This window comes from Hylobates moloch, unplaced genomic scaffold (genome assembly GCF_009828535.3).
Source record: "Hylobates moloch isolate HMO894 unplaced genomic scaffold, HMol_V3 SCAFFOLD_10, whole genome shotgun sequence".
Taxonomy (NCBI): domain Eukaryota; kingdom Metazoa; phylum Chordata; class Mammalia; order Primates; family Hylobatidae; genus Hylobates; species Hylobates moloch.
Window position 1 is genome coordinate 68,747,788 of NW_026652285.1, and position 115,241 is coordinate 68,863,028.

Genomic DNA, 115,241 nt, shown 5'->3' on the forward strand with positions numbered 1-115,241 from the left:
CTCTCCCTGAATTTGGAAACTTAAAAAGGATGCAGAATCCAAGACAATTATTCATGTATTTAGCACTATGTATTGACTGCCTACCAGGTGGAGTCCCCTCTTGAAGTCATTAGGAAGATAATAGTGACCACAGGGTCTCTCTGGTTTGGAGCTTAGATTCTGGTAGCGGGGACAGATGATAAGCAGATAAACAAGATAACATCAGACTGGGCAGTGGCTCACGCTTATAATCCCAACATTTTGGGAAGCTGAGGCAGGCGGGTCACATGAAGTCAAGAGTTCAAGACCAGCCTGGCCAACATGGTGAAACCTCATCTCTACTTAAAATACAAAAATTAGCCAGGCCTGGTGGTGTGCACCTGTAATCCCAGCTACTTGGGAGGCTGAGGCAGGAGAATCACTTGAACTTGGGAGGCGGAGGTTGCAGTGAGCCAAGATCACGCCATTGCACTCCAGCCTGGGTGACAGAGCGAGATTCTGTCTCAAAAACAAAAAAAAAAAGATAACATCAGTGCTATGAAAAAGCAGTATTGAATGATGTGTTTGAGTAGCTACTCGGAATGCTTCAGAGAGGGTGTTCAGGAAGGAATTCCGTGAAGAGGTGGCATTTTTAGTTGAAATTTGAAAGAAAAGGAGCCAGCTCCGCAAAGATGAGTTTCCCCCTCCAGGCTAATGGAACAGCTAGTACAATGCCCAAAGTGAGAAAAATCCATGTATTTGAGGAATAAGAACTAGGACAGGCCGGGCGTGGTGGCTCACGCCTGTAATCCCAGCACTTTGGGAGGCCGAGGCAGGCGGATCACGAGGTCAGGAGATTGAGACCATCCTGGCCAACACAGTGAAACCCTATCTCTACTAAAAATACAATAATTAGCTGGGTCTGGTGGAGCATGCCTGTAATCTTAGCTACTTGGGAGGCTGAGGAGGCAGGAGAATCGCTTGAACCCGGGAGGCGGAAGTTGCAGTGAGCTGAGATTGTGCCACTGCACTCCAGTCTGGGCGACAGAGCAAGACTCCAATTCAAAAAAAAAAAAATAAACTAGGACAACACAGCAGAGGGACTGGCCACAGAGAGCAAGGGAGGAAAAGGCCAGAGCAGGAGGGAGGAGCCATGCCCTACGGGTGAGTGTGGACTTTCAGAGCAACCAGAAGCCATTGCACAGATTTAGGAAATAGAGTTCTATACTCTGAATTATGCTTTTAAAAAGGCCACTGGATGCTGAGGGAAGATGTCCTTCTGGGGGTGGGATGGAGGGTGGGTGCGACAACTGAAGCAAGGGCAGCCAGGATGCTGAAGTCATCCACGCAGAGGCCTCAGGATCAGTCCTTGGCCTTCTCTCATTTCTGCCTGTGCTCACTCTCAGCTCACTCTGTGCTGCAATCAATGGCCCTTGCGCTCACCCTAGAAGCAGAATTGCTGGCCAGAACATAGATTCATACATCTTTATGCTAGATATTGTCAGATTTGCCTTCATTTTGCATTCACGCCAACAACGCGTCAGCGTGTTCATTTTCCCACTGCCTTAGCAGTAAAGCATGTTGTCAAGCTTTGGAATTTTTGCCACCCAGTAGGTAAGAAGTAGCATCCGATGTTGTTTTAAGTTTAAATTATCTTATCAGCCAGGTTGGAGAGATTTTCATAAGCCTAAGGGCTATTTTCACTGTTTTCTTTGTGAATTTTCTCTCTCCTGCCCGTTTTTCTATGTGGTTTTTGGTCTTTCCCTTCTCTGTATTTAGAGATGGTTTCGGAACTCTGATTAGTCAGAAATTCAACCTGCTCACTCTGTCCTTCATGGTCATTGATTATCTCTTCAGGTGTGTCTGATCATTGTTAAATCAGCCCATTGTGGTTTTTATTTTAATGACCTTAACTTCATTTCAAAAGTTCCTTTTCTTTTTTGCAAAACTGAGGCTTTTCTTCTTATGGTTTTCTGTTCCATGCAGATATTTTTAATTTTGACTTTCTTTACCTCAGCATAATTGTCTTATGATCTGGCTTTAACAATTCCAGTACCTGCATCAGCCTTTCTGTTGCTGTCTCCTCTCTCTGGTAGGTCTCACTCATGGTGCCCTGTTTCCTTGTGTGCTTGATAATTTTCACCTGTGCACATCCCATTTTGCTTGGAAATTTCTCTGTGAGGTTTTCTGATGAAGCTGTATTCCTCCGTAGAGGAGGTGATTTTGCTTCTACCAGATACCTAGAGGAACTTCCAATTTGGAAAATTAAATTCATGGCTAAATTCATAGTTTTTTAAACCATGCAGGTGAAGTGAATTTGGTGTGCCATGACACCCCACCCTGGCCTGTGTTGATAAACCCATAGGACGGTTCTCTGGCCATCTCCACGCACCACCACCTCCTCTGCTCAGCGCCAAGGTGCATCTCCTTGTAGTCCGGGAGCATGTTTCTTCTGGACCACAGTTACTCCGAGGATGTAGAAACCTTTTGGGACCCCGGCCTTGTGGAATGTTCATCTATTAGACTCTTCCTGACCTTCATTTCTGTCCCATACCATCACCACTGAAGCTCCCCATCACCCCATCCAGTAAATGCAGGGCTTATGTGGCTTCAGTGCTTAATTTATCTCTCTGTATTGCTGCTTTCTCTTATACTGAATTTTTTGACTATCTTAATAGGTTTTATGCTTTTAATAAGCTCTTTGAGAATATCTCTTCTTCTACCCACAAAAACATGGATAAATCACATTTTGTCAAGCAAAAGAAGTCACAAAAAAGTACTGCATTAGTTATCTATTCTGTATAACAAATTAACCCAAAACTCAGTCGCCTAAACAATGCCATTTATTATCTCATGATTTCTGTGGGTCAGGAATCCAGGCATGGATCAGCTGGATCCTCTGGCTCAAGGTCTTTCACAGGTGGCAATAAAGTCCAGCCAGGGGGCCGTCATCTCTAGGCTCACCTGGGGAAACAGCAGCCCAGTCACTTGTTTGTTGCAGGATCCGGTTGCTTCTCCTTTGTTCCTTGTTGTGTGGGCCTCCTCACAGGGCAGCTCCCAAGAGCAGCTTGCTTCATCAGATCTAGCCAATGAGAAGAATCAGAGAGACAGAGAGAGAAGGCAGAAGCCACACTCTTGTAATCTGATCTCGGAAGGGCCATTCCATCACTTTAGCTGCATTCTGTGCATTAGAAGCAAGTTCCTATATCCACTCCATATTCAAAGGGAAAAGATCACACAAGGGAGTGAACATAGTGGGCAGGGATCATTGAGATCCATTATAGAAACTGCCTTCTATATGTACATACTATAGGATGTTATTTATAGGAAGTTAAAGAACAGGCAAACATAATTTTCAGTAAAATAAAATCAGAACACTGGTTGCCTGGTAGAGGTGAAGGGATTGGCTGGAAGGGTCATAGGGAACTTTTCTGGTTGATTAAGATGTTCTATATTTTGATAAACAATGTGTTTGGAAGGGCATGCCTTAATCAAAACTCACTAGACTGTACACTTTTAAGCTCTGTGCAATTTATTGCATGTAAATTATCTGGAAACTTCAAACAAATTTTGTCCTGCAGTTATTCTTTGAATGGTGGATAATTTAGACTTCCGTTACCAGAATCATAAGCAGCAATTCATTTGTGTGCTTGGTCACAGACCAAAATTTCCCCACTTTTATAACTTTTCAGCATCAAAAACTATATCCAACCCCATGTAATAGATTGAGAAATTACATACCAATATCTGACTGTGAATTCAGCAAAGCTTTTAAATAAATGTGTATTTTTCTATTTGCAAGATGCTATGACTTGTATCCCCTACCCCCTGGCCCCAGCCAAAATTCATGTATTGAAGGCCTAACCCCCAGTGTGATGACATTTGGAGATAGAGCCTTTTGGGGGTGATGAGATCATGAGGGTGGGGCCTTCATGGTAAGATTAATGCCTTTAAATGAAGAGACACAAGGCTGGGTGCGGTGGCTCACACCTGTAATCCCAGCACTTTGGGAGGCCAGGGTGGGTGGATCACCTGAGGTCAGGAGTTCTAGAGGAGCCTGGCCAACATGGTGAAACCCCATCTCTACTAAAAATACAAAAATAAGCCAGGCATGGTGGCACCTGCTTGTAATCCCAGCTACTCAGGAGGCTGAGGCATGAGAATTGCTTGAACCCAGGAGGCGGAGGTTGCAGTGAGCCGAGATTGCACCACTGCACTCCCAGCATGGGCGACAGAACGAGACTCCATCTCAAAAAAAAAAAAAAAAAAAAAGAAGAAGAGACACAAGAGATCTCCCTCTCTTTCTCCACCACATGAGGGCACAGCAAGCAGACAAGCAGACTACTGTCTGTAAGCCGGCAAGGGGCCCTCACCAGGAACCAAGTGGGCCACCACCTTGATCTTGGACTTCTCAGCCTCCACAACTGTGAGAAAAAAAATTCTGCCATTTAAACCACTCAGTCTGTGGTATTTTGCTATAGCAGCCCGACCTGACACAGAGTACATGGGAGCATTTAAAAATTAAATTCTTCAATGTGGAGACATGTTATTTCCCCAGCATATGTTTGCTGTTGTTTTCTGCTCCACTTGAGAAATGCGACTAAATGACTGATATTATTATAGCAACAACATTAATGCCAATGTAAAACTTCTAAATACGTGATTTTCAAAACTCAGTAAATAGTAACCAGAAAAAACAATTCTTACCATACATCTAGCAACTCTGCAGAGTTGCTAGGCAGAGAAAAACAGTTTGAGAACTGGGTCTCCAAAACAGGGATCATAAACTCAGATGCTCACAGTGGTGGAAGGCAGGTGATATAAGTCCATGAAACAGGGCAGTGACTTTGTGCTGTACTTTTTTTTTTTTTTTCTTTTCAAGACAGAGTCTTGCTCTGTCGCCCAGGCTGGAGTGCAGTGGTGCGATCTCGGCTCACTGCAACTTCTGCCTCCCAGGTTCAAGCAATTATCCTGCCTAAGCCTCCTGAGTAGCTGCGATTACAGGTGCCCGTCATCGCGCCTGGCTAATTTTTGTATTTTTAGTAGAGACAGGGTTTCACCATGTTGGCCAGGCTGGTCTCAAACTCCTGACCTCATGACCCGCCACCTCGGCCTCCCAAAGTACTGGATTACAGGCGTGAGCCACCGTGCCTGGCCTTGTGCTACACTTTTCCCTACAGACACAGAGCAAGTATAATGTTCACTTCCACAGACAAATGCACTCTCTTTCATTGTCTTTGAAATCTTGTCTCTCTTGATTTAGCTTTTATTTTCTTGTTTTCCTCTCAACTCTACTTTAGGAAATGACACTACAAACACCCTGAAGGATAGAGACTGACCCTGAGCCTCTGCTCATGGGACGTAGAGAACAGGGAACGTGGAGAACATGAAACAGAAAGTGTCCACTCCACCCAGCTCCAGCTGTCCTGTGGAACTGTGGCCTAGTTGGCAAATTGTGATTTTTTTTAAGTGATAAAAAATCCAGTTTCTAATATAAATTTCTCCATTTTTATAAAAAATGTTATGAAAATAACAACTGGAATATAAAGCAACAAACTCCAAAACCATGTTAACACCGCATAGACAAAATAAAACACATCTGCAGCCCTCCAAGGGCCCATGAATGAAAGGTCTGAGGCTTCAGATTAAGGAGGTGAATTAACTTGTTTTACTCAATTTAGAGTTTTTAGAGCCAGCTTTATGGGCATAAACTCCACTTCAGGAATCACAGTGTCTTTCTGTCCCAGAATCAGTGAAAAGCCAAATAGCAACAAGCTTTTTTGTAGCAAGTGCTTACTAATGTTTCTATTCTTTTTCAGGGTAATTTATTCTTATCTATATTGAAAATGTTTATTAAACTAAGGCTCACCACACAAAATAAGCTACATAGTTTACTTGAGAAAGATAACCAGGGGAAAAGTAAGAGGTTTTGGAGCTGCTAGAGCTGTGTTATCCAAATCACTAACCACTGGCCATATGTGGTTATTTAAATTTTAATTTGATTTCATTTAATTTAAACTTCAGCTCTTCAGTTGCACTAGCCATTCCAGGTGGTCAATAACCACATGTATTGAACAGCACAGATTTAAACACATCCCTCAGTGCAGAAAGTTTTACTGAACAGTGCCGATCAGACCTTTGTGAGCCATTTTGCTTCCAAATGCATACAGTTACCAGAACTTATAAACCTCATTACTAAAACTAAAATATATAAGAGGAATATTTATATTTAGAACATGGTTTCTAGAACTTTATTGATATCACTGGGTTAATGAACAGGGTTTTCTCAGATCTTGGGGTGGACGGAGGAGATTAATATGACTGTGTTCCTTATGTAACTCTTTGTCTACTCTTCTATATGAGGGCATGACAGATACAGCATTATTCCTAAGTGTATTAGTCTGTTCTCATGCTGCTAATAAAGACATACCTAAGACTGGATAATTTATAAAGGAAAGAAGTTTAATTGACTCACAGTTCCACATGGCTGGGGAGGCCTCACAATCGTGGCAGAAGGCGAAGGAGGAGCAAAGTCACATCTTACATGGCGGCAGGCAAGAGAGCATGTGCAGGGGGATCTCTGCTTTATAAAACCATCACATCTTGTGAGACTTATTCACTATCATGAGAACAGCATGAGAAAGACCCACCCCCATGATTCAATTAACTTCCCACCAGGTCCCTCCCGTGACATGGGAATTATGGGAGCTACAATTCAAGATGAGATTTGGGTGGGGACACAGCCAAACCATATCACTAAATATGCATAATGAAGTCTGTTAGACTTAATGTCATGCCTATAAAACACTCTATTCTTTTTCATGGACTTTCTTTTCAGTACTTTGAATGTTATTCCACTGCCTTCTAGACTCCACTGCTTCTGATGAGAAGTCAGCTGTTAGGCCAGGCACTGTGGCTTATGCCTGTAATACTAGCACTTTGGGAGGCCAAGGCAGGGAGATCACGAGGTCAGGAGATTGAGACCATCCTAGCTAATACAGTGAAACCCCGTCTCTACTAAAAATACAAAAAATTAGCCAGGCGTGGTGGTGGGCACCTGTAGTCCCAGCTACTCGGGAGGCTGAGGCAGGAGAATGGCATGAACCTGGGAGGTGGAGGTTGCAGTGAGCCGAGATTGTGCCACTGCACTCCAGCCTGGGCGACAGAGCGAGACTCTGTCTCAAAAAAAGTCCTCTGTTAATCTTATTGGGGTTCCTTTGTAAGGGATGAGTAGTTTCTCTCTTCCTGTTCCCAAGATTTTCACTGTGTATTTGGCTTTTAGTATTTTTACATCAATGTCTGGATGTGGATCTCTTTGCATTTGTCTGTGGAGCTTGTTGAGTTTCTTGGATGTGTGAACTCATGTTTCTCAACAGATTTAGGAAGTTTTTACCCATTATTCAATTTTTTTAACTCTTTTCTCATTTTCTTCTCCTTCTGCCCCTCCAATTATGCAAATGTTGATGTGCTTTCTTTTCATTTTTCTTCATTCTATTATCTCTGATCTTTAAATTGAATAATCTCTATTGATCTCTCTTCAAATTTACAGATTCTTTCTTCTGTAGGTTCAAATTTACTGTTAAGCCCCCAAATAAATGCTTGATTTTGGTTTTGTACTTTTCAACTCTAGAATATCTATTTGGTTCTTTTTTAATACTTTCACTTTTTGATTTCCCTATTTGATGAAACAATGTCTTCATACCTTCCTTCACTTATTTAATCATGTGTACCTTGGTTCTTTGAACTTATTTATAATGAAGTCTTTGTTAAATACACCTTGTCCCTCTTATAAGCTGTTTCTGTTGCTTGCTTTTATGGGTCACACTTTCATGTTTCTCTGAATGTCTTATACTTTTTTGTTGAACCTGGACATTTTAGGTAATATATTGCAGGAACTCTGGATACTGATTCCCCTCCCTTCTCCCTGGAGCTTGGTTTTGTTGTTTTGTTTATTTTGTGACTTGGCTACACACTAGAATATTTTAGTAAAGTCCATTTTCCCCTTTGGTGTCACTCCTTGGAGGCTGAGGCTTGATTGCACAGTGTCTCCCTGCAGTGACACTAGGTTTAAGGGGTTCTCTTTGCCTCTTTCCCTGATTTATATTTTAAGCTGTCTGCCTGACTTGGTATTACCCAGGTCCATCAGGCCCCAATTACCAGTTGATTACTGTATTGTTTTTGATAGTTCCCTGGGGCATAAATTGCCCAGCAGTCTGATCCAATTAAATTCTGGCAGGGGTAGTTATTGAGGCCAGTCTTTGAGGTCTGTTATGACTCCATGAAAGCTCTTCTTTACTGTCTCTTTCCCTTTTTCTCCATGGTGAACCAGTTGGACTGTGATTTAGCTTGTTGTTCTTAATTAAGAGAGGCATCATCTTCAAGAGTCTCTTAGACATGCATTTTCCCCACATTCTGCTTCAAATAAAGTCAGTTCCTTTAAGGAGTGCCCTGGAGCTCTTTTTTCTCATGGACTTTGTGTTAATTTGGACAACTGCCATGTTTAAGGGCACACAGCCCCCATGGGACCACCCTCACTTCTGATACTAGCTGCAAGTTTGAGGAGTTCTCAAAAACAGCCTCAGTTTTGATCATTTGGTAGGACTCATAGACCTCACAGAAAGCTGTTATACTTGTGGCTAGTTTATTATGAGGAAAGAATACAGATTAAAATGAGCCAAGAAAAGCATTGGATTGGACAGTGTGTGGGGAAGTGCCAAATGTAGAGCTTCCATTGTCTTCTCTCACAGAATCAAGACACATCATTACCTGTCCAGCAACAATGTGTGACAATATGCATGGAGCATTGCCAACCCGGGAAACTCAATCAAGCCTCAGTGTTCAGAGTTTTTATTAGGGCTTCATTACATAAACTTCACTGATTGCCCACATGGCTGATCTCTATCTCCAGACCTGCCAGGTATCACCCAAAGCCTTCACCCTTAACCACACTGTTGGTCTTTCTGGTGTAGCTAGCCCCCATCTGAAATCACATTATTAGACTATCTAATGTAACCCAAGGTCCCCAGGCAAACAGAGACACTCCACTTTAGCATCATATTCCAAGAAGCTTAGGGCAAAGACCAGACATCTTTTTGCACAAGATTAAATTCTTTACTGCACAGGCTGCGTCTTCCCTGGGCAGCCTCTCTGAGCCACTCCTCTGGGTGCTGGACAGGGTGGTGGCCTCTGGCCTTGTCAGATCATCTCTCCCCAGTGTGGAACAGCCTTCCAAGTGAGCTGGGGCAAGGGTAATGGGGACCCCAGTATTTGTGGCCTGCTGTATTTGAGGTAGAGCCTGCATCTAATGGATAGGGGGTTGGTAGAGAGAGCCCTAGCCCCTTAGCTGCACTCACCAGGAATTGAGCATCTCTGGCTGGGCACGGTGGTTCACACCTGTAATCACAGCACTTTGGGAGGCCAAGGCAGGAGGATCACTTGAGGCCAGCCTAGGCAACATGAAAGATCCCATCTCTACTAAAAATACAAAAATTAGCCAGGTGTAACAGTGTGTCCCTGTGGTCTTAGCTACTTAGGAGGCTGAGGAGGGCAGATCACTTGAGCCTGGGAGGCAGTGGTTGCAGTGAGCTGAGATAATGCCACTGTACTCCTGCCTGGGCAACAGAGCCAGACCCTGTCTTTAAAAAAAAAAGATTTTAAAAAATAAAGATACAAGCATGTGTATGTTCACTGCAGCACTATTCACAATAGCAAAAACATGGAATCAACCCAAACGCCCATCTATGATAGACTGGATAAAGAAAACATGGTACATACACACCACAGAATACTATGCAGCCATCAAAAGGAACGAGATCATGTCCATTGCAGGGACATGGATGGAGCTAGAAGCCATTATCCTCAGCAAACTGACACAGGAACAGAAAACCAAACACTGCATGTTTTCATTTATAAGTGGGAGTTGAACAATGAGAATACATGGACACAGGGACGGGAACAACACACACTGGGGCCTGTTAGGGGGGTGGGGGGAGGGGGAGCATCAGGATAAATAGCTAATGCATGTGGGGCTTAATACCTAGGTGATAGGTTGATAGGTGCAGCAAACCACCATGGCACACATTTATCTATGTAACCAACCTGCACATCCTGCACATTTATCCCAGAACTTAAAATTAAATTCAATTAAATTTTTAAAAAATAGCATCTTCAACTTAGATAGGATGAGAAATTCTGGTGGTCTGCTCCTCCCAGTTGGATCTAGTTCCCCAGGAACTGAGAAGAGAATGACCCCTTTTTGGCTATGCCCATCTGAGGCAGAGCTGCCACCAGCCGAGCTGGGAGAAGGAAAAGAGAGTGGTGGGGTCAATTCTCAAATGCCACAGCCGCCTATTGTTCTTACCAAGTGTTAGTAGGTTTACCTGAATCAATGTGTCCTCATTTGCCCTTATAATTTATGTCTGGAGACTGTAATTACTTGTCTTTTTATAGTTTTTGCCAGCTTTCCTTGTTTCACAGAAGAATGAGTCCACAGGACTCCTCACGCTGCCATCTGACCTTTTCATAGACTTTTTTTTAAAAGACAAGGTCTTACTCTGTCACCCAGCCTGAAGTGCGGTGGTGCAATCATGGCTTACTGCAGCCTCAACCTCCCAAGGTCAAGCTATCCTCCCACCTCAGCCTCCTAAGTAGGTGGGACTAGAGGCATGCACCACCATGCCTGGCTAATGTTTGTACTTTATGGTAGAGATGGGGGTCTCACTATGTTGCCCAGGCTGGTCTCAAACTCCTGGGTTCAAGCAATCCGCCTGCCTTGGCCTCGCAAAATGCTAGGATTACAGATATGAGCTACTGTGCCCAGCCTTCACAGACTTTTTTTTTTTTTTTTTTGAGACGGAATCTTGCTCTGTTGCCCAGGCTGGAGTGCAGTGGCACGATCTCAGCTCACTGCAAGCTCCACCTTGTGGGTTCACGCCATTCTCCTGCCTCAGCCTCCCGAGTAGCTGGGACTACAGGCGCCCGCCACCATGCCCAGCTAATTTTTTGTATTTTTAGTAGAGACAGGGTTTCACCATGTTAGCCAGGATGGTCTCCATCTCCTGACCTTGTGATCCACCTGCCTCGGCCTCCCAAAGTGCTGGGATTACAGGTGTGAGCCACTGCACCTGGCTAGATCCTTATTTTTCTTTTATGCCATGGACTGCAATGGCAGTCTAGTCACAGCCTCCTTCTTTGAATAATATTTTTAAATGCACAAAATTAAATACATAGAATTATAAAGGAAATCAATTACCAAAAACCAGATATACACGATTTTTTAATGTGATGTACTAAAAATATGCCTCTTTATGAATATATTAAATAACAAGAACTAATGGAGAGTCTAACAACTAGTAAATGACAAGTAGGGCATAAATGGTTTTTCTGTGAAACCCATAATGCAATATGAAAATATCTTTAATTCTATTGGTAACAAAGTTACAGGTACAGCTAATACTACTGTGGTTTCTCCTACATTCAAATGGAAAGAAATGCTAAATGTTGGTTAGAAGTTAGGGAAAATCCAGATGTATTCTTTCCCCAGCTATGTGCACCAGCTCACTAAATCTTGTCCATGAACTCCAGGTTAACAATCCCTGCTACTTAAAGGATGGTCCAGGCCGGGCACGGTGGCTCACAACTGTAATCTCAGCACTTTGGGAGACTGAGGCAGGTGGATCATTTGAGGTCAGGAGTTCAAGACCAGCCTGGCCAACATGGTGAAACCCCATCTCTACTAAAAAATTAGCCAGGCGTGGTGGCACATGCCTGTAATCCCAGCTACTCAGGAGGCTGAGGCAGGAGAATCCCTTGAACCCGGGAGGCAGAGATCATGCCACTGCACTCCAGCCTGGGCGACACAGCAAGACTCCATCTCAAAAAAAAAGGGGGGGCGGAGGGGGAATATGGTCTGGACCAACAGCCTGGGGTGGCTGGTGCTTTTCAAATCCTCTGGGATAAATGCAGGTTCTAATTCAGTGAATGTACCCTGACAGTCTGCATTTCTAAGAGGCCCCAAGTTAGCAATGCCACTTCTGGTGAAGGGACCATAAATTGCAGACAAAAGCCTTAGGGCTTATCCTGGGGACGACTTTAACCTGGAGGTGCCTTTTTTGTGTGTGTGCCTGAGGGCACAAAAAATATATATATTTAACCCTTCTCTAAACTAGGTCCTATTATTTAATCAACCTCAGCTGTGAAAAAACTCCAACGCTTGAGATATACTTAATATATATATAAAGTATTAAAACAGGCCAGGCGTGGTGGCTCACACCTGTAATCCCAGCACTTTGGGAGGCTGAGGCGGGTGGATCATGAGGTCAGGAGATCGAGACCATCCTGGCTAACACAGTGAAACCCCGTCTCTACTAAAAATACAAAAAATTAGCCGGGCGTGGTGGCGGGCACCTGTAGTCCCAGCTACTCAGGAGACTGAGGCAGGAGAATGGTGTGAACCCGGGAGGCGGAGCTTGCAGTGAGCTGAGATCACGCCACTGCATTCCAGCCTGGAAGACAGAGCAAGACTCCCTCTTAAAAAAAAAAAAGTATTAAAACAGCAGGAAACAGTCCAAGTTAACAAATGGTGTAACTGCTATTTGTAGTACCATGGCAAGAAGTGTGCAAAATATCAAGGTAAGTAAACTAATGTTTGTGTCCCATCCACTAGTGGTTTTTACAATGTTTTTACCAGGAAAAATTATATCTGGAGACCTGGGTCACTGGACCTACATTTTTTCTTCAGCCTCGATGGGGTTTGCAGAGCCTTTCCATACCACTTCTCCACCTCCAGCACCCCCAGCTAGCCTTAGTTCAAAAGCCTGATTGGAGCTTCCTTCAACCTCCCTCCTCCCTTAAACCCAAGTTCTTTAGCTGTACAGCAAACATTTCAACTTTCAACCCAGCTCCTAGGGCTGCTGGGCTGCTCTTAGGGTGCCCTCTGCTGGCCACATATGGAAGCAGGTGTAAAAGTCTTACAACACATCTTTAAGAATTCCAAGAATAAAAATTAAAGATTAAAAAAAAAATTGGAAGAAAGAATTAGTTTTTGTTTGTTTTGCTTAGCATCTTTGGTCTCTGGGATTCAAAAAGTATGTTGATGCAACAGGAGGTAGTTAACAAAAGTTTGGATGGCCGGGTACAGTGGCTCAAGCCTGTAATCCTAGCACTTTGGGAGGCCGAGGCAGGTGTATCACCTGAGGCCAGGAGTTCGAGACCAAACTGGCCAACTGGTGAAACCCAGTCGCTACTAAAAATACAAAAAAAAAAAAAAAATTAGCCAGGCGTGGTGGTGTAAGCCTATGATCCCAGCTACTTGGGAGGCTGAGACACGAGAATCACTTGAACCTGGGAGTTCGAGATTGTAGTGAGCCGAGATCATGCCACTGCACTCCAGCCTGGGAGACAGAGCAAGACCTTATCTCAAAAAAAAAAGTCTGGGAGCTCCAAGTTTACAATCCAGAAGCCTTTTAATTATTTTATCTTACTATTTGTGTTTGTAGACACAGAATCTTGCCATGTTGCCATGCCCAGCCCTCCAGAAGCCTCTTTAAAGCACATTGAAGGCTGGGCACAGTGGCTCACACCTGTAATCCCTACACTTTAGGAGGCCAAGGTAGGAGGATCACTTGAGCTTGCGAGTTCGAGATCAGCCTGGGCAACAGGGCAAGAGTCCGTCTCTACAAAACCTATTTAAAATTAGGCAGGCTAATTTTTTAGTAGTGGTCCCAGCTCCTTGGGAGGCTGAGGTGGGAGGATCGCTTGAGCCTGGAAGGTGGAGACTGCAGTGAGCTGAGATCATGCAACTGCACTACAGCCTGGGAGACAGAGTGAGACTCTGTCTCAAAAATAATAATAATAAAATAAATTAAATATAAAAGCATATTGAAACAGTAAAGAACTCCTACAACTCAACAACAATAAAACAAACAACTTGATTAAGAAATGGGCAATGGACTTGAATAGACATTTGTTTAAGAAGATAAACAAATGGCCAACAAGTACATGAAAAAATGCTCAACACCACTCATCAATTAATTAGGGAAATACAAATCAAAACCAAAACACAGCCAGGCAAGTGAGCCTGTAGTCCCAGCTACTCCAGAGGCTGAGGCAGCAGGATCACTTGTGCCCAGGGCTGCAGACCATCCTGGGCAACATAGTGAGACCCCCATCTCTAAAAACAAAATAAAATAAAAATAAATTATTTTTTAAAACATCCATTATGATGGCTACTAGTAAAAATGAAACATAAAATCACAAATGTTATTGAGGTTGTGGAGAAATTGGAAACCTTGATGGCGGGAATGTAAAATGGTGCAGCCACTATAGGAAACAGCATAGCAGGTCCTCAAAAAATTAAAAATAGAATGACCACAGGATCCAGCTATTCCACTTCTAGGCTTATATCTAAAAAAATTGAAAGCAGAGTCTTGAAGACATATTTGTACACCCATATTAATAGCAGCATTATTCATAATAGCCAAGTGGTGGAAGCAAGCCGAGTGTCCATCAGCAGATGACTAGATAAACAGAATGTAGCAAATCCACACCACACATTCAGATGTAAGGAAGGACACTCTGCATGCTACAACACGGACGAACATTGGTGATATGATGCTAAGTGAATAAACCTGTCACAAAAACACAAATACTATATGATTCTACTTATATAAGGTATCTTGAAAAGTCAAACTCAAGAAGAGAGTAGAATGGGGGTTGCCAGGGGCCGGAGGGATGGGGAAATGGGGAGTTCTTGTTTCATGGGTACAGAGTTTCGGTTTTGCAAGATGAAAAAGTTCTGGAGGTAGGTTGCACAATCAGTACGCTTACTCCTACTGGACTGTATACACTTAAAAATGGTTAGGATGGTAAATTCTGTTATTTTACCACAATTAAAAAAAAATTTTTTTTGAGACAAGTTCTCACCCTGTCACTGAGGCTGGAGTGCAGTGGTGTGACCACAGCTCACTGCAGCCTCAACCTCCCACGCTCAAGCAATCCTCCTACCTCAGCCTCTCCAGTAGCTGGGATCAGAGGTGCGTGCCATCACGCCTGGCTAATTTTTTTTGTAGAGATGATGTTTCACCACGTTGCCCAGGCTGGCCTCAAACTCCTGGGTTCAAGCGATTCTCCTACCTCAGCCTCCCAGTGTTGGGATTACAGGTGTGAGCCACCGCGCCCAGCCACATAAAAATCCACACAATGATTCCTTCCTGTGCTGGCCTGCTCCAGATCTGGCTCAGCTTCTCGAAACTCAGAAAGTTGCAGCTCGCAAGGATTTAGAGATCTAGTTGAATTTTACAGATTAAAATACTACAGGCCATGACGGGCAAAGTGACTTGGGAAAGGTCTCCCTAGTTGAATAGTAGAGACAAGATTAGTTAGTCTGGCTCCTGACTCCCAGACTGTGGCTCTATCCCACACTCCAATTCCAGTGGGGACACCCATTTCCACACAGGGAGGGAAAAGGCACCCTATCCATTCGGGCCTCCTTCCCATACACCAGGAGTTGGAGGTAGGCAAGCATGTGAGGAAATGCACCTGTGGTAAAAGCTCCTGAACAAACCTGGAGGGAGATGAGAAGAAGCAAACAGGTGAGCGCTTAAATGCTAACAGGATTGGCCGGGCGCAGTGGCTCACGCCTGTGATCCCAGCACTTTAGGAGGCCAAGGTGGGCAGATCACCTGAGGTCAGGAGTTCAAGACTAGCCTGGCCAACATGACAGCCAAACCTCGTCTCTACTAAAAATACGAAGATTAGCAGGGCGTGGTGGCAGATGCCTGTAATCCCAGCTACTCGGGAGGCTGAAGCAAGAGAATCACTTGAACCCGGGTGGCAGAGGCTGCAGTGAGCCGAGATTGCACCACTGCACTCCAGCCTGGGGGATAGTGAGACTCTGTCTCAAAAAAAAAAAAAAAAGCTAACGGGATAAAGTCTGAGTATTTTTTTTCCCGTTGAGTTATTTTGTAGCTTTCCCCAACCTCAATTCATAAAGGAGTTTGGAATTGTCCCTTCAAGGTGACACATTCTGTTACATTGTGAATGACGGACACTGTTTTCTGCCTCCAATAATATCACATGATGAGGCATACACAGAAATGATTTTTTCTTTACTTTGATGATTAGGAAAATATACCAACATAGCTTTCATCAAAGCTAACAAATAACTTTACTGGCAGTTAACTAATTTTATTAGAATAAAGGCATGTCTGTTTAAACTGAAACAACCGGCCCTTTGATTTGAATGGGACCTTGGGAATCACTGCCAAGGTGCTGATCAGAAAAGAGTCACCATTACATCAACCTCCTCCCCAGCACACGGCACAGAGATGCCACGAAGGCCCCACAAGTCCCTAGAAGAGCAGCTCGGGCTCCACCTACCGAGTCCCAGTGGCTTATTTCCAAAAGATTTGCTTTCCACCGGTAAGGTGTGGCCCAAGTACATTTCTTGAGACTGCCATTGGCTCATCGTGCATGCATATGAGGTAGTTCTCTTTGCATTTTGCAGATGCTCTCACTTGCCTAGGGGGTGGATGTCACGAATCTGAAACCTCTGGCTTCACATTCCTACTGGGAATGCCCCCCATCCCCCAGTCACAAGTCAGTCTCCAATCCTGCCGCAGACTCTAGCTCTTCAAATCCAAACGGATGTTTTCTTCATCCACAGGTTTAGGTTTTAACTGGCTGCTCAGTGTTAAAAAGGAATATCTCAAGCCCCCTGCCATGCTGAAAGGAGGAAAAAACAGTGAAAATAAATGACTGGGAATTTCACAGGGGCTCCAGCAGCAGTTGCTGGCGTTTTTATCAATACACCTGCTTCATGCGGAGGGAATTATTCCAATATCTGTGTTTCTCCTCAAGTTTGTGGATTGCTTGATGAGAATTTCCTTTCTTATTTACAAGTCTTTGGAGGCAGAAAAAGAGTCATCAAATCTAATGCAGAACCTCAGAGAAAAAATAAGCACTTGGTTTCTACTGAATAAACTACATACCCTTAGCCTTAAATAGTATCGCACTGCTGAGACCCCAAATGCCTTTCAAAGCTGGCTTAGTCCACACCCCCTGCATGCCGAGCCTAGTAGGCACAAGGTTAACACCCTCCACTTTATAGGAGGAGGGCAGAGAACGCAGGGGCCTGCTGTAAGGAAGACAGGTAAGTTAAATTCCGATCCCAGCCCTGCAAACTGTCGTCACACGTGTCCCCGTGGATCTGCATGATGCTGAACCCAGTGATGAAGTAAAATTATCTTAGAAATTAGAATGTCAAAATGCCTCCTGGCTTAACATGAAAGACTTCTCTACGCTCTTTTGCTTATTACATATTAATCAAACTATTTAAGGTTCTTGTCTTCCCAAAGCGAGTCCATTAAAAATTCCCACTCACCAAATATTTAACCCTACAAAGTTTAACAAAGAGAAAATGTAGTCTCCACCGATTAACATCCCAATGTAGGCAACGCATACATTCTGCAGAAAAAGAGAGAGGATTCGTCATTTTCAAGGTAAAATGTTTAGGGGAAAATATAAATAGTAAAACCTGAAACTAGACATTTTAGTTACTTTGCATAGAGACTTGTACATAGGGATATTCACAGGTGGTTGAACAAAATGAAAACCATTACAGGCCAGGAATGATGGCTCACGCCTGTAATCCCAATACTTTGGGAGGCCAAAGTCAAAGGATCACTTGAGCCCAGGAGTTTAAGACCAGCCTGGGCAACATAGTGAGATCCCATCGCTACAAAAATTTTTTTAAAAGTAGCCGGGCATGGTGGCACATGTCTGTAATCCCAGCTACTCCACAGGAACTGAAGTGGGAGGACTGCTTGAGCCCAGGAGGTCAAGGCTGCAGTGAGCTACATGCCACTGTACTCCAGCCTGGGCAACAGAGCAAGACCCTGCCTCAGAAAAATAAATAAATAAGCCATTACATATGGGGCTTACTAAATAAATGCAGTAAATTATGGTATGATAACAACAGAAAATTGCATTATTCTCTCCCCTGTTCCAGTTGGCATGCAGGCAAAAGAGGAAGAATGGGGCTGTTATCAGCTTGCCAGATCCTATCTCTTTACTATCATTGGGTAGTGAGGTTTTCTGGTTTTTTTTTTTTTTTTTTGGAGACAGAGTCTCGCTCCGTTGCCCAGGCTGGAGTGCAATGGCACAATCTTGGCTCACTGCAAATTTTGCCTCCCAGGTTCAAGAGATTCTCCGGTCCAGCCTCCCAAGAAGCTGGGACTACAGGGCGCCCACCACCACGCCTGGCCCATTTTTTTATTTTTAGTAGAGATGGGGTTTCGCCATATTGGCCAGGCTGGTCTCTAATTCCTGACCTCAGGTAATCCGCCTGCCTCAGCCTCTCGAAGTGCTGGGATTACAGGCATAAGCCACTGTGCCTAGCCTTTCTTTTCTTTTTTTTTTTTTAACCTTGGGCTCCCACACTACACTGCAATCTGTGGACACACCAGGGCCAAGTAGTGAGTTAATTATCTTGATCATAAACTTGAGCAGAGTGGAGACAGTCAATAAATTCCAGGCCGTGCTCTGCCCAGTGCATTCTAGGAGACCTCTGGGCACCCAGGGGACAGGTGAACTCTTGAAGCAGGCAGTGTTTTCACACACTCTAGGGCTTCATGTGAATAGAAAAATGAAGCAATTATGGAATAGAATCCAGAACACCTCTCCCCCATTCATTCACGTGCACGTGTGTGTATTCAGATGCATCCACACACGCAAACACCCACACACCAACCCACCAGCTCATGACCTCATCACACAGCACATACATCCACTTCTCAGTGGGCAGGTTCTCCCAGAAAACCAAATTATGGATCACAAGGTATCTTACTAATCATTGATACCTGGATTTTTTTTTTTTTTTAGCTTTTTACTTCATTTTCCCAGACCCACCCCCTCCGAGCCATCCCCAACTTAAAAGTTATAATTTGTCTCTCCTTTATAAATTAGCAATCTGTCCCTCTATTCTATGCAATAGATTAGAATAAGTAAGACGGGGCCGGGCTCGGTGGCTCACACCTGTAATCCCAGCACTTTGGGAGGCCGAGGTGGGTGGATCACGAGGCCAGGAGTTCAAGACCAGCCTGGCCAACATGGTGAAACCTAGTCTCTACCAAAAATATAAAAAATTAGCCGGGTGTGGTGGCAGGCGCCTGTAATCCCAGCTACTCAGGAGGCTGAGGCAGGAGAACCGCTTGAACTAGGGAGGTGGAGGTTGCAGTGAGCCAAGATCGTGCCACTGAACTTCAGCCTGGACAACAGAACCAGACTCTGTCTCAAAAAAAAAAGAAGATGAGATCACACAAGCCCAGCTAAAAAGGTCACAGCCCTCGTTCTTACACCACCAACAACAACAAAATCAAACCCGGCCTCCAACAGAAAATCTGGATTTCCATTCCTTGACTCAGTTGTTCCCTTCCAAGTTTCCATCCACTCACCTTGATGGCTCCAACCACTGCTGTCGTCAGGGCTGAATTGTAATAGCTGCACAGAACCGTGGAGTACATCAGCAGAAACCTGTGACAAGGAAGCAGACACTGGGGTGTGCGCCTCACTACGCTGGGTAATAACGAATAGGTTAAGGCCAGCGGTGACCCCCACACAAGCACTTTAAGCAAAGAAAAAAGAAACACATATCATAAAGGTTTTGTAACCCACACCTTAAGATATCTTGCTATTGGTCTTATGACAGGAAAATGGTCCAGCTGTGAATTAGCTAAACCTTCTACTTAAGGTATCCTTCTCATTTTCTCTGTACATTTCCCATGAACGTTTCCACAACATGGGGGTAAGGAGAACAAGGTTTAATGACCTGAAATCTCTCATTTGTCAGCCTGTTAAATGAAGTTAAGAATTGGAGTTTTTAATCCTCTGTGCCTCAGAATTGCCTGCTGCACTTTTTTTTTTGGTAGGGATGGAGTCTCGCTCTGTCGCCCAGGCTGGAGTGCAGTGGTGCAATCTCGGCTCACTGCAACCTCCACCTCCTAGGTTCCAGCAATTCTTCTGCCTCAGCCTTCCAAGTAGCTGGGACTACAGGCTCATGCCGCCATGCCCAGCTACTTTTTTTTTTGTATTTTAGTAGAGATGGGGTTTCACCATGTTGCCCAGGCTGGTCTCGAACTCGAGCTAAGGCAATCCGCCCGCCTTGGCCTCCCAAAGTGCTAGGATTACAGGCGTGAGCCACCGTGCCTGGCCCGCCTGCTGCACTTCCAACACACAATGAACGATGCCTGGCAGAGGTTCTACTTCACACGGTTTGAGGTGAGGCCCTGACCGTGCATGATATGAAAGATCCTCAGGTGATTCTGACCTGCAGCCAGAGCAGAGGACCTCTGGAGTCGGAAGAGAAAATCAGCTGAGCGATTGCTGCCTTCGGACAGAGGAGATTAAAATAGACTCCACATGTGGATAATGCTCCTGTACCTGTTACCAAAGTTAACTCAGGGACTTAACATGACCGTAGGTATTGATACTTACTTGCCAATAAAATGACTACAGCCTTGTGAACGAGCGCCAGACAAGAAAACACATACACAGGTAAAGAATGCCAAATCCAGTCAGGTAAAGAATGAGCTAATTCCAGTCAAGCACTGATGGAAATTAGCTGCAACCTCACCTAAGCTGCAACTCAGATCAGATGATGGAATGTTGAAAGGGATTACAAACTGGCTGAGAAAGAAACATAGAAGGTACAAGGAGAGCACAAGATGTGTGATATTTGAAAAGCTAAATCCCAGGTCAGGCTCGGCATGGTGGCTCACGCCCATAATCCCAGCACCTTAGGAGGCAGAGGTGGGTGAATCACCTGAGGTCAGGAGTTCGAGACCAGCCTGGCCAACATGGCGAAACCCTGTCTCTACTAAAAATACAAAAATTAGCCAGGCGTGGTGGCACATGCCTGTAATCCCAGCTACTCGGGAGGATGAGGCAGGAGAATTGCTTGAACCCAGGAGGCGGAGCTGAGATCGTACCACTGCACTCCAGCCTGGGTGACAGGGCGAAACTCCATTTCAATTAATTAATTAGTTAATTAGTCCCAGGTTAAAGGCAGGAGCTTGGATTCACCATTGACAGAGAGAAGTGAACTCAACTCTAGCAAAGGGTTCAGTGCACCTGCGCTTGGGTAAGCACAGAATTTATTTAATTCTAGAATCCTGCTAGAATTTAACACTCGGTTTTTGTCCTAGGCTCAAATCTCTGGTGGAGATCACGGTCACAAACCTTCAACACGATAACCTCTGTTGGCCTGAGTGTGTTTATTACTAGAGGTGGTAGAGTGAAAAAAATCAGAATATCAACCCTTACAAGTTGAAGAATAAACAATTTCAAACTTAAATTTTGTAATATTTGGAATACTGTGTGCATTGTAATTAAAACAATTCGAAAAGTTAAAGAAACTCTGTGGTTCTAATTTGAAATACATAATTGATATTAGACTTGCAATTTTAATTTGAAAGAAGAGCGTCGAAGTCTGCATCAGGATTTGAATGTTTTTTAAGAAGCTGATTTACCCCATTTCTAAATTTGGTTTATTAGATTTCAAAGAGTTGCTTAAGTACAGAAAGCAATCTACTAGCTTTGTTAATTGGCCTCGGGTTGGAATTGCTGAAGAAAAAGTAGGCAGCTCCCATTTGTAAGAACAGTTGAAACTGCTTAAATTCTTTTAATTCACTAAGTTGTAAATAGAACTGATTTACAGTACATTGTTTAGGGGATTTTAATCAGCTAAACTTGAGTTAATAAGCCATTTATCAAGTAATGAAAGTAAATGTTCTTTTATAGAAAAATTGTTAGCCTTCTAAATAAGGCAATAATATTTGTAAGTTGAACTTTAAGGCTTAAGAAAAAATCTAAGTTTCGGCCAGGTGTGGTGGCTCACGCCTGTAATCACAGCAGTTTGGGAGGCCAAGGCAGGCAGATCACAACCTGGCCAATGGTGAAACCTGTCTCTAAAAAAAAAAAAAATTATTGGCATGGTGGCTGTAACCACTACCGGGGTTGGAGAGAGCTGCACAGCAGCGGGAGCACAGCACAGGGCCCAGCCCAAAGCAGGGGCAGAGAGGCACTTCCTGCAGGCCGCCTATGCACCAGCGCAGCCTTAAACCAAGGACAGCATGGATGTTCTTTATTTCCACTTTTGCTTTAAAATTCCAACTCCAGGGTTCCAATCATGCAACATTTTCTCCATCCTACATTTTTTTTCTTAAAAAAGGGTGGGGGGGAACCTCATCTCTTGACAAGGTCTGGCTATATTACCCAGGCCGGACATGAATGCCTGGGTTCAAGTGATCATCCTGCCTGTCTTCCAAGTAGCTGGGACTACAGACGTGTGTCATCACACCCAGCTCCATCTTAGTGAAACCACCTCAGCCTGCATTCAGAATCAGAAGACATCACGGATCTAAGATCCCAGCACCCATCTATCATGAGTGTGGGTGACTAGGACATCACTCACCAGCTGGGCTGAGCCAGGGGAGGAGAATCCCTCGCTAACATTCTGGAGTGAGCCTCAATGAGCAGCCATCCTCCTTAGCAGCAGACGGCGGCTAGACAGAAGGGCTGCACTTCTTTTTTCTTTTTCTTTTTTTTTTTTTTTTCGGTTTTTAAAGACGGAGTCTCACTCTTTCGCCCAGGCTGGAGTGCAGTGGTGTGATCATGGTTCACTGTAGCCTCCACCTCCCAGGCTCAAGCAATCCTCCCACCTCAGCCTCTCAAGAAGCTGGGACTACAGGTATACATCACTAAACTTGGCTAATTTTTAAATTTTTTCTAGATACAGAGTCTTGCTATCTTGCCCAGGCTGGTCTGGAACGCTGGGGCTCAAGCAATCCTCCCTTCCCGGCCTCCCAAAGTGCTGGGACTATAGGAATTAGCTGCCACTCCCAGCTTGCACTTCTTAATATACCCACTAGATGTCCCCAGAGAGGGCAAATATAGAACCACTGGGCTCAAAGTAGTAGTATATTACATTTTTTAAAAGAATCTATTTCTATATGCAAAAAAAATTACTTGTATAGTTCTTTGGCCAAAACCAAGACTCTGAACTAAAAGAACCTTCATTAACTCAGTACTCAGTGCAAGGGAAACCACACCACTTTTATTACTGAAAATATCAACCTCCACATGACTAGCTTTGATTTTACTATCTGTAGATTAATAAAATACAAAGATATTTAAAAGTATTGCTGAATTCTTAGTAACCTTTTTTTCCATTCTATATTGTTTTTAGGTAGGGTCTCACTCTGTCGCTTAGGCTGGAGTGCAGTGGCACAATCACGACTCACTGGGCTCACATGAGCCCAGCCTCCATCTTCTGGACTCACGTGGTCCTCCCACCTCAGCCTCCCAAAGTGCTGGGATTACAGGTGTCCACCAAGCCCAGCCCGCTCTGTATTTTGAAGTCATGTTATTATCTGTGTACATTTGAAACATAAGAGCACATACATCTGATGCACATTTATTCAGACAACACAGGCCAGCTGAGTGTTCTGCTTCTAGGGCCCCCAGGGTGGAGATGCCCAAGTAGAAACTCCTGGACCAGAGCCTCTGCTCAAAGCCTTCTTCTTCCTGTTCTAAAAATAGCACAAAAAGTAACTGCCTTACCCAACACTGCGGTAGTCACAAACAGAACTCAAATGACCTAGTTTACACCTTGTCACTGATTACCGTTCCCTGCCCCAACAAATATAGAAACTCAACAAACATTCAAATATTCACAGGCCACTTTTGCATTCCTTCCACCATCCACAATGGTACTCAAGCACATTATTCTCTTATAATTCCAGATTTCAAAGAATTCCAAGGAACCTCATCCTCACCACCTCTAGGAAGAACTCACTCCTAAGAACTCACAGAGTGCCAGCCTGGGCAACATGGTGAAACCCCGTCTCTACTAAAAATACAACAATTAGCTGGGCATGGTGGCTGGAACCTATAATCTCAGCTACTCATGAGGCTGAGGCAGGAGAATCGCTTGAACCCGGGAGGCAGAGGTTGCAGTGAGATGAAATCGCATCACTGCATTCCAGCCTGGGCAAACAGAGTGAGACTCCATCTCAAAAAAAAAAAAAAGATATTATTTAAAGGACAGAAATTCTACAGGATTGAATAATTTGGCAGGAGAGATTTACATATATATACACACACATATACATATATACTTTTATATATATAAATACACACTTTCACATATATATATATATATATACTTTTTTTAGAGACAGAATCTCCCTCTGTTGCCCAGGCTGGAGTGCGGTGGTGCCATCATAGCTCACTGCAGCCTCAAACTCCTGGGCTCAAGCAATCCTCCTGCCTCACCCTCCTGAGTAGCTGGAACTACAAGAACAGGCCACCATATTTGCCTAACTTTTTTCTGTAGAAATGAGTTCTCATATGTTACCCAGGCTGGTTTCAAACTCCTGGCCTCAAGTGATCCTCCCACCTCAGCCTCCCAAACAAAGCATTGGGGCTATAGGCATGAGCCATTGTGTCCGGCCTAGATTTCTTATATTTCTCACCTGCATTTTCACATCTATGATCTTCAAAACACTCCTCCACTGGTACTTGGAGAGTGGCTGTGGTCCACGGATTTTGTAAGCATACGCTGTCCATTTGCAAGTTTGATAATTGCTCAGCTACTGCAATTAAGCAATGTTCTGCTTTTGCGGCACCAATAATAACTAGCTTTCAAACTTTTATCTTTCACAGCCCTGTTGTGAGAGAACATTTTCACAGATCTTTTCTGTTGTGTTGTTAGGAATACAGTAAGAAGGAATGATATTTGGCTTCCTCAGTAAAGGAATCTATATTAGTCAGGGTTCCCCAGAGGAACGGAACCAATAGAATACACAGGTAGAGATACATGAGAGGGGATTCATCAGGGGAATTGGCTCCGGCAATTATGGAGGCTAAGAAGTCCCAAGACAGGCCATCTGCAAGCTGGAGACCCTGAGATGCCAGTAGCGTGGCTTAGACCAAGTCCAAAGGCCTGAGAACGAGGGAAGTGTTTGGTATAACTCTCAGTCCAAGGCCAAAGGCCTCCTGACCACAGACTGCTGGTGGAAGCCCTAGATTCCCAAGGCCAGTGAGCCGGGAGTTCTGATGTCCAAGGCGGCAGAAGAAAGTCTGTCCCAGACTTCAAAGAGGGATGGATTCGCCTTCTGTATTTGATCTCTCCGCGCCCATGGCCAATTGGCTGGTGCCTGCCAACCATGAGGGCAAATCCTCCCCACCTGGTCCACTCAGATTCGCATGCCAACCTCCTGTGGAAACCCCCATACACATACACACACACAGACACACACCTAAAATAAAGCTTCACTGGGTTCCCAGGTATTCCTTAATCCAGTTGAGTTGATACCTGAATTTAACTCCACAATTCCCCCTGCTTGTCAACTTGGCACCCACAGGCATTGCCTTAAGTTTCCGAATGAAAACAGTAAGAAAGAAATTTTGTTATTTAGTTGCATCCATCTGACTTGACACAACATGTATCCTGCATACAACGGAAATACACAATCCCTTCCCCAGAATTCAGCTTTCAGGATTTCGACATTTGAGATTCTACTCTTTCAGGATTATAATTTTTGGAAGTTAGATCTTTTGGGGGTTATGGCAGTCAGGATAGTGTTGTGAAAGGAAAATTAAATCTCAGAACCCCAAACTCATGATGCCAAAGAGAGAAGTCTGGAAACTGAGTCACACAAAAACTGCCTTCCATTCTGTTCCTCAATAGATAGCTGCAAAGAGAGAGGGCCACATTATCTCCCCAGGTGGCCTCCCTCACAAATTGCTCACAAGCAAGTTCCTTGCAGGTCCCAAAATCTTCACCCTAAAACAGAGTTCTGCTGAATTTCACCCTGATTTTTTTTTTTTTTTTTTTGGTGACCCAGGCTAGAGTGCAATGGCACAGTCTCGGCTCACTGCAACCTCCACCTCCCAGGTTCAAGAGATTCTCGTGCCTCAGCCTCCCAAGTACCTTGGATTACAGGGGCACACCACCACGCCCGGCTGATTTTTGTATATTTAGTAGAGACAGGATTTCACCATGTTGGCCAGGCTGGTCTCGAACGCCTGACCTCAAGTGATCTGCCCACCTCGGCCTCCCAAAGTGCTGGGATTACAGGCTTGAGCCACCATGCCTGCATGATGATGTAAATTAATAGTTTATCTTAGACAGGTACTGGACAAAGACAGAACTAGAAATCATCCCTCTGCCCACTCCAAGACAAATGTGTGATTGCCTCCTTCTTCTCCTGTATGCTTGCTTTTATCTTATGTAAAATGCAGATTTGCTGAAAGCCAGACAAATGAATAATTGTTCCTTGACCCCTCCTTTCACATGTAACATGTGGATTCAGTGAGCACTAATCAAAGTCTTGCAAGAATGTAGGACTCACTCACCTTACAATAATGTAACCACTCACTTCCTGACTTACCCTCCCTCCCTTTTTTCTTTCCCTCTGCCCCTCCTGCCACCCTTTCCCCTTTAAATATTGAAGTCCTCAAAATTCTCCTTGGAAAAAGCACAGGCCACAGATCCTACTGTGACTTGTGTTTCTTTTTCCCCAAGTGCATCCTCAACCTTGGAAAAATGAACCTCTAAATGGATTGAGACCTGTCTCAGACACTTTTCGGTTTACAGCAGGGGTCCGCAAGCCCCACGCCACAGACCGGTATCAGTCCACAGCCTGTTAGGAACCCAGGTGCACAGCAAAAGGTGAGCAGCACGACCGCCTGAGCTCCGCCTCCCGTCAGATCAGTGGTGGCATTACGTTCTCATAGGAGCGCAAACCCTATTGTGAACTGCGCATTTGAGCAATGTAGGTTTCGTGCTCCTTATGAGAATCCAATGCCTGATGATCTAAGGTGGAAGAGTTTCATCCCAAAACCATCCTTACCCATCCTGCATCCGTGGAAAAATTGTCTTCCAAGAAACCGGTCCCTGGTGCCAAAAAGGTTGGGGACTGCTGGTTTACAGTGTCTTTCAGGACTGTAGTTGGCACTGGCCCTTTCACCATTCTATCGGCTTCTTAACAAAACATTTCAAAGTATAATAATTTTTAAATTATATTTTCAACTCGGAATAGAGGTTTGGTGGCTGAAAAGAGCAAGTCCGAAATGCAAACCTGAAAGCGATGAAAGCAAGTAAGAGGCTGAGTGGGCTTGCCTGGGGTCTGGAGTTGCGGTGTGTGTGTTAACCCTAAAACATCCCTTAGCACCGGTCAGGAGAGAAGAGACAGCCCGAGTCCAGCACCAGTCCCCAGAGCCATGGGAAGCTTACTATGGAGATGCAGATGATCAGATCCTAGCGTACTTTGACTGAGAAACTGCAAGAAAGCAGGATTCTGAAAAAGCCGCCATGCCAAAATGGAAGTCTCCTTGCAGTGCAGTTTCAGACTTAAAACTTCACCATTAAAGGTAAAGTTCATGTTGGCCGGGCTCGGTGGCTCACGCCTGTAATCCCAGCACTTTGGGAGGCCAAGGCAGGCAGATCACCTGAGATCAGGAGTTCAAGACCAGCCTGGCCAACAAGGTGAAACCCTGTCTCTGCTAAAAATACAAAAATTAGCCAGGCGCAGTGGTGGGTGCCTATAATCCCAGCTACTCGGGAGGCTGAGGCAGGAGAATCGCTAGAACTCAGAAGGCAGAGGTTGCAGTGAGCCGAGCTCGCGCCTCTGCACTCCAGCCTGGGTGACAGAGCGAGACTCCATCTTAAAAAAAAAAAAAAGACCCACTTTGGAAACTAACATCCACCTTGTTTCATCAAACTTGAGTAAACCTGAAATGTTAATGATTTCATCATTTTTACTGTTTTACTTATAATAACTACACCTTTATGAATTTTCTTTTTTTTTTTTTGAGACAGAGTCTCACTCTGTCGCGAGGCTGTAGTACAGTGGCGTGATCTCGGTTCACTGCAACCTCCAACTGCATGGTTCAAGTGATTCTCCTGCCTCAGCCTCCTGAGTAGCTGGGATTATAGGCACATGCCACCAGGCCCAGCTAATTTTGGTATTTTTAGTAGAGATGGGGTTTCACCATGTTGGCCAGGCTGGTCTCAATCTCCTGACCTCATGATCCGCCCACCTCGGCCTTCCAAAGTGCTGGGATTACAAGCGTGAGCCACTGTGCCCGGCCTGAATTTTCAATTTCTAAAATGACTACTGATAAAATAATATATTAATAATTCTTATCAAAAGGGCATTTGTTTTTAAGAAACACATTATTAAATGGGGAAAAAAAAGTATGGAATTGTAGGCCGGGCGCGGTAGCTCACGCCTATAATCCCAGCACTTTGGGAGGCCAAGGCGGGTGGACCACAAGGTCAGGAGATGGAGACCATCATGGCTAACACGGTGAAACCCCGTCTCTACTAAAAAAAAAATACAAAAAAATTAGCCGTGGTGGCAGGCGCCTGTAGTCCCAGCTACTCGGGAAGCTGAGGCAGGAGAATGGCATGAACCCAGGAGGCGGAGCTTGCAGTGAGCCGAGATCGTGCCACTGCACTCCAGCCTAGGTGACAGAGGGAGACTCCATCTCAAAAAAAAAAAAAAAAAAAAGTATGCAATTGTAGACAGATGGGGGTCAAGCCTCTCATGGGCAAGCCCTGGAGGGTGACAGCTCACAGCGAGGCTGCCTGCCCTCACCCACTGACGACAGCTGACCTCAGAGGGTCCACTTGTTGGTTTCCTTCATGGAATGGTTAAACGGTGAATTGCATGTTAAAAACAAAAAACAAACCAAAAAAGCCAATATCTCATCAAGTTTACAATGACATGAGAAGACTTCGAACCTTTGCTCTCCTGTTCACAGAGGAATATGGGCTTAGCCAGGGAAAGGTGCTAGTCTAAGTTTGTGTACTAAGGGTTAACTTCTTATTTTTGGATTAGAGAGAAAAATAAGAGATGGTTTGACAAAGGGTGACTCACAAGCATGGCTTAGATTTTTTTTTTTTCAAGGTTAAATGTTCTCAGTCAACAACTGGGAAAACTACAGGTATTTTACTAAACTTATGCTTCCAACAATGGCTAAGTGCTCTAAGGCAGCGGTCCCCAACCTTTTTGGCACCATGGACCGGTTTTGTGGAAGACAATTTTTCCATGACTGGGGGGAAGTTTGGCTTGGGGCCAAACTCTAGGGGGAGGAGGGGGTACTGAGCCCAGACTCCGAAAAGGCCTAAAGGGATCAAGGTCTGGGGCAACCGCTGGCTACCAGCAGAAGCAAATACAACTTGTCCCTATAGAAAAGTGTCTCAAATTCCCAATTTCAGTTCACGGGACCAATCAAGGTTAAGTAAAATGGGCCAGGTGTGGCGGCTCATGCCTGTAATCCCAGCACTTTGGGAGGCCGAGGCAGGTGGATCACCTGAGGTCAGGAGTTTGAGACCAGCCTGACCAACATGATGAAACTCCGTCTCTACTAAAAATACAAAAATTAGCCAGGTGTGGTGGTGGGTGCCCGTATTCCCAGCTACTCAGGAGGCTGAGGCAGGAGAATCACTTGAATGCAAGAGGCGGAGGTTGCAGTGAGCCAAGATCGTGCCACTGGACTCCAGCCTGGGTGACAAAGTGAGACTCCATCTCAAAAAAAAAAAATTTTTAAGCAAAATGCTCACAATCACAGGTCACCAAACACAGAAGAAAGCAAACCACAATGAACATCGCCTGAAATAAAAAAAACTGCATGCTTAAATTCTCAAGAGCTGCAGATGCTGGGATTGTCAGACACAGAACATGGAATAGCTGTGTGTGACACCTAAAGAAATAAAAGGCACAGTCACAAGGATCACCAGTGAGAGTATTCTAAATGAACAGATACGTTTGGGGAAAACTGTGGAACTTTTACAAATAAAATATAAAATTGTTAAAATCAAAAACTCCATCAACATTAAATCACTAAATCAGACACAGCTAAAGAGAGAACTAATGAATGGAAGATAGAAATGTTTTTACTGCATGTGACTACATCATTGCAATTGAAATCGAGTTTGAGGAAGAGTGTTGATCAAAGAGGTCATGAGTTGTCTTTGTTCATTTACACAGAATGAAAAGTGTGGCAGGTGAGAGGGAATCCATCTTCCTTCACAGGAAAAATCATTTGATGAGTAATTCCCTGCTATAGGAATTCAAGGGCCCCTTCAGTATGGGAGAAGGTACCAGGGCCTATAGTAGAATGATCCCCCGCTCAGGGAGGATACTCCCAAGATTTCCAACAGTGTTGCCTCTGGAGAAGAAAACTACAGTGCTGGAGGCGAGGAAGAATGGAGGGGAGCTGGTGTTCCCTATTTATTCTTTTTTGTTTGTTTGTTTGTTTGTTTGAGATGGAGTCTCCTCTGTCACCCAGGCTGGAGTGCAGTGGTGCGATCTTCGCTCACTGCAACCTCCACCTCCTGGGTTCAAGCGATTCTTCTGCCTCAGACTTCTGAGTACCTGGGACAACAGGTGTGCATCACCACACCCAGCTAATTTTTGTATTTTTAGTAGAGATGGGGTTATGCCATGTTGGCCAGGCTGGTCTCAAACTCCTGATCTCAGGTGATCCACCTGCCTCAGCCTCCCTATTTATTCTTTTTAATGATTTCCTGATTGCATGTATCACCTATTCATGCAAAGGGATTTTCAAGTCTTCAGAAGATTGAAATAGACACAAACTATATGGTCTCTCAACCAGAAGATATACCTAAAGAAAATTTCAAGAACAGGGCCGGGTGCGGTGGCTCACGCCTGTAATCCCAGCACTTTGGGAGGCTGAGGCAGGCAGATCACAAGGTCAGGAGATTGAGACCATCCTGGCTAACACAGTGAAACCCCATCTCTACTAAAAATACAAAAAATTAGCTGAGTTGGTGGTGCATGCCTGTAATCCCAGCTACTCGGGAGGCTGAGGCAGAAGAATTGCTTGAACCTGGGAGGCAGAGGTTGCAGTCAGCCAAGATCGTGCCACTGCACTCTAGCCTGGGCAACAAAGCAAGACTCCATCTCCAAAAAAAAAAAAGAAAGAAAGAAAATTTCAAGAACAAAAAAGCCTAACCGCTGGACAATACAACAGCCTGGACATCTCTCTTTAGAAATTTTCCTGAATATAGCAGGTATAGCACTATAGGAAAAGGCTGTCATAGTCACATAATTATGTGAGGAAGGGATCTTGAAAAACTAAGGACGTGGTGACAAAGATGAAAACATATTACTGCCAGGCCTGGAGGCAGGAGCCTGTAGTCCCAGCTAATCAGGAGGCTAAGGCAGGAAGATTGCTTGAGCCCAGGAGTTTGAGTCCAGCCTGGGCAACAGAGTGAGACCCCATCTCTTAAAACACAAAAAACAAAAAGGCCTCAGCATCGAACTTGAAATGTCAGGTGACTTCATTTCAGACAAACTTTCAGAAATCAATAGGCAACATCGTATTTTGGAGAAGAACAGGACATTAGCATGACTTTCAAAAACAAGAGTCGTATGCTTGCTCCTGGTCTTTTAGGCTGGGTTTCCAGGTATCCTGGGTCCCTGCCACCTCCTTTGCTGCAGGGGTACTTTCCAGAGAAAGTCAGAGAAACACAAAGGAATTCTGACAGAATAGACAGAAGGCATATCTTGATTTGACTTGTCAAGAGATACTGTCGACCAATGCTTCTACTTATCTATGGTTTCTTACCCCAAAAAACAGGAAAGAAGAAACTGTAGGATAAACAGAACATTCTTCCATTGGTTGAATTCAGTAGCCTATTATTAAAAAGAAAAAAAACTAATGATTAGGTTAATAATATTGCAGTTTAAATTTACTGGTTTTACCAAACTGCATTTTGATACAGGAACCATCTTCCCAAACAGAAAATATGATGCTAAAAATCCTAGGTGATACTAGTTATGTGACATTGGGCAAATTTCTTTTCTTCCCTGAACCTCAGATTCATTTTACAAAATGTAGATTATTTAAGAAAAGGAAAGCCTTCCTCAAAAGGTTGATAAAAGGACTGAAAGAAATTGTTTAGGACTGTGCTGACGGCCAGCACAAAATCACAATCGCTATTATCGCTGAGGCTATCATTGATTCACTGACTTTACACACCTTTACTAATTTAATTTGTGGTCCCAAATTCAAGGTTGGGTTTACATTTTATAAATAATTTTAGATTATCTCTTTTTTTCTTTCTTTTTTGAGACCAGGTCTTGCTCTGTCACCCAGGCTAGAGTGCAGTGGTGTGATCATGGCTCACTGCAGCCTCTACCTCCTGGGATCAATCAATTCCTCCCATCTCAGTCTCCTGAGTAGCTGGGACTACAGGCACAGGCCACCATGCCTGGCTAATTTTTTTTTTTTTTTTTTTTTTTTTAAGTAGAGACAGGGTCTCACCATGTCGCCCAGGCTGGTCTCAAACTCCTGGGCTCTAGTCATCTGCCTGACTTGGCCTCCCAAAGTACTGGGATTACAGGCATGAGCCACCACACCCAGCGAAAAAGTTTATTCTTAATTAATAATGTAGGCAAGAAAAGTTTAAGGTCATAAACTGTTTTCAGGAACTTGCACATGCTTAGGAAGTATTGTGAACTATTATTTGCTACTTATGAAGCAATCACGTAATTGGGGTGGAGGAGATGGTAGACAAAGAAGTTTAAGACGTCATTTCTGGCCGGGCGCAGTGGCTCATGCCTGTAATCCCAGCACTTTAGGAGGCCGAGGCAGGTAGATCACCTGAGGTCAGGAGTTTGAGACCAGCCTGGCCAACATGGTGAAACCCCATCTCTACGAAAAATACAAAAATTACCCAGGAGCAGTGGCAGGTGCCTATAATCCCAGCTACTACAGAGGCTGAGGCAGGAGAATCGCTTGAACCCGGGAGGTGGAGGTTGCAGTGAGCCAAGGTCGCACCATTGCACTCCAGCCTGGGCAACAAAACTGAAACTCCACCTCAAAAAAAAAAAAAAAAAGACTCAATTTCTGCTCTCCAGGAATTTAATCCCTAGCTGAGAAAATAAAATTTAACCTCTTGAAATGACAGGTGACAATAAGGAGTATTTTATTCATGGTTGTTCCCCTGCCTGTATCCAAAAATGATTTGAAGGTGTCTGAAAACTGCCCATAAGTATGTGCTCAATAACAGGATCAAATATAATCAAATGTAAGTTCTACTCACTTTCTATTAAGCAATACTTTGTTAGCCATGTTTTAGAAAATCAATGTATTTAAAATGAAATCTTTTAAGTTTATAATTCAAATTTTTAAACAATTAAGGTAGAATTCTCTTCTCCAATCAGTACCATCTTGTCAGATTTCACTGTCATTGTTTCGTTAGCAATGCTTTGCCCACTTCACTTATCAAAAGGATACACATGACAAAAGTTAGCTGGGCATGGTGATGTGCACACTTGTAGTCCCAGCTACTGGGAAGGCTGAGGTGGGAGGATCACCTGAGCCCAGGAGATGGAGGCTGCAGTGAGCCGTGATGGTACCACTGCACTCCAGCCTGGGCAACAGAGTGAGACCCTGTCTCAAAAACAAAAAAAAAGATTCACGTTAAATGTTCCTAATTGTTGAAACTGGCTGATGGGCATACATGTGGAGTTTGTCATGCTACTCCATCTCCTTCTGTATATGTTTGACAGTTTCCTTGCATCAACACTTTTTGTTAAATGCTTACTTGTGAAAGAAAAATATAATAAATATACATCTGTCTTACCAGCAAGCCCCAAGCTAATCAAAGGAGCAGAAAACTTCCAATAGCATTAAAGCCAAAAAGTTTATGCTTAAGGCAGTCAAAGACCAAAACAAAACAAAACCACAAAAATCATGGGAAACACTTAGTGTCTGAAATTAAAATAAAATTGGGAATAAGAGAAATACGTAAGTTTTAAATTTCAAACCAAGGGTAGAAAAACATCTATTCTCTCAAAGACCTAAAAGTATTTATGCAAACAGTAAAATATCAATCAATCAATTAATAAGAAATAAATAAAAACTATATATGTGTTCCTGATACTACAAAATCCATTGAGGGCTATTTTGTGACTCTCACAAAATATTTAGATTCTTCACCAACCTAAATTTTTTTTTTTTTTTTTGAGACGGAGTCTCGCTCTGTCACCAGGCTGGAGTGTAGTGGTGCAATCTTGGCTCACTGCAACCTCCACCTCCCAGGCTCAAGCGTTTCTCCTGCCTCAGCCTCCCGAGTAGCTGGGACTACAGGTGCTCGCCACCACACCCAGCTAATTTCTGTATTTTTAGTAGAGACAGGTTTTCACCATGTTGGCCAGGATGGTCTCGATCTCTTGACCTTGTGATCCGCCCGCCTCAACCTCCCAAAGTGTTGGGATTACTGGTGTGAGCCACCGTGACCAGCCCCAACCTAAATTTTTATAGATTTTAGTTTTATTTCCTTAATAATGATGAGACTGTATTAGTGGCATTTTAAAAAGCATGACATTTATTTTTAAAAATAAATAATTAAAGGTAAATAACAATAAAGCCCTTCTTCCTTTAGACTTACTGTTGGAATGTGAGTCTTTTTCACTTTGCACTCAGGGTTTTTTAATCAGGGAAAAAAAAGTCCTATTATTTATCCCTATTCATCAACTGTAATATACTAGATGTACTTTGAACCTATTGCGGTGATTCAAATACTAAAGAAAGTTCACCCGCTGAGTATTTTCCAAGGGCCTAATTTGTTAACAAGAGAAGCTGTCATCTCTGACTTTGTTCATCAGAAATAGAATCGAGGCACTGTTAATAGATCTATTGACTGTGTAAGTCCAAAGTCTGGGCTTGAATTCCCAGAGGAGTGAGTCAGTCACACACACACGTTTACCACAGTCTCTGATCCTCTCCATCACTCCTAGTCCCAGTTAACCAGGGAAAATGACTCATCAAGTTTCTTTCTGTTAACAAGAGAAGTTAACATTTTGCTGTAATTCATTAATCAGCTTCCAAAACAGTCAAACCAAACTTGGTAAACAAAAAGCAATTTTATATTACAGGCTAACACACCTAATTACATAAATTCATTTCTTTCTCCTATTTGGTTTACAATCTAAAATGAATTCCGCCATGGTCAAAAGGGACCAATGGGAAGAAATCTGCCTTGATTCAGTGAATACAGAGCAATGTTAGTAGTGGAAATCTCACTGTTGTTTTTTTTTTCCTATGGGGTTGATGGCTTTTTTCTTGCAGATTACAGTGAGTGTCTCATATATCTTGGCATCTCTTGTCATTCAATACTTTTAAAAACTAGTCAAACTTGGCCAGGTGCAGTGGCTCACGTCTGTAATTCTAGCATTCTGGAAGGCCAACACGGGCAGATCACAAGGTCAGGAGTTCGAGACCAGCCTGGCCAAGATGGTGAAATGCTGTCTCTACTAAAAATACAAAAATTAGCCAGGCATGGTGGCAGGCGCCTGTAATCCCAGCTACTCAGGAGGCTGAGGCAGGAGAATCACTTGAACCCAGGAGGCGGAGGTTGCAGTGAGCTGAGATCGCGACATTGCACTCTAGCCTAGGCAACAGAGCAAGACGCCATCTCAAAAAAAAAAAAAAAAAAAAAAAAAAAACCAGTCAAACTTTTGGGGCCGGGCACAGTGACCTGTAATCCTCACACTTTGGGAGGCCAAGGCGGGCAGATTACCTGAGGTCAGGAGTTCAAGACTGGCCTGGCCAACATGGTGAAACCCCACCTCTACTAAAAATACAAAAATTAACTGGGCATGATGGTGTGCACCTGTAATCCCAGCTACTCGGGATGCTGAGACAGAATCACTTGTACCTGGGAGGTGGAGGCTGCAGTGAGCCGAGATCGTGCCACTGCACTCTAGCCTGGGCAACAGAGGGAGATTCCATCTCAAAACAAACAAACAAACAAAAAACTAGTCAAATTTTTAACTCCATGACTTGACTTGTACTTTGTCATTTTATAGAAGGCCTTTTATTATGGTTATAACTATACGCTATATCTTCTCATTATAATTTTTCTTATAGGTTTTGAAAAACAAATCTATATAGTTAGCACTTTGGTCCATCTGGAATTTCAGTGATTAGCAGTCACTCTGGGGGCTCGAAGGTACTTACAGACTTTCTAAAGGAACTTCTGTTTGAAATCTTTGGAGTCTGGTCAAATAGAAGAGGCTAAACAGGGTAAATATTGGGATAGTCTAGTACCATAAGCAGAATAGGAGGAGGATATTCTCCTAGAGCATTAGGATTTAATAAAGTATATGTTAGCTGAGTGCAGTGGCTCACCCCTGTAATCCCAGCACTTTGGGAGGCTGAGGCAGATGGATCACTTGAGGTCAGGAGTTTGAGACCAGCATGGTCAACATGGTGAAACCCTGTCTCTACTAAAAATACAAAAATTAGCTGGGTATGGTGGTGCGCTCCTGTAATTCCAGCTACTCAGGAGGCTGAGGCAGGAGAATTGCTTGAATGTGGGAGACAGAAGTTTCAGTGAGCCAAGATCATGCCACTGCACTCCAGCCTGGGTGACTGAGACTCTGTCTCAAAAATATAAAATAAATAAAAATAAAGTATATGTTAGGTCTCTTGTACTTTCTATAAGGGAGGGATATGTTTTTCACACATGAAGGAGAAAGCAAACACTTTTCATATACAAATAAAGTAAATGAGATGACAGTGGAGGATGTGTTTCTAGAGCCAGAGTGCCTGGACTGACCACCTGCTATCCTTGGGAAGGTATTTAAGCACAATGCCCTAGATGCTTTGCCTATACAATAGGAATTACTATTCCTATCGTACAGGACCTTCTCTTCTGTTGTGGAAATGCAGTGAGATAGTTCATGAACAGTGCTTTGAAAAATGTCTGACATAATAAGCCCTCAACAAGTATTAGCTATTATTATTATTACATGAGAAAGTAGAAGAATTCTGCATGATAATCATTATAGGCAGATGGCAACTTCTGAAAACACCATGCTACAAGTTTATAAGTCAATGACTTTGATATAAGAACACATATTTCTTCTGAAACAATGTTATAAATTATTAACATAATACGCCTAATCTATTTTACTCATAAAGTACCTAAAATTCAGTTTCTGGTCACTATGCCTTTCATAGTGTTGTTGCCATGGGGAAATATGCTTTTAGCCCCAATGAGATGTTTTAACAATTTTTAGGAGTTTCTAGATTTATATTTCTGGAAAATATATATATGTATAAAATACCAGAATTTCAGAACAGATAAACTCCGCTGATTTAAAAAAAACAAAACAAAACAAAAAAAAACCCTCATTTCTATAATAGTGAAAGGAGACAAGCCTCTAGGACCACTTCATTAAGAGTTCATAATTTTTCTTTTTTTCTTTTTTTTTTTTTTTTGAGATGGAGTCTCGCTCTGTCACCCAGGCTGGAGTGCAATAGCACGATCTCGGCTCACTGCAACCTCTGCCCCCCAGGTTCAAGTGATTCTCCTGCCTCAGCCTCCTGAGAAGCTGGGATTACAGGCGCCTGCCACCATGCCTGGCTAATTTTTGTATTTTTACTACTAAATATACTCTCTACAAACGGGGTTTCACCATGTTGGCCAGGCTGGTCTCAAACTCCTGACCTCAGGTGATCTGCCTGTCTCGGCCTCCCAAAGTGCTAGGATTACTGGTGTGAGCTACCGCGCCTGGCCAAGAGTTCATAATTTTGTTTTGTGTAATGTTAGGGCACTGACTCAGTTTAAAATTGATTGATAGTAGCTGAAAAACAAATACTGTGTTTTCAGATATCATGCCCTGCTCATTCTTACTAGAGAGGTGCAGGTGCCCGCTTTATCTTCCAACACGGAATTATCAGGGAGGCTCAGGTTCACAACGTTCTAATTAACCTGAAACAGAGAGCTCTTTATCGAGATTGGTGCCACTTGGTGGTTTTCCATATAAACCCGTGGAAATGGCTGTTTGTGCCCAGGGACGAGGTTGCTAAGCCCTTCTGCTGATCCCTTCTTCTGGGAAGAGAACTGGACAAGTGAGAAAGTCCAGCTGGAGAAAGAACAATGAGCCGCCTGGGAGTCCACAGCAGCCTGCAGCCTTTCAGAGTCACTCAGACCCTAAAAGAGCTGCAAATGGAATTGACTTTCAACTGGTGGGCAACACACACTCATGCTGATTGCTAAATATGGAAACACTGTCCTGTCCGTGGGTAAATGGGTGCTGCCCCAGCCCCAGGCCAGCAATGACGGGGTTATCGCCTGGCTGGTCAGGGCTGTGTCCGGAGCCGAGTCTGTGGGTGGAGGTCCTGCTGAGGAAGGTTTTGCCCATCGCATCTCGTTTCTCACATTCACTTACACGTCAGCGAAGTTCTCAGAGGCTGCGTGGCCCGCAACTTCCTGAAGAAGTCCGAGCTTGCACCCCTCGGGGTGGCCACTGGAGCTGTCACTATGGAGAATGTCCACACTTCCTAAGAGACTTGGCCTCCACCGCTCCTCTGGGCCTCAGACCTTACCACTAATTCACCATTGTATTTGTCTCTCACCAGCAGCAGATAGGGTTTCAGGGCAAATGCTGAAAGAACAACACCTTCCCAAAATTCAAACGTGGATCCTGGAATATTTAGAGGTAAAATGGCATGATGGCTGGCATAGGTTTTAAAATACTCCAGAGGAACAAAAAAGTGGGGGTGGATGAGGACAGATAAAGTAAGATGGCAAAATGCCAAAGTGTTGAAGCTAGATGGTGGGTCTGTGACAACTCATTGAATTATTCTACTTTGTGCATGTTTCAAAACGTCCATAATAGAAAGTAACAAATAAATAAATAAACCTATTTTTAAAAATGATCAAAATCCCCTTCTAGGGTAAGTAGCTCTCCCAGGGTCCCCATATTAGCAAAGGGGGATATGGAACTCAAACTCAGATTTGCATTGTTATTCTCCAAAACGCACCAAGTCCAGAGTTCTTGGATCTCCTTGATATGTGGCTAAGGATAAATGCCAATGCAAGGGTAGTGCCAAAAGGTGTTACTAGGGATATCAAACATCTTGTTATCATGTACCCTCCTGGTGGTCCTAGCTAACTTTACACTTTTTGTTTCAGTGCATACCAAATGTTAAATATTAATTTTTTTAAAGCCAGCTAAGGAAAACTGTAATGATCGTCATCAGCTCACCTGTCGCAGGTCTCCAGTGGAGACACTAATAATAAGAGTTGGGATAATCATGAAGCAGGCATTGTAGAAAAGCACTCCGTATTTCCCTAGCTCCTGCAAAAACAAAAATGTAAAAACCACTCAGTTTCAGAAACGTGAGGCACAGATTTCCTGGAGCCATTTATACAACTGCATATTCATACAAAGTTAGAATGTGCATTCTGAGCAACTCTTTTGGAATATTTTCAGCAAATTTCTGACATAAAATGCTTCGGTTTGAGGGTACTGAGATTTTGGAATAAACATTTGTTTTACACCAAAACTACAGAGAAAACGCATGGCAGTGGGAAGCCTCTAGGGTTCCATTCATCTCCAGCATTCTAATTATGTGAGGTTTTTTTTAAAGCATGTTATTCAAAATGGGAAATCTGGAACAAAATAAAGAACATTAAAAATGTTAATATAAACAAAACTCTTTAAAAACATCTGCTCTTTCCATTAAAGGACAGCAGCATTATATATTTACTTTCATGAAAGTGACCACACCACTTCACCATTTTCAAAAAAGGATGACATATTGTGATTCTCAAAAGACAACAAACCTGTTTTTGTAAAACTGCTACCGTTAAAAAAAAAAAAAAAAAAAAAATGGCTATGCAGGGGAAAAAAAAAAAACAGTGCAGATAAAAAAAAAAAAAAATAGCTCATGGAAATAGCCTGTTGGTCAGAGTGAACTCTCTCATCCAGCACAAAGAGCTTGGAACAAAGAAACATATGCCTGACTCATCCTCCCGGGCTTCCTGTAACAGCTGGGGGCGGGGGAGGGATGGGGCCTCCACGTGACAGGCAGCCACACAAAAGCAAAGCTCGTCTGCCCGAGCCCTTCATCATCAGAAGCAGCAGCTATTGCTGGACAAGACCTTACAAATTATCCATTGCAGTCATTTCATTCCACAGATAAGGAAACTGAAGTTTGGAGAAGTTAAGGTTCAAAGTCACAACAGTCAGTAAGTAGCAAAACTTGTGTCTGTAACCCACATCTCCAGACTCCAAACTAGCGCTCTCTGAACAAATATCATGACCCCTGACCTTGCCTTGGTCATTGATGATGCTGGTAAAAAAATTAATTTGCCTTTCAAAATAATCCCTTTTTATATGTTCTGAGTGTGCATCTAAACTAGTGACTTTTCCCGTCGTATCTCATTTTCACCCAAAATTTTGCAAATAATAACTTATACAGACAAGATAATTGAAAATAAGTAATTTACAGGTCATATTATATAAATTAAATTACATGCCAACTGTACACATTCATTTTCATTTTTCATATAATTCTAGGGGCCAGATGACAAAGCCAAAAAGCCATAGGCAAGGTCTGGTACCTTTGGGTCCATTTTCTGTTTGGTATAAACTCCATTTGCTGCTGTGAAGATATCATTCAGGAACACAAAAACATAGCCTTCTAAGTTAAAAGCAAGGTCAGACCTGGGAGGGAGACCACAAAGGGAGAATGATTACTCAAAAACTCACAACTTGGCCTCTAAGCCCACCTGATCTACCTTTCCCTAATCAAACCCACTTTTCTGTGGCACACTTTCCCCGCTTTGTGGTTGTGAATGGTTAATTCCTCTGCTTTGCCTCCAGACAAAAACCAAACCAGCCCATCAGGTGGCTTCAACTCAATCCTGAATGGCTTAAAACCAGAGTGACATTAAGCATCTTCCTTCAACTGCAACCCCTGTCTTTCGCTAGCTGATGAATCCACATAATAAATGGTGAGCCCTAACTTTCCTAAAGGGAGTGATTGGCCCCGATCCACCCAGGGGCTCTGCTTATTGTAGTGAACAGGGCCACCTCCAGGGTGCAGCCAGTGACGGGCAGCTGGGCAGAGACTGGGTAAGAGGGGTCGCATGAGGCAGCCACACCTCCATCTGGTGCCCAAACCGCACCCTGTCCATCAAAATAGCAAGGCAGGTATCCATCCTTCTATGTGACCCCTCTATGGCTCCTTTCTTCCCATTCTTTTGAAACATCTTCTCTTCCATTTCCATTATAAATAGCACCAGCATAAAAACGTTTGGGGAGCTATGACGGAACAAGAGGAAGAGTAATAGCTGAGCCATGATGTGGCCCACCCACCTGCACTTGATCGTTGCAGACAGTGCTAGACCATGTCATAATTCAGAAATACACATTGCCAGGGAGAAAAACCTTTTCCTGTACCCTCTTAGGTTCAGTGTCTGGGAGCCTGCTAATTTAACTGATAAAAGACAGATTAACAGGAGAAAGAGAATACAAATCTTATTAATCTTCCCTAAAGTTCACAGAAAAGAAGTGAAACTCAAACAGTTAGACTTGGGGACTTAGCTTTAAAAAGGAAAGAGGATTTGGGCTTCAAAGAACAAATAAATTGTGTAACTGTTAGAAAGTAACTAGGAAATCTATGGTGGAAATGATGAACGAGAGGGTTATTTTAGGGTTTGTTTATGCAGACACATCTCAGGGCCGACCCTCCGTCCAGTGATAGGAATTGCTCTCCTCTTCCTGGGATGGGAGAAGGGGTCCCCTTCACAATGGGAAATTGATTCCCTGTTTTTTAGGCAGAAAGGAGAAGGCAGCAAACTTCCTGATCTGTTGATTCTCAATTGTCCTCGGCTCAAAATAATCTTGATCTCACAGTGGCATAGTTTGGAGTGGCATACCCTGAATCTTCTTCAATGTCAAAATAAGATTATCTCTAACCAAAGAGAATGAAACAGAGCAAAAATTCTACCAAAATCTGAATGCAAATTAAATTAGATTTTTTCTTGAGGCCTCCACACATTATTATCTACAAATATATTTGTGAGAAGGGAAATTAATTTTAGTCATCGTAAATCAGAATTCTCTCTCAATCACAACTGAAAAAAAAAAAAAAAAAAAGGATTTTTGGCCAGGTGTGGTGGCTCATGTCTGTAATCCCAGCACTTTGGGAGGCCAAGGTGGGTGGATCACCTGAGGTCAAGAGTTAGAGACCAGCCTAACCAACACAGAGAAATCCCGTCTCTACTAAAAATACAAAATTAGCTGGGCATGGTGGCGCATGCCTGTAATCCCAGCTACTCAGGAGGCTGAGGCAGGAGAATCGCTTGAACCAGGGAGGCAGAGGTTGCGGTGAGCCAAGATCGTGCCTCCAGCCCGAGCAACAAGAGCGAAACTCCATCTCAAAAGGATTTTCTTCAAAATAAGGGTCTTCCAAATTTCTTACCTACCCACATGTGACTCAACGTGAAGAAGAGCAGAGTCTGCCGCCCCCTGAGATGGCAGAGCCGAGTGAGTGGAAAGGGGATGGGGAGATGCTGCCCACCTCCTGGGAGAGCCACAGGGGAACTCCTACTCAGAGGACCAAGAGTTCCCAGCAGCGCTGTTCCCACTCCTGGAAGCCTGGGCCACTGTCAAGTGGCTTACCCACCGTTTGTTTAGGCCAGTGGTGACAGCACAGACGTTTCTGAAGAATTTACTTGTTTAATCAATTAGAACAGATTCATGTAACCCTTGCAGTTGTTCAAGCGATCCTCCCATCTCAGTCTCCTGAGTAGCTGGGACTACAAGCATGTGCCACCATGCCCGGATAATTTTTTTACTTTTATTTTTGTAGAGATAGGGTTTCATTATGTTGCCAGGGGTAGTCTCGAACTCCTGGGCTCAAGCAATCCTGTCACCTGGGCCTCCCAAAGTGCTGGGATTGTCAGAGGCCTGTGAACCAGAGCAACTCCATCTTAAATAGGAGCTGCGTAAAATGAAGCTGAAACCTACTGGGCTGCATTCCCAGGCAGTTAAGGCATCCTAAGTCACAAGATGACATAGGAGGCCGGCACAAAATACAAGTCATAAAGACCTTGCTGATAGGCCAAAACCCACTGAAACTAAAATGGCCACAAAAGTGACCTGTGGTCGTCCTCACTGCTACACTCCTGCCAGCGCTGTGACAGTTTACAAATGCCAGGGCAATGTCAGGAAGTTACCCTATATGGTCTAAAAGGGGAGGCATGAATAATCCACCCCTTGTTTAGCAAATCATCAAGAAATAACCATTAAAAATGGGCAACCAGCAGCTCTCGGGCTGCTCTTTCTATGGAGTGGCCATTCTTTTATTCCTTTACTTTCTTAATAAACTTGCTTTCACACTGCACTGCGGACTCGCCCTAAATTCTTTCTTGCACAAGATCCAAGAACCCTCTCTTGGGGTCTGGATCAGGACCCCTTTCCTGTAACAGGAATACAGGCATGAGCTACCGCACCCAGCCCGGATGTTGTATTTTAACTTTTTCTGGCCATGTGACTTGCTTTTGAATAAAATGTAAGAGAAGATGACACATGTTACTTCTGGGTGAAACCTTTAAGAGCCAGTGCACAATTCCCCACATTCCCTTTTCCTGCTTGTTTGGCAAAGGAAGTGCCCTCTGAGGCAGGGATTCCATCAGCCTGGATCCCTGAGTAACCACATGGAGCACAGCCCTCACACTAGCATGGCCTAGTGTTGGGCGGCGTGTATGGCATGGATGGGGTGCATCTGGTGAGTGAAGCTACTGCCGTGTGGAGGTTGTTTGTTACAGCAGCATCGCCTGCTCATCCAATAGTCTGATCTGCCACTGCTTGCATCTGGATGTGCTAATGTAAGAAGAGAGCAGGATAGGGTCACTGCTGATCTGTAGCTAAGCACTCACTGCTGATCTGTAGCTAAGCACTGTGGCTAAGCACTCACTGCTGATCTGTAGCTAAGCACTGTGGCTAAGCACTATGAATGCCAGCCGCCAGGTGGGGATCCATTCTGTGAGTGCCAGAGGAAGGGCCAGGCTGAGCATGGCTACTCCAGACTGGCTCTTGGTTGAAAATTAGATGTTTTTGGAACCCTGATTTACCCTTTCAGATCGTTTGTAGACTGTCCTTACATATGCGAAGCACAGACTGGATTTCTGCTCACTGGTTCTGGAAATGTGCCTGCATACATACGGTAACTGAAGGGCCATTCCTCACCAAAGACTTACCACAGCTTTATAAACCATTTTTTGCAAAAGTCTTTAACTGGCTGTAAGTCAGTGGTTTTCAAAATGAGCCCTAATGAAGCTAGAAGAGAGGGGCTGTGCTGGGGAGACCTCAGAGTGCCGTGGGAGAAGCCCAGGGAATTTCACCCCAAAAATATGGTACCCTGGCATGCAGATTATTTTACATGGAAAGCCCGTGAAGGGCAGAAGATGCTGAAGAAGCTTTTCTTGGATACTCCCTTTTTGACCTTAAAAGACTGTGCCCACCCACGAGAACACACTTGCTTTCCATCCCCCTCTCTGAAATCTACTGCAGAGAAGAAGATGAGGAATGCGGCCATATCTGGGCAGACTTTAAAAATATAATGTCTGCCTCTCGGGTGCAAATTCCAAAGAGAATCAATCCTTTACAATTTCTGTCTCCCAGGTCCATTCATTCTCTCCAGTCATCATTTCTGACCTCCCAAAAGCATCGTCTCCATTCCCTGCCCTCCTGTGAAGAAGGATATAGAAGCACCTGCACCTCACTGGGTCACTGGGTGGCCACTCTCCCGTGATCTCTACCCCAGGCATGGGAAGGTAAATCTGTGTGTCTTTCTCTCCTCCCAATCTGCTCTTTTGTCAGTTCCTTTTTTTTTTTTTTTTTTTTTTTTTTGAGATGGAGTCTCACTCTGTCGTCCAGGCTGGAGTGCAATGGCACAATGTCAGCTCACTGCAACCTCCACTTCCCAGGTTCAAGCGATTCTCCTACCTCAGCCTCCCGAGTAGCTGGGATTACAGGCACCTGCCACCACACCTGGCTAATTTTTGTATTTTTAGTAGAGACGGGGTTTTGCCATGTTGCCCAGGCTGGTCTCTAACTCCTGACCTCAGGTGATGCACCCGCCTGGGCCTCCCAAAGTGCTGGGATTACAGGCATGAGCCACCACGCCTGGCCTGTCAGTTCCTTTTTTAATGAACCTTCAGAGAGTAGAAGGGGAAGCTATCTCCCTTAGTCCCTGGAGCATCTTCCACAGAACTCCTCCCTTTTTAAACTACTTTACTCATAAAATTTCATTCCAAAAAAAGCCTGTCATGACTAGACCAGGCTCTGAGCACTGCTGTCTAATGGGTGCTGGTACTATACCCGCAGTGTGAATTGGAGCACTGAGACCACAGAGCCAGCTTTCAAGGAGTGAAACTCAGCCTGTGGCTAGGACTAGGGGAGAGAAAGGTACAGATGAAACGTAAGTAATAAACCTTAGTCTACACAATGGACTAAATACATTTATAATAACAATAAGCATGATTTGTTTTTCTTAGAGACAGGATCTTACTCTGTTGCCCGGGCTGGAGTGCAGTGGTACAATCATTGCTCACTGCAACCTCAAACTCCTGGGCCCAAGAGATCCTCTTTCCCCAGCCTCCTGAGTAGCTGAGACTCCAGGCACATACCACCACACCAGGCTAATTTTCTTTCTTTTTTTTTTTTTTTTTTTTTTTTTTTGTAGAAATAGGGTCTCACTATGTTTCCCAGGCTGATCTCAAACTCATGGGCTCAAGTGATCTTCCCACCTAGGCCTCCTACAGTGCTGGGATTATAGGGGTGAGCCACCACACCCAGCCTGGAGCTAAGTTCTGAACCCAGCGAATCTAACTATTCACATGCACTATCCACCATACTATAGCAGAAATCTGAGCACCTGCCTGCCCATGAAGACTTGGAGTCCTCGTTATTCCTTTTGCAAAATAATTATTAAAGTAGTAGTCGTGCACTAGTGTTGGCTCATATCCCAAACATATTTAGCATTCTACCATTGGAAAAAGCAACTGCTAAGGTATCATGGAATAATAAAATAAATCAGCACACAAAGGCTTTGTAAGTCTGTTATTGTTAATCAAACGTCTAAGAACTTCTCAAGTAAAGTTGTTATACTGAAGACAAACATTCAGTAAGAAATGTAAATAGTTCACTGCTTTTTGTGAAGAAAAGCTATATTAATATCTTGCAATGCTCTCTTCATATATTCTCAGAAATTTTCTGGCCAATGTGGGACCTACTTTGACTTTCACAGGAACCCATGGGGATTCCACTAATTTCAACAGGTTTGTCTCTTGACTGCTCAATTCAATGGCAGCCAGATGGAAAATGAAAAACTGAGGATGGGGCTGGGCCTACTGTCAAAAACACAAAGAAGTTATTGAGCAGAAACAGTCCAAAGTCTTACCCAGCTGCTATGAAAGCCCCAAGAATAATGGCAAACACACTGAGGATGATGTTGAGTGAATACTGCTTCCTGTAATAAATACACAAATAAGAAAGGAAAGGGAGCAGAGAGGAAAACATTGAAGTATGATTATATTTTTTAAACAAATTGAAAATAGACATCAGCAGTTTTATAGCTAAAATCTAGCAGATAATGCTTGATGTAGAGAAAGCACTAAGAGTATTTCTAAGTCAGACTAAATTTACATTATTTCTTAAGCAGTTTTCTTAATCTAATTACAAACTGATTTCTCTGTTCTCACTAGAGAGATACTAGGACAAAATACAGAAGCGCTCCTGCTGGTGGATCAAGTTTGTATGGACTGATAGTGAGTATTCAAAGATTACGATAAAATTCAATACAAGGGCTTAAAACACTGAACCACCAACCAAAATTCATTTCTAAATAATCCTCCCGGCAAAATCAAGAATCAACTTTTTGGATATCAGACTAAATATCCTTATGAAAAATTTTATACCAACAATATAAAAATTAATTTCTTCCAATATTATATTATAATCACTGCATCAGAATTGATATCCCTCATACCCTGCACAACTATCCTGTATGTATACACGGACAGTTTCTCTTCTGTATTCCAAAATTGGTATATATTCCATCTGGCTCAGGAAACAGGTTTACATCCTTTTTGGAGTGTTTCTTTTTCTTTCTTTCTTATGATTTTCTACCACAAACATGCATTATTTGTCTATGGTAAAATTACGACTTTTAAAAAATCCCTCATTAAGTTCTTAGGGAATCACAGAAGCACGAAACTACTTTTAAATGAATAAACCATTTGTCCTTAAATTATTGCAACTAGCAATGGCTACTAGAATTTGCTGGGTAAAAGAAATGCAGTGGGTGGGAGACACACTGGAAGAATGGAGGAAAAACAAAATCACCCAAGTATGATGGTTTCCAGAAGTAAGGTAAGTGGAATGGTGAATTTCCTGAGCACGGTGAACATGGGTAGGCTGCCAGGAAAAGAGTGAAGCATGTCAGACACCAAGGGTTGGTTGATTGGTTTTATCTTTTACATGTTTTACATTTTTAATTAAGCTTACTAATTTTCCAAATTAATTTTCACATTTACCATTAACAAATCACATTAAATAATAAAAATAAATGGAGATTAAATAATTTCATACCACTTTCACTTAGCAATTTATTTACTTATTTTTTATTTATTTATTTATTTATTTATTTATTTTTTTGGAGACAGAGTCTCACTGTGTTGCCCAGGCTGTAGTGCAGTGGTGCAATCTCAGCTCACTGTAACCTCCACCTCCTGGGTTCAAGCGATTCTCCTGCCTTAGTCTCCCAAGTAGCTGGGATTACCGGCATGCACCACAACACCCAGCTAATTTTTGTATTTTTAGAAGAGACAGAGTTTCGCCATGTTGGCCAGGCTGGTCTCAAACTCCTGACATAAGGTAATCTGCCCGCCACAGCCTCCCAAAGTGCTGGGATTACAGGCAGGAGCCACCACACCCAGCCTTCACTTGGCAATTTAAAACACTGTTCTGTCCAACCATTCTAAAGGTTGTGCTGAAACTACTTCACAATGTGAACCAATACATCCTTTGACAAATCAAGTCAGGCCTATGCGTCATCATTAAATAGTCCTGACTGACTGGGCATGGTGGCTTTCGCCTGTAATCCCAGCACTTTGAGAGGCCAAGGCGGGCGGATCACTTGAGGTCAGGAGTTTGACACCACACTGGCCAACATGGTGAAACCCCGTCTCTACTAAAAATACAAAAATTAGCCAGCCATGGTGGTGTGCACCTGCAGTCCCAGCTACTCGGGAGCCTGAGGCAGGAGAATTGCTTGAACCCGGGAGGCGGAGGTTCCAGTGAGCCAAGATCGCACCACTGCAACCTCCGTCTCAAAAAAATAAAAAAAGGTTCTGACCTTGGACCTAATTACTTCTTCTTGGGCAACTTATTCTAAGGTAATAATCGAAAGACAAAAAAAAAACCACATGCATAAATGTGTTCCCTGCAGTGTCTGTGGGAAAAACATCACAAACAACCTAAATGTCAGACATCATAATGGTTAAATTATGATATATTCAGTTGAGGGAACATGATACTATAACTCTGTAATACAAATACTATTAGAAAATGAATATTAAATAAAACAAACGGATACAAAACCATGTAGGATCTACAACTGTAACAAGATACATTCTGCATACAGAAAAGGGCTGCAAAGGATTATTTATTTATTTATTTATTTTGAGATAGAGTCTCACTCTGTCACCCAGGCTGGAGTGCAGTGGCGTGATCTCAGCTCACTGCAATCCCCACCTCCCGGGTTCAAGCGATTCTCTTGCCTCAGCCTCTCGGGTAGCTGGGATTACACCACCACGCCCGGCTAATTTTTGTATTTTTAGTTGAAATGAGGTTTCGCCATGTTGGCCAGGCTGGTCCTGAACTCCTGATCTCAGGGGATCCACCTGCCTCAGCCTCCCAAAATGATGGGATTATAGGTGTGAGCCACTGCGCTGGGCTGAAATGAGTATTTAAAGTTGTATGTTAAAAGGTAGAATTATGGGTGATTTTCTTGCCCAATTTTATGTAATAAGGCTATACTGCCTTAAAATATATAGTTAATAACCTTCTACCCACTCCTAACACCCAGAGATTCCAGGATGCAGCTCAATGCATAGTCAACAGACTGCCAGGGCTGCCAAATGCCAGCCCATCTCCACCTGCTTCTAGATGCGACCCTGAGCGGCCGATGAGCTAGGGAAAGAAAGTCAGAGCCGGAACAGCAGTACAGGAGGAGAGTGGCAGCTCAGCCAACCAGACCCCAGCACAGGCTTCACATCATCAACCACGCTGCATCCAGAGAGCAGCTGCAGAAAGAATGTTCAGGAACTTTATATTCACACCTAAAGATGTCTTATGAGACTGGCTGGACCTACATTTTTCAAAGCTGCAACAACAACAACAAAACATTTTATATTTATAATTACACTCAAAAAGTATTCTAGATTATGCCTTTTAAAAGCAAATAAGGTATACTTCATGGTTAAAAGGTGAATGTTTTCCCCCTATGATTAGGAACAAGACCAGGATGTTCACTCTCACTACTTTATCTATTCAACACTGTATTTGAGGTTCTAGACAGTGCAGTTAGAAAAAACAAACATCTCATTTGGAAAGGAAGAACTAAAGCTATCTCTGTTTGCAGAGAACATCTTCTATACATAAAATCCTAAGGGATCCACTTAAAAATTATTAGAACTACAGTAAGTGAATCAAGCAAATATGCAGGAAACAAAACGAATATACAAAAGTCAACTCTGAATATACGCTAGGAATGAGCAATCCAAAAATGAAATTAGGCTGGGCACAGTGGCTCACGCCTGTGATCCCAACATTTTGGGAGGCCAAGGTGGGTGGATGAATTGAGAGGTCAGGAGTTCAAGACCAGCCTGGCCAACACGGTGAAACCCCACCTATACTAAAAATACAAAAAATTAGCTGGACGTAGTGGTGCGTGACTATAATCCCAGTTACTCAGGAGGCTAAGGCAGGAGAATTGCTTGAACCTAGGAAGCAGAGGTTACGGTAAGCCAAGATCACACCACTGCACTCCAGCCTGGGCAACAGAGCAAGACTCTGTCTCAAAAAAAAAAAAAATTAAGTTAGCAAAGCAATTTCATCTAAAATAGCATCAAAAAGAATAAAATTCTTAGACACAATTTTAGCAAAAGAAGTGTAAGACTTGTGTGCAGAAAACTACAAAACATTGTTAAAAAAAATTAAAGAAACCGGGTGCAGTGGTTCATGCCTACAATCCCAGCACTTTGGGAGGCTGAAGTGGAAGAATTGCTTGAGGCCAGGAGGTTGAGACCAGCCTGGGCAACAGAGCAAGGAACACATTCATACATGTGGTTTTTTTTTTTTGTCTTTCGATTATTACCTTAGAATAAGTTGCCCAAGAAGAAGTAATTAGGTCCAAGGTCAGAACCTTTTTTTATTTTTTTGAGACAGGGTCTTGCTCTGTTGCCCAGGCTGGAGTGCAGTGGCGTGATCTTGGCGCACTGCAACCTCCGCCTCCTGGCTCAAGCAATTCTTGTGCCTCAGCCACCCGAGTAGCTGGGATTATAGGCGTGCACTACCACGCCTGGCTAATTTTTGTATTTTTAGTATAGATGGGGTTTCACCATGTTGACCAGGCTGGATCTCGAACTCCTGACCTCAAGTGATCCACCTGCCTTGGCCTCCCAAAGTGCTGGGACTACAGACATAAGCCACCACACCAAGCCAAAAAAAAATATGTTTTTTAAATTAACCGGGCACAGTAGTGAATGCCTGTAGTCTCAGCCACTCAGCGGGGGGCTGAGACAAAAGAGGATGGCTTGAGCACAGGAGGTTGAGGCTACTGCAGTGAGCTATGATCATGCCACTTGTACTCCAGCCTGGGCAACAGAGTGAGATATTGTCTCTAAGAAAAAAAAAAATTTTTTTTTTTTTGAAATGGAGTTTTGCTCGTTGCCCAGGCTGGAGTGCAATGGCACCATCTTGGCTCACAGCAACTTCCACCTCCTGGCTTCAAGCAATTCTCCTGCCTCAGCCTCCCAAGTATCTGGGATTACAGGTATCCACCACCACACCCAGCTAATGTTCGTATTTTTAGTAGAGACAGTGTTTCACCATGTTGGCCAGGTTGGTCTTGAACTCCTGACCTCAGGTGATCCACCTGCCTCGGCTTCCAAAGTGCTGGGATTACAGGTGTGAGCCACTGTGCCTGGCCTTCTAAGAAAATTTTTAAATTAAAAAAAGAAAGTAATGAAGACCTAAATAAATGGAAAGACACTCCATGTTCATAGATCAAAAGACCTTATGTTACTAAAACCTTATGTTATTAAAAATACTCTTCAAATAGATACACAGATTGCTACAGGTTGGATATTTGACCTTTTATGCCTCATGTTAAAATTGGATCCCCATGTTGGAGGTAGAGCCTGATGGGCAATGTTTCAGCGGTAGGGGCTGATTCCTCATGGATAGATTAATCAACAGGGGTAGGGGGAGTGAGTTCTCACTCTGTTAATTCCCATGAAGGTTGATTGTTAAAGGAGCCTGATAGCACCCCCTCTCTTGCCACGGGATCTCTGCACGCACTGGCTCCCCTTCCCCTTCTGCCAGGAGGGCCCGAGGCCCTCACCAGATGCAGATGCTGGTGCCATGCTTCTTGCACAGCCTGCAGAACTGTGAAGCACACGAACCTTTTTTCTTCATAAATTACCCAGCCTCAGGTAGTCCTTTACAGTAAGACTAACAAACTAAATCACAGATTCAACACAATCCCTATCAAATCTTAGCTGGCTTTATTTATTCTTTTTTTTTTTTTTTTTTGCAGAAATTGACAAGCTAATTTTAAAATTAATACAGAAATGCAAGAGAATTAAAAAATCAAAACTATCTTGAAAAAGAAGAACAAAGTTGGTGTACTTACACTTTCCAATTTCAAAACTTAATACAAAGTTACAATAATCAAGACTAGCTAGTACTGGTAAGAAAGAAAAGGAAAGGAAAGGAAAGGAAAGGGAAGGGAAGGGAAGGGGAAGGGGAAGGGGAAGGGGAAGGGAAGGGGAAGGGAAGGGGAAGGGAAGGGGAAGGAAAGGAAAGGAAAGGAAAGGAAAGGAAAGGAAAGGAAAGGAAAGGAAAGGAAAGGAAAGGAAAGGAAAGGAAAGGAAAGGAAAGGAAAGGAAAGGAAAGGAAAGGAAAGGAAAGGAAAGGAAAGAAAGCTAGCTGGCTGGCTGGGCATGGTGGCTCACTCCAATAATCCCAACAATTTAGGAGGCTGAGGCAGGCGGATCCCTTGGGCCCAGGAGTTCGAGACCAGCCTGGGCAACAGGGTGAAATGTTATCTCTACAAAAAATTAAAACAATTATTAGCCAGGTGTGCTGGTGCACACTTGTGGTCCCAGCTACTTGGGAGGCTGAGGTGGGAGGATCGCTTGAGCCTGGGAGGCCAAGGCTGCAGTGAGTGGTGACTGTGCCACCACACTCCAGCCTGGGTGACACAACAAGACCCTGTCTCAAAAAAATAATAATAAAGATAGATAGGCTGGGCGTGGTGGCTCACGCCTGTAATCCCAGCACTCTGGGAGGCCGAGGCGGGTAGGTCACCTGAGGTTAGGCGTTCGAGACCAGCCTCAACATGGTGAAACCTCGTCTCTGCTAAAAATACAAAATTAGCTGGGCGTGGTGGTGCATGCCTGTAATCCCAGCTACTCGGGAGGCTGAGGCAGGAGAATTGCTTGAACCTGGGAGGCGGAGGTTGTGGTAAGCCAAGATGGTCCACTGCACTCCAGCCTGGGCAACAAGAGCGAAACTCCATCTCAAAAAAAATAAAGATAGATATACAATCAATAGAATACATTCTTAAAATTATGATCAATTGATTTTCTACCAGGGTGCCAAGACAATACAATGGAAAAAGAACAGCCTTTTCAACAAATGGTGCTGGAACAACTGAACATCCACATGCAAAAAAAAAAAAAAATGAATTTGAACTTCTATCTCACACCATATATAAAAAATTAACCCAAGAGCTGGGTACTGTCGCATGTGCCTGCAGTCCCAGGTACTCGAGAGGCTGAGGTGGAGAATCATTTGAGCCCAGGAGTTTGAGGCCACAGTGAGCCATGATTGCACCAGTGAAAGCTACTGTGTTTGAGTCTGGGTAACACAGCAACATAGAAAGACCCCATCACTTAAAAGAAAAAAATTTTTAATTAACTGAAATGTATTAAAGACCTGGACATAGGATCTAAAACCATTAACATTCTTAGAAGAAAGTATAGAAGTAAATCTTTATGACCCTTCGGTTAGGCAAAGCCTTAGATAAAACATCAAAAGCACGAGCAACAAAAGAAATACATAGAAAAACTGGAATTCATCAAAATTAAAAACTTTTATAGGCTGGGCACAGTGGCTCATTCCTGTAATCTCAACACTTTGGGAGGCCGGAGCAGGCAGATTGCTTGAGCTCAGGAGTTCAAGATCAGCCTGGGCAACATTGTGAGACCTAGTCTCTATAAAAAATATAAAAATAAGCCAGGCGTGGTGGCGCACACCTGTAGCCACAGCTACTCAGAAGACCGAGACAGGAGAATCACTTGAGCCCAGCAGGGTGAGGCTGCAGTGAGCTGTGATCGCACCACTGCACTCCAGCCTGGGTAATAAAACAAGACCCTGTCTCAAAAATAAATAAATAAATAATATTTGTATAAATGGATAAACAAAATGTAATATATATATATACCTGCAATGGAATATTAATCAGCCTGAAAAAGGAATTAAATTCTGATACCTAATATAACACGGATAAACCTTGAAAATATTATGTAAGTGAATAAGCCAGACAAAAAAGGCAAGCATATTGTATGATTCTACTTGTATGAGATGTCTAGAGTAGGCAAATTTGTAGAGAACTAAATGTAAAATGTAAACTATAAAAATTCTGGAAGATAGCATAGAAAATTTGAGTAATCTTGGTTTGATGATGAGCTTCAAATTCAAAACCAGAAGTATAATCCATGAAAGAAAAAAAATGATTGTGAACTTCATTAAAATTAAAAACTTCTGCTCAGTGAAAGACATGTTAAGAAAATAAAAAGATAAGCCACAAACTAGGAAAAAAATATTTGCAAAACACATATTTGATAAAGGACTTGTATCAAGCAAATGAAAAACCATGAATCCATGATAGGAAAAAACAACAACAAACAAACAAAAAACAACCCTCCCTGGTCACTACTGAAGGTGTCAGGACACTAATTTATTAGTCCAAACATTGATAAAGGAAGCTTTTACCCTGCTTTTCCTATATGAAGTGGTGAAAATTTGTCCTTATCAAAAAAGTTTAGGTTGGGTGCGGTGGCTCATGCCTGTAATCCAAGTACTTTGGGAGGCCAAGACAGGAGGATTACTTGAGGTCAGGAGTTCAAGACTAGCCTGGCCAACATGGTGAAACCTCATCTTTACTAAAAATACAAAAATTAGCTGGGCATGGTGGCAGGTGCAGAATCCCAGCTACTTGGGAGGCTGAGGCAGGAGAATCGCTTGAACCCAAGAGGTGGAGGTTGCAGTGAGCCAAGATCGCACCACTACACTCCAGCCTGGGTGACTGAGCAAGACTCCATCTCAAAAAAAAGATAAGATATCAACCCCTTAAAATCATTAACAGTGGCCGGGCGCGGTGGCTCACGCCTGTAATCCCAGCACTTTGGGAGGCAGAGGTGGGTGGATCATGAGGTCAGGAGATCAAGACCATCCTGGCTAATGTGGTGAAACCCCGTCTCTGTTAAAATACAAAAAATTAGCCAGGCATAGTGGCGGGCGCCTGTAGTCCCAGCTACTGGGGAGGCTGAGGCTGGAGAATGGCTTGAACCCAGGAGGTGGAGCTTGCAGTGAGCCAAGATTGTGCCACTGCACTCCAGCCTGGGCGACAGAGCGAGACTCCATCTCAAAAAAAAAAAAAAAAAAAAAAATCATTAACAGTGAAACTGATCCATTTAATAGCATTCCAAGAAGGATAAGGTATTACGTGCCCCATAATCAAAAGACCCTGAAATAGGCCGGGCGCAGTGGCTCACACCTGTAATCCCAGCACTTTGGGAGGCCGAGGCAGATGGATCACCTGAGGTCAGGAGTTCAAGACCAGACTGGCCAACATGGTAAAACCCTGTCTCTACTAAAAATACAAAACTTAGCCAGGTGTGGCAGCAGGCGCCTATAATCCCAGCTACTTGGGAGGCTGAGGCAGGAGAATCGCTTGAACTCGGAAGGTGGAGGTTGCAGTGAGTCAAGATAATACCACTGCACTCCAACCTGGGAGACAGAGTGAGACTCCATCTCAAAAACAAAAGACCCTGAAATAAATGCATACGCAAGTTTCAGAAGTATATAGCACGCACTTGAAAATGTCTGTCATTATTTTTCCCTGCTCCAAACCTGGTCTACGCCAAGGCTGAGGGGATGTTCCTGCTCTTATAAAACTGAGATGAAACCAAAAGTCACACAAAATCATATTCGTACCAACAATCCTACCTGGATAAATCAGACCTTCTCTACCTTAATGTCTACAGCCCTCATATTCTATGTTCAGGCTTGAATATAATAAAAAATATAAGCTTTTTAACATTCCTAAAATCATTGGCCAATTAAACTCAAAACTCCACCTTACTTTCTTAAATTACTAAATATTATTGTATTCTATATATAGCACAAGCACTATCAATGGCAAAAATCAATCTTGGTCTTTGTACCACTGGCAGCACAGAGGTGAGGAACTTTCCACCAGCCATTACCCTGTACTCTACCTTAATTTACTTGTGCTTGATAATCCACTTATGTGGTTTCCAACGTAGAGGAGAGGCAGAGGAAACAGCTTCAATTAAAAAAAAAAAGAAATATTTGGTTAGAACTCCAATAAGCATTTTCCTTCACATATAAAAATGGTGACAGACACTTCACCAGAGAGGATCTTCAAACAGGCATTAAAAAAATGATTTTGACGGGGCGTGGTGGCTCACGCCTGTAATCCTAGCACTCTGGGAGGCCAAGGTAGGCGGATCATGAGGTCAGGAGTTCGAGACCAGACTGACCAACACAGCGAAACCCCATCTCTACTAAAAATACAAAAATTAACTGGGCATGGTGGCACACGTCTATAGTCCCAGCTACTCGGCAGGCTGAGGCAGGAGAATCGCTTGCACCCAGCGGGCAGAGGTTGCAGTGAGCCAAAACTGCACCACTGCACTCCAGCTTGGGCAACAGAGCAAGACTTCATCTCAAAAAAAAAAAAAAAAAGAAAAAGAAAAGGTGCTCCTCTTCACTAGTTATCAGGGAAATGCAAACTAAAGCCCATAAGATGTCACGACACACCCACCAGATTAGCAAAATTTATTTATTTTTTGAGACAGAGTTTTGCTCTTATTGCCCAGGCTGGAGTGCAATGGTGTGATCTTGGCTCACTGCAACCTCCACCTCCCAGGTTCAAGCAGTTCTCCTGCCTCAGTCTCCCGAGTAGCTGGGATTACAGGCACCTGCCACCACGCTCAGCTACTTTTTTGTATTTTTAGTAGAGATGGGGTTTTGCCATGGTGGCCAGGCTGGTCTCAAACTCCTGGTCTCAGGTGATCTGCCTGCCTCAGCCTCCCAAAGTGCTGGGATTACAGGTGTGAGCCACCATGCCCGGCCCAGATTAGCCAAATTTAAAATGACTCACATACCAAGAATATGAAGCAACAGGGACTTTCATGCACATTTGTCAGAAGGTAAATTGGTATAGCCACCATGAAGAACAGTTCAATGATACATATTGAAGCTGAAGATATGCACGCCCCAGGGGCCAGCAGTTCCACTCTCTGATAGACACATTCCTCACTGATATGCACTGTTATGAACTGAATCTTGTTTTTCCCCACATTCATATGTTGAAGCCCTAATCCCCAATGTGACGACTGTATCTGGAGATGAGGTCTTAACCAAGGTAATTCAGGTTACACGAGGGCATAGTGGTACAGCCCTAGCCCAACAAGACTGGTGTCCCTATATGAAGAGAAGAGGCCAGGCACGGTGGCTCACACCTGAAATTGTAACACTTTGGGAGGCCAACACAGGAAGATAGCTTAAGCCCAGGAGTTCAAGACCAGCCCTGGCAACATAGTGAGACCCTGTCCCTACAAAAATTTTTTAAATTAGCAAGGCATGGTAGCAAATGCTTGTAGTCCCAGCTACTTGGGAGGCTGAGGCAGGAGGATCAGATCACTTGGACCCATGAGTTCGAGGCTGCAGTGAGCTGTGGATGTACCACTGCACTCCAGCCTGGGTGACAGAGCTAGAACCTGTCTCAAAATAATAATAAAAATGAAAACAAAAACAGAAAAAAAAAAAAAAAAAAAGAAGTGGAAGAGATACCAGGAGTGCACACACAGAGGAAAGGCCATTGAGGACACAGTGAGAAGGTGGCTGTCTGTAAGCCAGGACGCAAAGCCTCACCAGAAGTCAACCCTGCCAGCACCTTGGTCCTGGACTTCTCGCCTCCAGAACTGTGAGGAGATCCATTTCTGTTGTTGAAGCCACCTGGCCAGGGGTATTTTGTTACGGCAGCCCCAGCTAACACATGTACGCCAGGGTCCAACTATAAGCATGTTCAGAGTGGTACTTTTTATTTTTCTAGCCCCCAAACTGGAAACATCCAAATTACCATGAACAATAGAACAGGTAAGTAAATTGTGGTATAGTCATACAATGAAAATAAAAGAATACAGCCACACACAACGCAGATGAATTTCACCATCATAATATTAAGTGAAAGAAGCAAGATACATAAGAAGATAGAGTTAGATTCCCTTTATCTCAAGTTTAAGAGCAGGTAAAACGAGACTACAGAATTTAGGGATGTGGCTGGGTGTGGTGACTCAAGCCTGCAATCCCAGCACTTTGGGAGGCCAAGGCGGGTGGATCACCTGAGGTCAGGAGTTCGGGACCAGCCTGACCAACGTGGAGAAACCCCGTCTCTACTAAAAATAAAAAATTAGCCAGGCATGGCGGCGCATGCCTGTAATCCCAGCTACTCAGGAGCTGAGGCAGGAGAATCACTTGAACCCAGGAGATGGAGGTTGCAGTGAGCTGAGATGGCACTATTGCACTCCAGCCTGGGCAACAAGAGCAAAACTCTGTCTCAAAAAAAAAAAAAAAAAAAAAAAAGAGTTTAGGGATGCATCCAGATTTAGAATAATTACAAAGAAAGCAAGAAAATTATTGTTAGAAAAGTTAGGACAGTGGGTAAGGAAGACTTTGTGATCCCATGTCATGACCTAAGTAATGGTTTACAAGGGTAATTATTCATTCAACTACAATTCAAATAGGATGCCTTTTTCTCTATGTATAGATTAGATTTTACCATTTTAAAATGTTTTAAAATTATACTATACCATAAAGTAAGAGTAAGTAAGCCCAGTAATATTCTGGTTTTTCTCATGATGATTAGATTGACAGCTTTCATATACTTCAACCTTTTATTTTTCTCTTTTTCTGGATGTCCCTGTTTTTTGTTTGTTTGTTTGTTTGTTTTTCAGATGGGGTCTCACTCTGTCGCCCAGGCTGGAGTGCAGTGGCACGATCTCGGCTCACTGCAACCTCTGCCTCCCGGATTCAAGCAATTCTCCTGCCTCAGCCTCCCAAGTAGCTGGGACTACAGGTGTGTGCCACCACGCCCAGCTAATTTTTTTGTATATTCAGTAGAGACGGGGTTTCACCATGTTGGCCAGGCTGGTCTCGATCTCTTGACCTCATGATCTGCCTGCCTTGGCCTCCCAAAGTGCTGGGATTACAGGCGTGAGCCACCGCACCTGGATTTTTTTTTTTTTTTTTTTTTAGACAACATCTTACTATGTTCCCTACACTGACCTCCAACTCCTGGCCTCAGGCGATCCTCCTGCCTTGATCTCCCCGAGTCGCTGGGATTATAGGCGTGAGCCACCACACTGGGCTCCCCTGATTACTGATGCTGTAAGCATGTGCTTCTTTGGTCTGTCTGATAAATAGTCCAGTGCTAGATACTGGCATTTTTCCAAGCACTAGAGAAACGGCAGCAAACCAGCCACATGAGGCCCTCACCCTCAGGGAACTGACAGTCTAATTTAAACCTAAATGCTGTCATAATCCATAAATACCACCTGTTGTATGCGACTGGTCTAAGAATTAAATGCCTGCCCTAATGTCTGGAACCCAGCAACTGTTCAACAAACGTTAGTTCCATTCCACAGTCCAGGAAGGAATGGCAGATTTTATGTTTCTAGTTCCAGGATGGAAAAAACTGCGTATTTCTATGTATATCAAATTGCATTCTTCATTCCACTCACAGCTTTTGTCAGTCCAGGATAAAAATGAAAACTGAAAACAGAAATCAGTAAACTAGGGCCCAAATCCAGCCCAGCCCTTGTTTATGTAAATAAAGTTTTATTGGAACACATGGACATCAACCCATTTAAATGTCATCAAGGGCTACTTTCATGGTACAGTGGCAGAGGTGAATAATTACAAGAGATGGTCTGACCCTTTACCAAAAAAGTTTGCTAATGCCTAATTTAGAGTTCTCTCACTTCCCAAGACACACAGTATTCATTTATTTGATGTCAGTTGTTAAGCACATACTTTTACTACTATTGCATTACATAAATGGACAACTAAATGATATACAGTCTTTATTAAAAGGTTTCTTGGCCAGGCATGGTGGCTCACACCTGTAATCCAAGCATTTTGGGAGGCCAAGGTGGGTGGATCACTTGAGGTCAGGAGTTCGAGACCAGCCTGACCAACATGGTGAAACCCCATCTCTACTAAAAATACAAAAAAAAAAAAAAAAAAATTAGCCAGGCATGGTGGCAGGCGCCTGTAATCCCAGCTACTCAGGAGGCTGAGGCACGAGAATCACTTGAACCCAAGAGGCAGAGATTGCAGTGAGCCAAGATCGCACCATTGCACTCCAGCCTGGGTGACAGAGCAGGAGTCTATCTCAAACAAAAAAAAAAAGTTTCTATCCAGTGCAGGCAGGAAGTCCAGTGTGTATAGAAATGGACCTGTACTCTAAAATCAATGTGTATTTTCACATCTTCTATCACAGTCATATACACTTTTCATTACTTACCTTTACAGGAATTTTCTTATCAAAATCAGGGAAGTGAATTATTTTGTTTAGCTTGGACACATATAGTATCATTATGGTGGCTGCCATCTGAAGAAAAGGGGAGAGAGAAACTTCAGCAAAATATCTGCAAAGATTGCTTGAGGTACAATGACATCATCAGAAGAAAACACATTTCATCAAAAAGAAATATAGCAGAAAATTCATTTTCTAGGTTCCAGAAAAAAATAACTATTTCTTAGAATATTAAAATTGTTTTTCTTGCCACAGTACAGATTCCATCAGAACTCTAGGCAAAAAACGTAATGTCGGGCAGGGCGCAGTGGCTCACAGCTATAATCACAGCGCTTTGGGAAGCCAAGATGGGTGGGTTACTTAAGGTCAGGAGCTCAAGACTAGCCAGGCCAACATGGTGAAATCCTGTCTTTACTAAAAAACAAAAATTAGCTGGGCATGGTGGCAGACGCAGAATCCTAGCTACTCAGGAGCCTGAGACAGGAGAATCACTTGAACCTGAGAGGCCGAGGTTGCAGTGAGCCAAGATCACGCCACTGCCCTCCAGAGTGAGACACCATTGTCTCAAAAAAAAAAAAGAAGTAATACTGGCTGGGTGTCATGGCTCATGCCTGTAATCCCAGCACTTTGGGAAGCTGAGGCGGGAAGATCACTTGAGCCTAGGAACTCAAGACCAGCCTAAGCAACCCTAACCCTAACCCATCTCTACAAAAAAATACAAAAAATTAGCCAGTCTTGGTGATCTGTGGTCCCAGCTATTCAGGATACTGAGGTAGGAGGATCACCTGAGCCTGGAAAGTCAAGGCTGCAGTGAGCCCAGTGAGCCATGATCATGCCACAGCACTCCAGCTTGGGAGACAGAGCAAGACTCTATCTCAAAAAAAAAAAAAAAAGTGTAATATCCAATAGACACACATACACATTATCTCACAGGGCTCTAGGAATGGAACTGTGGCAGAGGGAGAAAGGGAATGGTCTCCCTGACAGTGAGTGACAAATGTGCAAAAGTGATCACTGTCAGTGACGTGACACATTGATCCTGGACCACATTTCCCATATACTAAACATACGGTCATCCTCCCCCATAAAGGCACGGGAACATTCTTTTAAAAGAAACTCCACACCTAAGCACATTTTTTAAAAAGTCCATTATTTCCATAAAACAGAAGACCAACAAAGAGGAAGAAAAGTTCTTTAAACTTTACTTTTAAAGATTTGCTTTTCAATCTAGCTGGTATAGCAAAAATGTCTCATTCAAATCCTCTTAATCTGGAGTACCCTAGGTATATTGGAAATACTCCATATCATTATTATGAAATAAAAATTTAACGTCATCTTTAATGCAAGTTTTAGAACTTACTCAATTCTCTCCATATTACAATGCAAAAATTTAAGACTCCTTCAACATGATTATAATCCTATACCTTGCTCCTAGTTTACAAACTTAAAACTTATAATATATTTATGTAATTAAGCCCATCCTGAATTATAACTGTACTTTGTACTTATGCCTCACTTTATAATTCTTAAAGAAATACAATAACATTGGCCAGGCGCAGTGGCTCACGCCCATAATCCCAACACTTTGGAGGCCAAGGTGGGCAGATCGCTTGAGTCCAGAAGTTTAAGACCAGCCTGGACATCACGGCAAAACCCTATCTCTACAAAAAATACAAAAATTAGCCAGTGTGGTGGTGCATGCCTGTAGTCCCAGCTACTTGAAAGGCTGAGGCAGGAGGATCACTTGAGCCCAGGAGGTGAAGGATGCAGTGAACCAAGATCACACCACTGCACTCCAGCCTGGGCAACAGAGCCAGACACTGAAAAAAAAAAAAACAAGGAAGGAAGGGAGGGAGGGAGGGAGGAAGGAAGGAAGGAAGGAAGGGAGGGAGGGAGGGAGGGAGGGAGGGAGGGAGGAAGGGAGGGAGGAAGGAAGGAAGGAAATAAAATAAAATAAAATAAATATACTAACACTTACTTAATGTAATGTAACACTTAAATGTAATTCAGACTTAAAATTAGGTCTAACTGGCCTCTTCCCTCAACAAATTGCAAATCAGAAAGGCTTTACCTTTGAGTATAAGCCACTGGGTTAAAGAGTAATGAATTTATTTCACTTAGAGACTACCAAGGGCACCTTATCACTGATTTTTTTGAGAGGGAGTCTTGCTTGTCACCCAGGCTGGAGTGCAGTGGTGCAATCTCGGCTCACTGCAACCTCTGCCTCCCAGTGAATGTTCAAACAATTTCTGGCTAATTTTTGTATTTTTAGTAGAGACTGAGTTTCACCATGTTGTCCAGGCTGGTCTCAAACTACTGACTTCAAGTGATCCACCCACCTCGGCCTCCCAAAGTGCTAGGATTATAGGCATGAGCCACCGTGCTCGGCCTGATCTTTTTTTTTTTTAACATGCTTTTTTCTAATATTTTTACATTGAAATATAATTTTTTTACTGTAAGAAAATTCTTGTTATAATTGTTTCTCCCTAAAATGATGTTGCAAAGAGGTATTTATTAGCAAGACATTTAATCAGAATAATGTTTATTTGGCCAGGCACGGTGGCTCATGCCTGTAATCCCAGCACTTTGGGAGGCCGAGGTGGGTGGATCATGAGGTCAGGAGCTGGAGACCAACCTGGCCAACATGGTGAAACCCTGTCTCTATTAAAGATACAAAAAATTAGCTGGGCATGGTGGTGTGCACTTGTAATCCCAGCTACTCGGGAGGCTGGGGCAGAACAATCACTTGAACCGGGAGGCAGAGGTTGCAGTGAGCCAAGATCATACCACTGCACTCCAGCCTGGGCGACAGGCTGAGACTCAGTCGCAAAATAAAAAAATAAAAAAAAAAAGGATAATGTTTACTCACATAAACAACAGGCTTTTCCAGATTCACAATTAAAAATTTAGTTAACAGGTACTATTTTCATAATGTTTAGCTTTTCCTTCTATGAATTAAATCAAAATCAAAATAAACAAACAAAAGACATTGGTGTCTGTTACTATTTATCTGGAAATCACCAGTATACAACCACAAGAATAAACAAGCCACAAATTAACATAAATGGGAAATTTCAGAAACTGCCAAATGGGCATAGTTTGAAAGCTTACCCAAGCTCATCCTTGTACTTGTAATCCCAGCACTTTGGGAGGCCAAGGCTGGCGGATCACCCAAGGTCAGGAATTCGAGACCAGCCTAGCTAACGTGGCGAAACCCTCTCTACTAAAAATACAAAAATAGCTGGCCATGGTGGCAGGTGCCTGTAATCCTAGCTACTTGGGAGGCTGAGCTGGAAGAATTTCTTGAACCTGGGAGGCAGAGATGGCAGTGAGTTGACATAGTGCCATTGCACTCCAGCCTGGGCGACAAGAACAAAACTCCATCTCAAAAAAAAAAAAAAAAATTCAAACTCTCTTTCTCTTGAAAACCTTCTGATGCTAATAATAAGGGCAACATGGTGGGTCCCACCCCATCTCCCAACCCTTTTCCCATCAGGCACAATGGCTTACATTAAGTATCAAGCTGACACTTTAAGTGAGACAAGTATTCTCTCTCCCACCCAGTCCTCAGTCAACTCATGTGTTACCCTCCAGGCCTTGGAGGCTTTGAGTCTTGTAGCCCCCTGCTTTAGAGTAATTAAATTCAGTTAAGGAACTTAAAATAAGAAGCTGTTTTTCCCATAAATATAATTGTTCCTAAATTGTAGACTGAAATAAAATAAGCGTCAATATGTCCTGTTGTCTCACCAGGAGTACCATGACCCTCTGGTCCTCTGCCAGCTGAATAAATTTGCAAACCACAGCTTTAAACAAAAGGACTTAAAATGTCATTATGAACACTGATGACAAAATAAGAGGTTAATTCTATTTTTTTTCACTCACCTGTCCAATTCCAAGGAAAATTGGTGACGGGAAACTACAAAGAACACAGAACAACAAATCAGTTGAGCAAATATAAAACTCTGAAGATAGTATATAATAAATAATGACAAGTTATTAAACAATCTGAGAAAATGAAAATTTATCAAATTGTTCACTTTTCATTTAATTCTTTTTTTTTTTTCTTTTTAAGACCGTGTCTTGCTGTGTTGCCCAGGCTGGAATGCAATGGTGTAAACATGGCTCATTGGAGTCTCAATCTTCTGGGCTCATAAGATGCTCCCACCTCAGCTTCCTGCCACTCAGGCTGGAGTGCAGTGGTGTGATGGCTCAAGCTATCTTTCCACCTCCGACTCCCTAGTAGCTGGGACCACAGGGGCATGCCACCACACCCAGCTAAACATTATATACACACACACACATACATATATATATTATATATATTATACTCTTTCTCTCTATATATATATTATACTCTTTCTCTCTATATATATATATAGAGAGAGAGAGAGAGAAAGAGTATAATATATATTTTATATATATATATAAAATATATATATATAGAGAGAGAGAGAGAGAGAGAGAGAGATGGAGTCTCACTCTATCACCCAGGCTGGAGTACAGTGGCACGATCTCAGCTCACTGCAACCTCCGCCTCCCGGGTTCAAGCGATTCTCCTGCCTCAGCCTCCCAAGTAGCTGGGACTACACGTGCGCACCACCATGCCCGGTTAATTTTTGTATTTTTAGTAGAAACGGAGTTTCATGATGTTGGCCAGGCTGGTCTCAAATTCTTGACCTCAAATGATCTGCCCGCCTCGGCCTCCCAAAGTGCTGGGATTATAGGTGGGAGCCACTGTGCCCAGCTAAACGTGATATATTTTTAATTTGCTTCAAAATACTCTGGGGGGAGATGGTGGAGTGAGTGGGAGATGGACACAAATGCAGCAAGGTTGTACACACTGGGTAATGGCTACATAGTGATTCATTATACTAATTTTAAAAGATAATAACCAAGGAACGAATCTAATCAAAGATTTGCAAGAAAGGCATCTGTATAAAAAATTAGATATCAATATTCTCAAAATTAAAGATCTAAATAAAGGTCATGGGTTGGAAACTCGATACTGTGGTGAGGTCCATTATCCCCGAACTTATTTATAGAATCAGTGTAATCTCAGCAGAAATATCAGCAGATATTTTGTGGAAACTGACAATCTGATCCTAAAGCTGAATGAAAAGAAAGGCAAAGAGCACAAACATATCACCCAAGACAATCCTGAAGATAAAGTCAGATGAATGACTCTAATGAATGTCAGGATTCATTTTCAAATTATAATAAATGAGATTGTGTGGTATTTGCACAAAGATAATCCAATGGGACAATGGAAAAGAACAGAGGTCAAGACAGGGACATGCATATACGGACACCTGATATATGACATAGATGATGCTGCAGAGCAGTGGGGAAAAGATGATCTTTCAGCAAACGGCACTGGGTGATTTGGATGCAGACTCCTGACCCCTACCTCACATCATATTTTTACAAGGCAGGACCGCACCTGCACTGGCTCAACCCTTCACTGGCTCCCAGTCATTTCTCAGGCTACTCACAAAGCTGGAATACCCCACAAAACTCAGCCCTCAATCTGTATGTCGGAAGGGAAACACACCTGTCTCAGACAGGCTAAGAAGAGAATAAAGAAAAACCCTACCTTATCAGAGAAAACAGAATGAATGGCTGGACAGTACCACCATGCAAATAAAATTAACTCTACTGAGTGCTGGGTCATGCCACCCATACCCTCTTCCACACAGAAGCAACCATTCCCCAGCTGGGTCCTCTGGTGCAGAAAGCTGCCTGATAATAGCATGTCCACTCCCTGAGCATGGCCTGCATTTTAACTGTTGGTCTCTGCAGGGGTATAACGGCTACACCCCTGCCCCAATTCAGGACAGCTCTGCAGAGCCGGTACAACTCAAGAGCCCCTGGGATGAAGCCTTTGCTGTGACTGCCTCAGAGCCCAACTTCTCCCTCTGCCTAATTCTGCTTCGTGGCATCACTTCCCAACATATTTCCTACACCTCTGAGAATACAACCTGTAACATGAAGCAAAATCACAAGGCAACAATATAAACAAACAGTAAAACAACAACAAAAAGGGTCACCCGGCTGGGAGTGGTGGCTCATGCCTATAATCTCAGCACTTTGGGAGGCCAAGGTGAGCAGATCACCTGACATCAGGAGTTCGAGACCAGCCTGTCCAACATGGTGAAACCCCGTCTCTACTAAAAATACAAAAATTAGCCAGGCGTGGTGGCGGGCGCCTGTAGTCCCAGCTACTTGGGAGGCTGAGGCATGAGAATCACTTGAACCCAGGAGGCAGAGGTTGCAGTGAGCCGAGATCATGCCACTGCACTCCAGCCTGGGCGACAGAGCAAGACTCTGTCTCCAAAAAATAAAAAGTAAATAAATTTTAAAAAATAAACAAACAGTAAAATAACAACAAAAAGGCTCACAGAAGATAAGTCAAAGAGCCCAGCCTAGAAGAAAATTTAATGCATGGAAGAGAAGGAAGTCTTGCTAATTGCTTCAGGCCATAGAACACCTCAGAAGGAATAAAACCAATAAAACAAAAGCTCAAAATTGAGTTGATATGACAGTCGGAGGAGATTAAAAGAAAGCATGCAGACCTAAGGAAACCAGCTAAGACCAAACAACCTAACTGCCACATAAGGAAATATCTTTAGAAACACCCAGGAGCTACATGGCGACTGCTGAAAATGGAATGACCAACACCTGAGGTGATCATAGTGCATGCAGAGGAAAACAACTCTAAAAGATAAATTGATCTGGAAGACAGAAAACCACCATCATACAGGGCTAGTTACTAGGCCTGGAATTTAGAAGACTATATTCCATAACTTTATATTGAATTCCATTCTAATTTAAGTTAAACCACCTTACTGAGTTATTAAACTACTCAATAGGCCAGATGCAGTGGCTAACGCCTGTAATCCCAGCACTTTGGGAGGCCGAGGCAGGTGGATCACCTGAGGTCAGGAGTTCGAAACCAGCCTGGCCAACATAGTGAAACCCCATCTCTACTAAAAAATACAAAAATTAGCCAGGCATGGTGGCACACATAGGTAATCCCAGCTACTTGGGAGGCTGAGGCAGGAGAATCACTTGAACCTGGGAGGCAGAGGTTGCAGTGAGCTGAGATCACGCCACTGTACTCTAGCCTGGGTAACAGAGCAAGACTCTGTCTCAAAAAAAAAAAAAAAAAAAAAAAAATTGAAACACTGGGTCTAAAAGAAACTCAATAACTTTAGCTTTTTAATATTTTTTATTGATCTTAGACCTCTTATATTTAGAGGGATCTTTTAAGACTTTTAAGACATATTAATCCTTGTAGCGAAGAAATATATATATTTGAAAGTCAATAATTCTTTCAGTTGAACTTCTACTTCTCTTTTCTCCATTCAGTTCAGTTAAAACTAAATTTCATACACGCATGCTATGGCAATCCCCATCTAAATAACTCTTCAAGTGCAGCCAGCATGACCCATGCAGTGGCCACTCCTGATACGGTGCAAGACGACGTTCCCAGGGTAGCTATCAAGTATTCTTGCCAAAAATGTTTAAACCAAATGAAATGAAGTCTTTAGATCTAACTTTCAGTTAGAAAATAGAAGAAGATAAGTTAATTCAGACTTCAAAAGATGAACTGGACAATCCAAAATGTGGGACATTTTACAAAACAACAAGTCAATATCACAAGGAGGGAGTGGGATAGGGAACTTCTCTACATTAAAGAAACTAAAAAGACAAATCTGTATGTATTGCATGAGCCTTGACTGGATCATAAAACCATAAAAAACTCTTTGGGATAATTGGGATTGTGGGGGGGAAAAGAAGAAAAGAAACTTTTTATCTAAGGAATTATCAGGCCCAGAGAGGCCCTGGAATGTAACAGCAGCCATATCGCTCCTCTTTGAGCTAAATAATTATTATTATTATTATTTTTTCTGAGAAGGAATCTCACTCTGTTGCCCAGGCTAGAGTGCAGTGGCATGATCTCCACTCACTGCAACCTTCGCCTCCCAGGTTCAAGCAATTCTCCTGCCTCAGCCTCCAGAGTAGCTGGGATTACAGACATGCGCCACCATGCCTGGCTAATTTTTTGTATTTTTAGTAGAAACGAGGTTTCACCATGTTAGCCAGGCTGGTCTCGAACTCCTGACCTCAGGTGATCCGCCCGCCTCCGCCTCCCAAAGTGCTGGGATTACAGGCGTGAGCCACCACGCCCAGGCTTTTTTTTTTTTTTTTTTTTTTTTTTTTGAGACAGAGTTTCGCTCTTGCCCAGGCTGCAATGCAATAGCACGATCTCGGCTCACTGCAACCTCTGCCTCCTGGGTTCAAGCGATTCTCCTGCCTCAGTCTTCCAAATAGCTGGGATTACAGGCACCCACCACCAAGCCTGGCTAATTTTTGTATATTTAGTAGAGATGGGGTTTCACCATGCTGACCAAGCTGGTCTTGAATTTCTGACCTCAGGTGATCCACCCGCCTCGACCTCCCAAGTGCTGAAATTACAGGCATTAGCCACCACCCCCGGCCCAATAATTACCTCTTAAAGCCACTTGCTATGTGGGAGCTAGAACGATACCAAGTAGCCATAAAATGCCATACACCCTATAGTTCAACAATGTGTAGCCAATCACTAACCCAATGAGAATTCCTGACAAACCACTTTTGTAATCACCTGGTATGTCCTTTTTTTCTTTAAAAACTTGAGCCTCTCAGCCGGGAGTGGTAGCTCACACCTGTAATTCCAGCACTTTGGGAGGCCAAGTCGGGCAGATCATGAGGTCAGGAGTTCGAGACCAGCCTGGCCAAGATCGCAAAACCCCATCTCTACTGAAAATACAAAAATTAGCCAGGTGTGGTGGCGGGTGCCTGTAATCCCAGCTAATCGGGAGGCTGAGGCAGCAGAATTGCTTGAACCCAGGAGGTGGAGGTTGCAGGGAGCCGAGATCATGCCATTGCACTCTAGCCTGGCCGACAAGAGCAAGACTCTCAAAAAAAAAAAACTTGAGCCTCTGTTTTGTTCTCCTGAGCACTCCCCAAGGAAATCCGGAAGTGTTTCAAGTGTCCCAGGCTGTAATCTTCAACCTCAGCCCAAATAAGCTCTCTATATTAATTTTCCCTCAGCTTCTTCACTTTAGGGGGACCGGATGAGTATAGATTTGGTAGTAGATTATTTTAGGAAGTTATTGTTAAGTTTGTTAAAAGTCAAATGATACAATGTAGGAGAATATCCTAAGATCTCAGGAGAGGCAAGCTGAAGTATTTCGGAGTGCAGTGCTGTGATGCTTGCAACTTACTTTCAAAGGCTGGAGGGGAATCCCAGCACTGTGCCTGCCCTGTTCACTCCTCCTTTGCTTTCCCGTTTTCAGTATGCTTGAAACTTTTCAAAATAAAAAGTTTGGGAGAGGAGGAATCTAAGTAATCCTCATAAAATTAAATAATCAAATCAAAGGCCCCATTTCCAACTCCTTTTTGGATTGAAGAAAATAATTTATAAATGAATAGCTTCTATAATATGAATCCATCTTTATAAAAAGTAATTCATTAGCCGGGCGTGGTGGCTCACGCACGCCTGTAATCCCAGCACTTTGGGAGGCTGAGGCGGGCGGATCACGAAGTCAAGAGATAGAGACCATCCTGGCCAACATGGTGAAACCCCATCTCTACTAAAAACACAAAAATTAGCTGGGCGTAGTGGCGGGCGCCTGTAGTCCCAGCTACTTGGGAGGCTGAGGCAGGAGAATTGCTTGAACCTGGGAGGCAGAGGTTGCAGTGAGTCAAAATCGTGCCACTGCACTCCAGCCTGGCATAAAGCGAGACTCTGTCTCAAAAAAAAAAGTAGGCCGGGCGCGGTGGCACACATCTGTAATCCCAGCACTTTGGAAGGCCGCGGCGGGTGGATCACGAGGTCAGGAGATCGAGACCATCCTGGCTAACATGGTGAAACCTCGTCTCTACTAAAAAAATACAAAAAAATTAGCCAGGCGTGGTGGCAGGTGCCTGTAGTCCCAGCTACTTGGGAGGTTGAGGCAGGAGAATGGTGTGAACCCAGGAGGCAGAGCTTGCAGTGAGCCGAGATCGTGCCACTGCACTCCAGCCTGGGCGACAGAGCAACACTCCGTCTCAAAAAAAAAAAAGTAATTCATTTATGTTTCTATGTCTCCACCTATTTATCTATATCCATCCATCCAAAAAGATGGCTGAAATTGTTGCCTCATGTTCATTATGGTAAATTTTTTTTAAATTTCACCCTAATATTTCTATTTTGTTTGAATTCTTTTTTTTTTTTTTTTTTTTGAGATGGAATCTCACTCTGTTGCCCAGGCTGGAGTGCAGTGGCTCAATCTCAGCTCACTGCAACCTCTGCCTCCCGGGTTCAAGGAATTCTCCTGCCTCAGCCTCCCAAGTAGCTGGGATTACAGGGGTCCACCACCATGCCCAGCTAATTTTTGTATTTTTAGTAGCAATGGGGTCTCACCATGGTGGCCAGGCTAGTCTCGAACTCCTGACTTCAGGTGATCTGCCCACCTGAATTCTTTATAGTAATCACAACAGAATAACTTTTCTTAAAAAAGGTACTGAGAGCTGGGCGCAGTGGCTCACGCCTGTAATCCTAGCACTTTGGGAGGCCAAGGCGGGTGGATCACCTGATGTCAGGAGTTCAAAACCAGACTGGCCAACATGATGAAACCCCATCTCTACTAAAAATACAAAAATTAGCTGGGCATGGTGGCTCATGCCTGTAATCCCAGCTACTCAGGAGGCTGAGGCAAGAGAATCACTTGAACCCAGGAGGTGGAGGTTGCTGTGAGCCAAGATCATGCCATTGCACTCCAGCCTGGGAAACAAAAGCAAAGCTCCATCTGAAAAAAAAAAGAAAAAAAAAAAAAGGTATTGATTCTAGGTAGTGGGAATTATTATTGTCTTCTTTGCTCATTTCTGTATCCCCAATCTTTTAACTGAGTTCTTGTAGCTGTGAACATGAGGAAGTGAAGATCATGTGGACAGAACTCCTTCAAGAGTCTTCTGATTCTGGCTGGGTGTGGTGGTTCATGCCTGTAATCGCAGCACTTTGAGAGGCCAAGGCAGGTGGATCACTTGAGGTCAGGAGTTCGTGACCAGCCTGGCCAACATGGCAAAACCCCGTCTCTACTAAAAATACAAAAATTAGCTGGGGAGTCAGGTGCAGTGGCTCACTCCTGAAATCCCAGCACTTTGGGAGGCCGAGGCAGGTGGATCACTTGAGGTCAGGAGTTCAAAAACCAGCCTGGCCAACATGGTGAGACCCCATCTCTACTAAAAATGCAAAAATTGGCCAGGCACAGTGGCCCATGCCTGTAATCCCAGCACTTTGGGAGGCTGAGGCAGGCGAATCACAAGGTCAGGAGTTTGAGATCAGCCTGACCAACATGGTGAAACCCCGTCTCTACTAAAAATACAAAAAATTAGCTGCCTGTAATCCCAGCTACTCGGGAGGCTGAGGCAGGAGAATTGCTTGAACCCGGGAGGTGGAGGTTGCAGTGAGCCGAGATCGAGCCACTGCATTCCAGCCCAGGTGACAGAGTGAGACTCTGTCTCAAAAAAAAAAAAAAAATACAAAAATTGGCTGGGCACAGTGGCTCACGCCGGTAATCTCAGCACTTTGGGAGGCCAAGGCGGGTCGATCATGAGGTCAGGAGTTCGAGACCACCCTGGCCAAGAGACGAGCCTGGCCAACATGGTGAAACCCCATCTCTACTAAAAAAATATATAAAAATTAGCCAGGCGTGGTGGCAGGTGCCTGTAATCCCAGCTACTTGGGAGGCTAAGGAAGGAGAATTGCTTGAACACAGGAGGTGGAGATTGCAGTGAGCCAAGATTGCGCCATTGCACTCCAGCCTGGGCAGCAGAGAGAGATTCTGACTCAAAATAAATAAATAAATAAATAAGCTAGGAGTGTTGGTGGGCGCCCATGATCCCAGCTACTCAGGAGGCTGGGGCAGGAGAATCGCTTGGACCCAGGAGGCAGAGGTTGCAGTGAGCCAAGATCACGCCACTGCACTCCTGAGTAGCTGGGATTACCAGGCCCAGCTAATTTTTGTATTTTTAGTAGCAACGGGGTTTCACCATGTTGGCTGACCAGGATGGTCTCGAAATCCTGACCTCAAGTGATTCACCCGCCTCAGCTTCCCAAAGTGCTGTGAACCACTGCGCCCGGCCATGGGGTCAATAATTTAAAAGTAAACTAGCCAGCCAGATGTGGTTTTTGGCTCACAACACTCAGAGCTGCTCAAGTGCTGAAAGAAGCAAGCAGAAGACAAGTACATGCCAAGGTGAGAAGAAAGGAGTCTCACGTGTCCCTCCTAGAGTGGTTCTCAGCGGACCAAGCAGGGAAACAATGCCAGGAGGCACAGTCACAGCAGTGAGAAGGCACTGAGGAGGAGGCCTGGGGAGACCAAGTGTGGACAGCCTGCAGGGGAGATCTCAGAGAGGTGCGGTTACTCGCTGTTGATCATCCGAAACGGGCCACTCTTGTCATACCAAACTAAAACAGTAGCCAGGGAGGAAAAGCATTCAGGGTGCAAAATGTGGCTCCGAGAATGTAATTCTCTGCAAGCCCAACTGCTGGAACTGCTTGTTGTAACCTGAAACCAGTTTTATCTCTAGCTTCTGAGACCACTTGCTGCAACTCCAGGACTAATTTTGCCCACCACCTTTGCTCACCAGTCATTGCTTGCCAGCTCCCCAAACCCTGACAGTGCCAATAAACTTTCTCCCAGCACAGTCTGTAACATTTCTTCTTTTTCAGCAAAACCTCGAACCTTCTCTTTGTTCTTCAGACATACCAAAGACCACCCAGATTGTATGTGTGACTCACATGGCAATTCTTCCCAAATAAAACATTAAAATTTACAGCCTTATCTCCACATTGTTATTTTGACTTTGACACTTGTAAGGAGAGGGTCCTGGCAGCAGTCATGGGAAGCAAGGTTCAGGAGAGTTTGCCGGAGACCAGAGTAGACTGTGACACTTCAGCGTGTGGGCCCTGAAGCCACAGGAAGGGTGACCTGAGCTAGGTGGAGAGGAAGGCTAAGACTTAGATAATCAGTCACCAGAAGCTCAGGCAACATTCCACAGGGGACAGAAAGGATGGCACATCCAGAGTCTCAACAGAGCATGAGCAGCTGGGAGCTAGGAGGAACCAATCCTATCTCCTGGCCCAGGCCTGGCGGGTGAGGCAAAGATGCAGCTCCATCAAGGGGAGTGAAGGAAGCAACATCTTCGGGAGAGTCAGGTTTTCATTAAAGTAAGAGCACATTAGGAGTTGCTTGTGGTTTGGGATACAGAATTCCAGTTCCCACCACTGAGGATTCCAATTCAGTACCTTTTATTGAAAAAACCTCTCCAAGTGATTGAGACTACTGGGCAGGCTTGGAAATTACTGTGTCTAGACCAGGCGCAATGGCTCATGCCTGTAATCCTAGCACTTTAGGAGGCCAAGCCAGGTGGACCACTTGAGCCCAGGAGTTCGAGACCAGCCTGAGCAATATACTGAGACTCTATCTCTAAAAAAAAAAAAAAAAAAAAAAAAGCTGGGCATGGTGGCGTGCACTTGCAGTCCCAGCTACACAGGAGGCTGACTTTGGAGGATTGTCTGAGCCAGCAGAGGTTCCAGTGAGCCGAGATTGCACCACTGCACTCCAGCCTGGGTGACAGAGTAAGACCCTGTCTCAAAAAAACAAAACAAAACAAACAAACAAACAAAACCTCAAAGCCTTTGGATGCATACTAAACATATATAGCAAATACTGAGCAAATATTTGTTGAAATGAATACAGTAAAGTTAGATATTTTTATTAAGCATCATTAGCAAATTCTTCCATGTCATAGACTAGTAGTATAATATTATATAATGTTAAAGCAGAAAAGACCAGCTTGGTGTGGTGGCTCACGCTAGTAATCTCAGCACTTTGGGAGGCTGAGGCAGGAGGATCACTTGATTCAGTCATTTGAGATCAACCTGGGCAATAGGGCAAAACCTCGTCTCTACAGAAATTAAAAATTCAAAAAAAAAATTTTAATTCAAAAATGATCCAGGAGTGGTGGTGCACACCTGTAGTCTCAGCTACTCAGGAGGCTGAGGCGAGAGGATCACCTGAGCCCAGGAGGTAGAGGTTGCTGTCAGCCTTGATCATGCCACCGCACTCCAGCCTGGGCAACAGAACAAGACCCAGTCTCAAAAGAAAGAAGAGAAAAAACTACACAACTCCAGAAAAACTGTACAACCCTTATGAACTTGATCCCAAAGGACCAAGAGTATAACCAAGCCAGTCGCGGGGGCTCACACCTGTAATCCCAGCCCTTCAAGGGGCCAAGGCGGATGGATTGCTTGAGCCCAGGAGGTCGAGACCAGCCCAGGCAACATGAACCCCTCTCTACAAAAAAAAAAAAAAAAAAAAAATTGCAAAAATTAGCAGGGTGTTGTGGTACACTCCTGTAGTCTCAGCTACTCAGAAGGCTGAGGTGGCAAGATCACTTGAGCCCCGGAGGTAGAGGCTGAAGTGAGCTGTGATGGTGCCACTGCACTTCAGCCTGGGTGACAGAGTGAGACCCTGTCTCAAAAAAAAAAAAAAAAAAGACATAACCAACTGGCCACAAACTCTGAAATGCCCTTATTTCCCCCTCTCACCCCAGTAGGTTCTCACAGTTCACAGCCTTCAAAGGCCCCTCTGTCCAACCAGGTAAATCTGGCATTACAATGAATTATAAAACTAACAAATCACTAAGATCACCCACTCATTTCGTACCCTGACAGAAACAATCTGCCCAAAATGAAAAAGGAAAAAGCATCCCCTGAGCTACATTCCCATGACCCTGCGAATTAGGTAACTACCAAAAGTTCCTTTCTTCTATCCTACAACACAACATTCTATCCTCAGACAGCTCATGCTTGGATCCGATTTCTATGGTTTATTGTTGTAACCACATCACCCCAGTCCTCCTCCCCTCAATAATGTGTGCTTAAAGCATTTTGAGAGGAAAGAATGAACGATGTTATGTGAACAGGGTTCTCCAACTGTATATTACATTACAGAAATGTGGAATGTTTATTTAAAAGGATTATGAGGGTTTTGGCCTTCCTAAGGCAAGAACTCCATTTTCTCCTTCAATCATGAAACTCAATAATTTAAAGATAGAAAGGCTAGAGCCTTTTTTTTTTTTTTTTCAGTCTCACTCTGTCACCCAGGCTGGAGTGCAATGGCATGATCTCAGCTCACCACAACCTCCGCCTCCCAGCTTCAAGCGATTCTCTGCCTCGGCCTCCCGAGTAGCTGGTATTGCAGGCGCCCACCACCACACCCAGCTAATATTTGTATTTTTAGTAGAGATGGAGTTTCACCATGTTGGCCAGGCTGGTCTCAAACTCCTGACCTCAGGTGATCCACCCACCTCAGCCTCCCAAAGTGCTGGGATTATAAGCGTGAGCCACCGTGCCCGGTCCTTAGAGCCTTTCTTAGGAGGTGTCTTATATCATAATTCTTCCTGGTTGAACACTGCCCTTCATCTTCAAAGCATTGACCATGGTTTGCTGGTGCCTGCTTCCAGTAAGAGGACTTGGGTTTTGGAGGTGTTGACTGCCATGGCCAGTCAGCACCCTGCTCACTCAAGTGCACAAAATGAAGACTTACCTTCAACCACCATTGACATAATGACTGGCCACTCCCAAACAAGCCCATCAATAGCATTCTCATTTTCTGGTATTTTTTCTTTTCTTTTTTTTTAAGACTGAGTCTCGCTCTATCACCCAGGCTGGAGTGCAGTGGTGTGATCTCAGCTCACTGCAACCGCTGCGTCCTGGGTTCAAGTGATTCTCCTGACTCAGCCTCCTAAGTAGCTGGGATTATAGGCGTGCACCATCATGCCCAGCTAATTTTTTTTTGTATTTTTAGTAGAGACAGGGTTTCACCATGCTGGCCAGGTTGGTCTCGAACTCCTGACCTCATGATCTGCCCGCCTCAGGCTCCCGAAGTGCTGGGATTACAGGTGTGAGCCACCGCGCCCGGCCTTTTTTCTTTTTTTTAATCGTAAGTGTTTAAGTTTTCTTTTTCCTTCATTAGCTTCTGTGTCAAATGCTCCAGGTTTAGGTACAGTATGTCCATGTTCATTTCCTTGAGGCAGGGCTATGTTTCCCATGGACACCAAGCAGCAGGCTGCAACACACTGGAGAGACCTTGCCAAGGATACTGATGGCCACAGGATCACCAAAAAATATCCCAAATCCATCCCTTCCTTTTACCTCCGCTGCTATGCCCTGCCCAGTCCACGCCGTCTTTACCTGCAGCCCTGCAGTGGCTTCCAGCCCCTCTCCCTGCTGCCAGTACTGTCAGTTCTCCACCCGTCTGCCAGCCAGAGAGATCTTTTTAATCACACAAATTGTGTCAGGTCACTCCCATGTCAAAACCTTCCAAGGGACTTCCAAATTGCACTTAGCATCAAACTACAGCTATTTATCCAGTCTCATCCTTCTACCCTGGTCCCCAGATATCGGCTCTCAACACAGCAGCCAGAGTGATTTAGATCATGTAATTCCCCTGCCTGACACCTTGCGTGGCTCCCATCTCATTCAGAGCTGATGCCAGGGCCCTGGCAGTGGCCTCCCAAGGCCCCACACCGGCCAGCAATCCATTACTCTCAGACCCCATCTGGTACCATTCCCATTCAAACTCTTCACTCCTCCAGGCCTGGAATGCTCTTCCCCCACCCCCCAGTGTGGCTTGTGTCCCCACCTCATTCCCATCTTGGCTCCAATGCCACCTCCTCCTGAGGCTCCACTGATCACGCTCACACTGCATACTCTCCCCTCCCTCTCTCCCTCACTCCCTTTCCTGGTTTATTTTCCCCCCAGCATCTTGGTCACATCTGACATAATGTAAATGTTACTGGCTCATTTATTGGTCCACAAGGATGCAGCTCCGTGAAGTTAAGGATTCTGATCTGCTCTCTTCACTTCTCTTTCCCAACAGTGGGAAAACACTGTTCTCCTCGAACAGTGCTAGTACATCACAAGTGCTTAGTGAAAGCTGTCGAAAATGAGAGAAAGAGCTGACTCCTGCCTTCCCTGCCTACCTCCCCGCCCAGGCACAGTGACCTTCTCTCTGTTCCTCCAGCAGCCAAGCTCATGCCCACTTCAGCACATTGCACACTTGCTGCCCACTTCTACCTGGAATGCTCTGTGACAGCTACTCCAGCCCAGGCACTCTCACATCAGATCTGAAAGTGTCTCGTTTATTCATGAACCTACTTGTTTATTTTCTGTCTCCACCACCGAAGCAGAATCTCCAGAGCAGGGACTTTGTGCTGTTCACAGAGGCTTCCCTGGTGCTTGCAATGGGCTCAGTATTTAGTAGGTGCTTAATAAATATCTGTTGGAGGTACAGCCAATCGAGCTTATGTGGGTCTCAGTTTTCTCGAATATAAAATAAGAAAGGTGAGGCTGGATGAGATAGTTTGCACCTGTAATCACAGCACTTTGGGAGGCCAAAGCAGGCCTAGACCAGCCTTGGAAACACACTGAAACCCCACCTCTACAAAAAATCAAAAAAATTGCCGGTGCAGTGGTGCACACCTATGGTCCCAGCTTCTCTGGAGGCTGCAGCAGGATTGCTTGAACCCAGATGGTCGAGGCTGCAGTGAGCCATGATTGTGTCACTACACTCCAGCCTGGGCAACAGACTGAAACCTTGTCTCGAAAAAAAATTATACACACACACACACACACACACACTATATATATATATTTTATATATATATATATATAATATATATATATGCCTGCCTTGGCCTCCCAAATGCTGTGATTACAGGTGCAAACCACCTCATCCAGCCTCAGCTTTCGTATTTTATATTCGAGAAAACTGAGACCCACATAAGCTGAATCGGTATATATATATATATATATATATATATAAAATAAGAAAGCTGATACTCTAAGATACTCTCTAGCTAAGACACTCTCTAGGTCTCTTTGGGCTCTAAAATGTTGATGGCACATTCTTGTAACACAGTAGAGTTTACAAAAAGCCTTCACGCATAACAGCTCGTGCAGAGCCCTGGAAGGTAATTAACACGATTGTCATCATTCAGTTTTTTTGCATCTGCAAAAAATTGCTGACTATGAGACTGGTCCAAAGAGACAGCTGTTAACCGGTGGAGCTGGGTCTAAATCCACAATTTTGTCAGTGCCGCTACAGTGGTAGCAGAATTAAGCAGGATTTTCTAGTCCTTACAAATAGGTTCGAGGCAGCACAAATTTGCTGGTTTACTTCACACTAATCCAAAAAGTACTTCATATGAACTTCCAATTTTTTCCCGAATTTTCCATGAACACGCTGGTCATCTGAGAACGAACAGTCAATCAATACAGACTTATTGGCTCAGGAGTACCTCACCGTTGAACATGGAGATCTGTGTAAGGAATTGCGTCCTTTGAAGCAGGCATTTGAATCCCTGTTTTCAGCTCGCTGGGTGTGTGAAAGCATCTGTCTGAGGTCCATCAGCCCACCTAGGATAGGGAGCCTCGCAGCAAGGCAGGCGCGCTCAGGAAGAGGAGAACGACTTTCTCAGGTTGTGGCCTGAGTGTAGAAAGCTGAGGGAGTTCTGGAGGGCGCCTGGGCAACTCGGCCAATGTGCCCAGCTGAGACTCGAGGGTCCCTGTCCCCACCCGCCCTGTCCCGGGCGCCGCTGAAGCGCACGGAGGACAGGGACAGCCCCGCACTCCCGCAGACCCCCCGGCCCCGGACCCAGCCTCACCCGTAGGTGGTCAGCAGCGTCTTGTTAACCAGCACGATGAGGAAGGAGCAGGTACCGTAGAAGAGCGCCGACAGCAGCCGGGCCACCCGCGTGGGCAGCCGCGCCGCGCCGGGCTCCCCGCCAGCGCCCTCGGCCTCGGCCTGGCCGCCGGCCGTCATCTCCCTCGGCCCCGCGGACCCCGCCGCCCGCCAGCCCCGACTGCGCACTGGTCCCGCCCGGCCGGGCCGGGGAAGAGGGCGCGGCAGGAACAGGAAGAGCCCGGCGCAATCCCAGGTCCCGGCCCGCCCCCTGCGAGCGCCCCGAGACAGGCGCGGGAGGACCCTGCGCGCTGGACTTCACCCTGGTTCCAGGCACCTCCTTCGGTCTCCAGGGCCGGCAATGCGTTGGGGAGTTGAAAAGCGCTGCCTTCCTCCAGGCTTTCCTGGAGAGAAACGCTTCAGTCTCAGGGCTTGTTCTTTTTTTTTTTCCCTACAACTTTTTTGTTTAGTGTATAATTTACATACAATGAAGTGTACACATCTTGCCAGCCCATAGTTTGAGATGAGCTTCGACAAAGGCATCCACCCGAGTAACTACTCAGAACATTTCCATCACCCCAAAAATTCCCCTTGCTGCCCCTTTGAAGTTAACGCCCACATCTCATCGATGACTATTGCTGTAGGTTAAGTTTGCCTTTTCCGGAATTTCAAATCAACAGGGTGCTTTCTAGAATTTACGAATGACCATGTGGTCTCAGGGGTTTTCACTCCATGCTTTGGACTCGACCATGTGATTTGTTTAATCGTTGAGTAGTATCACAAATTGTGTATCCATTGGTTGTTTCCCGTTTAGGACCATTACGAAAAATGCTTCCATGAAGCATTGTGGGACCTGTGTTTTCATTTCTCTTAAATAAATATCCAGGAGCGGAGTGGCTAGGAGTAAGGCGGGTGAAGCCTTGGGACTTGGGTGTCCTCTGGGTGCTTTGTGGCAGGTCCACTCCTCGCGGAGGGCCCTTTGCCTTCGGGTCAGGTCAGTTGAAGGACAGCTTCCCAGAACCGCCTAGTCTTGTCAGTCTTTAAAAAATAGGAACTTTTGGCCAGGCGCGGTGGCTCACGCATGTAATCCCAGCACTTTGGGAGACCGAGGCGGACGGATCACGAGGTCAGATCGAGACCATCCTGGCTAACACGGTGAAACCCCGTCTCTACTAAAAATACAAAAAAATTAGCCGGGCGTGGTGGCGGGAGCCTGTAGTCCCAGCTACTCGGGAGGCTGAGGCAGGAGAATGGCTGAACCCATTCGCGCCACTGCACTCCAGCCTGGGGGACAGAGCAAGACTCCGTCTCAAAAAATATATATTATATATTATATATTTAATATATAATGTATATTTTATATATATATATATATATGAACTTTTAGCTTCTTAGAAAAGCTGAAGATTTCAAGTTAAAAGTTGGGGCCTAACTATATAGATGCCCAGATAATTGTTTTTCTACTCTTAGGCACTAAACAACCAGGAGAATGAAAACTGGGAAACATTTTCAGCCCTGATAAGAACTAAAGCAGAACTCGTGAAAATTAGCTAGCATTAAAAAGACCAGAAGTGCCCAAGTTACCCAAAACAAGAAAGAAAAGACATGTTAAGTCCGTTTTAAAAGAGAAAATGAATCCATATTCAAGTTAAACAGGAAACCGGTCATTTTGGTTAATTTCCTCAGAACATTCAATTTTCTTGTGAGTCTCCAAATGTTTTGACTGCAGAAAGAATATTTTAAAGTCACTTTTAATGATGACTTTCATCATAATTGCATTTAGTTTGCTTGTATATACATACTTCCAGGACCTTACCTCACTGCCAAAATCCCATCCTTACCCTGTTTAAACAGCAACTCATACTAAGGAGTTGCTTGTGATATTCTTCTGCACAAGGGTAAGACAGACTGACCCTTGCCATTGCAAATACACAACTAAAGATCTACCGAAAATAACTGATGAAAAAAGAAAACCAATTTGCTAGACTCTTAGAAAAGTACACAGGCTTTAAATGGATTCTTGAGGAGGTGACCCCAGAGTCAACCCATCTTAAATGTAAGTGAAATGAAATCCCTTTTCCTTATTACCCTAATTTAAGGCCTGGGAACGGGGTGGCAATAGTTCAATACTTATCCACAGCAGTATATTTTTAACACTGTAGTAATGAACCAGATGAGGAAGTTAAATATCTATAACCTTAAAGGCCACAATTAAAGTAAGAAAAAGGAATCCACACTGTACTTACAACTATGCAAACATGTACTGAAATAATACTGATGGCTGAACATAAGGCTGTAAGTGATGTTTCTATCTTTTAAAATTTTTTATATCATGGTTATTATATTTTTGATAGGAAAACAAATGATAAAGGCTTTAAGAATGACCATGTACTTTAAATTTTAAATTAAAATAAATTTTTATTCAAAGCATCTTTTAAAATTACAGCATGTTTATTCTTATGCTGTTAACTCTGCCAAACTACAACTTAGCCATATGAAGCATAAAACACTTCAAAAATTTGAATGTAAACCACATTTTTTAAAACAAAAAGCAGTCTTAACACACCTCAAATTTTAGATACCAATGTATTTTTCCAAGTATATAGCTTATATCAAAAAGAACATTTTAAATGTTTCTAAATAGTTGTGATAATTTCTTAAACTGTTGCAATTATACAAATAAAAATGTTTATGAAAAAACTATATTAGAGTTGACAAAAGCTGACTGGAGAAACAAGGAAAAACCCTTACTTTTGAAGGCCTTAAATGTTATCATCTGTGAATTGGCAAATATCTTACTACCCTTCCTTCTTTAGTTAAGTTGATCAAAGTTCAAATTTCCCAAAACTGATGAGTGTTGTTTTTAGTTCATTAAATCACACATTTGAGAGCAAAAATTCTAGAGGAAATGCTGAAACATAAACCAAGATAATTCGGATGCTATAGTCTCTCTTACCAGCTTATAAGTGCTCCAAATTAAAATTCTATATACCACATTACAAACAAAATTCTTAGACCATTACAAATATAAATTCTCTTATTACAAAAAAATCCCTAAAGATTTGTAATTTACTGTACAGAGGAATTACATTTTTAAAGTATGTCCTCGTCATACACATTATTTGTAACTATCGTATCTTCTTTCATACTTTTTCTCCTCTTCAAGACATTTACATGCCTCCCCTTCCCCGTGGCTACATATTTTAAACTATCTGTGTACTATGACATATTGGGATTTTTGGACAAAGAAGCCTACTTTGTAATGTTTAAACTACATCTGTAGGAACCTCTTCAACTCAAAAAAGCTAAAAAGGCACTGAAGAGCCCATATTTCCCTCTATTACTCTAAGTTTTACTCCAATTAAGCAATCTGTAAATTACCATGCTATGCATGTCATTTAGTTCTGTTTAGAACAAAAGCCAAAATGATGGAAGTTTTGCCTACATAAAGGAGGTGGTCTGCTCAGCTCTTGATTTTTCTGTTCATGCTTCAGTACATAAAGTGGTGTTTAATAACTTTATTTGGAAAAATGGCTTAAAACCACCACACAAGTTAACACACTTGCAGTTAAAACTATTTCAGAAGCCTACTTATTTGAGTAGCTAATATTTTCTGCAGTGTTTAACTGATAGCTAAATTTAGTGAACACAAAATAGCTTGGCATGTTACTCTGAAGTAAAGCAAGAAGGTGGCTTTATGCACTGAAAATATAAATATGGAGGCTTCCATTTGCTAATAATTCTAAACAAGCAGTACAATTAAAATGTAGTGTTTGCTAACAAAAGATCTAAAACATTTCACTACAAAACAACCCTGTAGGTGTCCCTTTAGAAAAAATCCAAGTGCCAAATCTCATTACAGGGCCCTTAATATGTATTTTTAAAATTACCAATTACTATGTTACCTAGACTTTGCAAGATTAATCACTCAATTTCAGCAAATGAGAAATATGAAATGTGCAAAAGTTTCCAAGTTAACATGCTAGGGATGACAAGTGCTTTTCAAACTTAAACATTATACTGAGTTGTAAAGCCCCAGAAAGATAGAATAAGACTGATTTTGCTCCAATTTCAAAAATTCTGAACTATTGTGCATCTTACCAAGAGCCTCAAATATCTATTTTCTTCTAAGTCCATTACTTAGAACATCTTCCAAAATAGTCAGCCTCCCATTTCTCTAGCCTTAGTGGGCACAGTATTTTGCAATTAAAATTATCTATCTTACATATTTTATACTTTCTTGCTTGCTTCAGTGTTTACAGTATTGTTAAACATACTAATACATATTGTTAAAAATGATCTTATAAATAATCTGTTTTAACCTTCTTTGGCTATTTGTACCATTCTGTTTTTCAAACAAGTGTCTTATTCAGAAAGTGCTTCCTGTGAGAACTGCTTCCAATGAATGCATTAAACTTGCAAAATCTAGCTTCCCACAATATGTAGTTTTCTACCCTGTACTGTGCAGTCCATATTTACAAAATATTTTAAACTTTACAACGAATTCATTTCCATATAAAAAAAAGTGCAGTTCTCTCTCACCCCATATTCTGGGGCAATAACATTCTTCATAAATTTCTACAGAATAGCAGCCTATGATAAGCAAATAAGGTGCTTAGCTTATGCCCAAGGATCTACTTTTTAAGTACGCTGGGCAGTACTTTTGTACAGTGGAAGAGTCAGTGTCCAAGCTACTGTCGGAGTGGCGCCCCAGTCAGGTTGGCAAGCTCTATGAGCGCGAGGGCTCCGTGCAGGCGCTCCCGCTGCTCCTGCAGCCGGCGCTGGGCCCCTCTCTTCTCGTCGTCCTCCTCATCAGACTGAAGGTATTCCAGAGGGTCCTGCTGCTCCTGATCAGCCTTCTGAACCAGCTTGCCTTTCAAGGTAGGGGTGCGCTGCTCTCTCATTTCCCAATACCTATGTGAAATGCAGCCACATTAGTTACACTGCAGACATGAAATTTCCAGATGTTTACTTTTCTTTTAAAAAGTTCCGTACCACAATGTTACTTTTATGTGATTCAGTTTATAAAGTTATAAAGTGATTTAACATACATTTCCTATTTATAGAGGAAAGAAACTGAAGTTCAACAAGGTTAAGAGACGTGCTCAGGTTTCCATAATAAACCTGGCAGTTCTAGATCTTCTACTCACTCTCAAATCACGTTTTTGCCATTAAACTATCGCTGCCTTAAAGAGCCTGTGTGAAATGGACTTGAGTAAAATACAGAAATAGTAGAAAAAACAGTCTTTAGAAACTTATTTATCCTATCTACAAAGGGATGGTAACTTCTGACAGCGTTAACTCTGTAAATATTAAACCCACAAACTATGACAAAGTGATTAACATCTGTGACACAGAGTTTATTCAAAAACTTAAAAACACTACCCTTATTCTATTACATGGCCAACTGATAATTTACAAGAGAAAATGCAAATGCTCAACTCTTTAGTAACTAAAGAAATGCATATTTAGGCTGGGCGCAGTGGCTCACACCTGTAATCCTAGCACTTTGGGAGGCCAAGGCAGGCAGATCACTTGAGGTCAAGAGTTCAAAATCAGCCTGGCTAACATGGTGAAAACCCCTCTCTACTAAAAATACAAAAAAATTAGCCGGGTGTGGTGGCGGGCACCTGTAATCCCAGCTACTCCAGAGGCTGAGGCAGGAGAATGACTTGAACCTGGGAGGCGGAGGTTGCAGCAAGCCAAAGTTGGGCCGCTGCACTCCATCCGGGGTGACAGAGCGAGACTCCGTCTCAAGAAAAAAAAAAAAGAAAAATGCATTTTAAATGACAGTAACAGATCATACAAAACTGTCCATACAAAGCCTTGTATATTAATGTTCGTAGTAGCTTTATATGTAATAGCCAAAAATAACCCAAATGCCCATCGAGTGAATAAACAAATTACATTTGTATAAAACTACTATTTTACAGTGACAGCAGATCAGTGTTGTATGGAGGGAAGGCGGACAGGGAGGAATGTGTGGTTCGGTTCACAAAGGGGGCACGAGGAAACTTGGAAATGATGGATATGTTCACCATCTTGACTGTGGAGATGGTGTCACAGTATATACATGTCAAAAATGTATCAAATTGTATACTTTAAAATGTATCAAATTGTACACTTTAAATGTATCATAATTTCTTATATGTTACTTATATACCAACAAAGCTGTTTTTATTTTTTTTTTTTTTTTATTTTTTGAGACAGAGTCTCACTTTGTCACCCAGGCTGGAGGGCAGTGGCACAATCTTGGCTCACTGCAACCTCCATCTCCTGGGTTCAAACTATTCTCATGCCTCAGCCTCCTGAGTAGCTGGAATTATAGGCGCCCACCACCATGCCTGGCTAATTTTTTTTTTTCTTTTTTTTTTTTTTGGAGACAGAGTTTCATTCTTTTTGCCCAGGCTAGAGTGCAATGATGGGGTTTTACCATGTTGGCCAGGCTGGTCTCGATCTCCTGACCTCAGGTGATCCGCCCGCCTGGGCCTCCCAAAGTGCTGGGATTACAGGCGTGAGCCACCATGCCAGGCCTGTATTTTTAGTAGAGATGGGGTCCTGCCATTTAGCCAGGCTGATCTTGAACTCCTGACCTCAGGTGATCCACCCACCTCGGCCAAAGTGCTGGGATTACAGGCGTGAGCCACTGCACCTGGCCCCAACAAAGCTGTTTTTAAAATTACATAAAAAAAAAAAAAAAAATACAACTACCAAATTTCAGGAAATCCAGACTACTCAAAGTGGAAAAGTTTTGGCAATGCCCACAGAGGTCTAAAAAAAAAAGTGCAAATTGTTCAGTATGACTTGAAGAATGACTAGAAAAGGAGAATGGCAAAAGATAAGTTCAGCAAGTCAGCAGGAACCAGGTAATGAAGGACTTTGAATTCCATAATAAAGGGTTTAGGCTTTAGACTGAGGATCATACTGACATTTTAGAAAGATCCCTCTGGCAGTAGCATGGAAAATGGATTGAGAGCATTCAAGTGGCTGAATTTGAGTTAGTAAGGAGGTAGATGTCATAACTTGGTCACTGAGTAGACAGGAGAAAGACAAGGAGGTGAGGTGTGGTGGCTCACGCCTGTAATCCCAACACTTTGGGAGGCCAAGGTGCGAGAATCACTTGAGGCCAGGAGTTTGAGACCAGCGTGGGCAATGTGGCAAGACCCCATCTCTACAAAAAAATTAAAAATTAGCTGGGCTTGGTGACACACATCTGTGGTCCCAACTACTCAGGGGGCTGAAGTGGGAGGATCACTTGAGCCCGGGAGGTCAAGGCTCAATGAGCTAATAATCCTGCTATTACAGTCCAGTCTGGACAATGGAGTAAGACCCTGTCTCAGAAAAAAAAAAAAAAAAAGACAAGGATGACCAGTAAGCTTCTGGCTGGGACAAAATTAGAAATAATGGGGCAGTAGGAGCCAACCAGGAGAAAGAGGAGGGGAGGAAGTGATGGAGATATTTAGTTTAGGGTACCCCTAGAATAGCCCATCTAAACAATTTCTATGACAGTGCTAACAAATTTCCCTGGACGTGAATAATCAAATAGTATTTCCAGATTCCATTATCTAATTCTTATGTATTTTTATCCAAACAAAACAGAGTTTATTCCTTCAAATATTTATCAAGGCCCAGAAGCTATGCTAGGTCCTAGGCTTACCGTAATCAACAAGACAAATATCCCTTCCTGGGGAAGCTTTCAGTCTGGCAGGGAAGGTATAAAATAAATAAATAAATGTGTGATGGATGTTTTGAAAAGGAAAATGAAAGCATCTGTTAAGTGGGTCCCAGCCCGTTTGTTGCTGAGCAGGTCAGGGACGCCTTCCTGAGTAAGAGATGAAGGTCAGCAAGAGGCTAAGCCAAGTGGGGAGTGAGTGCTCCAGGCAGAGGAAGCAGGGTGCACACAGGCCCTCACACAAAGGCACCTGTGTTGAGAAACCCACAGCCCAGCATGGCAGGGGACAGTTGCCCTATCAGAGGGAGGCAGGGCTATGGCAGCACAGCTAGGAATCCTGGACTTTACCCTAAGCAGCCAGTGAAGCCTGGGTGAGGCCTGAGCAGCTGCTGCTGGCTTGTGTACAGCAGACAGGTCCTTCAACCGAAATATCCTTAGAGAAATTCTTTTATACTGGCCCTCTTGTTGCCATTGGAAAAAATTAAATTGGTGTTTTTGGAACCTCACCTAAGAAGAACCACTAACATCTATCCCTGGTGTTTTTTTGTTTGTTTTTTTGTTTTGTTTTGTTTTGAGACAGGGTCTCACTCTGTCACCCAGGCTGGAATACAAGAGTGCAGTGGGGCCATCTCGGCTCACTGCAACCTCCGCCTCCCAGGCTCAAGTGATTCTCCTGCCTCAGTCTCCCGAGTATGGGATTATAGGCATGTGCCACTACTGCCCAGGTAATTTTTGTATTTTTATTAAAGATGGGGTTTCACTAAGTTGACCAGACTGTTCTCAAACTCCTGACCTCAGGTGATCCACCTGCCTCGGCTGTCTATCCCTGTTTTAATTGGCACATAGCTAAGGCTAACATAAAGAAAATGAAGAAGGTTGCATTCATGACAAATGAAATACAATACATATAAAACATTTTTTCAAAATGGGAAAACTCTTCCTTTGAAAATAAACTGTGGTCTGGGCACTCTAATTATATTGTAATTTTCTATCATACACAGATCCTAAGATCCTAATACCACTCAATAATTTTATAGAAAATCAGGGGTCATTTCTAATTATGTTATAAAATGTGTATAAATGCAGCTTATTTAAAATGAGAGGCGTATCCAAGTCCCTAACATAGCCCAAGCCCGCGCTGTGCATCTTCACGGTGGACTAAAAGCAGCATTCCTGACCTCGCCAGCCACTCGGCCGCAGCCTTGTTGTCGGCAGCCTGATGTTTGCTGAGTGTGTCCGTGGGCTCCTCTCTCTTCAGCCTGGCATAGGGGTGCTTCGGACAGTGGCGGTTTGCATGGGTGAATCTGCTCAGGCAGCCTTCAAAACACAAGGTTAACACCTGTCAGGATCTGGACATCCAGCACACAGAAATGTGGAAAACATTCAGTTTCACTGGTATCCAGTAAACTAAATTAATACGGTGAAATTTAGCATCTATAATTTGGAGGAGAAAACAATCAAACCAGCACAGTCTCATCAGTGCTAGAGCGGAGACAGGAAGACAGTCACATTTTGTTCGTGGCCATGTGTGTCCAACACCATTGGAAAGTGATTTATTTGCGTGAGTTCAAAATGTTCAAAATGGCAGGGCGTGGTGGCTCACGCCTGTAATCCCAGCACTTTGGGAGGCCGAGGCGGGCCAATCACTTGAGATCAGGAGTTAGAGACCAACCTGGCCAACATGGCAAAATGCCATCTCTACTAAAAATACAAAAATTAGCTGGGCATGGTGGCCCCTACCTGTAATCCCAGCTACTCAAGAGGCTGAGACAGGAGAATAGCTTGAACCCGGGAGGCAGAGGTTGCAGTGAGCCAAGATCACGCCATTGCACTCCAGCCTAGTGACAGAGCCAGACTCCATCGCAGGGGTGGGGTGGAGTTCAAAACCTCAGACCCGGGAATTCCATTTGTGGAATCTAACATAAGGAAGCATCCCAAAAGAAGAACAAAGCTACAAGTGTGAAAACATTCCCCTCAGCTTCGTTGGTAACAAGAACATTTAAAAAACAAATTAAATATTCAGACCAGGCACAGTGGCTCATGCCTGTAATCCCAACACTTTGGGAGGCCGAGGCGGGTGGATCACCTGAGGTCAGCAGTTCAAAACCAGCCTGGCCAACATGGTCCCCCATCTCTACTAAAAACACAAAAATTAGCCGGACATGGTGGCACAAGCCTGTAATTCCAGCTACTCCGGATGCTGAGGCAGGAGAATTGCTTGAACTCAGGAGGTGGAGGTTGCAGTGAGCCGAGATCGTGCCACTGTACTCTGGCCTGGGTGAAAAGTGAGACTCTGTTTCAAAACAATAAAAAATAAATAAATAAATGTTGGGCACAGTGGCTCACGCCTGTAATCCCAGCGCTTTGGGAGGCCAAGGTGGGCGGATCACCCAAGGTTGGGAGTTTAAGACCAGCCTGACCAACGTAGAGAAACCCCGTCTCTACTAAAAATACAAAATTAACTGGGTATGGTGGCGTATGCCTGTAATCCCAGCTACTCGGGAGGCTGAGGGAGGAGAATCGCTTGAACCCGGGAGGCAGAGGTTGTGGTGAGCTGAGATGGCGCCATTGCACTCCAGCCTGGGCAACAAAAGCAAAACTCCGTCTCAAAAAATAAATAATCAAATATTCATTATTCAACATAGAGGAAACCATTGTGTATAGGCTTAAGCAAACTTGCTAGGTGAAAAGTTTGCAGACCTTTGCAACATTTGTAATAATCAAGAAAATTACAGAGCAACAGGACAGACTGCACTGAACTTCAAATATACTGTAACTGCATAAAAATGTGCATCTTTAGAAACTGATAAAAGATTAAGAAAACCACTTAGGATAATATGCTTACTTCACTTTTATAATTACAAAGTTTAAAATGTTGCTCCAAAGGCTGTATTACTTTTACAGATTTTTCTACTGCCTACAACTGGATATAGTATGTTTAATTGTCCTCCAAGGTTTCATCAAAAAGGATTACTTTATTTAAAAATCAATCATTTCTTAAGCCAGGCACAGAAAGACAATCATCACTTGTTCTCACTTATTTGTGGGATCTAAATATCAAAACAATTGAACTCATGGAGATAGAGAGTAGAACAATGGTTACCAGAGGCTGGGAAGGGGAGCTGGGGGATGAGGGGCAGGTAAGGATGGTTAATAGGTACCAAAAATAGAAAGAATGAATAAGACCTAGTATTTTATAGCACAAGGTGACTATAGTCAGTAATAATTCAACTGTACATTCTAAAATAAGAGTGTAACAGGATTATTTGTAACACAAAGGACCCATGCTTGAGGGGATGGATAGCCCATTTACCATGTGATCATTATGCATTGCATGTCTGTATCAAGTATCTCATGTACCCCATAAATACGTATACCTACTATGTACCCACAAAAATCAAAACCAACAAATTTTTTAAATCAATCATTTCTGAGAAATTCAGCATGTATCAGTTATCAAAAAAGAAAGCTTATAAAGTTTTATAAAATTTATATTAAAAAATCTTTCCCCTCAAAAAAATTCAAGGAAAAGATATTTTAACTGTTAAGTCGCAACTAGTTATTCCATAAACGTTAACTTCTAACACCATACCATTTTCTGAACAAACAAAAGGTTTCTCCCCGGTGTGAAGACGCTGATGTGTTTTGAGCTGTCCACTTTGAACAAAGGCTTTTCCACAGTCTGGATAGTCACACAGATAGGGCCTCTCACCTAAGTAGACAGATGTTAGATATTATATCTGAGATAATAAGGCCAGAAGAGGAGGGGGATGGGGAGACAATCAGGCTTTATATAGGTCATGACTCCCAATAACAATAAAACATGTCAGGGCCCCTACTGAGCTGCAGGTGGAAATGCTAATGGCAGCACTTGGGTGGCATCAATGACTATCTGCTGGGGAACACAATCTATTCTTAGGCCTTGAGGTTATCATCTTGAGCTTATCCCATACTTTTTCTCCCTCATACTCCAAATCACCAGATCTTGCTGGCTCTTCACTATGTCTTCCACCCACTCCTGCCTTCTCACTCAGCTTCCCCTGGTCAGACAGGCAGCCCTCCCACTAGGATGAACCCTCCGACAGCCTCCTGGCCAGCCTCTCGTTTCTCACCCTGCACAGCACTCCCAGAGTAGCTGGCACAGAAGTCTGCTTTTGTCGTACCAACTAGCCCCTGAACCACCCCCAAATCCTATTACACACCTTGAACAACTAAAAATTATCTGCTGACTTAAATGGTCCTCTAAGATCGGCACTCTAGGCAATCTCACCAACCTCATTAGCTTCTGGGGTTAAGGGGCAGAGTTTATCCTTACTTCCCTCCTGGAGAATCATTCCAGCCAGGAAGCAGTTCTTCATCTTGTTCTAATCCTTGAAAATACTACTTTCTCTGCCCATTCAAATCTTCCCAATCCTGTAGGCTCTCAGTGAGGTTCTTCCTATCTCCCCAGATAACTGAATTCTTCCTATCTACCTCCAAATAATTGAACTTTGTATACCTTCATTAACTTGGGGTCCTATGTTGTTTATGTGTCATGGTAGTCTCCTGCAAAGATTCCTAGTACCTTACACTTCACTTAAATTCCTATAGAAAACACAGTGCCAGGCTCAAGTGCTAAAAAATTTGTTCAATGATAATTAAACATTATTTATTGAAAAAAATTATTTAATCAACAATTGTACATTAGTTTGCATTTTCCAGTATAACTCAAAGAACAGTAACAAGTCCTCCCTAAATTTCTCATTATTTAGAGACATAATAAATGGTTGTGATAGTTGAATACAAGTTAAAATAAAACACAGATATAGGGGGATCGTTTAAAATGGTAAGGGAAAAGCTTTTTACAAAATATGCTAATAGGGCTCAACTATCCCTTAAGGATCCTCCTTTCAGTTCCTTGATGTACAGACCTCTAGGCTGATGCCTGGGATATCAGGTGACACAGTGAGGCAGTGGTGATCAGGACGGCACTCAGCCCTTTCTTCATTCTGCCACATAGTCTTGAATCTTACCCACACTGGCAACTCTATGGCCTACAAACCAGTTATCCAGGGGATATTTTAGAATATTTAAATTGAAAAAAATATATAAAAATTCTCAAAATTAGAATGTTTCATTAAGTAATCATTTTACTAATGGTATCTAAAGTCAAAACTTCTAGACACCTTAGTTTATAATGATTTAAAATTCAAACATTACCCCTTTCCAGGGATTTAACTTAGAAAAAACCTCTATTCTATCATATCATTTAAATATATATTTTCAAAAACCACAAGTTAAAAAAAAGTGAGAAGCAGGTGAGCACCATAAACATGGTGGAAAAAAATAGGGGACTGAGGGTTACAAGCTCAAGCTCTAAACCAGTACTGCTCAATGAAAGATAATATGAACCACTTCTAGGAGGCACATTAGAAAAAGTAAAGAGAAAGAGGTAAAATAAATTTTTATTTTTTATTTTTTTGAGATTGAGTTTCGCGCTTGTTGCCAGGCTGGAGTGCAATGTCACGTCTCGGCTCACTGCAACCTCCACCTCCCGGGTTCAAGCAATTCTCTTGTCTCAGGTTCCCGAGTAACTGGGATTACATGCATGTGCCACCACGCCTGGCTAATTTGTATTTTCAGTAGAGATGGGGTTTCTCCATGTTGGCCAGGCTGGTCTTGAACTCCTGACCTCAGGTGACCCACCCACCTCGGCCTCTCAAAGTGCTGGGATTACAAGCGTGAGCCAACGCACCCAGCCGTGAAATTAATTTTAATAATGTATTTTATTTAATCCAATTTATCTAAAAGTGTCATTTCAATATATAATCAACAGTAAAAATTGCTTACTTTTTTTCATATTAAGTATGTTTCATATTACTGCCCATCTCAATTTAGACTACCCACATTTCAAGTGCTCAGGAGTCACACTGGCTACTGTATGGGGCGGTGTAGCTCTAGCTTTAAAGGTATGAGAGACTGATTGTAAGCCAGCAGTAGTTGGATTTTTGGCACCTCAGTTTCCTCACCTGTAAGCTATTAGATGAACTATAAGGTTCCTTCCTTTGGGGCCAACTTTATAGCAAGAACAAGGGCCCTCTATACTTTTTTTTTTTTTTTTTGGCTCTCTAAATGATATTTAAAATGCAAATATAATTTCCATAGCAAATAAAGATGTACCATAATCTTGGGATGGCTGCCTACCATAGTTCACCACAGATTTAATGCTTAGGTCAAATGTCCTGATAGCACAGTGAGGACTCTAAACATTCTATTAAAAACTTGACAATTAATGTTTTTGGCCTACAGATGAATTTTAACAATTACATAGATAAAAGTATATCAAGTACAATTCAGGCAGGTAGGGGGTAAAACTAAATTTGCCAATAACATGACTATGCCATCTAGGTTAATTACCATGATAACTTTAGAAATCACATGTAACCAGTATTCATAAAACCACCACTCTCCACCAAAAAACTGACTATACTGCCTTTTTTAAAAACTTCACAACTAATAGTGGTAATAACAAAATATAAGGCAATTAAAAAGTTAATTTATTACTCAATATCAAATCAGCTTTCAGTTGTTACTTCTGGCCAGGCACGGTGGCTCATGCCTATAATCCCAGCACTTTGGGAGGCCGAGGCAGGCGGATCACAAGGTCAGGAGTTCGAGACCAGCCTGACCAACATGGTGAAACCCCGTCTCTACTGAAAATACAAAAATTAGCTGGGCATGGTGGCACATACCTGTAATCCCAGCTACTCAGGAGGCTGAGGCAGGAGAATTGCTTGAACCCAGGAGGCAGAGCTTGCAGTAAGCCAAGATTGCACCACTGCACTCCAGCCTGGGCAACAGAGCAAGACTCTGTCTCAAAAAAAAAAAAAAAAAAAAAAAAAAAAAAAAGTGTTACTTCTGGCAGTCTCTATAAAATTTGTTCAACTTACCTGTATGAGTCCTTTTGTGAGCCTGGAGCGATTTCTCCCGTGGAAACACCCTATTACAGATGTTACAACGGATTCTGCTGGATGAATGCTCTCCTTCATTTATTAAATCGCGGACAGTATCTGCTCTGGGCCTACCACGTCGGATTCCATCCTGCTGATAATTTTTATAAACATTAATCTAATTTATTTAACTTTACTCATTAAAGCAACATAATATAACTTTTAAAAATCTTTCTTGGGAGCTGGGCGCAGCGGCACACACTTATAGTCCCAGCTATTTAGGAGGCTGAGGTAGGAGGATTGCTTGAGGCCAGGAGTTCGAAGCAACATTTTTGTTTTGTCTCTAAAAACAAAGCAAAAGTCTTTCTTAAGGAACATCAGTAAAAATGGTGAGGCAGGTAACTCCAATGGCCTATCCCTCCACAGATGACTGAAAAATCAAGCAAAAACTGTCAGATCAGCTTTGTCATAACTCCAGAAAATACATTTATAGCAACTCAGCAAACTGAATCAATAAAAAAGCAACTTGAAACAGTAGAAAAGCTTTGCAGCATGTTGACTTGCCCTCTCTCTTTCCCTTCCCCAGTGGCAGTGTTGAAGACAGCAGCCTGCATTCTCAGTCTGGGAAACTACTCCTTTAGTCCCTGCTTCCAGAGGGAGAAATTCTGAAAGAATTGCGTTTGCCTGTTTTGAGCCTGCGGGTTACCTGAAGGACTGACACAAGGCGTTGGTCTTTGCTTTCCCTAACTTGGAACAGGGCAGAGAGGTGTCTCTTCAGAGGGTATTGCTCAAAAACCTTGTAAGGCAAATAATCTGCAGCCACCTGGGGCAAAAGATTTCAGTTGAGGCAAACAGACAAACCAACAGCCTGAGAGGAAAAGCTGGGAGAAAGTTTCTTTTGGAAATTAGGGCATTCAACAATGTCTACTTACACTACAGTTAGGAATTTAGAAAGTCATGCATATATGCCCAGGGCAGGAAGCATGCTCAGAAAAGATCTGAAAAGACCCTTTAGCTGAACTTTAGGCTCAGCACAAGCAGGAAATGAGGCTAGAGTAGAGTTGTAAACAGCAGGGCTAAGCAATGACAGTGTCCCATTCTGCAAAGACTGGGAGAAGGTGGTTGTCCTCCTTTCTTTCTACTCTTTTTTAGGGGATGGTGGAGGCAGGCTCTAGGTATTCAAAAAAGTCTGGCAAAACACTAGTGGTGTCTCAGCCTATAATCCCAGTGACTCAGGTGGGAGGATCACTTGAGCAAAGGAGTTCAAGGCTACAGTGAGTTATGATGCCCCTGCACTGTAGCCTGAGCGACAGAGTGAGACCCCATCTCTAAAAAACAAAAAACAAAGTGCCGGGCGTGGTGGCTTACACCTGTAATCCAAGCACTTTGAGAGGCTGAGGCCGGCGGATCACCTGAGGTCAGGGAGTTCAAGACCAGCCTGGCTAACATGGCAAAACCCCGTCTCTACTAAAAATATAAAAATTAGCCAGACATAGTGGCACACACCTGTAGTCCCAGCTACTCAGGAGGCCGAGGCAGGAGAATTGCTTGAACCCGAGAGGTGGAGGTTGCAGTGAGCTGAGATCACGCCACTGCACCCCAGCCTGGGTGACAGAGCGAGATCTATCTCAAAAAAACAAAAAACAAAGAAACAAAAAAAGCATCAGCTGAACACAGGCTAAGAAAGAGACTTTAGAGAACAAACACAACAAAGAACACAGAATTTAGAAAGAGTTTAGAACAGTCACTAAACAACTACAACTCACAGCAAACAACAAAAACTCAGAAGGAAGGGTCTGATTTCCGGAGTCACCACATTATAATATTCAAAACATCCAGTTTTCAACAAAATGTTACAAAGCATGTGAAGAAATAAAAACAGTATGGTACATACAGGAGAAATTAACACAAAGAGACTGAGAAGAAGAACAGACATTGGACTTACTAGACAAAGATTTTAAATGAACTGTCTTAAATATGTTCAATGAGCTAATGGAAATGATGGACAAAGAATAACAAGAAGCCTGGGTAACATAGCAAGACCCCCTCTCTAAAAGAAATAACCTCAATAAATTAGCCAGGCATGGTGGCACTTCTCCCAAGCTACTTGGGAGGCTGAGGTGTGCGAATTACTTGACCCTGCAAGGTCAAGGCTGCAGTGAGCCATGATTACACCACTGCTCTCCAGCCTGGGCAATAGAGCCAAGATCCTGTCTCAAAAAAAAAAAAAAGGAAAAGAAAAAGGAAAAAGAATGACAAGAAACCAGGAGAACAATGTCTCAACAAACAGAAAACCAACAAAGAGACAGAAATTATAAAGAATCAAATAGATATTCTGGAGTTGAAAAGTACAATAACTAAAACAAACAAACAAAAAACTTCACTAGAGGATTTCAATGGTAGATTTGAACTGACAGAACAATCAGCCAACTTGAAGATAGGTCAGTTGAATTTATCCAGTCTGAAGAACAGAAAGAAAAAAGAAGGAAGGGAAATCAACAGAGTCTAAGACGCCTATGGAACACCATCAAGCATACCAACATACATATAACTGGAGTCGTAGAGGCAAGAGAGAAAAGGGAAGAATATTTGAAGAAATAATGACGGAAAACTTCCCAAATTTGATAAGACACAAATCTAAACATCCAAGAAGCTCAATACACTTCAAGAAAAATAAAGAGATCCACACCAAGACATGTTGTAATCAAACTGTCAAATGACAAAAAGAATCTTGAAAGCAGCAAGAAAGTAGTGACTTGGATAAGCACCATGGCTCAAGACTGTAATCCCAACACTTTGGGAGGCCAAGGCAGGAGGATCGCTTGAATCCAGGAGTTTGAGACCAGCCTGGGAAACATAAGGAGACCCCATCTCTACAAATAATTTAAAAATTATCCAAGTGTGGTGGTACACGCCTGTGGTCCCAGCTACTCAGGAGGCTGAGGAAGGAGGATCAGCTGAGTCTGGGAGGTCAAGGCTGCAGTGAGCCATGATCGCGCCACTGGACTTCAGCCTGGGGACAAAACAAGACCAGGCCTCAAAAGGAAAAGAAAGTGGTTCATCATGTAAAAGAGGTCCTCGATAAGATTAACAGCTGACTGGGAGGCCGAGGTGGGCAGATCACAATGTCAGGAGCTCGAGACCAGCCTGATCAACATGGCGAAACCTCACCTCTACTAAAACTACAAAAATTAGTCCGGGCACAGTGGCTCAAGCCTGTAATCCCAGCGCTTTGGGAGGCGGAGGTGGGTGGATCACCTGAGGTCAAGCATTCGAGACCAGCCTCAACATGGAGAAACCCTGTCTCTACTAAAAATACAAAATTAGCTGGGCGTGGTGGTGCATGCCTGTAATCCCAGCTACTCGGGAGGCTGAGGCAGGAGAACTGCTTGAACCTGGGAGGCGGAGGTTGCGGTGAGCCGAGATTCGCACCATTGCACTCCAGCCTGGGCAACAAGAGCGAAGATCTGTCTCAAAAAAAAAAAAAAAATTAGCGAGGTGTGGTGGCGCATGCCTGTAATCCCAGCTACTCAGGAGGCTGAGGCAGGAGAATCGCTTGAACCTGGGAGGTGGAGGCTGCAGTGAGCTGAGATTGCGCCTCTCCACTGCAGCCTGGGAGACAGTGTGAGATGCCATCTCAAAAAAAAAAAAAAAAAAATTTAAAATCAGCAAGGTGTATTGGTGTATGCCTATAGTCCCAGCTACTCAGGAGGCTGAGGCAGAAGGATCACTTGAGCCCAGGAGTTCAAGGCTATAGTGAGCTATGATCACACCACTGCACTCCAGCCTGGGCAACAGAGCAAGACCCTATCTCTTAAAAAAAAAAAAAAGGACGGGCACAGTGGCTCACGCTGTAATTCCAGCACTTTGGGAGGCTGAGGTGGGCAGGTCATGAGGTCAAGAGATCAAGACCATCCTGGCCAACATGGTGAAACCCCGACTCTACTAAAAATACAAAAATTAGCTGGGCATGGTGGCACGCACCTATAGTCCCAGCTACTCAGGAGGCTGAGGCAGGAGAATCGCTTGAACCCAGAAGGCAGAGGTTGCAGTGAGCCGAGTTCGCACCACTGCACCCCAGCCTGGCGACAGAGCTAGACTCCATCTCCAAAAAAAAAGAAAGAAAGAAAAGAAGAAAGAACAGTGAAAGGACAGAAAAACTTAATAACATTTAGAAATACATATACACCTAAGAACAGAGCCCCCTGCAAAAGGTGACAGAATTAAAAGGAGAAATAGTTCAAAAGCAGCTGGAGTCTTCGATATCCTACTTCCTTTATTTCTTTTTTTTTTTTTTTTTTTTTTTGAGACAGGGTCTCACTCTTGTTGCCCAGGCTGGAGTGCAGTGGTACAGTCTCAGCTCACTGCAACCTCCACCTCCCAGGTTCAAGCGATTCTCCTGCCTCAGCCTCCTAAGTAGCTGGCATTATAAGTGCCCACCACCACGCCTGGCTAATTTTTTTTTTTTTTGTATTTTTGCTAGAGACGGTTTCATCTTGTTGGCCAGGCTCGTCTTGAACTCCTGGCCTCAAGTGATCCGCCCACCTTGGCCTCCCAGAGTGTTGGGATTACAGGCGTGAGCCCCTGTGCCCAGTTAATACCCTACTTTCAATAATGAATAAGACAACTAGGCAGAAGATCCACAAAGATATTCTCCAACATAGACCATATGTTAGACCACAAAAAAGTCTCAATAAATTTTAAAAGACTGAAAGCATTCCAAGTATCTTCTCCGACCACATGGAATGAAACTTTACAGAAGGAAAACAGGAACAAATATATAGAAATTAAACAACACACTTTTTTTTTTTGAAACGGAGTCTTGTTCTGTTGCCCAGGCCCGAGTGCAGTGGCATGATCTCAGCTCATTGCAACCTCCACTCCCGGGTTCCAGCAATTCTCCTGCCTCAGCCTCCTGAGCAGCTGGGACTACAGGTGCGTGCCACCACACTCAGATAATTTTTGTATTTTTAGTAGAGACAGGGTTTCACCATATTGGCCAGGCTGGTCTTGAACTCCTGACCTCGTGATCCACCCACCTTGGCCTCCCAAAGTCCTGGGATTACAGGCGTGAGCCTCCGTGCCTGGCCCAACACACTCTTAAATAGCCAAAAGGTCAAAGAAGAAATCACAAGGGAAAAAAGAAAATACCTTGACACAAATAATACCAAAAACACAACATACCAAACTTATAGGATATAATTCAGGAATTCGATGACTTAAAATTGATAACATAGCAATGCTATCCAAAGCAATCTTACAGCCGCAATGCAATCTCTATTAAAATTCCAAGGTTTTTTTTTTTTTTTTTTTTTTGCAGAAATGGAAAAGGCTATCCTTAAGTTCACATGGAATTATAGGAGGCTCCAAATAGCCAAACAATCTTGAAAAAGAGAACAAAACAGGAGGACTCATACTTCCCAATTTCAAAACTTACTACTAAGCACTGGCAATTAAGACAGTATGGTAATGGCATAAGGAAAGACATATAGACCAATGAAATAAAATTTAGAGCACAGAAACCAACCTATACATGAAAGGCCAATTGATTTTCAACAAGGGACCCAAGAACTTCAACAGAGAAAGAATAGTCTCTTTAACAAATGGTTCTGGAATAACTGGATTTCCATATACAAAAAGGATAAAGTTAGACCCCTACCTTACACTATATACAAAAACTAACTCAAAATGTACCACAGAGCTAAATATAAGAACTAAAACTATAGAGCTCTTAGCTGGACACAGTAGCCCATGCCTGTAATCCCAGCATTTTGGGAGACCAAGGTGGGTGGATTGTTTCAGCCCAAAAATTCGAGATCAGCCTGGGCAACATGGTGAAATCTCATCTCTACCAAAAATACAAAAAGTTAGCCAAGCAGGGTGGCACGTGCCTGGAGTCCCAGCTACTCAGGAGGCAGAGGTTGCAGTGGGCCAAGATCACGTCACTGCATTCCAGCCTGGGCAACAGAGTGAGACCCTGTCTCAAAAAAACAAAAACAAGGCCGGGCGCAGTGGCTCACGCCTGTAATCCCAGCACTTTGGGAGGCCGAGGCGGGCGGGTAACGAGGTCAGGAGATCGAGACCATCCCGGCTAACACGATGAAACCCCATCTCTACTAAAAATACAAAAACTTGGCCGGGCACGGTGGCTCACGCCTGTAATCCCAGCACTTTGGGAGGCCGAAGCGGGTGGATCACGAGGTCAGGAGATGGAGACCATCCTGGCTAACATGGTGAAACCCCGTCTCTACTAAAAATACAAAAAATTAGCCGGGTGTCGTGGCGGGTGCCTGCAGTCCCAGCTACTCGGGAGGCTGAGGCAGGAGAATGGCATGAACCCGGGAGGCGGAGCTTGCAGTGAGCCGAGATCGCGCCACTGCACTCCAGGCCTGGGCGACAGAGCGAGACTCCATCTCAAAAAAAAAAAAAAAAAAAAAAAAGACTGTAATGCTCTTAAAAGAAAACATAGGGATGAATCTTCATGACTTTGTATTTTTTTAATGGATTCTTAGATATGGCACCAAGAGCTAAGCAACAAAAGAATAAATTGGGCTGAATCAAAATGTAAAACTTTTGTACATCAAAGGACATTATGAAGAAAACGAAAGGCCAACCTACAGAATGGGAGATATTTATTTGCAAACCATACATCTGATAAGGGCCTAGTATCAAGGATATAAAAAGACCTCTTAGAACTCAACAACAACAAAAAACACAAAAAACTCAATTAAAAAATAGGCAAATGACTTGAACAGACATTTCTCCAAAGCAGTTATATGGCCAACAAATGCAGTTATATGGCCAGGAAATACATAAAAAGATGCTCAAAATCAGCCACGCGCAGTGGCTCACGCCTGTAGTCCCAGCACTTGGGGAGGCCAAGGTGGGTGGATCACCTGAGGCCAGGAGTTCAAGACCAGCCTGGCCAACATGGTGAAACCCCGTTTCTACTAAAAATACAAAAATTAGTCGGGCATGATGGCGAGTGCCTGTAATCCCAGCTACTCAGGAAGCTGAGGCAGGAGAATCGCTTGAACCCAGAGGCTGCAGTGAGCCGAGATCGTACCACTGCACTCCAGCCTGCCCAACTGAGTGAAATTGTCTCCAAAAAAAAAAAAACCTCAAAATTATTCATCATTTAGGAAAATGCTAATTGAAACCACAATAACATACTACTTTGCACCAACTAGGTTATACTATACTGGGAGGAAAATAAGTAGGAAATAGTTTTTTATAAAAAATGTAGAGAAATTGGAACCATCATATACTACTGATGAGAATGTAAAATGGCTCAGCCACTGTGGAAAAGTTTGGTAGTTTTGTATCGATATCATATATATACATATACATACACAATAGAATATGTATACATATATAATGAAATTATTCACCCATGAAAATAATATGTGCTACAAAGTGGATGAACCTAAAAAACAGTATGCTAAAAAAAGAAGCCAAACACAAAAGGCAACATATTATGTGATTTCATTTAATGAAATACCCAGAATAGGTAAATCCATAGAGACAGAAAGTAGGTTGTTGGTTTCCAAGGTTTGCATGTAGTAGGGAACAGGGAATCATGGCCTAATAGATCAAGTTTTCTTTAGAGGTGATAAAAATGTTTTGGAACTTGTATAACATTATGAATGTACTAAATGTCACTAGATTATACACTTTAAAATGATTAATTTAATGTTATGTAATTTTACATTGATGAAAAACCTAAAGAAATCTGAATATGCTATGGTCTTCAGTTAATACTAGTGCATCAATATTGGTTCATCAGTTTCTAACAAATGTACCACACTAGTGTAAGATGTTAACAGGGAAGCTGGGTGTGCAGTTTATGGGAACTCTCTGTACTACCTTCACAGCTTTTCTATGCAGCTAAAACTAATATAAAATAAACATTTACTTGAAAGCAACTTTGTTTCCCAGTTAAGTGAACTTTCACACATACAAGTTACATGAAAAAGAATCATAAAAGGATCACATACAACTACATCTAAAATGAAGATGCTTTTAGGGCTTTCAGTATCAAAACTCAAAGCCTTCCAAAAGCTTAAACATCAGCCTGAAACCTTGAAGGATAGTAATAAGCTACAGCAAAATTCCCTTCAATCAAATTTTCACATTGAAAGGAAAGTTCAATCCCTACATGGATGAGTTATCTTCTAGGATAAATCATGTTTTAAGAAAATCCTTAGATATTAAAATCTATATTTAGCACAACTTAATGACCTAATTTCAGTCTTATACCATGAATATTCAAATTAGTTGTACACTTACTACTTTTATTCTAAAAGTCTACAGAAAGTTTTCAAAAGATTTAATGAAGTCTTTACCTATTTTTCCTTTAGTCTTTAGATACAGGCAGCGTACTAAACAGGAACACCTAAAAATTATTAATAACTGAAGAAATATTTTGTTGGTAAATTCTCATTAGCCATTACAGTTAACTTTTTTAATGATTAAGACAGTCGGGGCCGGGCGCGGTGGCTCATGCCTGTAATCCCAGCACTTTGGGAGACTGAGGCAGGCGGATCACAAGGTCAAGAGATCGAGACCATCCTGGCTAACATGGTGAAACCCCGTCTGTACTAAAAAAATACAAAAAATTAGCCAGGTGTGGTGGCGGGCACCTGTAGTCCCAGCTACTCGGGAGGCTGAGGCAGGAGACTGGCATGAACCCGGGAGGTGAAGCTTGCAGTGAGCCGAGATCGCACCACTGCACTCCAGCCTGGGTGACAGAGCTAGACTCCGTCTCAAAAAAAAAAAAAAAAGAACGTGGGGGTCAGGCACAGTGGCTCACATCTGTAATCCCAGCACTTTGGGAGTCTGAGGTGATAGGGTCGCTTGAGGCCGGAAGTTAGAGACCAACCTGGGCAACATAGCAAGACCCCATCTCTATTATTAAATAAATAAATAGCTTTCCTGTCCCGGCCTGCGTGGCGTGGGCTTGTGGGTCTTTGAGACCCGAAAATTGAGAGCGTTTTCGCACCCCAGGGGCTGCTCCTGGCAACTCTGTGGCTGTCACCATGCCACAGAACGAATATATTGAATTACACCGTAAATGCTATGGATACCATTTGGATTATCATGAGAAAAAGAGAAGGAAAAGTCGAGAGGCTCATGAACGTTCAAAGAAGGCAAAGAAAATGATTGGTCTGAAGGCTAAGCTTTACCATAAACAGCGACGTGCTGAGAAAATACAAATGAAAAAGACTATCAAAGATGCATGAAGAGAGAAACACCAAACAAAAGAATAATGAAAAGACTCCACAGGGAGCAGTACCTGCCTATCTGCTGGACAGAGAGGGACAATCTCGAGCTAAAGTACTTTCCAATATGATTAAACAGAAACGAAAAGAGAAGGTGAGAAAATGAGAAGTCCCTCTGCCTAAAGTAGGTGCCCAGGGAGAAAGAGAAGTATTAAAAGTTATTCGAACAGGAAAGAGAAAGAAGGCATGGAAGAGGATGGTTACTAAAGTGTGCTTTGTTGGAGATGGTTTTACAAGAAAACCACCTAAATATGAAAGATTCATCGGGCCAATGAGACGGGGTTTCACCGTGTTAACCAGGATAGTCTCGATCTCTGTGATCCGCCCGCCTTAGCCTCCCAAAGTGCTGGAATTACAGGCATGAGCCACCGCGCCCGGCCAACGTGAGTAATTTTTAATAGATTAAAATATTGGCAAATGGCCTGTTTCTGTAAATAAAGTTTTAATGGAACACTAAATAAATAAATAAATAAATAAATAAATAAATATTGGACACAGGAAGGGGAACATCACACACCGGGCCTGTCGCGGGGTAGGGGGAGCAGGGAGGGATAGCATTAGGAGATATACCTAATGTAAATGATGAGTTAATGGGTGCAGCACACCAACATGGCACATGTATACATATGTAACAAACCTGCACGTTGTGCGCATGTACCCTAGAACTTAAAGTATAATAAATAAATAAATAATAAATATTTTTTAAAAAATAGAATGTGGGAAGGCTACATATCCAAAAGAAATGAAAACAGAATCTCAAAGAGATATTTGCACATCTGTGTTCACTGCAGCATTATTCACAATGGATAGCAACCCAAATGTCCACTGACTGATGAATGAATAAATAGTGCTATATATACAGTCTAGCCTAAGCAAACTCAGTGTGTTAGTAACAATAGAGTACTACTCAGCCTTCAGAAAGATGGAAATCCTGCCATATGCCATAACATGGATGAACCTTTAGGAAATTATGCTAAGTAAAACAAACCAGTGACAAAAAGGCAAATACTGCATAATTTTACCTATACGAGGTATCTGAGGTCATCAAACTCTTAGAAGAGTGGTGGTTGCCAGGGACTGGAGGGGCGGCGGGGGGAAGGCAAGTTCAGTGAGTATAGAGTTTGTTTTACAAGATGAATAAATTCTAGGAATTTGTTGCACAACCGTTTACACATAGTCAACACTACTGTACTATATACTTAAAAATGGCTAAGGTAGTAAATATTATGGGGTTTTTGCCACAATTTTTAACATGTGAGAAGGCACTGTGGCAGATATTATTGCAAAAAGATTCACTGCCCCTTTCACTGTGGGTCCAGAGTGCAACTTAGCCACATGACTTGCTTTGGCCAATAAAATGTGAGTGAAAATAGCATGTGTAGTTTGGATGTTTGTCCCCTCCAAATCTCATGTTGAAATTTGATCCCCAGTATTGGAGGCGGAGCCCAGTGGAACGTGTCTGGGTCATAAAGACAGATCCCTCATGAACATCTAGATGCTGTCCTCGCTCATATTGTTACCATGAGATCTGACTGTAAAAAAAAGCCTGTCACTTCCTCCCCTCCCTCTTGTTCCCTCTCTCACCATGTGAAACCTGCTCCCCTTTGCCTTCTGCCATGATTTGAAGCTCCCTGAGGTCCCTCACCAGAAGCAGATTCTGGTGCCATGCTTCTGGTACAGCCTGCAGAACTACAAGCCAAATAAACCTGTTTTGCTCATAAATGACCCACCTTCAGGTATTCTTTTATAGCAATGCAAAATGGACTAATACAACATATGGTTCTACCATCTCTGTTTTCTCTCTGCTTTGAGACCCATCTGTCCCAGCTTGGAGAGATTCCTTCAGGATCCTAGAATGAACAGAATGTGGTGCACACCAGTGGTCAACCCTCCCAGGACACATAACATGAGCCATGTTGAGGCTGAGATTGCCATCTTGAAGTTGCATTCTGCAGCCTGCTTTTTAGCCTGAGCTAACTGACTCAGTGGGTTAGTAACAAATATCTGTTGATGAAACAAAAAGCTCATCAACCTTACATAATTACTCAAGAAATTCCCATGCATAACGAAGCAGGAATTAGCAAGATCCTAAATGGACCATGACTTATTAAAGTACAAATTAACAAATCAACTTGTGGCCATGATTGGTGGTCATCAAATTCTTTCATCTTCTTTACTCCTTGGCTGTGATCCTCAGTAGCCACATATAGCTCAAGTCTTGCTTGCTAAAATTATTAACCCAGAGTCAGAAGGAGCTACACAGGAATGAAATCTTTATTGCCATCATTTATTAAGCCACAATAATTTCATGGATTATTGCTGGTTATGGTCATATCATGAATAATTGTTTTAATAAGTACAAAATAAATATAAAAGAATATGGCATCTGTGATCAATAAAAATAGCAGCTGATTCTGTTAAGAAAGAAATAGAACATGAAATCTAGTCAATTAAAAACCACAGGCCAGGCACGGTGGTTCATGTCTGTAATCCCAGCACTTTGGGAGGTCGAGGCAGATGGATCACGAGGTCAGGAGATCGAGACCATCCTGGCCAACATGGTGAAACCCTGTCTCTACTAAAAATACAAAAAATTAGCTGGCTGTAGTGGCGTGTCTGTAATTCCAATGAGAAACAACGAGAAAACCATGTTTCTAGGCATCTTCAGACAATTATAGAGTGTTACACTCAGCAGCCAAGTGCACCTGGAGGCTAAGGACAAATCTTGTCAACACTGTTGACGATTCACAACACAAAATTATTAAATTGCCAAAAACTTTTGCATAACTTAATAATTATAATTTTAAAAACAATCTGCATACCCCTAGAAGCTGGATTAGTGATTTTGAAAGTGTTTAGTCATGTGATAACTAAAAAACCTAAAAGTCCTTGACACATTTTTATAAGTAGAATTCAAATAAAGGGCACAAGCACAACCTAGAAGGAAAACAAAAATAGATCTCAGAGGGAGGCGTGTGAACCTTTTCACATTCAGATTTAGATACAAACTTCCCATGACTTGTATACATGCTTCCTAACTTGTAACTTCCTACTTCCTATCCTGACCTATCTTCACAACTTCTCAAGTTTTAATTCCAGTTTACTGAATTGAGTGCACTCTTATAAAGCATCTCAACTGAGACATAGATAAGCAATACATAGTATGTATTTCTTTTTTCTTTTTTTTTCTTTGAGACAGAATCTCGCCTAGTTGCCCAGGCTGGAGTGCAGTGGCGCAATCTCAGCTCATTGCAACCTCCGCCTCCCGGGTTCAGGTGATTCTCATGCCTCAGCCTCCCAAGTAGCCGGGACTATAGGTGTGCACCACCACGCCCGGCTAATTTTTTTGTATTTTTAGTAGAGACAGGGTTTCACCATGTTGGCCAGGCTGGTCTCAAACTCCTGGCCTCAAGTGATCCATCCACCCTGGCCTCTCAAAGTGCTGGGATTACAGGCATGAGCCAGCATGCCCAGCCAATAATATGTATTTCTTATGTCTACTTATATCAGCTTAATATTTAAAAAACAAAAATAAACCCCTGAAGTCCATTTACATGTGATAGTCCCAGGAGCAGTATAGTATAGGGACTAAGAACAGGGACTCTAGAAGGTTCCGATCAGTTCTGCCACTTACCATACAATCTTAACTAGACTTTGTCTTGGGGACTCTAATTTCTCATTCCTCATCAGGTAAACAGGATAAAATGAATTAAAGAATTCAGAATGCTCAACAGAGCCCAGCAGTTTGCTGCTAACATTATGAAATGCTTACTCTGTGTCAGGCAATAATTAGTGCCTACTATGTTAACATGATGTTAGGTTTAACATGGTGCTCAAACATTACTATTCATAAATAGTATGAATTTATGTATTATGTATAAAGTATTTAAAAATCAGGTATTCGAAACAGTATGTACAGTCTAGGTTTTGAAGTGTTCAGGTGACACAGAAAAGGGAAGCAGGATAGGCAGCCGGTAGATCCTGCAGGGTGAATAGTATCTGAGAAGTCAGACCCCACCAGCCCCAGTGAAGAAGTAACTTCAAATGCAGTCTGAGTAGAGAGCACAGGGACAAGGTGGGGAGCCTTGGAACAACCTGTGGCAGAAGGCAGTTAGACCTGCTTTCTTCCCTCTCAGAATTCTACAATCCAGAAGAAGATAATATATAATTATATGCCAACAGTGCTACGCAATCGTGTGATGAGCAGCCAAAATAAGCTGGTAGGTGTTCCCACAGGCGAGGGAGGCAGTGTTGGGCAGGAACAAACAAAAGAGCAAGCTGACACAGGGTGTGCAGGACTCAGACGCTGACACCTCCCCTGGGAGCAGTGACAAAGAATAGACAGTAAATGAACGCAAATGTTGTTCTCAAACCCACAGCTGTTAGTGCCTCTATGTGGCATATTGGGAGCATGTTATTGGCACTGGCTATATTACAAACTTGTCTCCTATCTTCCCCAAAAATGGGCAGACTCAGCACAATTCCCCGATGATGCACATGGAGATAAAGAACTACAAGTACTTTAAAGAAGCAAAACAGTAAAACAGGCTGGGACTCTCTATCTTTGTAGTTCAGTGTATTGACCACAAATCAAACTAAGCAACTTCCTTATTTTTTTCTTTTTCTTTCTTGCCCCCACAAAGCTTAGTCTAGCAACTTTCTTAAATAAAGGTATATTCCAGACCCTTCTGTCTTACGGTGGGAAAGCTAAATAAATGAATTTTTGGAGCTGCATGTGGATTGCTTCATCAACAGAAAGACATATTCAAATCAATTTACTAAATAATTTATGAAAGTTACAAGAGGAAAAACTTACATGAGAAAGGAAAAAAACAGAAATATAAAACAGCCATTTCATTTTTACATGTTTTTTACAACTGCTGGTATACTTTACCTCTGAAAAGAGGTGTACAGCATGGAAATACAATTCAAACCCATGCATCTCGTTAGCAATTTTTTTTTTTTTTTTTTTTTTTTTAAGACGGAGTCTCACTGTGGCCAGTCTCGAGTGCAGTGGCGGGATCTCGGCTCACTGCAACCTCCACCTCCAGGGTTCAAGTGATTCTCCTGCCTTAGCCTCCCGAGTAGCTGGGACTACAGGCATGTGCCACCACACCCAGCTAATTTTTGTATTTTTAGTAGAGACAGGGTTTCACCATGTTGGCCAGGATGGTCTTGATCTCTTGACCTCGTGACCAGCTGGCCCTGGCCTCAGCCTCCCAAAGTGCTGGGATTACAGGCGTGAGCCTCCGCGCCTGGCCACAGTTAGCAATTTTTATAAAATGTCTGGGTAAAGATAAGTCTGTTTTAGGCCAAAAACAACATACCTATAGATTTCATCTATATAACAATCTTCTTGGGTGATCCAGAAATAGATTAATCTATAAGAATAAAACCATAAAGGCAAAATCTTACACGAGAACTTATGAATGTATGCCTTTATATTGTTCAACTACATAATCTAATTTAGTGTTTTTTTAAAAAGACTAAAACTTATAAATGGTTAACACAAAAACATCTAGGATACCCATCCAAATTTTTTTTTTTTTTTCCCTGAGACAGAGTCTTGCTCTGTTGCCCAGGCTGGAGTGCAGTGGTACGAACTCAGCTCGCTGCAAGCTCCGCCTCCCAGGTTCACGCCATTCTCCTGCCTCAGCCTCCCGAGTAGCTGGGACTACAGGCGCCAGCCACCACCCCTGGTCAATTTTTTTTTTTTGTATTTTTAGTAGAGACAGAGTTTCACCATGTTAGCCAGGATGGTCTCTGTCTCCCGACCTTGTGATCCATCTGCCTCGGTCTCCCAAAGTGCTTGGGTTACAGGCGTGAGCCACTGCGCCCAGTGGATACCCATCCATCTTACATCTCACTAGGGGCTACCTAGAGGCAGCCCAACAGCAACTGTAGCCTTTAGTAATACTCAGCAATACTATCAACGCTTCTATCGTTAGTTTCTTCATTTTTTTTTTTTTTTCGAGACGGAGTCTCACTTTGTCCCCCAGGCTGGAGTGCAATGGTGCAATCTCGGCTCACTGCAACCGCCGCCTCCCAAGTTCTAGCAATTCTCTTGCCTCAGCCTGCCGAGTAGCTGGGATTACGGGCGCCCGCCACCACGTCCGGCTAATTTTTATATTTTTAGGAGAGACAGGGTTTCACCATGTTGGTCAGGCTGGTCTCGAACTCCTGGACCTCAGGTGATACACCCGCCTCAGCCTCCCAAAGTGCTACGATTACAGGCATGAGCCACTGCACCTGGCAAGTTTCTTCAATTTTTGTTAAAGAGTTGAGGTCTTGCTTTGTCACCCAGGCTGAAGTGCAGTGGTACTATCATGTCTCACTGTAGCCTCAAACTCCTGGTCTCAAGTGATCCTCCTGCTTCAGCCTCCCATGTAGCTGGGAATATAGGTGCAGGCCGCCAGATGGGGTCTCACTATGTTGCCCAGGCTGGTCTTGAACTCCTGGTCTCAAGTGATTCTCCAGCCTCAGCCTCCTGAAGGGATTATAGGCATGAGCCACCTCACCAGGCTCTGTTATGTTTTTGTTTTTTGTTTTTTTTTTGAGACGGATTCTCGCTCTTTTGCACAGGCTGGAGTGCAGTGGCCTGATCTCAGCTCCCTGCAAGCTCCGCCTCCCGGGTTCACGCCATTCTCCTGCCTCAGCCTCCCGAGTGGCTGGGACTACAGGCGCCCGCCACCAAGACTGGCTAATTTTTTGTATTTTTAGTAGAAACAGGGTTTCACCGTGTTAGCCAGGATGGTCTTGATCTCCTGACCTCGTGATCCGCCCGCCTCTGCCTCGCAAAGTTCTGGGATTACAGGTGTGAGCCACCGCACCCGGCCCAGGTTCTATTCTTTTAAATGTTTACTGAGGTGCAGTTTCAAGAGCTGAAGTGTATAAAAACCTATAGTTTTATAACTTTATCGTTATTTAATAATAACGCCACATAAAATGTATCAATTTCCTCAAAACCCAAACAATGTAGTTTCAACATCCTTGTGACTGCATGTAAAACGATCAAACTCGTTTCAACTTATACATTATGTGCTGGCACAGATGCAGTTATGCACTATGTGATTTACTTGTTATCTCTTGCAAATGGCTTCTTATACAGCCACTTAACAAATGGAACCTGGATATTACCCTTCTGTTAGCACCATTCATTCATTACACAAATATTTTTTGAGCACCTTTATTGAGCATTTACAGAATGTAAGGTAGTAAAGTCATATAGTCTTCCAGATAGAAATACTCCTGGCTCACCTGGAGCTTACAGTCTACAGAGTTCAGTATAAATCAGCAGAAAGTCACCCCAAACACATGCAGGACAAAACCTCGACCTAGTCCCCGCTCTTCCACTACTGAGCTGTGCGATCGTGGGGAGGTCGCCTCACTAATCACTGTAAGCCCCAGCTGCCTGATCTGTAAAATAGGTTTGAACCAGTGGTAACAACCTTCCCAGCTTTAAGCAGTCGGAGACTGCAAGCAATTTTAGCGTCCCATTCCACTATGTGCTCTCAACACCTAGAAAGTAGTATGCTGGATAAATGAAAGGCAGCGAAGGCACAACTTCAGCCGCAGAACAGGCCCAGAAGTCCTTTCTTGCTCTTCGGCTGTCTCTGCAGGGCATCTTTTAACAGGGCCAGGGCGATCTGCAGTAACGGAGCAGACACTGTGCACTCCCTTCCCTCTCGCACTCGGTGGAACAACTCCAGGCCCTCATCCCTTTCCTCTCGGAACTGAGGACTCAGCAGCCCGCCGGGAGGATGGCAGTGGCCGTTGACCCGGCCTCCCCAGCGACCCCGGGCCGCGCTCCCGCCCACTGCACCTGCCGCAAGAACCGTCTCCCGCGCCGCTCCCGCCTGTCACGTGACAGCCCCCCCCCACTGGGGCCGGTTTTTGGCGCGCGGCAGTGACGTCAGCATCCTGTCAGCCGCAGCCCCTGCCGTGGCCGGATCGACCTCGCGTTTTCAACTCCGCCCCGCCCGCCGCGCCGTTAACGGGCCCCGGCTGCCCCGCGTCCCGCCCGCCCGCGCCGCTCACCTTGAGGTGGCCGCTGTCTGGGCTGCTCGCTTCCTCCTCGTCCTCACCTCCCGAGGCAGCGGCGGAGGCCGAGGCGGCGGGCGGGGGCGCGCCCCGGCCACGAAGCCCCGAGTGCTCGGCGGCTGCGGCGGCAGGCAGGGCGGCCGAGGCGGCGGCCCCCGCGGCCCCGGGGCTGAGCGTCACGTTGTGTGCGTTCTCGCCCCAGCGCCACGGGTACACCATGAAGTCGCTGAAGCCGGGGCTGGTGGGGATGAGCGGCGGCGGCGGCTCCGGCTCCCCTCCACCGCCGCACGTTGGCTTGATCGGGGTCGTCCTGATGACCGACACCAGCACCCGCTTCGGGGAGTCGTGGCAGAAGATGACGGGCGGCGGCGGGTTCTCCGCCATGGGTGCCTCGACGCCCCGGATCATCGCCCGGCCCGACCCGCAGCTCCGGCGGCCCCGGGCCGCACTCTTGAGCACCGCTCTGCCCCTCGCTCGCTCTGCTCCGAGTCGCCGGCTCAGTCCTGCCGGCTCATGGCAGACGGACGTTTCCCGGAATCCTGCGCAGCAGCCACCTAACGAGTTGAGCGGACGGCACCGGCCGGCAGGGCTGGACCCCAGCCCCAGGTCAAGCGCGCCCTCCGCTCTTTGTACTCCGCAGCGCAGGCTGCAGCGGTGGGAAGCAGCGGGCGGCCCGGCCCTTGCGGTGACAGGAAAGCAGGACGCGCGGCGCTGAGCCCCCAAAAATAACAACCTGCCGCCGCGGTGCCTGCCCCGGCTTTTCCCGCGTTACATTTCGCGCCTGGGCGGAACCAGTCACCGCGAGGCCGCTGCCCGCTGGCCGCACCGGCGAGTGACAGGCGGCGCGAGCCAATGGCAAGGCCTGGCCTTCTTTCCAGCCGGCCGGGGCGGGGCCGGGTCTGCGCGCGGGTCCTTCCCACCTCGCCATTGGCCGCCGCTCTTATATTTTTTTCTATCTGGAGGGCCAACAGCGTTCGAAACTCCAGTGGAGCGCGCGGCGTCTTCACTCGCCCGGACACACCCGCCTGCTGCCCCGCCCAGCTGTCCCTCCGCGTGGTTCGTCCGGGCCAGGGAATCGGGGGTGGCGGGGAGGGCGGCAAGAGGGCGGCTGATTGGACAGCGGCGGGGCGGGGTCGGGGGGTGATCGTTGGGCGGTGGAGGCGCGCGCCCCGCTCGGCCCCGCCCGCCGTTGGTTGTTGGGCCGCGGTTCCCGCGCGCAGGGAGTTTAAAGGGCTGGGGCCCCGCCACCCGCCCCGCCCTCGGTCCCACCACCCGCCCGGCGGCTGAAGTCTCTGCTGCCCGAGGTCCTGGTGGGCACCTGGCGTGCCTGGTTTCTTAATCGAGTTCCGCACGCGCTGTGAACCAGCCCTGTCAGCACCGCCCTGACTCCCCTGGGCCGATTGTGGGTCTCCGGTTCCCCATCTGTGGAAAGGGGAGAGAGTTCAGGAAGTAGCCTCCGAAGTCCCTGCGGGCCGCTCGCGGCGCGGAGGCCACAAGCGCCGGGCGAGTGTCCACTCTGACCGTGGACTGATGCCCCGAAATTGCCTCGGGGATCCCCGCACCCCGACGACCCCGCTCTACCGAGCGGCTGCTCCGGGGGTCGGGGCAGCGCCCCACTCTGCTCGGCCCCCACCTGCCGCGTCCTCGTACTCGCGCCGGGACGCGCGGAGCCCAACGTCCTCTGCCCGCCCCGCCCCAGCCCCGCCTGGCGGGCGCCGACCGCGGCCCGGGTGGGGCTCGCAGGCCACAGAGGAAGGACCGGGCGGAGGGGGTGCCCAGCTTCTTACCCGCTAGATGTGGCCTGGGGAGCTGCCTTTTGTTCTTGGGAATACAGATTCCCAGGCGCCGCCTGACTCGCGGTAGGGGCTCAATAAATGTTGAATGGATGAATGAATATCCGTTGGTTAAGGGTTAGAATTGGTAGCTAAGTTAGAACACGACTGCATACTAACAGATAACTAAGCTGAATAGCTTTTCTGTCTGTGAAAGACACACAAATGCACAGCTATGCCTAAATTAAGCCACAATTGTTCAAAAACAAAGGAAACTGTGTACTGATATGAACAATTTCAAAAATGTATTTTTATTTTAAAAGGCAAAACAAGCAATAGTGTGATTTTATGTAAAATTGTTAAAGTGGGAAAAATGTACGTTTTTACTTTTAGAAGTACGTAAAATATCTGGCAAGATGGAAAAGAAACATGGATCATGGAGGGAAATTATGTGGCTGGGAACAGAAGTGAAAAGATTTCAAGAAATACAACATATAACTCTTTGTATCTTTTGAACTTTGAACCAAGTGAGAGTATCCTTTTAAGAAATGAAACAGTGTATAGCCTCCATTTTCTGGAGACCTACTACAAAAATAGCATATATGTACTGATACACAATAATACATACGGATGTTTCACAGTTCACTCAATAATTGGGTAAAGAAGATATTTTTCCCATTTTATAAATGAGAAAAGTTGAGGCTTGTACAAGATTACATAATAAATCCTTTGGAAGAATAAGTCTGTACTGCCTGTGGATTATATCTCAGTGTCTGCTGAGCAAAAGGAGGAAAAGGCTGAAAAATGGGACTCACACATTTCTCGGTTCCGTTTCTCATATTCCAAAACTTTCAGGTTTTAGGGGCAAATTTCATATTGTAATGGTTGATCTAGAAAGCTGAAAGTTCAGCCCTACTTTCACCTAGTTTAGTAAACATTCATTTTGTTTTTACAGTTTAATACCAAAAAACATTTTTCTGAATCAGTTGGAAGGGAAATGTTATCCATCTATTTTATACTTGACAAGTAATGTAAAGAAAAAAGTGATCTGTCCATCATGGATACTCGAATTAGGGGTTGAGCAAAATCCAACAGATTAATCACCAACAAATAGTTACTGTTTAACATTCAGAGCATGCCCCAGAGGGCAAGATGAATCATCCAGCACAGGATGCTGACTTTCTGCTTCTAAAAATTGCCCTTCATCAACAGTAACCTGGCAACGCCACTTGCTCTCTTCCCCAAGAGAATGAAAGACATGCCAGGAATGTGTGAACTGGGCAGAGGGTGATTCCACGAGCAAAGCTGAGGTCATACCAGATCTTTACTTGTTTGGCTCCATTTTCATGCAATGAGGAAGCTGTCTGAAGTGTGTGGATCATATTCCTGATGTCTTTGTTCTGTCTCGGATATTAACAGCCCATAATGTCAGAGGCCTGTGAACTAGAGCAACTCCATCTTAAACAGGAGCTGGGTAAAATGAGGCTGAAACCTACTGGGCTGCATTCTCAGACGATTAAGGCATTCTAAGTCACAGCATTAGATAGGAGGTCAGCACAAAATACAGGTCATAAACACCTTGCTGATAAAACAGGTTGCAGTAAAGGACCCGGCCAAAACTCACCAAAACCAAAATGGCCATGAGAGTGACCTGTGGTCATCCTCACTGCTACACTCCCACCAACACCGTGACAGTTTACAATGCCATGGCAACGTCAGAAAGTTACCCTATATGGTCTAAAAAGGGGAAGCATGAATAATCCACCCCTTGATTAGCATATCATCAAAATAACCATAAAAATGGGCAACCAGCAGCCCTCAGGGCTGCTCTGCCTGTGGCCTGAATTCTTTTTTCTGTGAAATCCAAGAACCCTCTCTTGGGGTCTGGATCAGGACCCCTTTCCGGTAACAACAATACATACTAACTCTGAAAATACTGAAACCTATCTCAGGATACTTACTATATTACTAAAGTAGTCTTTTCACCTCTTGAAAATATAGGCCCCTTTGGCCGGGCACGGTGGCTGACACCTATAATCTCAGCACTTTGGGAGGCCGAGGCAGGCAGATCATGAGGTCAGGAGATCGAGACCATCCTGGCTAACAGGGTGAAACCCCATCTCTACTTAAAATACAAAAAATTAGCCGGGCGTAGTGGTGGGCGCCTGTAGTCCCAGCTACTCGGGAGGTGAGGCAGGAGAATGGCGTGAACCCAGAAGGTGGAGGTTGCAGTGAGTGGAGATCACGCCACTGTACTCCAGCCTGGGCGACAGAGCGAGACTCTATCTCAAAAAAAAAAAAATATATATATATATATATATATATATATCCCTTCTGATAAAGATATAAACCTCAAACCCCCTTTTAAAAAAATGTATCTTAAAGTTTCAAGATAAAATTGAAGTAAGACAAAGCAGCAGTTATTAAAGTCTATGTAAAACATAGCAGGCCAGGGGTGGTGGCTCATGCCTGTAATCCCAGCACTTTGGGAGGCCACCGCAGATGGATCAGCTGAGGTCAGGAGATCAAGACCATCCTGGCCAACATGGTGAAACCCCGCCTCTGCTAAAAATCCAAGCTGGGCATGGTGGCATGCGCCTGTGGTCACAGCTACTGGGGAGGCTGAGGCAGGAGAATCGTTTGAACCCAGGAGGTGGAGGTTGCAGTAAGCTGAGATTGTGCCACTGAATTCCAGCCAGGGTGACAGAGTGAGACTCCATCTCAAAATAACAACAACAACAACAAAAGATAGCAAGGTTTTTTGT

General features: G+C 43.7%; 2 protein-coding genes and 1 pseudogene across 3 annotated transcripts; 1 reads left to right on the top strand and 2 right to left on the bottom strand.

Annotated features, from left to right (window-relative positions):
* Nucleotides 1–8,789: 8,789 nt before the first annotated feature.
* On the bottom strand, nucleotides 8,790–79,000 carry SLC35D2 (solute carrier family 35 member D2). 2 transcript variants are annotated; one of them, XR_004249872.2, is made up of 13 exons: nucleotides 78,766–79,000; nucleotides 63,886–63,919; nucleotides 59,992–60,078; nucleotides 55,658–55,725; nucleotides 47,211–47,282; nucleotides 46,267–46,335; nucleotides 40,418–40,520; nucleotides 39,057–39,149; nucleotides 31,618–31,685; nucleotides 19,410–19,488; nucleotides 17,339–17,421; nucleotides 16,336–16,680; nucleotides 8,790–10,253 (listed from the first exon to the last, which is right to left on the bottom strand). XR_004249872.2 is itself a non-coding variant. In XM_032164604.2 (12 exons), the coding sequence occupies exons 1-12, from the start codon at nucleotides 78,921–78,923 to the stop codon at nucleotides 16,581–16,583; spliced, it is 1,014 nt and encodes a 337-aa protein (XP_032020495.1). In that variant the 5' UTR covers nucleotides 78,924–79,000; the 3' UTR covers nucleotides 16,049–16,580. The 2 variants fall into 2 exon arrangements, 1 of the variants encoding a protein (XP_032020495.1); XM_032164604.2 differs by lacking the exon at nucleotides 8,790–10,253 and having other exon boundaries at nucleotides 16,049–16,680.
* Nucleotides 79,001–81,180: 2,180 nt separating this feature from the next.
* Nucleotides 81,181–111,500, bottom strand: ZNF367 (zinc finger protein 367). The gene is made up of 5 exons (XM_032164606.2): nucleotides 110,702–111,500; nucleotides 93,384–93,534; nucleotides 90,047–90,166; nucleotides 87,633–87,771; nucleotides 81,181–83,696 (listed from the first exon to the last, which is right to left on the bottom strand). Exons 1-5 carry the CDS (start codon nucleotides 111,110–111,112, stop codon nucleotides 83,474–83,476), a joined length of 1,044 nt encoding a protein of 347 aa, XP_032020497.1. The 5' UTR covers nucleotides 111,113–111,500; the 3' UTR covers nucleotides 81,181–83,473.
* On the top strand, nucleotides 102,340–102,998 carry LOC116475286 (ribosome biogenesis protein NSA2 homolog; annotated as a pseudogene).
* Nucleotides 111,501–115,241: the final 3,741 nt, after the last annotated feature.

Bases quoted from the DNA above. Each gene is read 5' to 3' on its own strand.
- SLC35D2 (XM_032164604.2), bottom strand. From the start codon at position 78,923: ATGACGGCCGGCGGCCAGGCCGAGGCCGAGGGCGCTGGCGGGGAGCCC. The intron at 39,150-40,417 runs GTACCAGACCTT...TTGTTTTTGCAG, and splicing joins AACAGAAAATGGACCCAAAG to GAGCTAGGGAAATACGGAGT. The intron at 17,422-19,409 runs GTGAGTGGATGG...CTTTTTCTGCAG, and splicing joins CAGTGGTTGGAGCCATCAAG to AATGTATGCGTTGCCTACAT.
- ZNF367 (XM_032164606.2), bottom strand. From the start codon at position 111,112: ATGATCCGGGGCGTCGAGGCACCCATGGCGGAGAACCCGCCGCCGCCC. The intron at 93,535-110,701 runs GTGAGCGGCGCG...AATTATCAGCAG, and splicing joins CAGACAGCGGCCACCTCAAG to GATGGAATCCGACGTGGTAG. The intron at 87,772-90,046 runs GTATGGTGTTAG...TGTGTTTTGAAG, and splicing joins TTTTGTTTGTTCAGAAAATG to GCTGCCTGAGCAGATTCACC.